Raw genomic sequence first — 121,896 nt, 5'->3', positions numbered from 1 at the left:
ACTGCTGCTACATTTGTTGGGCTCCAAATCTAACCTACTGTATAGTCCCGGTGAACAAATCTTCTCTGTTTGTTGCTATATCTGTTGCCTGGAACCCCTTTGCAGGTGTTTGTCATCATATAGTATGCAAACGATCCACATAGGACACCAAAGAGCTTACTGAACGGATTGTGTTGCATGAATTCACCGCCATCCAGTGGGTGTCTTGTCACATTACATTTCAGTGGTACACCGAATCTACGTCAAACCAAACCACTCCATTTTATGTGTTGTCGTAACATAAATGTATGGAGTCCACTCAGATAATAAGTTTGACAGAGCATTTTTTGTTTGTTTTTTTGACAGGACTTTCAACAGGATATGTGTAAAGCGTACCCCAGAATATCTTATCAGTGGAATGAAAATTCTGTTATGCTCAGTGCTCTGTTATATCTAGTCACAATTTGTCACCACACATGTAATTGTGGGAAATGTAAACAATATTTTTTTTTAATGCAAAATAGTCCTGTGATAATTCCTGTATGTTCTGTTATGAGGTCACATAGGCAACTGCACAGGGAAGTCAAAAGTCAGAATTGATTTATTTAGCAATATCCTGATCGTCTGATGGCTCATAATACAGATTGTCTTTGGGAACGTTGCACAAATAGTAAACAATTACAATGGGTTATTTGTGGGGATTAGAGACACATGAGAATAGACAGAGAGCAAATATTTAGGGGACAGTTGACAGTTGGAGAGAGAATTTAGAAGCACTTCCTGTGGACGATTGATGGTCCGGCCTCCTCATACTCGTCTTTGCTGATCCACATGGCCTGGAAGGTGGACAGGGAGGCCAGGATGGAGCCGCCGATCCAGACTGAGTATTTACGCTCAGGGGGGGCAATCATCTACAGGGAGCGACAGTCAGTGGTTAGGGCAGAGTCAAATGTTGTCTATACAAAGTCGTGTCTATCCTAACCAGCCTTGCTGCACCAAAGGTACTTTAAGACCACAAAGTACTTTGAGGTACTTCACTTATGCATACTTTCTCTCAGTAATTGTGATGGTGGTGTGGTTAGGTCGATTGTCCATTATTACAGAGAATTCTCCATACCTTGATCTTCATTGTGCTGGGGGCCAGGGCTGTGATTTCCTTCTGCATGCGGTCACCGATACCTGGGTACATGGTGGTACCGCCGGACAAGACATTGTTGGCGTACAGGTCCTTACGGATGTCAATGTCGCACTTCATGATGCCATTGTATGTGGTCTCATGGATACCAGCGGACTCCATGCCTATGGGGATAACAAATAACAGTCTTGACACCCACATTCTGTTGAACTCCATGCAAGACAATAGAGAAATAGGAACGTTGGATTCTGAGTCTTGTCATGTGTAGTGAGGCCCCATGGGAAAAGAGAGGAGAATCCCAAGCTTATACTTAGTTCATAAGCATCATGTAAAAGACGATACATAGGGTATATCCTTAATGAATAATACATTTGGTTACATAATATGGACTACTTTTCTTCCTGCTATCCTGCATAATCTTTTCTACATTATTTGTGCTACAGCACAGTAGATCTAGCCTGGTCCCAGATCTGTTTGTGTTGTCTTTACAATGGCAGGAGTTGGTGAGACAACACAAGACTGATCTAAGTCCAGGTTATAGAACATTGTGTAGGTGCAAGGATTTGGATACTGACCAATGAAGGAGGGCTGGAAGAGGGTTTCTGGGCAACGGAACCTCTCGTTACCGATGGTAATGACCTGACCGTCGGGCAACTCATAGGACTTCTCCAGAGAGGAGGAGGAGGCAGCGGTGGCCATCTCATTCTCAAAGTCCAGAGCCACGTAGCACAGCTTCTCCTTGATGTCACGCACAATCTCTCTCTCAGCTGTTGGGATGGATAAAATAGTCTGTTACCCACCACAATAGACAAACAAGGTAACAACTGTTACATTTAGGGAAATCAAACCTACGGTGTATGTCAATATTGACAACTTTGAACAGACTCCTCAGCTAACAGTACAATAAATGGCTGCAGTTACTCTATTTTGCCAATAGAAGGCACTGTAAGTTTATGAGCAACCAACAGTGGCAAGGTTCAGTTGAACTAAACAGGTGTCATTAACGCTACATGTTAACTAGGTGAAAGGCTACATGAATATTCAAATGTAATGAAAAATAAGTCAAATACTTAAATTCAAATGTATATAGTTCTACATTGATATTCTATCATTACCGGTGGTGACGAAAGAGTAGCCTCTCTCAGTGAGGATCTTCATCAGGTAGTCAGTCAGGTCTCTGCCAGCCAAGTCCAGTCTCATGATGGCATGGGGCAAGGCATAACCCTCATATACGGGCACGTTGTGGGTCACACCATCGCCAGCGTCCAGCACAATACCTGCACAGGTCACACAGACACAACAACGAGCATCACGGTGGTCAATGCCAGGGTTGTCGGTTTGATTCCCAATGGTGCTACATATACTAACGTGTGATGCACTCGCTGTACTGTATGTAACTTTTTACTGTCATCCATTTTCGGGTGGATCAGTGTTAGGAGGCGCATGCTCACCTGTGGTACGGCCAGAGGCGTACAGGGACAGCACAGCCTGGATGGCCACATACATAGCTGGCACGTTGAAGGTCTCAAACATGATCTGCAGTAATGAAGGAGTCACCATGAGTCACTGAGAAATGTCCCACAAGGCACAGATGTCAGTCAGTTCATTGTCTAGTTAATTGATAATGCCAGAGAAACCGGTGTTTGGAGGACATACACCGTGCCAAACACCGGCTTTGAGGGCATTATCACTTTTATTCAACGGGTTGCCAACGTATTCAAATAGTAATTGACATATTTTCAATAAATGGAATTTCTTCATAGCCTTTCATCCTTCCACAAGACGTAGTACCGACACAAAGTCTAGTGTTTCTAAAGACGCGTTCGATCTTTTTCTTCGGTATCTATGAATACGACCCAGATGTTTGTTCTAAGTGTTTCCTTGCTATACTGCCTGGCAATGCTCTTATCCCTTGCTTGCTAGCTAGCCAACAACAGCTAACTTAGTCACATCAAAAAGTGCTGCCAGAATAACAGCAAAGTAGCTGCATTTGTTTAAGCTGTTTTCTGGTGACATTTACTTAGAAACATCCATAACAATGAGCTAATGAGGTGCAATTTTTCCTGGCATAGAACATGTGCACACTCGTCAGGACACTGTTGTTCAGAGGACCTAGACAACAACACAGCTACAGTAACACAATCACTTCAAACTTAATCTGTAAAGACTGCGTTACGTTGTACCTTTTTTCAATTGACATTTTTGTTGTTGTGTATATATATATATATATATATATATATCCATAAAAATTATGGCAGCTGATTCATTATTTCGACTGGCTGAAAAACGCTGCCTGCCTGTATGTCTCGTCCCGACTTATTACATTACTATGGGACAGCAGGTGATCGAATTTGAATATTGAAACAAATGTTGCAAATGTCGGGGAGACAGACAGCAAGGTTTATACAAATCTCCGCTGTTGAAAACAAAATCTAGATGCTTTTTATAATGAAGATGAAGTTTATAATTTGCCTGGCTGGGCTGATGAGACAGTGGATTGCGCAGTCAGATGGAACAGAGTAAATTGGCATTTTAACATCATAGATTTAGCTGGTGGCAACTAGACACCGGCTGGAATCTGGTTTTAATCAATCAGCATTCAGGATTAGACCCACCTGTTGTATAATTGTCAACTAAGGTGAATTCAACAAAACATTTTACCTTGTAATTGGATTTAGGATAAAAGTTGGGTAAGACAAATACAAAATGCCCTTACGTTGATTACCTTTTGCAAATCCAATCAGTTTTCCACATTGATTCAACGTCATCATATATATTTTTTTAGTTGAAATGACGTGGAAACAATGTTGAGTCAACCAGTTATTGCCCAGTGGGATATTTTTCATTAAACTATATCATAAGACTGATGGCCAAGTGTTTGGGTTTAAGGTATTAGCGCCCACCTGGGTCATCTTCTCTCTGTTGGCCTTGGGGTTGAGTGGGGCCTCAGTGAGCAGGACAGGGTGCTCCTCAGGTGCCACACGAAGCTCATTGTAGAAGGTATGATGCCAGATCTTCTCCATGTCGTCCCAGTTAGTTATGATGCCGTGCTCAATGGGGTACTTGAGGGTCAGGATACCTCTCTTGCTCTGGGCCTCGTCTCCAACATAGGAGTCTTTCTGACCCATACCCACCATCACCCCCTGGGGAAGAGACAGACAGGCATGTGTTATTCACATGAACAGAAGGTACAGACATGAACAACAGCCACATACCGTATTGATTTGTGAAATAGAGCTACAAATGACACACATTTAGGGTCTGTTTTCCCGGACCCAGATTAAGCCTACTTAGCTAAAGAAAAAACATGCTCAATGGAGAATCTCCATTGAAAGTGCCTTTTATTCCGGGACTAGACTTCATCTTTTCCCATGAAACTGGCTCAAACTCTAGTCTGATTTCCAGTCTGTTTGTGCTATCATTTAAACTACTTGTCACTCATTGTCATGCCGTGTTTGGCTTGACATTGATAGCAATGTAGTTGGTAAGAGCATAAACAGATCTTGAACCCGTGTGGAATTTTTATTGTTGGACATAAGATAATGTAAAAACACCAGGAAATCAGCTCCAAGTGATTTTATTCCTGATCAAAAATCAACGCAACATATAAAGTATTTTTCATAAGCTGAAACAAAAGGTACAAAAAATGTACAAAATGTACAAAAAGCTTATTTCTTTCCAATTTTGTGCACAAATTGGTTTGCGTTCATGTTAGTGAGCATTTCTCCTTTGCCAAGATAATCCATCCACCTGACAGGTGTGGCATATCAAGAAGCTGATTAAACAGCATGATCATTACACAGGTGCACCTTGAGCTGGGGTCAATAAAAATGTGCAGTTCTGTCACACCACACAATGTCAAAGATGTCTCAAGTTTTGAAGAGTGTGCAATTGGCATGCTGACTGCAGGAATGTCATTTAGAGAATTTGACAGTATGTCCAACCGGCCTCACAACCGCAGACAACATGTAACCATGCTGGCCCAGGACTTCCATATTTGGCTTCTTCACCTGCTGGATTGTCTGAGACCAGCCACCCAGACAGCAGATGAAACTGAGGAGTAGTTCTGTCTATAATAATGCCCTTTAGTAGAGAAAAAGTCATTTTGATTGGGTGGAACTAGCTCCTGAATGGGTGGGCCTATGCTCTCCCAGGTGCGCCCGCCCTGGGAGATCCATAGATTGGGGCCTAATGAATTTATTTTAATTTGACTGATTTCCTTATATGAACTGTAACTCATTAAAATCATTGAACTTGTTGCATGTTGTTTTTATATTTTTGTTCAGTATAATTCAAGAAATCCGTTCCCAAGTATTCCCACCAATAATAGAGAGAAACGTGATTGTATATAAACGTGATTATGTTTTAGTCAAACATTATATCTGTTTGGGCTTCTTGCGATCAATTTGCATGTTCCGGCCCCCCTGACTACTCTCCAGAAATAATCAGCCCGCGGCTGAGTCGAGTTGTTGATGATCCCTGCTGTAGGAGCAATGACCAACTAACAATAGTGTAGCAGCTCAACTTCAGGAATGACCCTGTGAATGACATGAAGAGGTAAAATGGGGGAGGGAGTGAGATGATGTCTCACCTGATGACGGGGGCGCCCCACAATGGAGGGGAACACTGCCCTGGGGGCATCGTCACCGGCGAAGCCAGCCTTCACCAGTCCTGAGCCGTTGTCGCATACCAAGGCTGTTGTCTCTTCCTCGTCACACATGGTTGAGTCCGGTTACTGTGGGCCTACACACACACACACACAATACACCAGTTGTCACCAGTAAGTCAAGTATGTCAGAGAGCAATGTGTTTCACACATGGCATATGGCCATAGCAAAATGAAGTGTTACTGCATTAACAGTTGCTGCCATTCACACTGGGAGCTTATTCTGTAGCACTGTCTGTCTGTCTAGTCTCTTCTTGTTGTTTGTTCATATATGCCATGCTAGCTCCATAACTCACTTTTTGTTTGACAAACACATTTATTGACTGACTTACTGTTTATAATTGTAATGCACACAACAGAGGACAGTGCTACATTTTGATTGCTCTAAGTGCTTAAACGTATTCCTGTAGTGGTCCCAATCCCAGACTTTAAAGCACAATAGCAGTTTTAAGAATCTTAAAGCATGGATCTGTATTGCATTTTGTATCAACTTTTTATTATGTGTAATCATGAACTCAAAGCAACATAAAAATGAATTTTCTATTTAGTCTTAGACGTTTATCGGGTAGAAATGTGGGTTCATACATCGCTCTTTTTTTTACACATTTATCTGTGAGAAATGTTGCTTCAGTCGTCACTCTTGAAACATTTATCGGTAAGAAATGTTGCTTCACTCATTGCTCTTTTCTCTTGCCAACTCAGGTCTGTTACATACTGTATGTTACAGTTGAATGTACTGTATCTTACATATACATGGTAATGTACAGGAAATGCAGTGATAATGCACTAATTGGATGTCGCTCTGGATAAAAGAAGAGCGTCGTCTAAATTACTAAAATGTGAATGTATTACTGAATGATAAATGATTATGATAATATGAGAATCCCATCGAAACAGGTTCATGAGAATTGCATGTGTGCAGGAGAATGACTTACCCTGGAGAGCTGGACAGGAGGCGGTGTGTTACAGTCCCTTGAGGCAGAGAGAGGAGAGTGCGCCTGGCTCACCTGCTCTCTGAATTTAAATAGGAGTACACAGGACCCACGCCATCACATACCTTCAAGACCTCGGGCCTTTTTAGGAGACATGTCACCCTTACAAACCAATGCGGAACTGAAAGGTAGAGTTGCCCTGTCCCACTACGGTTGTCACACACATGCACGCACACACGCACGCTCAAGAGTCTCATTTGGCTAATTTATAGCTGGGAGGTGGCACCGTGGTCTATTGTTGGAGGACTGGAAGACAGGTTGATGATGCGTTCGCAGAGAAAGGCATGTTGGAGGTCACTATAAATAAAGTCCGGTGCATCAGTCATAATGGAGACATGGCCCCTTGTCTATCTGACTGACGTTCAGACACAGCGTTACAGCCAGCCAATCAGGGCATGCCATGAAAAATGACAACCAAAGCCTCCGTGGACCACTAGCAGGCCTTCAAAGGAAGTATCAGAGCCTCACCCTGAATGGGAGTGGACAATAGTCATACACAAGACTGTTTTCACCAATAGAAATTTAGGACAGTCTTCACCAAACCAAAAAGTCAATCTCTCGTCTGGTCAGTGTTCAATAACCAGAGAATGTCCCTCAGGGTTGGGATAATTCCATTTAAATTAAGTTTATTCAATTCAGTCAAGTCGATGAGGGAATTTCAGTTTACTTCCAAAGTTGACTAAATTGAAATGGAATTGATTCCAACCCTGATGTTCATACAGTAAAAGGATTGTCCTCATGGCCTGTCAATTTAGTAGGTCTTTGCACAGTGGTAGAACACAGCAGACTGGCCTCACTGACCACAGTGTAACCTGGTTTCCCAGTCCCATTGATAACCACATACCTGAGGAAGTGGTTCAGAAGGGGACGACCAAAAAAGCAAGTGATTGTTTGAATGGTGTGGATAGGAGGGGAGTCCACAACACTTCTATTAAAAGGATTAGTTTATAGAAACATCCCCCCAGGTGCTCCCCAGTGGCCATTCAGTTACTGACGAGAAGACAATATTCAGATTAGATTCTCTATTGCCAGACACAGCACAGTGCTCCAATCCACAGAGACATGGAGAACGTGGGAAAATACTATTCAGATGAAGTAATAGTAGGAAGTTTAAGGAACAGGTTTAAGTAGAAAAAGGGTATTGAAGGATAAGTATAAGTCAAGCACATTGAGCCACACACATACACTAATCAGTTGGCATAAGGTAAGATTGTTAGCTAGCATAGAAGGTTCATAAAATTAGATTGCAGTTAGGATAGTAAGGTCATGTTATTTTAGAATGTGATCCAGCCAAGGTAGTTAGTTACACATTAGGTTTACTTGCATCAGTGTTTTGGGCAGCCAGATGTGGCGGAAGAGAGGTGGTTGTTTTGTGAGCTTATGGAGCATTGGGCTAATACCCTTCTTTTAACTCTCCTTGGCTATCTTATAGCCTCAGATACTTCCTTGCTGTAGTTTACTTTACACTACTGGCCTGTTTTTACTGTACAGCTGGCACAAATGAACTGGATGATTCAACGCATTAAATGCTTAGCTGAGGTACATTTCCGTGTTCAAATAAATCCATTCCAAAAGTCTTGTTAGTGTTTGCATTCAAGGTCAGGATTTTATGTAAGGGTATTAGCATACAGCAGTAAATTCACTTGAAAGTGACATCCAGAGTACAACTTATCCCTCAACATTTACGGGACATTTACGCCTAAAGTCATGGAATTTAATTGTAAAAATGTATTACTTTTTAATGTATGGTGAACACCACTGGTCATGATGTTTTCATCTGATTGTCAAACAAATCAGTTCAAAAAGCAAGTTTGTCTACTCCAAAATAAGTCCAGCATCTGAACGGTGCACTGTGCACCTGCCATTTGAATGGAAAGGGACATCTACTACAAACACCAAAAGTGTAATGACATTCAGTCTACAAAGTGGTGTCTATTCATTGATGCCTAACAGTGAAAAAATAAACATAGAAAATTATTCATAATAAATGTTACTGCAATTTGCAACCGGCTGAATCAATTTCACCAGAGAAAGCATCCGAGCGAGGCAAACAGCGCTCCTCTAAGTATCTATAGCCCACGTGTCTGATGCTGTCTTGCCAAAAATAATATGACATGTCCTACTCTGTTTGTCCAGACAGCATCAGATACATGGGCTACACATACTAAGATAGAAGGGAGCCGTTTCCTCGCTCGGATGTTTTCTCCGGTAAGATTGAGTCTTGTTGTCAAAATTATCAATATATTCAGAGACGACCTATCAGATCTCAGAATATCTGTGGTGGCCACTGGGGTGGCCAATCAGATTTCAGGGGGTGTCACCCCCTGGACACACCACTGACACCAGCAGCCCAAGTTCTAACATTAGATTAGACCATTCGATTTTGACCCCGAGGTTGTTAGCCTCGTAAAACAGACTGACCGCTGCGATCACCATTGTTTTACTTCAGTCAGGTTGACCAGGCATGGTATGGAACACCTTTCATGACTTACTTACTCTAGCAATGGTCATCAACATTGTTAAAAGGTTTGAAAAACAATTCAAATAAATGCAACAGTTAGACAATGGAGGAAGATACTCCACACCTTTTGATTTAAAAAAATCCATCAGGTATTGAAATCATTATAGCACTGTAACGTCTGCTTCCAACTCACAATCTCAAACACGTAGATCTGCTGAACGCAGCTCACTCTCCAGATCCCAATCACCTGAATTATGATCACCTGTTCACACACCCGTATGTCATTATCACGCACTATTTAGTTCAGTTCTTTGCACCCCATCGTTGTGATGTATTGTGACACTTCTGGAGACTTATATTTCCCGCACTAACTTTAAACATTAGCTATCTGAGCAGCTAACCGATCGCTGCAGCTGTACACAGCCCATCTGTAAATAGCCCACCCAATCTACCTACCTCATCCCCATTTTGTTCTTAACTAACATCAAGGCGGTGGCCCGTTCCTGTAGGTTCATGCTCTACAACATCCGCAGAGTACGACCCTGCCTCATACAGGAAGCGGGGCAGGTCCTAATCCAGGCACTTGTCATCTCCCGTCTGGATTACTGCAACTCGCTGTTGGCTGGGCTCCCTGCCTGTGCCATTAAACCCCTACAACTCATCCAGAACGCCGCAGCCCGTCTAGTGTTCAACCTTCCCAAGTTCTCTCACGTCACCCCGCTCCTCCGCTCTCTCCACTGGCTTCCAGTTGAAGCTCGCATCCGCTACAAGACCATGGTGCTTGCCTACGGAGCTGTGAGGGGAACGGCACCTCAGTACCTCCAGGCTCTGATCAGGCCCTACACCCAAATAAGGGCACTGCGTTCATCCACCTCTGGCCTGCTCGCCTCCCTACCACTGAGGAAGTACAGTTCCCACTCAGCCCAGTCAAAACTGTTCGCTGCTCTGGCTCCCCAATGGTGGAACAAACTCCCTCACGACGCCAGGACAGCGGAGTCAATCACCACCTTCCGGAGACACCTGAAACCCCACCTCTTTAAGGAATACCTAGGATAGGATAAAGTAATCCTTCTCACCCCCTCTCCCCCCTTAAAATATTTAGATGCACTATTGTAAAGTGGCTGTTCCACTGGATGTCATAAGGTGAATGCACCAATTTGTAAGTCGCTCTGGATAAGAGCGTCTGCTAAATGACTTAAATGTAAATGTAATGTAAATGTAATTTAATTTTATGTTCTTTTGAACACCAGTATTTCTCCTTGCACATCACCATCTGCTCATCTATCACTCCAGTGTTAATTTACTAAATTGTAATTAATTTGCTACTATGGCCTATTTATTGCCATACCTCCTCACACCATTTGCACACACTGTAAATATATATTTTTTTCTATTGTGTTATTGACTGTACGCTTGTTTATTCCATGTGTAACTCTGTGTTGTTTGTGTCGCACTGCTTTGCTTTATCTTGGCCAGGTCGCAGGGTTAAATGAGAACTTGTTCTCAACTAGCTTTCCTGGTTAAATAAAGGTGAAATTAATAAAAATATTCGGAGTGCTGTGTTTCCTGTAATGTAATCCTCCAGTGTATGATAGTTTTGGCCTGCCTCACAAAACGATGCCTTTTGCCTATTCTCTGACTCTACTTTAGCCTATCGGATTTCCTGTTATCAACCTCTTGCCTGATCTCCCGGATGACGTTACTAGCCTTTTCCCTGCCTGTACGGTTGCCTTTTTGGACCCCCTGTGTATGAGCTTCTGGTTTATTTGATATTTCGTGTTATAATAAAGAAAACTATATGTTCCTAATTTGCATAAATACACAAAAATACAATATTTGCATATATGGAAACATTAACGTAAAGGGGTGGCAGGGCTGCAACCACAAAAACGACCTGCACTGTCTTGATTGCCTCAATAATTACTGTTGTCACGTTCTGTTGCATAAGTCGACAGCAGGGTACCCTCAGCTTAAAAATCAACACGCTTGGCTCTAGATTACACCTATCTATACATTGTTTGCGACATAAGACCGCTATAATCAGAGTGTTCCTTTTTGGAAGTTCCTTTAGAAATTTCAGCTCGTCTAATTTGTAAACATTACAACTGTATCAAATGATAGCTTTTTCCAGCCATTACCGGGGTATGTTTGACAGGCCATTACAAACATTTCCGCGGGCGTAACGCTAGCAGAAGAAGAAAAAAATGACAGGCACAAAAAGCACGAGTACGGAAGTGTCGCAGGAGTCAAATGAAACCAATCAATCCAGCGAGATTTGAGTGACAAGTGGAATTTGCACCCCTCAAGACACAGGAAATAGATGGCTGGGGAAAAAAGAAAGCTCCTCAGGTGGACGGGGCATGCGCGTTGCTACTTAAGCACACAAAGCCTTGACCTCTTACATTAGAGGGTGACACCTGGTCACATTTTGCTCTCCTGTCCCCTCCTGTAGGAGTTATATCTGGGCCCTGACTTTTCCCTGAACACAGGACCTGGTCCTTCATTTTGCTGGATCTTTACTACAGTATTCAGCTGGTTCTCTAAAACAGTAACTACTAGCGTCTCTTTGGTAGACAAAATACACACAAACGCGCACAGTAGCCTATTGTTTAATGAGGATTCCTCTTGTAGAGTCCTATTGCCATGAGATCATGTGACCAAAGTCCAACTTGTACCACCGCCAGCCCCTCATAGTCAGCATTCCCTCCCACTAGAAATAGCACTGCCATTATTTCCTCAAATGGTTTCCTAGGATAGGAACAGCTTAGTGGTACGAGCACTGAGCATTAGAGTAGCCTGTGTTGACTGCCTTCGTTATTGGAATTTGAAAATGAATTCAAATCTACAGGTAACTTCCAAAATAAAGGAAACACCAACATAGTGTGTTAATAGGGCCTCGGGCCACCACGAGCCACTAGAACAGCTTCAATGCTCTTTGGCATAGATCCAACAAGTTTCTGGAACTCTATTGGAGGGATGCATACCATTGTTCCATGAGAATTTTCCTCATTTGGTGTTTTGTTGATGGTGGTGGAAAATGCTGTCTCAGGCGCCGCTACAATATCTCCCATAAGTGTTCAATTGGGTTGAGATCTTGTGACTGAGACACACACACACACCCTTTAAACACCTCTTTCAAAGTCACTAAGATCTCTTCTTCTAGCCATGGTAGCCAAAATAATGGGCAACTGGGCATTTTTATACACCCTAAGCATGATGGGATATTAATTGCATAATTAACTCTGCAACTACACCTGCTTCTAATATACTTTGTATCCAAAGTTCTCAAGTGTTTCCTTTATTTTGGAAGTTACCTGTACTTGGTCAAAGCACAATGGTGAATGGTTTCCCTTGGAAAATGTTGGGAGTTTTTTTTCTTCTAGACTGCAATGGTGTTTGGAATTGGGATGGGCTTTTGGATCTGATACATAGTGGTATGGACCAAACGTATGGACACAATGCCACAGAAAACTTGTCAATCATCATGAATCAGTTACTCAGAAATGCTGATTTAGTGTAAAGACAACCAGAGAGACTCACAATACAGCGTGGTTTAAAACCAGTCAAGACCAGACGTACAAATACATCATTGGTCAACATGCAGTGCACACTGACATACCCCTTGTTGTTTAAATATAACCTCCATTACGTAACTTTATGGGAGACAGTGAGAGAAACCTTGTCACGGCCGTTGAATGAAGAGGACCAAGGTGAATCCTGGTGAGCATTCATATTCTTTTTATTATAAAAGGCGCCGAACAAAACAATAAACACTACAAAACAAACCATGACACTAACAGCTATATGCCATAAACAAAGTCAACTTCCCACACAGAAAGGAGTGAAAAGGGCTACCTAAGTATGGTTCCCAATCAGAGATAACGATAGACAGGTGTCCCTGTTTGAGAACCATACCCGGTCAAAACATAGAACCACAAAATCATAGAAAACGAAACCTAGAATGCCCACCCCAAATCACACCCTGACCAAACCAAATAGAGACATTAAAAGGCTCTCTACGGTCAGGGCGTGACAAACCTATAGGTTTCATCTTATTGGCTGAACTTTCACCTTTAGACTGGTGACCTTACAAAGATAAGAAGAACAAATTGATTGTGTACGGATTGTTTGGTGGGTGAGTGGGCCCTTCCTTACATGGTATCGTCTGTGTTGACATCTCTGCGAAGCTGTATATTGTAGGATACTTCGAGGGGATTCCCATGCAATGCAACATTGCATTAGCATGCTGTGTAACATCCAAAAGGTGCAAGGGTGCACATGACCATTCTCAAATACATGTCTTAATCTGTTATACTTTACGTATTTCCACATTGTACTGTATATGTATTTACCTCCTAGTGAGCATACTGGAAAAGCATGAGTATGCCATGGGTCCCAGGGCCACCACTCAAAGACACCGATGTTACAGTAAAGACCAGGCAGGTCCAGTAATCCAATAAGATGATTATCACGAAAGCCGTTAACTCACTGCAAGCTCATTAAGCTAAATTAGATCAAAGGGACCTAACTCTCATTCATAACATTGCCGAAGGAATATCATGTCCATAAATCACATAATATCTACAGTAGGAATCCTGAGAAGTATTATTCATTTAGGGGTGGAAATGATGGCCTTCCTCTCCCTGCCTAAAGCTATCAATTAGTGTTGTGTGATAGAGGGGTAACCAGCCGATCATTATTAGTCGGTCTTACTTATTGTGGGGGGGGGGTAGCTTCTCTTCAGCTTGGGGGGGCTAAGAATAGGTATCGGTAATAGAATAGGTAATCAGAGTATAGGTACTCAGGTCTCTCTGGGAGCTTATAGAATGATAGGTACACTTCACAGAACCATGGGGGAGATTCCATTACCCAACTTTTGTATGTCCCCTCATGCACTCATCATCAATGCAACATGCATTTAGAAAATGGAAGTATGATGAACTAGCATAAAAATCTGAAAACAGTCCATGGTTAAGATGAAATGACTGTCAGAATAAACAAACTTAATTTGAAATCCAGGGCCCACGGGCACACTGCTGTAATTAATGATGCAGAAGTTTGAATTCGTAATAAGTCAGTCAACATAATTTGCATGCAAATGTGGCTGCTTTTAGAAGCCAGGTATGTCACATTTAATCCACAGAAATCATGAGAATGTGGCATGGATAAAGAACTCTCTAATGAGTGAGCTTGCCTACTACTAATTAAACACACGCATACCCTTACGTCACATTAAACACTTGGATAAGTTTGAGTTGTTTTCACATTACAAAGTGGTTTGTCTGTCTCGTATAATCCCTTCACATACATACATGCCATGAGGTTTACTTCTTAGGTTAGTACAGTAGGAAAGTCAGGTGAGGTCAACCTTGACCTATTCAATTTCAAACAAGGTAATGACCCATTTGGGTCCAACTTTCAATTATGTTCAGCTTAGAAACTCTTCATAAAGCCTTCATAAGCACTACATAAATGTGTTACCAAGCTTATACAGTATAACCAACCATATGTCATGCTTTATAAATGGTTAATAAAATGTGCCATAACTTCGTGACATAATTACCCATTTCAAATGTGACATAACCCATGATGTCGAGTAAGATATAAACATGTGCTTTATAAAGGGTGATGTGCTGAAGGATGGCATATTCTCTAAAGGGATGTCATGTTAGTCACATTACACATAATCTTGTTTGCAGACAATACCACCTAAATGTGTGGAAGGTCTGGTGGACCAACCAATGCATCAACTGGTCCTTCATTAGTTTGGGTTAGGTTTAAAATCACATTTTAAGAAGATAAATTGTGGGAATGGGCAGGGCTTAGCAATAATTGTGACTTTTTGACTGTGATAAAGATTTAGTTTTAGTATAACTCTGACTTATGTGATAAGTTTGTCTCTCCTCATTTGATAGTAAAGAAATTAACCACCACAATGTTCACTCCCACTAAGGCCAACTTTGAATGGTTGATATCTCAGGCTTATATGTGCTCTGTATGCAAAATCCCTGGGACAACGTTACACCAAGAAAGACGTACCTTGATGGAAGCCCCCAACCTAAAGAAATTCAAAGTGTCTGTCTTCTGGAACCAAGTTACATGTTCCTCAGTACACAAACACACACATAACAAAAACAAACTTTTCACGCGGTGCTGGGCCCAGTCAGGTCTTTGACACATTCACCGACTCCCTCGCTAAAAGATCACAGCCACAAAATGTTGGCACCATTGTAACCGGTTGTAATCGAGCCCTGGTCTCCAGCATAGAAACAGAAGAGGAATACCTGGTGCAGTAGTCTCAGGTTGGACTACTCTAAATCATCTTGGCTCTGACACACACACACAATCGCAAGCTTTGCAGGTCCATTAAACCACTTAAATACCTCTCACACCCTACAGTAGTCTGTGAGTCATGAAATAAACTTCATAAATAAGCAGAACATTAAAGACCTATTTATTGACACTTTATGTAGTGTCCTGTAATGCTTAGTTTGAAATGAGACACCTTTGGTCATTCATAACACATCCATAAAGTCTCTAGATAGCATGACGCTGTACTTAATTTAAAGCCAGACTCCTATGGTCATTTATAACATATACATGAATGCCTTATTTCACATGACGCTGTACTTACTATAAAGTCAGACACCTTTTGTCATTCATAACACGTACATAAACGCTTAATGATGTAAACAGAAATGTACACTTCACAAAAATATGAATGGAACATGTAAAGTGTTGGTCCCATGTTTCATGAGCTGAAAACAAAAATACCGGAAATGTTCTATGTGCACAAAAAAGGTTGTAACATCCCTGTTAGTGAGCATTTCTCCTTTTGCCAAGATAATCCATCCACTTGATAGCTGTGGAATATCAAGAAGCTGATGAAACAGCATTATCATTACACAGGTGCACCTTGTGCTGGGGACAATAAAAAGCCACTTTAAAATGTACAGTTTTGTCACGCAACACAATGCGACAGATGTCTCAATTTAAGAGCAATTGCCATGCTGACTGCAGGAATGTCCACCAGAGCTGTTGCCAGAGAATTTAATGTTAATTTGTCTACTATAAGCTGCCTCCAACGTCATTTTAGAGAATTTGGCAGTACTGTATGTCCAACCGGCCTCACAACCGCAGACCACGTGTCACCTTGCTAGCTCAGGACCTCCACATCCGGCTTCTTCACCTGCGGGATATTCTGTGGGGGGGTGGTTCTGTGCTTGGCTTGCCAAGTGGGTGGGCCTATGCCCTCCATGACCCACCCATGGCTGCACCCCTGCCCAGTCATGTGAAATCCATAGATTAGGGCCTAATGAATTTATTTAAATTGACTGATTTCCTTATATATGAACTCTTACCCAGTAAAATCTTTGAAATTGTTGCATGTAGCATTTATAGATTTGTTCTTTATTTTAACACTTAGGGAATTATCACTAACTGCTAAAACAAATAAGCATTCAAGACATGTTTAAATCAAACATATCCTTTTATTTGTACATTTTTAAATCAATACAAATACATGAAGTTTCAAAAAGTCCAGAAATGCAATTACATTGAACATGACACGGGGCTGTGAATAGTGCAGCTTGTCCCTGAGCTGGCGGACGAATGGCTCCTTCCTCTCTTCCTGATGGAGGTACTGCATGTTGGTTCCAACCTTAAAAGTAGCAACAAAGAAAGTTAGCAGGGCTGTTATGAAATGCCTTTGTCACACCACCTGGATAAGGGCGATTCTGTGCTGCGCCAGAAACTAGAAATGGGAAGATGGGAAACTACATTCAATTCACATTATTTTATTCCTATTTAATTTACAAATAACATGACTTGACTATGAGACATGGTTGTATCTAGGGGGATTTACATTTAACTGAGCCTGCTAGCTAGCTACATTTTGGGCAGCTAGAAATTGCTGTGAAGTTACCAGTAGAGATTTTAGCATGTAAATCTCAGTAGGGTAAAAAAAAAATGACACCAATGTCACTACACAACACAACAGTAATCAATACATTAATTGCACTGTAACGGTGACAAACGGTGCCCTCAAACTGTTAGGGCCTACATAAAGCTGTCCCTACAGCAGAGCTTTCATTTCAGCACCATGGAGTGAATCATTACCACCGCTACACCTGGCCATCAGCGGAACCTTGTCTTGCAGCGAAGCATTTAATTCAGCCTCATTTACTGCCTTTTAAAAAACAACTACTTACAATTGAGATGTACAAACTATGGCATAAGTGAACGATGAGCAGTTAAGAGGCAATCCGTAATTCCAATGAAGGCATTAATGAGCGCATTAACATGGACGTAGTCAATATAACCATTTGACTTTTGAAATGTACAGTGACAGAATTCAGAACATGGGCCGTTCTTATAGTACTCTCCCAGTACACCAAGTCAGAACCATTGGATAAATAAATGGGGCATATAAGCAGACAATGAAATCTCTTACAATATTGAATAATTACATTTCTCTAAAACAGGCTATGGGTGTGCAGCACCAAGTCAGAACATTAGGGTAAGTTAGGAGGGGGAAAGGGACCAAATTATTAGGGTGAGGCATGATGGGCTTTCAAGAAAATTGGGAACTCTGAAAAAAACAAGATTGAGTCATGATGTCAGTGGCCTTTAGCTGGAGCTCTAGAAAGAGGCCTGAGTTCCCGACTTGGAATTCTGAGTTGGATGACCGTTCAGAACGTATTTGTCACGAATATTACCGAAGGTGACTCCCCTTCTTGTTCGGGTGGCGCTCGGCAGTCGTCGTCGCCGGTCTACTAGCTATCGCCGATCCGTTGTTCTGTGTTCATTTAGTTTTGTCTAATTGGTAGCACCTGTTTCTAGTTTGGTTGTTAGGATAGGGTTATATATAGTCTGTTCAGCCCGCTTCTGTTTCGTGCGGGCTTGTTCGTCTGTTTTGTTGTTTGAGTGTATTTTTGTTGGCATTTGGGTTTCACGCTGTCCGTTTATATTTCTGTTCATTTGTGTTTCCACTTTTGTACATGTTATGTTTCCGGGACATTAAAGCGTGTTGTTTTTCCCACATCTTTTGCTCTCTGCGCCTGACTCTACACCTCTTCACTCATTTACCGTAACAGTATTTTCCCAGTTGTCGCTTGTTTTTTTTCTTCAGAATTCCCAGTTGTCTTCAAAGTTAGTTCTGACTTCAGTATTTACGTTTCAACTTTCAACTTTTTTTGTCCCAAACGGCAATTGGTTTTGCAGCAGGTGAGACATGAAAACATATCAAATCCACATGGATCACAATGATAGACAATGACAACAACACAATGATACTGAATACAAATCACCCAGTTCATCAGTCATGGGCTGACAGCCATCAATATAGATGTAAACAATACTAATAATCAACATTAGCATTTACAGCAGCACAAAAAAACAATAGTAGGCCTACAAAGTACATGCTCTTTGCACATTCTAAAATCATCCCATCAACATTGTCATCAAGAATATGCTGACCAAAAAAATCACGTCATCATCGCCATCATCAAAAAAACATGTCATCATCACCGGCAACATCAACATCATCATGATCATCCCCTTGTCATTAGGACAGACTAGCCAACTTCCTCATCTTCACTCTATTCTCCAGGAACAGGTTTGGAGTGCCCTGGTGGGGAGTCAGCACAGTCAGACATGATGGATTTGGCCTTCCTCGCCACTTGTGTGGATCCAGTCTTCTATATCACCTGCACTGTAAATAAATACCACCTATTTTGCACCTGATCAACTAAACAGTCTGCCGGGCCCCTCATTCTATTCCTTTCCATTTTCTAGTCACCTAAATCATATACAGTGGTTCCTCCTTTATTAAAAGTTGTGAGCTTACACCCCAGCGTCACGGCTTCATTGACACAGACCAACACAAGGGGGATTTAGAGCACTCATTCTGCATTTGGGTCCCAAGGATTTTATATGACCAATCATATCGAGGGGTTCCAATGACGAATTTGACGCGAGCCACCCGTCCCTGGTGACTTTCTTCAGCAAAGATGGTTGACAAAACATTAAGGGGGAAGCAAATGTAAGTAATTATAACGTCATAGCGAGTCAAACAAAAAATATACAATTGAGAAGAATATGTTAGATAATGTAGAGACAAACGATTGTGTATATTTTTTGTCATAAAGTTCTTTTATGAAAATCGCAAAAAAAACAAGGAGCTGATCATGGACTACAGGAGACAGATCAGAGAGCACGCCCCCATCCACATCTGCAGGCCACAGTGGGGAGGGTCAAAAGCTTCAAGTTCCTCAGCGTGCATGTCACAGAGGACCTGAAATGGTCTAATCACATCGAGACCTTGGTGCAGAAAGGCACAACAGTGTCTCTTCAACATCAAGCGGCTGAAGAAATTTGGCGCATAAGACCCACCATTGAGAGCAGTCTGTCGGGCTGCATCACCGCCTAGTAGGGCAACTGTACCATCCTCAACCGCATGGCTCTTCAGAGGGTGATGCGGTCAGACCAGTACACCATGGGGTGCAAACTGCCTGCCCTCCAGGACATTTACAGCACTCTGTACCTAGTTAAATAAAGGTTCAATAAAAAATAAAAAATGAATAAGGAAAGCCAAGAGGATCATTAAGGACTTCAGCCACCCGGGTTATGGATAGTTCACTCTGCTACCGTCTGGCACATGGTACAAGTGCATCAGAGCCATAACCAAGAGGCTTGGAAACAGCTTTTATCACCAGGCCATCAGCCTGTTGAACAGTCATCACTAGCCATTTACCTGCCCGGTACGCTGTCCTGCACCTTAGACTTCTTCCCCCACACACACACAGCTCATACACATGCAGACTCCAACTCACATACAGTATACATTACCAGTCAAAAGTTTTGACAAAACTACTCATTCAAGGGTTTTTCTTTATTTATTTTTTTACCACTATCTACATTGTAGAATAATAGTGAAGATATCAAAACTATGAAATAACACATATGGAATCATGTAGAAGCCAAATAAGTGTTACACAAATCTAAATATATTTGAGATTCATCAAAGTAGCCATGCTTTGCCTTGATGACAACTTTGCACACTCTTGGCATTCTCTCAACGAGCTTCACCTGGAATGCTCTTCGAATAGTTCCCACATATACTGAGCACTTGTTGGCTGCTTTTCCTTCATTCTGCGGTCCAACTCATCCCAAACCATCTCAATTGGGTTGAGGTCGGGTGATTGTGGAGGCCAGGTCATCTGATGCAGCACTCCATCACTCTCCTTCTTGGTCAAATAGCCCTTACACAGTCTGGAGGTGTGTTGGGTCACAAATGATAGTCCCACTAAGCGCAAACCAGACGGGATGACTTATCGCTGCAGAATGCTGTGGTAGCCATCCTGGTTAAGTGTTCCTTGAATTCTAAATAAATCACAGACAGTGTCACCAGAAAAGCACCCCTCACCATCACACCTCCTCCTCTATGCTCACACACATGCAGAGATCATCCGTTCACCTACTCCGCCTCTCACAAAGACACGGCGGTTGAAACCAAAAATCTCAAATTTTTACTCATCAGGACAGCTTTCTACTGGTCTAATGTACATTACTCGTGTTCCTTTGCCCAAGCAAGTCTCTTCTTTTTACTTGTGTCATTTAGAAGTGGTTCCTTTGCAGCAGTTTGACCATGAAGGCCTGATTCACGCAGTCTCCTCTGAACCGTTGATGTTGAGATGTGTCTGTTTCTTGAACTTTGTGACGCATTTATTTGAGCTGTAATCTGAGGTGTAGTTAACTCTAATGAACTTATCCTCTGCAGCAGAGCTAACTCTGGGTCTTCCTATTTGTGGCGGTCCTCATGAGAGCCAGTTTCATCATAGTGCTTGATGAAGTTATTGACGTTCTGGTTTGTCTTAACCCTCCTGTTGTGTTCGTTTCATGTTTATTAGTTCTGTGTTCCCGGTCCAAAATGACCACCCCATTACAGCTGATTATAAATCCATAATAATACACACATTATCACCTAATGTTGTGTTAGTTCTTTTTAAAAACGTAAGTTATTGTGAACATTACAAGTTTTGAACTTCTATTTGCGATTTATGGCCTGTAGGACTCATTGACCTGAGCTCATACAACTCGTTTTTGAGTATAAAAATAATAATGTATGAATTATTTTGACTATAACAAATACTCAGATGAAACATATTGTGCTATTTATCACAGACTACTTTGTGTCAAAGTTTAACAAGGACATTTGCTTTGAAACCAAATGTTTAAATATTGGCAGGATTTTATGTCATCAACCCAGGATATGGAGTATCTCGTTCGCCCTGGGGTCATCCTGATAACATTTTCAGCCGACAGCCGACAGCCGACCTCTCCTCTCAGGTGGGGATGAAGACCAGGAAAAATTCCCATTGTTTGACTGGAATGTAACAACAACCTCAGCAGGACCCTCTTCCACATCACTGGATTGTTCCACATCAGTTGTCTCTTGGTCTGGATCATATTCTGTGTTGTCTTCAACTTCTGACACTTCCTCGTCTAATGCATCTTAACTGTCAGTTTCTTGGCCTCTCTCCTCCTCACCAGTGTCACAATCAAAGAAATGATCAAGAGCCTCACATGCAGTACATTATATCGTTTGGTTATTGTGCTGCCACAGAATAAATTGTGAGCAAGGCCTCAAAAAAGCTTTTTATACCAGAGCTGCGAGAAAAGTTCTATATATCATTGAAACAATGTTGCAATTGTTTGTAGGAATGCCAACAGGTGTGGTTCCCGTGGGGGAAGATTCTATTGGGGAAAGGTTACTGTGGGGGTTGCCATGGAAGCCAAGAAGGGGGGTGAGGTGTGTGTGCTCAAACTCACATGCATGTGGTGGTCTGGAAGAGGAAGTGTGTCCCTCTGATGAATGGGCATGTGCCAAATAGGGCTATCTTCTGTATACCACCCATACCTTGTCACCACACAACTGATTGCCTCAAATGCATTAAGAAGGAAAGAAATTCCACAAATGAACTTTTAACAAGGCACACCTGTTAATTGAAATGCATTCCAGGTGACTACCTCATGAAGCTGGTTGAGAGAATGCCAAGAGTGTGCAAAGCTGTCAAGGCGAAGGATGGCTACTTTTGTTTAACACTTTTTTGGTGACTGCATGATTTCATGTGTTATTTCATAGTTAAAATGTCTTCACTACTATTCTACAATGTAGAAAATAGTCAAAATAAAGAAAACCTTGAGTAGGTGTTTTCAAACTTTTGACTGCTTCTGTACACTAACACACACATATATGCCCATACTCGCAACATATGCAGACACACACTCACACCCACACACACACAGCCGATGCTGCTGTCCCATGTATATAGACATTCACACTGGACACTTCCTGTTTCTTTAATACTGTTTTTCACAGTGTGTTTATATCCAAAGACGTGGACTTTTTAATATATCTTCTACTGTACATTGCATGTTTGATACACTGTTTATACAAAATGTGTATTTATATACTGGATTCTTGACATAGCTCATTCTAATATATATACTACTGTATATATAATTCTTAGTATATTTTTTCAGTGTATGTATTTGTATTACTATTTTCAGTGTATGTATACTGTATTTGTATTACTGATACACAGTTACTTGGAATTGTTAATTGGATTCGTTCTAACGTTCTTGACTTCGTGTTTGTAGTTTTGGATTATTTGTGCACTTGTTTGACATTTTACTGCACTGTTAGAAGGTAGTAAGATAAGCATTTCGCCGTTATAACATTTGCTAAACTGTGTACGCGACAAGTAAACTTGGATTTGATTTAATAATGGACCATTATGCTGCTCGCTGAATTATTTGATTCGATGCTACCCCCTTGCGACTGAAAATCATCACAAGTTAAAGAAGAAGAATTCCGTAAACATCCCAAACGTCACTTCCGGTTTTTATTTTGACAGCAAAACACTGCAACATTTTGCAATACTAATCTCTGGTCCCCATTATATGGGTATTTTTTCTTTTAACACCTTTTGTGTTTTTTTGCGTCACATTTATTAGTTCATTTTACTTGTGTGGTGGAATTGGCAATATTCGAAAAGAGATCAGTATTCTGGTTCTAGCTAGCGGAAGATGAAGGTGAGTAGGGGATGATTTCATTTTTGTTGAAATCGTAAACTAACGTTAAAGGTTTTGGTGTGGAAATCTGTGCTGTTCGCATTAACGATCAATAAAACATTGTTTTTATTGCCATTGTATTGGAGACGTATCACATAATTGTACAAATGTTTGGCGTCCTGCACAGAAGAAAATGCACATCGTGTAGCTACGACATCACTCGAGTCCCTCCCCCTGCATAGCCTACTACAGTAGCTTAGTAGTGATGCTCTTTCAGTGAAAAACAAGAACCCGTTTGCTACGTGTGTAGTGACTCCACGGCGGCAGAACATGTTGCTGGTTACTTTGTGTTCATGTTGGTTACAGGAACACGATTACACAGTAGCCACTTTGACATGATGCTGTCAGAGTATTCCAGCTGCCTCTATTGTCTGGCCAATGATGTGTGTCAGTGTAATAGGATTATTTTGTTGCCTAGAGCCACCTCATCATTCTTTATTCTATTATTTTATATTGTTTTATATTATTATATCAAACATAAAGTCTTGATATTAAATTTAAAAAACATATATATATATATATATATTACTTTCTTATACTACATTTATTTAGTTCATCCCCAGTACTATCACCGTAGACATACTGCATACTATTGTTTATGTTGTGTGAATGATGTCCTCATCTGAACTGGTAAATACGACTATATGATATATAACAGTCTGATATAATGTTCTGTATTCAGTAATGCCTATGTGGATGCAATTCTCACACGGTCTTGTCTTGTCCCGTAGGTCCCGAGCGATGAAAATGAGGTGGTGGAGGAAGGCAGTAGCAGTTCAACACCAGTAGACAACTCCGACAACGAGGAAATTCCACCTTATCTACGCGAAGAACCTCCTGAAGGTAGTATCATGGTCTTCTTGTTCATATCCAAGTTTCAGTTGAAGTGTACTATTGAAATATCGAGAAAAAAATAATATTATTGTGCGTTTTTGTCCTGGTGAACGTTAGAAACATGGGGTATTATTTATATTCAATCTCTGACGCTGATGTTTTATAGAGATACAGCTTAGATATAACCTGATTCATCTTACCAACTAGCTAATTATTAGAATGCGGTGCGCTGGATTCAGGTTGGAGGGAAAACGTACAGGACAGGAGCTTTCCGGGAACAGGGTTGGAGAGCCCTGGCTTACATGAATGAATGTTCACTCTTGAACGGTTGTAACAACAGTTTGTATTTGCTCAGAGACGCGTCCGTCTTTAGGTTGGAAAGAGTCAAGTCACCAGCTCTGTCATTCAGCCTGCGGTCATGGGTATCAATCGGATCATACAGTATCTGATGATGCAGTGTGGCCTAGTGGCCTGTAGAGTGGCATATTGGCCAACAGAAGGTTTTGAACATCATTTAATGATAGAACATAAAGGTGGCAGTAGGTGGCAGTGAAAACATATACTAAGATCTAGGCTCTCTCTGTGATGTGTGGTGCGTATACTGGCTACACGTATAAGGTCATTACTTCACATTTACCCCCTAATTCAACCAATATTTTACGTACTAGAACCATGTGTTCCTAAGCACACAGCATGAGGTGTTTGAACCAAGGTCTGCTGTTAAGATGAAGACATACGTCTTGCTCGCACACTGATGCCTTCCACAGTCTCGTCCCGACACATTGCATCAATCATATCTAGCCTAATTGTGCCTGTTAATATTCAACTTCAATGGAAAGAAATGTGGTCCTTATTCACCTCATTGAGGTGAAAAGTGTATTGGTCCTAGTGGGAGAAAATCTTGTATCGGTTAGTACATTTTAGGAAACATGAAATGGAATATGAATATAAACTCTGCCTTCATCTTGTTTTTGAGAAAAGTATTATGCCTCTCTTTTTTAATGTAATTTATGGACACGACACAACACCTAGATTATGTTAATTCTCTCCCTGGAAAAGAGGACAACACTATTTTTGGCCAAGGACTGTAAATAACTGCAACCTGACTCACCAAAGCATTTACTACGGCATATTTGGAACAATATGTTGCTATAATTTACAGAGGCATTGCCAGAATGGGAGGCTATTATACAGTGCATTCGGAAAGTAGTCAGACCGCTTGACTTTTTCCACATTTTGTTACGTTACTGTTTTATTCTAAAATGTATGAAATAAAATAAAAAATCTTCATCAATCGACACACAATACCCTATATAATGACAAAGAAAAAAACGTTTTTTTTTGGGGGCAAATGTATTAAAAATAAAATCAGAAATACCTTATCTACAGAAGTATTCAGACCTTTTGCTATGAGACTCGAAATTGATCTCAGGTGCATCGTGTTTCCATTGATCATCCTTGAGATCCAACTTGATTGGAGTACACCTGTGGTAAATTCAATTGGTTGGACATGATTTGGAAAGGCACACACCTGTCTATATAAGGTCCCACAGTTGACAGTGCAAGTCAGAGCAAAAACCAAGCCATGAGAACAAAGGAATTGTCCGTAGACCTCCGAGACAGGAGATCTGAGGAAGGAGGAAGGGTACCAAAAAATGTCTGCAGCATTAAAGGTCCCCAAGAGACCTTAAAGGTCCCCACTATGGCCTCCATCATTCTTAAATGGAAAAAGTTTGTAACCACCAAGACTCTTCCTAGAGCTGGCCACCCGGCTAAACTGAGCAATAGGGGGAGAAGGGTGTTGGTTAGGGAGGTTACCGATAACCCAGTGGTCACTCTGATAAACCTCCAGAGTTCCTCTGTGGAGATGGGAGACCCTTCTAGAAGGACAATCATCTCTGCAGCACTCCAGCAATCAGGCCTTTATGGTAGAGTGGACAGACGGAAGCCACTCCTCAGTAAAACGCACATGACAGCATGCTTGGAGTTTGCAAAAAGGCACCGAAAGACTCTCAGAGCATGAGAAACGAGATTGTCTGGTCTGATGAAACCAAGATTTAACTCTTGGGCCTGAATGCCAAGCGTCACATCTGGAGGAATCCTGGCACCATCCCTACGGTGAAGCATGGTGGTGGCAGCATCATGCTGTGGGGATGTTTTTCAGTGGCAGGGACTGGGATACTAGTCAGGATCGAGGCAAAGATGAACGGAGCAAAGTACAGAGAGATCCTTGATGAAAACCTGCTCCAGAGCATTCAGGACCTCAAACTCGGGAGAAGGTTTACCTTCCAACAGGACAACAACCCTAAGCACACAGCCAACACAACGCAGGAGTGGCTTCGGGACAAGTCTCTGAATGTCTTTGAGTGGCCCAGTCAGAGCCTGGATCTGAACCCAATCGAACATCTCTGAAAATAGCTGTGCAGCGACACTCCCCATCCAACCTGACAGAGCTTGAGAGGATCTTCAGAGAAGAATGGGAGAATCTCCACAAATACAGGTGTGCCAAGCTTGTAGCGTCATATCCAAGATGACTTGAGGCTGTAGTAATCGCTGCCAAAGGTGCTTCAACAAAGTAATGGGTAAAGGGTCTGAATACTTATTATGTAAATGTGATATTTCCAGTTTTGTTTTTGTATACTTGCAAACATTTCTAAAAACCTGTTTTTGCTTTGTCATTATGGGGTATTGTGTTTAGATTGATGAGGGGAAGTACAATATTTAATACGTTTTAGAATAAGGCTAACTTAACAAAATGAGGGAAAAGTAAAAAATAAAAAAAAAATAAAAAAATATGCCATTTAGCAGACGCTTTTATCCAAAGCGACTTACAGTCATGTGTGCATACATTCTACGTATGGGTGGTCCCGGGGATCGAACCCACTACCCTGGCGTTACAAGCGCCATGCTCTACCAACTGAGCTACACAGAACCACAGGGGTCTGAATACTTTCCGAATGCACTGTATATAATTTGTATGTATATATTTTTAGATATAGGCCTATTGTAAATGTGTATTTTATTGTTGCGTCACCAGAAAACTTTCCGAATGCATTGCATATGGTGATCAGTCGGTATTAGGGCATAATTATGTAATACGGCCTGAGGGGGTTGTGGTATATGGCCAATATACCACAGCTAAGGACTGTTCTTATGCACATGACACAATGTGGAGTTGTTGGGTCTTATTGCTATTATTAACTGGTTACAAACGTAATTAGAACAGTAGAAATAAATATTTTGTCATACCCATGGTATACGATCTGATATACAGTACCACGGCTTTCAGCCAATCACAATTCACGGCTCGTACCACCCAGTTTATAATATTGCTTTTGGCTTTAATCCAATGTTGAAAGTAGTGCATTGCATGCCAGTTGTTATGAGCTTGGTATGGGTATTTTAATTGCAAGTTCCTGTACATGCCTGGTACGTAAACTAGGCTACTTTATATCCCTATAGTTTCCTTGTGAATATGAACTGTTTTCTACATCCTATCAATTTCAGTGCCTCACAATCTCCCAGCAAGAAGTCATGTTTCACCCATCATTCAGTCTGCAAGAGTTGAAATTAATATTTCTTTCAAGGTCTTTTCCACTGTAATTTCAGAAAAAGCCTGTGAGGTAAATGTAAGTCTTTCTTGGGAGGAGAGGGACTTAATGTGATTTTCTACTTTACTAGTTTTCCATTCTACCCTGCTGCAGTTGAGAGCTCGTCTAAGACCCGGTACAAATCTGTATTCTCTGGACCCAAACAAACAGGATTAGAACAGAAAATGCCCAACAGGATATGCGGTGCCACGTTAAAACACAATCAAAAGCAGTCAGTGTAAACAGAGGAGGCTTACCCTAAGAACTCATCTGTGGAATGGGGCGGCAGGTAGCCTAGCGGTTAAGAGCATTGGGCCAGCAACCAAAATCTACTGTTATGCCCATGAGCAAGGCAGTTAAACCCCAACAACCACTGCTCCTCGGGCGCCGACGTTGATTAAGGCAGCTCTCCCCACCTCTCTGATTCAGAGGGGTTGGGTTGAATGCGGAAGACACATTTTGGTTGAATGCATTCAGTTGTGCAACTGACTAGGTATAGTGATATCAATGATATCGTTTCAGTCATAGAAAGGCCTGGACATTAGGCTCGATTATTTACAGTGGTTGCCGTTATAATGCACACCAGATAGAATAGGCCTTGTTGTTAATTTAAAAAAAAAAGATATCGGATGCAATTGTGAACAGTAACCATGACAGGCATGAAATTAATCTTATTGGCCAATTATATAGTTCACTGCAGCTCAAGGACTCCATGGAATGTGAAGTTTGGAGATGTCCATGTACATTTGATGTTCTTCTACAGTATGAGTACGATACCCATTTGAAAATCAGTTGTCAATTATTGACAAAGCAACTTGAGTCAGTCATTCTCACTGTAGTACCAGTAGAAACCACCACAACACAACCTGCACATCAGAAAAGCCAAAATCACAGTGCTTGTTTGTTCCTTGTCATAACTTCTCACCAAAGTTGCTCCTGAAGGGTATCGGCTAGAATTCCATCTGTTACGAGTTATTAATAGGACCAAATGAAGTTTTATTGACTTTTTGTCCCTGTTTCTCCTGTCCTGTTTGTTGGTGCAGTCGAGGCTGCTCCATCATGCTGACAGATCCAGTACACATCAGGGGAGGACTGTGATGTGCTGTGTAACTGTGATGGATGGACTGTCACACAGCTGAGCTCTCAGCAAGTGTGTGTGTGTGTGTGTGTGTGTGTGTGTGTGTGTGTGTGTGTGTGTGTGTGTGTGTGTGTGTGTGTGTGTGTGTGTGTGTGTGTGTGTGTGTGTGTGTGTGTGTGTGTGTGTGTGTGTGTGTGTGTGTGTGTGTGTGTGTGTGTGTGTGTGTACAGTGGGGAGAACAGGTATTTGATACACTGCCGATTTTGCAAAGCATGTGGAGGTCTGTAATTTTTATCATAGGTACACTTCAACTGTGAGAGACGGAATCTAAAACAAAAATCCAGAAAATCACATTGTATGATTTTTAAGTAATTAATTTGCATTTTATTGCATGACATAAGTATTTGATCACCTACCAACCAGTAAGAATTCAGGCTCTCACAGACCTGTTCGTTTTTCTTTAAGAAGCCCTCCTGTTCTCCACTCATTACCTGTATTAACTGCACCTGTTTGAACTTGTTACCTGTATAAAAGACACCTGTCCACACAGCTGTGTAAGGACATCAGGGATAAAATTCTAGACCTGCACAAGGCTGGGATGGGCTACAGGACAATAGGCAAGCAGCTTGGTGAGAAGGCAACAACTGTTGGCACAATTATTAGAAAATGGAAGAAGGTCAAGATGATGGTCAATCACCCTTGGTCTGGGGCTCCATGCAAGATCTCACCCGTGGGGCATCAATGATCATGAGGAAGGTGAGGTATCAGCCCAGAACTACACGGAAGGACCTGGTCAAATACCTGAAGAGAGCTGGGACCACAGTCTCAAAGAAAACCATTAGTAACACACTACGCCGTCATGGATTAAAATCCTGCAGCGCACGCAAGGTCCCCCTGCTCAAGCCAGCGCATGTTCAGGCCCGCCTGAAGTTTGCCAATGACCATCTGGATGATCCAGAGGAGGAATGGGAGGAGGTCATGTGGTCTGATGAGACAGAAATAGAGCCTTTTGGTCTAAACTCCACTCGCCGTGTTTGGAGGAAGAAGAAGGATGAGTACAACCCCAAGAACACCATCCCAACCATGAAGCATGGAGGTGGAAACATCCTTCTTTGGGCCATTTATCGTGAGATCTTGTCCAACAATCTCCTTCCCTCAGTAAGAGCATTGAAGATGGGTTGTGACTTGGTCTTCCTGCATGACAATGACCCGAAACACACAGCCAGGGCAACTAAGGAGTGGCTCCGTAAGAAGCATCTCAAGGTCCTGGAGTGGCCAGTCTCCAGACCTGAACCCAATTGAAAATCTTTGGAGGGAGCTGAAAGTCCGTATTGCCCAGCGATAGCCCCAAACCTGAAGGATCTGGAGAAGGTCAGTATGGCGGAGTGGGCCAAAATCCCTGCTGCAGTGTGTGCAAACCTGGTCAAGAACTACAGGAAACGTATGATCTCTGTAATTGCAAAGGTTTCTGTACCAAATATTAAGTTCTGCTTTTCTGATGTATCAAATACTTATGTCATGCAATAAAATGCAAATTGATTACTTACAAATCATACAATGTGAATTTTGGATTTTTGTTTTAGATTCCATCTCTCACAGTTGAAGTGTACCTGTGATAAAAATTACAGACTTCTACATGCTTTGTAAGTAGGATAACCTGCAAAATCGGCAGTGTATCAAATACTTGTTCTCCCCACTGTATATATATATATACACACTCACTACTCCCCCCACAAAGTCCTATCCCAACAGCCTGTCCACCTGTGTCTCTGCTTCGCTTCTGATTAGTAGAACACCTCCAAGCTCCAGCCTTCTGTATGACTCACTCCCAGGCATCACAGATTCACAGCCTTGATCTTATCCCAGTAATACTGGAGCACTGGCATAGGCAATATTCATAGACACACTCACGTGGCTCTGAAAGGTTATACCGTGACAATCGGGTTGCTTTAAATAAGGGTTTGATGCTTGCTGTGATTATCATCAGTATTTTTTAAATTATAGAGCCATTAACGTTTTCATAATAATATAATCAAGCAGACGTTGATCACTTTGTCTTGTAATGGAGGGGCTATGGGTTATGTTGCTGTTGCTCATACTTTACATCCTTTATGCTGCTGTGAGTGTATCCATATCCAACACAGTGAAGTGTGTGTGTGTGTGTGTACGCACGTATCCATCTCTAACACAGGAAGAGTCGGGGGGAAGACTAAACCTTTCTTTGTTTAATGAGCAGGAAACACACACGCACACACACACACACACACACACACACACACACACACACACACACACACACACACACACACACACACACACACACACACACACACACACACACACACACACACACACACACACACACACACACACACACACACACACACACACACACACACACACACACACACAAAGCAAACATAGTGCTCACAGATAGATTATTTCTAGTTCCTAAGGCTATGCTCCATAGATAGACCCTGTCTGTTATTGTCAAATCCTGTGATTGTGTGAAAGTTCTGTGTGGATGCCATCTGGAACTGTCTCCATCCACATTATGTCTGTATCCAAAATGGCACCCATATTCCCTACACTGGACTGTATATAGCCATAGGGTTCTGGTCAAATGTAGTCCACGACATAGGGAATAGGGTGTCATTTCAGACTCAGCCCGTGTCTTCCTGCTTCCAGGAAAACCTCACTTCCAATTTGTGTCACCCCTATGTGTTGTCAGCTCATTGGAAATGGTTATCTGGCCATAAAATGCACTGTCATTCTGAAGTGCCATACTGTTGGGTGAGGAGAAAGCTTCTCAGTCCATCACTCACGATCAACATCTCTCGTCTGACTGCTAGTTGGATTTACCGACTGGCCTGAGTAGTGTTGCACTGTAGACCTGTACCACGGTAATATCACGGTGCCAAAATGTCATGATACTTATGATACCAACATTTTAGAGTACCGTAGTACCGTTTCAAATGATACTACCGACTTTTTCAGCTCAACTGATCTAATGAACCTGCTTGCACCTGTTAAAAAATTTAAGTCCGTTTTGTTTATAAATTCAGTTGAATTTCAGCAACAGCCACTAGTGTCTTGTTCGGGTAGGTCCAATAATATCCACAGCTGTAATCAGCCAGCTGCATCCCCTACCAGCCCTCAAAGCTAATTTATGTGTGATCAGAAAATCTGGTTGTATGCTCCGTATTTTCTATTTGATTTCTTTAACAAGTCAGTTAATGACGGCTTACCACGACCAAACCCGGACGACGCTGGGCCAATCACACCCAATCACGGACGGATGTGATACAGCCTGGATTCGAACCAGGGATTGTAGTGACTCCTTTTGCACTGAGATGCAGTGCCTTAGACCGCTGCGCCACTCGGGAGTCCAAACTCGAGAGGGTGTGACGCAATTGCAGAGCTTCTGGTGGCATGCCAAATTGAGCTCTGTACCTCATTGCTGTGCGCCTCCCAAATGTTGTAAAAATTCAGAGGGCTCCGTATAGCTCCCCATTGACAAGATAGGTTGACAACTTCCTTCACAACGGCTCTACTCAACAGCTCTGAGCTGCTCTGCGAAGCGCAATAAGTATGAATGCCCAACTTCTGCAGAGGCCATATCACTCACTGTAAATCCTGCACGGCCAATGCAGAGGTGGGATTGACCATGCAATGCCTTTCACTCGCCTGATCCTCTCCGTCCACTCTTCACGGGCAGCTATTCCTCCGGTCAGTTTAAAAAATATCTAATTTAGCAGTGATGGCGAGAGCGGGGATGCAAATTTAGATTTGTACATTTGTTACATTCGAGCAGCGCGCAAAGTGAGCAATGTTGATGCATTGTATCATTTTATTGCCTGTTATAACCAAGAGCACAGACCGGTCAGAGTAGACTTTGCAAGTGCACTGTCATGCAGCCTCTGAGTGTCAGAGGGAAAATGGCTTGCTTGCAGCTTTACACCAAAGAAAATGTCTGGTCTCTAGCCTAAACTGTTAAAAACAAATATGACCCATATTACCAGAGATGCTTTTTGTACTTTCTATCGAGATTCGTGCGCATTTTATATAATTTCACAAACCATGTCGCAGGCCGTTATTGGTTTGATAACGTGACTGAACAACATTGTTTGTTATCTTCTATCTCAAGGCCATCAGACCGTTATAGCCATCACTAGCATATAGTGATGCTGCCTATATACACAGACTTGAAATCATTGGCCACTTTAATAAATGGAACACTAGTCACTTTAATAATGTCACTTTAATAATATTTACTTATCTTGCATTGCTCGTCTCATATGTACAGTTGAAGTTGGAAGTTTACATACACCTTAGCCAAATACATTTAAACTCAGTTTTTCACAATTCCTGACATTTAATCCCAGTAAAGATTCACTGTTTTAGGTCAGTTAGGATCACCACTTTATTTTAAGAATGTGAAATGTCAGAATAATTGTAGAGAGAATTATTTATTTAAGTTTTTATTGCTTTCATCACATTCTCAGTGGGTCAGAAGTTTACATACACTCAATTAGTATTTGGTAGCATTGCCTCTAAATTGTTTGACTTGGGTCAAACATTTTGGGTAGCCTTCCACAAGCTTCCCACAATAAATTGGGTGAATTATGGCCCGTTTCTCCTGACAGAGATGGTGTAACTGAGTCAGGTTTGTAGGCCTCCTTGCTCGCACACATTTTTTCTGTTCTGTCCACACATAGGATTGAGGTCAGGGCTTTGTGATGGCCACTCCATTACCTTGACTTTGTTGTCCTTAATTCATTTTGCCACAACTTTGGAAGTATGCTTGTCGTCATTGTCCATTTGGAAGACCCATTTGCGACCAAGCTTTAACTAACCCTAACCCTGACTGATGTCTTGAGATGTTGCTTCAGTATATCCACATAATTTTCCAGCCTCATGATGCCATCTATTTTGTGAAGTGCACCAGTCCCTCCTGCAGCAAAGCACGAAGTGCAATCTTTGTCCCCATGTGCAGTTGCAAACCGTACAGGCTTTTTATGGCGGGTTTGGAGCAGTGTTTTCTTCCTTGCTGAGCGGCCTTTCAGGTTATGTCGATGTTGGACTTGTTTTACTGTGGATACAGATACTTTTGTACCTGTTTCCTCCAGCATCTTCACAAGGTCCTTTGCTGTTGTTCTGGGATTGATTTGCACTTTTCGCACCAAAGTACGTTCATCTCTAGGAGACAGAAGGCGTCTCCTTCCTGAGCGGAATGACGGCTGCGTGGTCCCATGGTGTTTATACTTGCGTATAATTGTTTGTACAGATGAGCGTAGTACCTCCAATTGCTCCCAATGATGAACCAGACTGGCTGATTTCTTTTGATTTTCCCATAATGTCAAGCAAAGAGGCACTGAGTTTGAAGGTAGGCCTTGAAATACACCCACAGGTACACCTCCAATTGACTCAAATGATGTTAATTAGCCCATCAAAAGCTTCTAAATCCATGACATCATTTTATGTAATTTTCCAAGCTGTTTAAAGGCACATAAATAATCTGTCTTTATACAACTGTTGGAAAAATGACTTGTGTCATGCACAAAATAGATGTCCTAACCGACTTAACAAGAAATGTGTGGAGTGATTGTAAAATTAGTTTTAATGACTCCAACCTAAGTGTATGTAAACTTCCGACTTCAACTGTATGTACTGTATTCTATACTACTCTACTGTATGTCAAAGCTCAGGGGAAGACCCAGATGCAGACAGTTTCGAAGTAACAAAAGGTTATTCCAAAATCGGAGGCAGGCAAACGACAGGTCAAGGGCAGGCAGAGGTCAGTAGTCCAGAGCAGAGTCCGAAGGTACAGAACAGCTGGCAGGTTCAGGGTCAGGGCAGGCAGAGGTCAATAATCCAGGGTGGTGTGACAAGGTACAGAACGACAGGCAGGCTCAGAGTCAGTGCAGGCAGAATGGTCAAAAACCAGGCAAGCTAGAAAACAGGAACTCGAGACAGCCAGGAGCACGGGAAAAAACGCTGATAGGCTTGACGAGGCAAACGAACAGACAAACGGAGAACACAGGTATAAGTACACTGGGGATAATGGGGAAGATGGGCGACAACTGGAAGGGGGGGTGGAGACAAGCACAAAGACAGGTGAAACAGATCAGGGTGTGACACTGTATCTTAGTCTATGCCTCTCTGACATTGCTCGTCCATATATTTATTCTTAATTCCATTTCTTACTTAGATTTGCGTGTATTGGGTATATTTTGTGAAATTGTTAGATATTACTTGTTAGATATTTCTGCACTGTCGGAACTAGAAGCCAAGCATTTAGCTACACCCGTGTATGTAACCAATACGTTTGATTTACCTTGCTAACAACCTGGCAACTTGACAGTAGGTTTAGGCTAATTTGATTCGCACAGGAAGAAAGGAAAAGGTTCTGCTACTCATGAAATGTGCTTCAACGATAGGATTTATATAGGCCTAACTATATCAATAATCTATCTCTTTCTGGTGCTCCTTACACTTTGTTTGGTGCTAAACGTTTTTACATTTGGGAACAGTGTGTGTGTTTGTGGGAGATAGAGAGTGGTGTGTGTTTATGAAAGTGAAGGAGACCAAGAGAGTTTGTGAGAAAGGGAAGGAGAGTGTGTCTGTTAACTGAAGTTTTCATGCAGTGTTTTCCCATTACTGACATCATTTTGCATGTACATTCCTTCCTCCTATTCCTCCAGCCAAATCACAGGTAGACCTTTGCAAATATGAGCAAATATATTATTTTATACACTGAACAGTGTGAAGTTAAATTAAATGTGTTGTAATGAGTAGAAGTGTGAATTTCTGTGACAGGTTTTTTGGCGAGTGTTTAGAAAATGTGAACAAGCATCTGGGGGATGGGCCGAACAGGATGCTAGGCCACTGATTTCTTTCCACCGTTGTATTGCGATACAACTCGGTATCATGTCGCGACACTTGGCCTGGTATGATATCTTTTGTAAAATGTTGGTATCGTGCGACAACACTATATCAGAGCTTAGGGAGGAGGACCCAAAGCATGCATGCACGCACACGCACTCAGTGTTTAAGAATTCTGTTTGGACATCTGCCCTACATTATAACAATATCACTCATCTCCCCCATTCAAGTATGGAACACACCATGACGGGGAACCAGAGGTTTCTGTTTTGCTCAGGTGTTGTGGACAGGGATGGTGAAAGTGCATCTGCCTCGAATTCCAAAGGTTGCAAGTTTGAATCCAGTGATAGAAAGTTGTTTTTGAGATTGATGTTTTAAGCCTATCCCAAACCTTAACCCTTAACCTTAACCATTCTGAGTTAATGCCTACACTTAACCTTAAACCCTTTGAAATTTGACATTTGCAACAACTTCGCCATTTATTAGTTTTTTTTACGTTTGAGAAACATGGATGAATGTCTAATTCTGACATGAGACTGCGAGAGCTCGTTGAGTTTTATCCCCGGGGAAGGTACAAATAGAACACAACCGCATCATGGTTTATCATTAGGAAAATCCCCCTCCCCCTTGAGGGCGCTGCAGGGGTGCGTGAGACGCCACTGCTTATACGTTAACTATCTAAGATGTGCCAAATGAATGATGTCCAGTTCAGGGCTCCAGTTATGCATTTGGTTTGCTAACTTGCTAGATGGTAAGATCAAGCTTCTTTCTTATAATTTTTTTTACAGCAGAGACAATCAATCCCCTCCCTGGACCAAGATCCCTGTTGCCTAAATAGTTTTGTACATCAATATAAATAGCGCCTTTTGTGTGCACATCCAGTAATACCATATATCCCGGTATGACGGTATGAATATCTGGATACCCCTCAATCCTTATTTGTATCCCATTTGACTGCAAAAGAGGTATTTCTTGAATGGTTTTTCATATCTCTGTTTTGCTGTTAAATCATTCCTCCCCCGGGAGTCTTGTCAGATGCTACATGCTTTTAGGAGCAAGCGAGACATTTTAAGAAAATGATGAAAACAACATTTTCTGTCTCTTAGAGAGAGGATGGAAATGTCTACTTGTCAAATATGAACAATTTAGATTAAAGGCCCAGTGCAGTCAAAATTCAGTTTTTCCGGTGTTTTATTGTACAACAGCTGATGATACTAACACTATAAAAGTGTGAAAACATTTGATCAGTGTTATTTCCTGTTGTTGGTTGAAAATACAATCTACACAGGACCCTCTAATCATCAAGTTTGCGTGGGCGGTAGTTTCGGCCTTCCATGGTGAAATCACCATGCGGCAAATTGGTTAATAGACCAATAAGAAAGAGTTCCAAACCTCTCTGAAAAACAGCTTGTTTCAGTTTTCCCCTCCCCACTCAGACCACTCCTAGACAGTCCTAGCAAAATGATTGCCTGAGAAATCGGTTTTTGCCCCCCCCAAAAAAAGCAATGTTTTCCCATTATAATGGAAACCGTACTTAATTGTTACAGAGAAAGGATTTGATATTAATCTAAAAACTACTGCATTGGGCCTTTAAGAAACGCAAGCTGTTTGTGTTGAAGTTTGTGTTGTGAATGTTTCACGTCCAATTATATTCCACACTGTGTTATTCTCTTATCAGCTCCTTTTTGTCAGAAGGCGTACATTCAGAATGTGGTGGGGCTGACAGGTTGTGAGAAGAGCTCTCCTTCCTCACTGGCTGCTGTATTCAAGTGACTGGCAGACTCTCTGTAGCTCACTTTCTGCACGAACAATGAAATTCAGCAAGGCGCCAAGCCTGCCATCTGCACAGGCAAATTATGACACTTCATTACTTTATTGGCCCATCTCTCTTTCCTCTCTCTCTCTCTCTCTCTCTCTCTCTCTCTCTCTCTCTCTCTCTCTCTCTCTCTTTGTCTTTTTCATTCTCTCTCTCTTTGTCTTTTTCATTCTCGTTCCCGTGTTTTCTGTCTCCCCCTCTCTCTCTCTCTTCTGTCTCTTTCTCTCTACCCCTATCTCTCCCTGACACTTATCGTATATATAGCCTACCTTTTGTGTTGCAAGGAATCAGGGCGTGCACGATAAAGGATCAAGTCCGAAAGAGAAGGGGTTAATCTAGCCACATTTTGGGCTAATATTCCCCTCTGTTTCTGCTCTACCACCATGTCTACGAGCAGCTGTGAGTGTCTAATGTGTCGGGTGGAGAAATAGCCTAAACTGTCAAGTACCCACAATGGTGGGAAAGGAGGACAAGAGGCCAGTGTCACTTAGCCTGTGTTGTTATGTGGAGGTGGAGGTCAGCAGAGAGAAATGAGGAGTGTGCTTTTAGCCAAGCTCCTCTGTCTGGTCCTAAAACTGGCTCAGCTACTCACATTTCTAGTCTGCCCCAGGTGCCTGGATATCAAATAAATCAATCAATGGTTTCAGAGGAAAATGTTTGGCCCTCTTTGGTTTTCAGAACCACAAGGGGATGCTAGCCGTCACAGATGGTACAAACATTACCATCAACCAACTGGTTAGAAGTTATGGCCAGATCACAAGGACAACCTTTGTAAGCGAGATAGCCTTGGCTGAGATGAGAGCAGAGTACTGCTTTCACTTTGGTCCTCTTTTTTTTTTTTCAAGGACACAAAGGATTGGTCAGGGAGACATGCTACAAACATGATAATCTACCAGCCTGTCTAAACACCTTCACTTTTCAACACTGCCTGTATCTTCTGTTCTGCCATATGGCTGTATTACAAGTAGATACAGTAGGTTAGAGAACCTTGGCTCAGATGACAGCATAGCTTACACTGTAGGCTTCCATATCTCCAAGCCAGTACCACATGCCTTTGTGTGTGGAATTATTGAAAATGATCTTGACCTGTAACCTCTGACCTCTCACCTTTCCATTGAAACCTCCAGGTGTAACTCCATGCACTATGCAGTTTTGTTCACATCGTGATCATAGACAAGAAACATAATATTGGAAATAGAAATGTAAACGCCGTCTTAATATGTCGACTGGTTTATATTTTTGCATTTGTTGAAAACATTTCATTGGGCTTCATTTTCAGTCAACTAGACTGGATGTCGATCGGTAGTACTTTACTTTTTTATATATATTTTAGCATTTTAGTCATTTAGCAGACACTCTTATCCTGTGACTTAGGAGTTAAGTGCCTTGCTCAATCGACAAATTGTTCACCTAGTTGACTCTGGGATTCAAAGCAGCGACCTTTTAGTTACTGGCCCAATGCTCTTAACCACTAGGCTACCTGACGCCTTTTTCTTGCTCTTAATAAATGAGCCCATTTAACGAGCTACACAACATGACCAAACGTATGTGGACACCTGCTCGTTGAACATCTCATTTCAAAAATCAAGTCGGTGTTCCAATTCATTCCAAAAGAGTTCGATAAGGTTGAGGTCAGGGCTCTGTGCAGGCCAGTCAAGTTCTTCCACACCGATCTCGACAAACCATTTCTCTATGGACCTCGCTTTGTGAACAGGGGCATTGTCATGCTGAAACAGGAAAGGGCCTTCCCCGAACTGCTGCCACAAAGTTGGAAGCACAGAATCGTCTAGAATGTCATTGAATGCTGTGGCGTTAAGGTTTCCCTTTACTGGAACTTAGGGGCCTAGCCCAAACCATGAAAAACAGCCCCAGACCATTATTCCTCCTCTACCGAACTTTACATTTGGCACTATGCATTGGGGCAGATGGCATCCGCCAAACCCAAATTCGTCCGTCGGACTGCCAGATGGTGAAGCGTGATTCATCACTCCAGAGAACTAGTTTCCTCTGCTCCAGTGTCTAGCGGTTGCGAGCTTTACACCACTCCAGCTGACGCTTGGCATTGTGCATGGTAAACTTAGGCTAGTGTGCGGCTGCTCGGCCAAGAAAACAAATTTCATGAAGCTCCCGACGAACAGTTATTCTGCTGACGTTGCTTCCAGAGATGGTTTGGAACTCGGTAGTGAGTGTTGCAACCGAGGACAGACAATTTTTTGGGCGGTACACACTTCAGCCCTTGGCGGTCTCGTTCTGTGAGCTTGTGTGGCCTACCACTTCGGGGCTGAGCCGTTGTTGCTCCTAGACGTTTCACTTCACAATAACAGCACTTACAGTTGACTGGGGAAACTCTAGCAGGGCAGAAATATAAAAAAACTGACTTTTTGGAAAGGTGGCAACCTACAATGGTGCCATGTTGAAAGTCATTAAGCTCCTCAGTAAGGCCATTCTACTGCCAGTGTTTGTCTATGGAGATTGCATGGCTGTGTGCTAAATTTTAAACACCTGTCAGCAACAGGTGTGGCTGAAACAGCTGAATCCATTCATTTAAAGGGGTGTCCACCAGTGGTGTCTGCCGAAGGGAGGACGTCTCATAATAATGGCCAGAATGGAGTGAATGGAATGGTATCAGACACCTTTTTGTTTTGTTTTCATGTGTTTGATACCATTCCATTTGCTCCATTCCAGCCATTACACTCTCATTCCAGCCATTATTATGAGCTGTCCTCCTCTCATTCACCTCCACTGGTGTCCACATACTTGTGTGTATATATAGTGTATCTTTTGCTGAAAATTAAATATTGAGGATCTAAATTACCAGGTCAGCTTTCAACTCTGGCTTGATCAAAGGAAACGATCTGCCTACTATTAGATGCTATAGACAGACAGATACACAGATAGTCAACCAGTCTGCTCCTGGTGAGAGAACATGCTGGAGCATGCTGCGGCCTCCTGAACACTGGCAGGCTGGCCCATCAACATATCCTCATCCACTCTGTCAGATCTAATCTTAAATGTCTTATTTTCCCTCTTTCTCTCTCTCTCTGTCTCACTCTCTCGCTCTCTGTCTTGGTCTCTGTCTTGCTCTCATTCTTTCTCTCTCTCTCTTTCACCACTCGTTCTCTCTGTCTCTCTGTCCCCCCCACTCATTCTGTCTGTCTGTCTCTGTGTGTGTGTGTTACACACACACATGCACCCTGCTACCCATCCAAATGTAGCCATACATCCCAGAGGTAAGCAGTAATACCCTATCTGGCTGCCGTGGAAACGATTCGGAGGATGGATGGATGTCTCTGTTAGATCTCCCCGAAGCACAAACACTGACACAAGATTGTGTGTGTGTGTGTGTGTGTGTGTGTGTGTGTGTGTGCGTGTGTGCGTGTGTGCGTGCGTGCGTTATGCAGGCTGGAGGAAGGAGCTGGACAACTTAGATTTTCTTCCATAAATCCCTGCAGATGAGGGATTGGGTCCTGTCAGGGCCTGCAGAAATTCAGCCTTATTTCTCATCTTGTCTGTCAGTCAGTGTCAAGAGTGGGCTGAGGGGAGAGGCTCAGGGAGGGGAGAGCTGGACTTAGAGCAGGCAGTCTAGGATTTGGGAAGCTGTTCAATGGTTATTTCAATTATTGATGTAGACCAATTGATTCTTGGAGAATTTAACCTACAGTGAGCTCCAAAAGTATTGGGACAGTGACACGTTTTTTGTTGTTTTGGCTCTGTACTCCAGCACTTTGGATTTGAAATGATACAATACAGGTTAAAGTGCAGACTGGCAGCTTTAGTTTGAGGTGATTTTCATCCATATCGGGTGAACCGTTTAGAAATTACAGCAGTTTTTGTACATAGTCCCCCCCATTTTAAGGCATCATAAGTATTGGTACACATGAACTTGTGTGTATTAAAGTAGTCAAAAGTTTAGTATTTGGTTTCATATTCCTAGCATGAAATTATTACATCAAGCTTGTGACTCTACAAACTTGTTGGATGCATTTGCTGTTTGTTTTTTGTTGTGGTTCAGATATATATTTTAGGGGGTATGATAACCTCTCTTGTTATTTGTAGCATTGAGAGGTTAGCATGTCTTGGGGGTATGATAACCTCTCTTGTTATTTGTAGCGGTGAGAGGTTAGCATGTCTTGGGGGTATGATAACCTCTCTTGTTATTTGTAGCGGTGAGAGGTTAGCATGTCTTGGGGGTATGATAACCTCGCTTGTTATTTGTAGCGGTGAGAGGTTAGCATGTCTTGGGGGTATGATAACCTCTCTTGTTATTTGTAGCGGTGAGAGGTTAGCATGTCTTAGGGGTATGATAACCTCTCTTGTTATTTGTAGCGGTGAGAGGTTAGCATGTCTTAGGGGTATGATAACCTCTCTTGTTATTTGTAGCGTTGAGGGGTTAGCATGTCTTGGGGGTATGATAACCTCTCTTGTTATTTGTAGCATTGAGAGGTTAGCATGTCTTGGGGGTATGATAACCTCTCTTGTTATTTGTAGCATTGAGAGGTTAGCATGTCTTGGGGGTATGATAACCTCTTGTTATTTGTAGCGGTGAGAGGTTAGCATGTCTTGGGGGTTTGATAACCTCTCTTGTTATTTGTAGCGGTGAGAGGTTAGCATGTCTTGCAGGTTTGATAACTTCTCTTGTTATTTGTAGCGGTGAGAGGTTAGCATGTCTTGGGGGTTTGATAACCCCTCTTGTTATTTGTAGCGGTGAGAGGTTAGCATGTCTTGGGGGTATGATATCTGTTTGTCTGTATCTGTTTCACTCATCATTCACGATTCATTCAGGACTCTCCATAATCATGGTAACATCCACATTCATGTAGGCAGGTTTAGAAATCATATTCTGTTCTTATTTACAATAAAAGTGACTCCAGAATGACACAATACATTATTTACCATTAATTTCTATTGGGCACAGAATAATCTGAAACACAAGCAAAAGCAAACAGCAAAATGTGTCGAGTCACAAGCTTGATGTAGTCGTTGTGTGCTATGAATATGTGACGAAATACTAAAAGCTGTCATATGTAACTTTTTGGGCAAGGTGACCAAATTCACATATAAATGTGAGTTACAGAGATGTCATTCGCATTGACAGCAAGTCTAAGAAGCAGTAGATCTGTTCTATGTGTGCTATTTCTATGCTTCCCATTCTTAAGTTTCATGTTTGCATCTTTTACTCTCAGTTTTGTACACCAGCTTCAAACAGCTAAAAATACAATATTTTTTGGTTATTGAAAAATATTTCACAGAGGTTTAGATGGTACAATGATTCTCTACTTGCTTGTTTTGTCACATTAACTTAAATTAGTGAACTATTAGAATTTTAGAAACCAGGAAATGGCTATTTCTGCATATTGCACCTTTAATTTTGTACTACTTTTAATACATATAATACATATACTGTATAAGTGAATTTGTCCCAATACTTTTTGTCAACCTAAAATCGGGGGGCCTATGTGCCACAAGTGCTGTAATAGTGGTTGAAGATTGCTGGTTGACAAGACATTTGATCTACCATGATTACTCTATTGTTTTCCTTTCGAAGGCTAGATTCTAGTTTCAACCATGAAAACAGAGGAATCAAATACAATTACATGAAATTGTATTAGTCACATGCTTCGTTAACAGGTGTGGACTAACAGTGAAATGCTTAATTACGGGCCCTTCCGAACAATGCAGAGAGAAAGAAAATAGAGAAATAATAGATAAGTTAAACACGTAATAGTAAAATTAGTAATAGATACTCGACGAGTAATGATAACTTCGCTATAAACAAGGAGTACCCGTACAGAGTCAATTTGCAGGTGTACGAGGTAATTGATGTCATGTTTTGTCATTGATTATCATGTCTTGTCCCTGTGCTTCCCCTTCTATTCGTTTCCCTCTGCTGGTCTTATTAGGTTCTTTCCCTCTTTCTATCCCTCTCTCTCCCCCTCCCTCTCTCACTCTCCCGCTCTCTCTTCTCTCTATCGTTCCGTTCCTGCTCCCAGCTGTTCCTATTCCCCTAATCAATCATTTAGTCTTCCCACACCTGTTCCCGATCCTTTTCCCTGATTAGAGTCCCTATTTCTCTCCTTGTTTTCCGTTCCTGCCCTGTCGGATCCTTGTCTAGAATTCACCGTGCTGTGTTTGTGTATCGCCCTGTCGTGTCGTGTTTCCCTCAGATGCTGCGTGGTGAGCAGGTGTCTGAGTCTGTTTGGTTCAAGTGCCTTCCCGAGGCAACCTGCTGTTCAAGATCGAGTCTCCAGTCGGTTCTCGTCATTTCGAGTGAAAGTTGTGTTTTTTGATTGTATTTTACTTTACTGGATTAAAGACTCTGTTTTCGCCAAGTCGCTTTTGGGTCCTCATTCACCTGCATGACAATTGAGGTAGATACAGCATGTACATTTATTTAGGCTTGCCTTAACCAAGGGGTTGAGTACTTATTGATTTCAGTTGTTCATTTTTAAGTAATTTTAAGTAAATAAAATTCCAATTTGACATTATGGGGTATTGTGTGTAGGCTTATGACAAATCTCTGTTTAATCCATTTTAAATTCAGGCTGTAACAAAAAAAAAATGTGGAAAAAGGTCAAGGAGTGTGAATACTTTCTGAAGGCACTGAAGGAATCATTTTAACAGCAAACTGTAGCCTTACAGCAATCTTGGCCTCTAAAGTAGAAGTTGTGTGCTTGGATGGGAAACGGTTTTATCTGACTACTATCTGACAGACAGAATATGGTGATTGTTTGTCAAGCTGTTCGTGGATGCATTATCATTCTGTTTCGTTACAGTAGCCTACAAAAATTCACCATAAAGAACATGATTCCTATTGTCTTACTGCAGAACAGGCTTTGTACTACAGTATGTTATATTCTCTCTAATACATAAGGGGCTAGTTTTCATGTTTGGTTTCAGCATAACTAGGCATTCTACAGTATATGAGCACTCTGAGAACAATGGTTTATTTCTGGCTTCCATAGAAGAGTGTGCGGTCATACTCACGTCCTTAAAAACATAGGTGCCGGGCTAATAATGTCATGTTTTGTCATTGATTGTCATGTCTTGTCCCTGTGCTTCCCCTTCTATTCGTTTCCCCCTGCTGGTCTTATTAGGTTCTTTCCCTCTTTCTATCCCTCTCTCTCCCCCTCCCTCTCTCCCTCTCTCTCTCTCTCTCTCTATCGTTCCGTTCCTGCTCCCAGCTGTTCCTCATTCTCTTAACTACCTCATTTACTCTTTCACACCTGTCCCCTATTTTGCCCTCTGATTAGAGTCCCTATTTCTCCCTCTGTTTTCCGCTTCTGTCCTTGTCGGATCCTTGTTTGATGTTTGCTGTTCTGTGTCCTTGTTCCGCCCTGTCGTGTTTCTGCCTTCTTCAGATGCTGCGTGTGAGCAGGTGTCTATGTCAGCTACGGCCTGTGCCTTCCCGAAGCGACCTGCAGTCTGTGGTCGCGTCTCCAGTCGTTCCTCTCTACTGACGAGAGGATTTCAGTTTTCCTGTTTTGTAGTTACCGGAGATAATATCCAGGATTATCGTTTTTGTTAACAACTGGAATAAAGACTCTGTTTCTGTTAAGTCGCTTTTGGGTCCTCATTCACCAGCATAACAAATAAAGAATACTAGTAAAGAACAAGAAGGCCCGCACACTGTTAATGCTCCCACTTTATGGACAAGGTTTAGATCTGAAACGGATCTTCGTCAGGTCAAACAAACCAACTGAGTGCTCTCCTCCTGAACAATATAAACATTTCACCTTATATGACCATTACGCGCAAAACAATTTGTGTATGTCTGATCATTTGATATCAGTGAGATGTTTATCTCTAATAATCTGATATCAATGAGATGCGCATATGTAGTAGTTACAGAAAATAATATACTGCATAATATACTGCAAAATTGAGTAGGAGACCTGGAAGGCAAGACCAATCAAAGTGACATCAAAATGTATTTGTCACATGCACCGAATACAACAGGTGTCGTAGACCTTATTGTGAAAAGTGTTAAGTAAAAAATAGATAAGTAAAAGATAGAAAATAAATGTAACAACTAATTAAACAGCAGCAGGAGAATAACAATAGCGAGGTTACCGGTACAGAGTCAATGTGCGGGGGCACCGGTTAGTCGAGGTAATATGTTACCTTAGGTCGAGTTGAAGTGACTATGCATAGATAATAAACAGAGAGTAGCAGACGCGTAAAAGAGGGTCTGATTAGCTGTCGGAGGCCGAGCAGTTGCCATACCAGGCAGTGATGCAACCAGTCAGGATGCTCTCGACGGTGCAGCTGTAGAACCTTTTGAGGATCTGAAGAGTCCATGCCAAATCTTTTCAGTCTCCTGAGGGGGAATAGGCTTTGTCGTGCCTTCATCACAACTGTCTTGGTGTGTTTGGACCATGATAGTTTGTTGGTGATGTGGACACCAAGGAACTTGAAGCTCTCAACCTGCTCCACTGCAGACCCGTGGCTGAGAATGGGTGTGTGCTCGGTCCTCCTTTTCCTGTAGTCTACAATAATCTCCTTTGTCTTGATCACGTTGAGGGAGAGGTTGTTGTCCTGGCACCACACAGCCAGCTCTCTGACCTCCTCCCTATAGCCTGTCTCATTGTTGTTGGTGATAAGGCCTACCACTGTTGTCTCATCGGCAAACTTGATGAATGGTGTTCGAGTTGGGCCTGGCCATGCAGTGATGAGTGAACAGGGAGTACAGGAGGGGACTGAGCACGCACCCCTGAGGGGCCCCCGTGTTGAGGATCAGCATGGTGGATGTGTTGTTACCTACCCTTACCACCTGGGGGTGCCCCGTCAGGAAGTCCAGGATCCAGTTTCAGAGGGAGGTGTTCAGTCCCACGGTCCTTAGCTTGGTGATAAGCTTGGAGGGCAATATGGTGTTGAATGCTGAGCTGTAGTCAATGAATAGCATTCTCACATAGGTGTTCCTTTTGTCAAGGTGGGAAAGGGCAGTGTTGAGTGTTGTTGAGTGCTCCAACAGATCTGTGGATCTGTTGGGGCAGTATGCAAATTGGAGTGGGTCTAGGGTTTCTGGGATAATGGTGTTGATGTAAGCCATGACCAGCCTTTCATGGCTACAGACGTGAGTGCTATGGGTCGGTAGTCATTTAGGCAGGTTACCTTAGTGTTCTCGGGCATAGGGACTATGGGGTCTACTTGAAACATGGTGGAATTACAGACTCAGTCAGGGACAGGTTGATAATGTCAGTGAAGACACTTGCCAGTTGGTCAGCGCATGCTCGGAGTACACGTCCTAGTAATCAATCTGGCCCTGCGGCCTTGTGTATGTTGACCTGTTTAAAGGTCTTACTCACATTGGCTACGGAGAGCGTGATCACACAGTCGTCTGGAACAGCTGATGCTCTCATGCATGCTTCAGTGTAATGTAGCTCGTCTGGTAGGCTCGTGTCACTGGGCAGCTCACGCCTGTGCTTCCCTTTGTAGTCTGTAATAGTTTGCAAGCCCTGCCATATCCAATGAGCGTCGGAGCCGGTGTAGTACGATTCAATCTTAGTCCTGTATTGATGCTTTGCCTGTTTGATGGTTCGTCGGAGGGCAAAGCGGGATTCCTTATATGCTTTCGGGTTAAGAGTCCTGCTCCTTGAAAGCAGCAGCTGTACCCTTTAGCTCAGTGCAGATGTTGCCTGTAATCCATGGCTTCTGGTTGGGGTATGTACGTACGGTCACTGTGGGGACGACATCATCGATGCACTTATTGATGAAGACATTGACTGATGGGTTGTACTCCTCAATGCCATCGGAAGAATCCCGGAACATATTCCAGTCTGTGCTAGCAAAACAGTCCTGTAGCTTAGCATCTGCTTCATCTGATCACTTTCTTATTTAGCAAGTCACTGGTGTATCCTGCTTTAGTTTTTGCTTGTAAGCAGTAATCAGGAGGATAGAATTATGGTAATATTTGAAAAATGGAGGGCGAGGAAGAGCTTTGTACGCGTCTCTGTGTGTGGAGTAAAGGTGGTCTAGAGTTTTTTTCCCCTATGGTTGCACATTTAACATGCTGGTAGAAATTTGGTAAAACCGATTTGAGTTTCCCTGCATTAAATTCCCCGGCCCCTAGGAGCCCCACCTCTCGATGAGAATTTTCCTATTTGCTTATAGCTGTATGCAGCTAATTGAGTGGGGTCTTAGTGCCTCCATTGGTTTGTGGTGGTAAAATACAGATGAAAACTCTCTTGGTAAATAGTGTGGTCTCCAGCTTATCATGAAGTACTCGACCTCAGGCGAGCAAAACCTTGAGACTTCCTTAGATTTCGTGCACCAGTTTTTCTTTACAAATATACCGCCACCCCAAATATACCTCTTGTCTTACCAGAGGCTGCTGTTCTATCCTGCTGAAAAAGCTTAAAATCCACCAGCTGTATGTTATTCATGTTGTCGTTCAGCTATGACTTGGTGAAACGTAAGATATTACAGTTTTTAATGTCCCGTTGGTAGGATATATACGTGATCGTAGTTCGTCTATTTTATTATCGATTGATTGTACATTGGTTAATAGGGCCGATGGTAAAGGTAGATTTCCCTCTCGGCTGCGGATCCTTACAAGGCACCTCGATACCTACGTTTCTGGCGAATGACAGAGATGAGGGCCTTGTCAGGCATCTGAAGTAAATCCTTCCCATCCTACTCGTTTAAGAAAAAGTATTCCTCGAGTACGAGGTGGTTAATCACTGTCCTGATATCTAGAAGCTCTTGTCGGTCATAATACACTGTGGAAGAAACATCATGTACAAAAGAAGTTACAAAAAACGTGAAAAAACATACACAATAGCCAATTGGTTACGGGATTGTAAAACAGCAGCCATCTCCCGTCTGATATCAAACTCTTGGTTCAGACCTTTAGGAGACATGGTACACAAACGGTGAATCCAATACAATTATCTTCTCAGTAATAGATTATTAGTAACTCCCCCCCCCATCTCCTAGGAGTCTTAACATGTTCAACACCAATGTATCTAAGAGAGCTAATGTTGAGACGAGCCTCCATGAAATGCGAAGCCACGGGGTTTCTCTGGTCAAGACTCCTGATATTACTGCTGTGTTCTGCTATCCTCGTTTCGAACTTGTTTCGCTTGTTTCGTTTTTTCCTCCACAAATACACCTGATCAGGTATATCACTTTCTTTTGTGGAACATGTAATGATGCCCTTAATCTTAATGGCCCTGCCTGTAGTAGAGTGATTGAACATTGGGCGTTTGTTCGTAAAGTTACACAGGGTACATCGGCCACATCTATAATTACCGTCCGGGCACATTGTCTAGAAGGATACTACATGGCACTGGTGGAAGATCAGACCTCACCACCATGTGACTGATGTTGGGGCCGTGTCTGAAGACCTACCCGCGGAGGTTCTTTAACGTCTTTTCCAGTTGTGGATCAGTGCTCAAGATGTGCCAGTGTTTTATTTATGGCATGGTCAAACTGTTTACCAATGTGGAGAGTACTGAATGACGCATTGAACGCGTTGGTCAGGAGGGCGGGGTAGTTTGGGCATGAGGCTGTCATCCTGGGTGATATTTGTGTAACGAACCCTTGCGTCATGGAGCCATTCCTCTGGGTAGCCCCGCTGTCTGAAACGCTCATCCATATAGCAGGCTTGTTTGTCATAGTCACTCTGTACTACAAATCCTGCGTATGTGATGGTATTGGCTGATGGGGAGGCTCTTTTTTAGGGATGTAGTGTGGAAGCTGTCTCCGTGTAAGAGGGAATTCCTGTCCGTTGGCTTCCTGTATAGGTCAGGGCTAAAGCCACTCCCCTCCCTCTTACTCACCATGTCAAGAAAACTTGTTTCACGTGCATCAAAGGTGAGGGTGAATTTCGAATGTTCACTCTTTGTATTGATGAAGGCGTGGAATCGAGGAAGTTCCTCTGCTGTGCCCTGGAATACAAGGAATACGTCATCTATGAAGCATTCCAGAGCCTGATATGGCGCCGAGAATGAATTGTTAGAGCTAAAAATCTAATTTTTCCTGTCTTCTCTCATTGTTTCAAACTTAAAAATAAAAAAATCTCCCTTTTTAAATGTTTTATTCTGCTCCTTTTTATTTGAGTACGCAGCTTTTCTGATGATATAGCCCGGAGCCAAAGCTGCTGGCGCATCTGGCTGGCAGGAATTATGAGGAAATATCCATCAGGGCAGAAAGAGAAGACATTGTTGGATCTGCTGATTAGTGAGGGGGGTGATACGTAACTGTATCGCAATATTATTTTGGACGATATTATAACGTAATACTTTGACCCCATGTATCAATTTGTAAAAATGTATACATTTCCAGTCAAAGGTTGGACACACCTTGTCACGCCTGCTCCTGCTCTCCGGCTGCTCCTCATTAAGCACACCTGTCACCATCATTACGCACAACTGCGCATATTGGACTCACCTGGATTCCATTACTTTGTTGATCATCATCTATATCTGTCTGTTCCTCACTTTGCTCCCTGTGTCAGCATTGATGTCGTTATTTTTCCCCTGTCCAGACGCTGTTCCTGTTCTGTTTCATGTCTGTAACTTATTAAATGTTCACTCCCTGTGCCTGCTTCTCGTTTCCAGCGTCGATCCTCATACACCTACTCATTCCAGGGTTTTTCTTTATTTTTACGATTTTCTACGTTGTAGAATAATAGTAAAGAGATCAAAACTATGACAAAACTATTACATATGGAATCATGTAGTAACCAAAACATTTTTAGCAAATCAAAATAGATTTGAGATTTGAGATTCTTCAAATAGCCACCCTTTGCATTGATGACAGCTTTGCACACTCTTGGCATTGGTCCCAAGTAACATTCCCTCACACACACACACACACACACACACACACACACACACACACACACACACACACACACACACACACACATAGAATTGTGAGTATTTCCGATGGAAGTAAAGTATGCCCATATACAATGCCTTCAGAAAGTATTCACAACCCTTGACTTTTTCCACATTGTGTTGTGTTGCAGCCTGAATTAAATGGATTAAATAGAGATATTTTTGGTCACTGGCCTACCCATAATGTCAAAGTGGATACATGTTTTTTTTATTTTTTATTTTTACAAATTACTTAAAAATGAAGGACAATAACCTAAAACACAATGCCCAATATACACTAGAGTTGCTTACCAAGAAAACAGTGAATGTTCCTCAGTGGCAGAGTTACAGCTTTGACTTAAATATACTGGAAAATCTACGGTAAGACCTGAAAATGGTTCTCTAGCAAATATCAACCGCCAATTTGACAGAGCTTGAAGAATTTTTAGCCCACAAGTAATTGTGGGCTCTCATGATGAGTTCAGATGTTTTGTGGCCCCCACTCCCATCAAAGTTGCCAGGACCTGATGTAAGGCATAGGGTGAAATTTGGGATGCATCCTACACACTTCACAAACCACTTATCATCCTTGGGGAGTGCGTGCCCTTCTGATATGCAGCCTTGGGGTATCACTTCACTTTCATTTTTGAAATCATTTTCAGAATTTAACTTTGGGGACACTGATGATATGGGATTTGTTTTTCCTGGGTGAATGTTGGATGCCCACAGGAAAATAGTTTGACTTAATAGGGACAGCAGAGCTTACTTTCAACACCATTTACTCTATATATTGACAGTGTACTTAGTTTACTTTCAACACCATTTACTCTATAGATATTGACAGTGTACTTAGCTTACTTTCAACACCATTTACTCTATGGATATTGACAGTGTACTGTAGCTTACTTTCAACACCATTTACTCTATGGATATTGACAGTGTACTTAGCTTACTTTCAATACACCATTTACTCTATGGATATTGACAGTGTACTGTAGCTTACTTTCAACACCATTTACTCTATGGATATTGACAGTGTACTGTAGCTTACTTTCAACACCATTTACTCTATGGATATTGACAGTGTACTTAGTTTACCTTCAACACCATTTACTCTATAGATATTGACAGTGTACTGTAGTTTTACTTTCAACACCATTTACTCTATGGATATTGACAGTGTACTTAGTTTACTTTCAACACCATTTACTCTATGGATATTGACAGTGTACTGTAGCTTACTTTCAACACCATTTACTCTATGGATATTGACAGTGTACTGTAGTTTACTTTCAACACCATTTACTCTATGGATATTGACAGTGTATTGTAGCTTGCTTTCTCGTTCGGGCTATGGTAATTTCATTAGGCTGCATGTTTCCTCAGCCCCTCTAGGGGGGGGGGGGTGAGACCTGCTGTAGATTTGTGGGAATCAACCAGGCTGCATGTTTCCTCTGCCCCTCTTGGGTGGGGTGAGACCTGCTGTAGATTTGTGGGAATCAACCAGGCTGCATGTTTCCTCAGCCCCTCTTGGGTGGGGGTGAGACCTGCTGTATATCTGTGTGAATCATCCAGGCTGCTAAGGTGCAGAGAGATTTTTAAAAATGCAAATATGAGCAGAACTTCGGTACACTTGGTATCAGTGAGTGAGAGCTTCTTACACCTAATTGGAAGAACCTCCCTCCTTGTTATAGAAAGAGCAATATCTTTAAGAATATCTTAACCTTTTCATCAAACCCTTGAAATGTCATAGTTCTGTGGCATATATCAAAAGGCAAAGTGACATTTTATTCATGACTGTGGAATTGGCTTGGTCTTTAATGCTTTTGTTGGAACGAGCAAAGTGCTATTTCCCCATAAGGAGTCGAGAGAGAGGTGAAGTGTTATTATTTTGTGGCTTGCTTCAGAAGATGACAAACAAGAAGATTCTTTGAGGTTTGGGCTGAAGAGAATAAATTATTTAGAAGCTCTGTGAGGAGAAACTTGAGGTCTTTATGCTTGTAGGCTGAATAGCAGAGTTTTAAAGATGCAGTCCGGGATCTTAAGCACAACAAATTGGTAACATATTGCACAAATTTGATTCGTTAAAATATCACACGAATTGCTAAATGTATATTATATATCACACAAAATGAATAACGGGGTCCCGTCTTGGCTCGTGAGCACCACTTTCAGAACTAATGTCTGAAATTGTACACAATTTTGAGAGTGCCATCTTTAATTCTAGAATTTTCTAAAACATTTGTTGAAATTCTGTAATGATTGAGCGATGTTTTATTGTTGTTTTTTGACAGGAGTGCTGCTGGCTGGAACACTACACACACACACACACACACACACACACACACACACACACACACACACACACACACACACACACACACACACACACACACACACACACACACACACACACACACACACACACACACACACACACACACACACACACACACACACACACACACACACACACACACACACACACACACACACACACACACACACACACACACACACACACAAACTCCTACCCAGATTCATGAGGTCATTCACCACAGGCATTTTGTGATAGACTGACCTATTATTTGACTGCCTGCTTGGTTTCCCCACTGCCGTAGATTGCTAATTGTTGAACAGTGATCCGTCTTAGACACTTATCTACTTCTACCCTTATCTACTCATTAACAATGTAATGGCAGTTTACTAGAAGACAGTCTGACAGGTGGGAGGTGGGAGGTGGGCTCTCGCTTGTCTTTCTGCAGCAGACAATATGGTGAGCAACATGTTTGGACCATGGAATCACAATGAAATCACAATAATGAATTGCAATACATATAGAATCATGAGAATTGCGATACGTATCGTAAGTATTGTGATAATATCGTCCCTGGCAATTCCCAGCCCTAGAAGGTTGTTTTGTTAGGAGTTACAGTGAGTTATGCAGCCTTGAGGAGAGGAGTGTGGGGTCGAATGCAGAGTCATGAGGGCAAATATAAGGTGACACGATCGGTTTGTCTGATGTTTGTACACATCTCCATCACCCTGCCCTGGTTATCCTTAGGGCTGACTGGCCCTGACTAGCCCTGCTGTCTGTGGGGACCATGTTCAGTTAGCAAGCTAGGCACGTACACTGGCTGTCAGCAAAGCTTGTGCGTGTCTGTGTGACTGACTGTATTACCCATTTCAGACAGAAGATGTAAAAAATAAAAAAAATAGTCAATGTTTATATCACCCCCTTTCAAACAGCCTCTTATTTACCCATTTCTTGCAGGTATACATACCCACTGATATGTATAAAAGGGGTAATTGGCAAATTGGGAAGGGTGGGGTGTTGTTAACTGTTTACACTCATACTCTATACGGGTTGAAAATGGCAGATTTGGGCAGTTAATAAGCTCCTAAATAATAACGTTAATGACTGTACAGTATCATGCTATACATGACGTCAGAGCTCTTTTACAGTGCTGTATTGGTTTTGACTGACAGCCGAGCTGAACTTGAGCAACACGCGCAATGAGAAGACGCCCCTATCCCTTCCGGTAATTGGGCAACGCTTTAGCACATTTTTTGGTTGTCTGAGTGAGGGAAATGCTGTAAAGTAAAAAGGACTCTGTGTGTATTTTTGAAAGATAAGACGTTGAGGATTTATAATCAAATACCTCTTTGATGTCGTACAAGCAAGCCAAACAGCCGTGCAAATGTGCACTTCACGTCTCCAAATCATAAGGCTCATACAGTGTCAGCGTTTATGATCACTTTATGTGATGTACAGTTACAAGATGACATGGCGTCATACCCTGGGTTGTTCTGAATAGAAGAAGCCCATGTTTGTTTATTGTGAAGAAAATTAGCCGGCGCACATGCACCTGAATGCAATCATGACTCCTTTCCATGCACACCAAAATGTTTTTTTTTTATTGCCTTTTGACAGGTAACACTGTAGGATCGTATTTTATAACGTAGCTATGTTGGCAATAGAACAAGCTTTCGAATCATTCCCACCTGACCCAGATTGTGTTTAATAAATGGACCGTTTTTGGATTGCCTAAGCCACAACAGTAATTGTGGGATTGTTCCAAACGAAACAACTACAAGTTGTTTCTTGCTCCAATTCCTCAACGGAATAGCTCGGAGAGCTCAAAAAAAAACGTATCTTATAGTTGAAGACTCTTCTTTGAGTCATAAAAGTGCATCGAAATTGCTTAGGAACCGTGCACACTTTGTGGCCACTTGGAGACACCAGTTATTCCTCTCGCTCAAATCCTTGTAGTTGTTTTGTCTTATGTTGCACCCATTCCACATTTTCCAGCAATATCATGTTATTGAATGTATCCAGAGGGTTTTCAGATTTCGTTATGAACAAATGCTGCAAAAAAAAAGTCCAGTAAATGTCACATGAACATAAAATCAACAGAGTAATGTTTTGGATTCAGTCTTGTGTCAGGTGAACCGTTGTGTCCTCTCACCTTTGGATGTGTACGAACATTGTCCCATTATCTCCAAACCGTTCCCTTTCAATTGCTACCATGGTTATGCGTATGCCTTTCATATTTCTTCTGAGAGAAACATTTTCAATTTAGCCCGATCCATGCTATTTCAGTATCCTATATTATAAGGAGCTTACGAAGTCAAGCCTATTGCTCAGCCTATGTTTAGAGATTGTATCTATAATACTGAGTGTGCAAGCGGCAAGTCCATTTTTTTTTATAAAGAATGCAGTCCGGTATCAACCCGGTCGGATCTGGCCTTGCTGCGAACAAGAGAGTCTAGCCGAGTAAGTGTCCTATTTGAATCCGCTGTAGGTAGGTCAAATCATTCCTATGTCAAATCGAATTGTATTGGTCACGCACACACACACTGTGCTCAGCAGATGATATTGCTGGTGTTGCGAAATGCTTGTGTTCATAGCTCCAACGGTGCAGTAGTAGTATATAACAATTCACAACAATACACACAAAACTCAAAGTAAAAGAATGGAATTAAGAAATGTATAAATATTAGGACAAGCAATGTCAGAGTGGCATTGAATAGATTACAGTAGATACATATGGAATTAGTAAACCAGTATGTAAATATCATTATTAATGTGACGAGTGTTCCATTATTAAAGTAACCACTGATTCCGTGACTATGTACATAGGGCAGCAGCCTCTAAGGTTGAGTAACTGGGTGGTAGCCGGCTAGTGACAGTGACTAAGTTCAGGGCAAGTACTGGGTGGAGGCCGGCTGTGATGGCTATTTAACAGTCTGATGGCCTCGAGATAGAAGCTGTTTTTCAGTCTCTCGGTCCCTGCTTTGATGCACCTGTACTGACCTCGCCTTCTGGATCATAGCGGGGTGAACAGGCAGTGGCTCGGGTGGTTGATGTTCTTGATGATCTTTTTGGCCTTCCTGTGACATCGGGTGCTGTAGCTGTCCTGAAGGGCAGGCAGTGTGATCGGTGATGCGTTGGGCAGACTGCAGCACTCTCTGGAGAGCCCTGCGGTTGCGGGCAGTGATACAGCCCAACAGGATGCTCTCAATGGTGCATCTGTAAAAGTGTGTTAGGGGCCAAGACAAATTTCTTCAGTCTTTTGATGTTAAAGAAGAGCTGTTGCACCTTCTTCACCACACTGTCTGTGTGGGTGGACCATTTCAGATTGTCTGCGATGTGTACGCCGTGATGTGTACACCGTGATGTGTATGCCGAGCAACTTGAAGCTAAACAAAACAGAGTGAGTTTTTAAAGTGTTGGCTCGCGTCCCATTTGGCACCCTATTCCCTTTGTAGTGCCTACATTTGCTCTGTTCAACAAAAGTAGTGCACTAAATAGTGAACAGGTTGCCTTAAAGTGTTACTGTAGCACCGCTCCAAGGCATTTGAGTGAGAAACGCATAATTTCAGTTGCTAGGTCGAGATGCTTGCAGCTAGCTTTTAATTGCATTTCATATATGAGGTGTGCTGTGCCGTGGAGAAGGTCTGAGTTCACTGAGACTACAGTCATCACCTCAGTCAGCACTGCTCAGCTCCGCATTGCTTTGTCTTCCTTGAGACAACACTAATTAAGAAGCACTGAGAGAGAAGCTGAGAGAGATGCTCGGCTCACTCTGGGGTGATGTGGAGGAGGCTGTATGGTGACAAAAACAGTCGGTGAACTGTCATTTTATTTTCAGGTAATTGAGAAACAGTGTGGAATTAGCAAAGACACTACAAACTAGGATATCGAGAAACTTCCCTCCAATAGAAATCCTTGATCATGCTCATAGGCGATGTCATTTTGACGCTGGCTCGCAAAGCTAATGTGCTGAAACACGTCATCAGGTCTGACGGCCGTCTCGTGCCGACGTGCAAGGCACTCCTTTGATATAAAGTTGTTTTTGACTAAAATTAATACGTATCACTTTCACGAGGTTGGAGTAACAACATGTTCAGCTACTTCAGACATTGGCTTGAAACTAGGTTTTGGCATTAGATTTGGAGAAAATGAACAACTAAAGAAAAATATATAAATTCTCCCATTGAATCCCCAAACCCCTGTCTGGTCTGTCGAGTCTTCTTCACAAGGTGTTTCTCGGAACTATGGCAATGTTTGGGCCTCTGGGTTTAGAAATTAGTCTTACAAATTGTGAACAAATGTGTTATTTGGGGTCTATTTTGGTTTTAAAATGTCCAATCTCAGTCTTATATTTAAATAACAGGTCTATTTATTGTACATTTTTACCCCCATTGTCTTTTAGATGAGGTTGATAGTCGAACCAATTAGGCTATATTTACACAGCCAGCCCAATTCTGATATTTTTTCCCACTAATTGATCTTTTGACCATTCACATCATATCTTTTTCAGAGCTGATCTGATAGGTCCAAAGAGCAATTAGTAAAAAAAAAAAAAATCAGAATCAGAATTGGGCTGCCTGTGTAAACTCAGCCTAAGACACAGAACCAGTATATTATTCCTTAAAGTAGACATAACAGTTATTATATTACATTAATTCTAGGAAAAAATGATTGTGTTTGTTGTGTACTTACAAACTATTTCCAGGTTGCTGGGGACACCAACAGCCTGTATCAGATGCGACGTTTATCTTTTTCTCCTGTTATCTCCCTCAACGAGACACTGAGGTGAGGTGGTAGTCTCCACTGTAGATCTCCCGAGGTCCCGACTGCACTCCTTGTTCACATAGACTACTGTATGTATTTACCTTGAGGCTTCCTGCCTTCCCTCTTCGCACCTTGTCCCAAATACTCAGAGCTAGCTGTTGATTGAGAGAGCAGTATGGTATTGATATCATTCTCTGTTTCACAACCTTGTGTACAGAATTGTTTTAGCACTAAGCCGTGTTCGAGAAATAGGACCAGTTTAATCCAACAAAAGACTGTGATTGTGAAATGGTTTGACGAGGCCCAGGCAGGGCGCTAAACGCAAAGCCGTGTGGGTCGTGAAAGCCAAACACCTTGTCTGAGAGCATCGAGCGTGTGTGTGTGTGTGTGTGTGTGTGTGTGTGTGTGTGTGTGTGTGTGTGTGTGTGTGTGTGTGTGTGTGTGTGTGTGTGTGTGTGTGTGTGTGTGTGTGTGTGTGTGTGTGTGTGTGTGTGTGTGTGTGTGTGTGTGTGGGTGCAGAGGAATCCAGCTGTTCTTTTGGTGATTTGTTATGGACCAGTCAAGTGTAAAGTCATACTTACTTAAACACGTAAGGATATTAAAGGATCAGAGAGGCTAGCTGTATTTTGCACAAAGCTCTCAAATAAATAAACACAGAAAAGTCCCGGTTAGCTTTTTAAGCTGCAATGCAGGCCCAGGACGAATGGCATCTGCTATGTTAGTGATGGGGGGGTCGATTGTTACATATCGGGATATTATTCTTGATGATATATCGTATCATTTTGACAATGGCACAATATTGTTCTTGCACTTGGTGTCTGTACCTGCACCAAAACTCCAGTATTTGTCCTTTGTCCCTATATTTCCATTACTGATCAAGTCTCGTTATTATAGCTCTGTCTTGTCGACACTTCAGCAGACTAGGGTGAGCAATATGTTTGGGACGTCATATCATATCAGCACCTACGTATCGTGATAATATTGTATTGTGAAGTCCCTGGCCATTCCCAGCCCTACTCAGTATATAACCTAGTCTCCTATTGTCATTGTCACCCCAAAACACTGTTGGCCAAAACAGACCACAAATATCTGGGACCAGGTAGATAGATCGTGTCTGTTATAGCAGCATGCATGAAGTTCTTGGTTGTGTAATCACTTAGGAGCAGGCCTGGGATTCCCATTAAGATGTTATGAGGTATTTGTATAAGTCACATGCGCCGAATGCAACCTTACAACAAAATGCTTAATACAAGCCCCTAACCAACAATGCAGTTTAAAATATACAAATAAGAATAAGAAATAAAAGTAACAAGTAGTTAAAGAGCAGCAGTAAAATAACAATAGTGAGACTACATACAGGGGGTACCGGTACAGAGTCAATGTGCGGGGGCACCGGTTAGTCGAGGTAATTGAGGTAATATGTACATGTAGGTAGAGTTATTAAAGTGATTATGCATAGATAATAACAGAGAGTAGCAGTGGTGTAAAAGGGGGGGGGGGACAAAGAAAATAGTCTGGGTGGCCATTTGATTAGATGTTCAGGAGTCTTATGGCTTGGGGGTAGAAGCTGTTTAGAAACCTCTTGGACCTAGACTTGGTGCTCCGGTACCGCTTGCCGTCCGGTAGCAGAGAGAACAGTCTATTACTAGGGTGGAGGCCAAGGTAAGGGCTGAGTGAGGATCTATATACTGTACAGTAGAGGTCTCCTGGGCTTCTTATCCACCAGGGTCCCATGTAACATTCTCACACACACACACACACACACACACACACACACACACACACACACACACACACACACACACACACACACACACACACACACACACACACACACACACACACACACACACACACACACACACACACACACACACACACACAAAGGAGAGAGATGATGCCATGCCACGAGCAGCAGTTCCCTGTATGCTTATCAGTGCAGTTTAAAGCTAGTCTCTAATGGTCTAGTGTGTGTGTGTGTGCCTGTAATGGTCCATCTGAGACTTGGTAGTCTCCACACTGCAGTATCTACATGCTGCAGTCTAGATCCTCTTCCTCCTCATCCCAAATGGGACCCTATTTTTTTTTTTACCAGAAACTATGGGGCTATATAGGGAATGCTATTATAGGGTGCCGTTTGGCACGCTGCCCTATTCGCTGAGACTCAGCAGAGGCTGAATTAGCCTGCAGGCTGCTATAGCTTCCTCCCCTGTTAGAGTTTAACTGCCATGCAGATATTATACCCTCAACAGGTTTATTGTCATTGTCCTAAATAGTACCCTTTACCCTATACAGTGCACTACTTTTGATTGGAGCCCTGGTCAAAGGAAGTCCACTACATAGGGAAGAGGTTACAATTTTGGAGGGAGCCATTTGTCTTTTTGTTTTATGAGATTATTATTTATTGCAAGCATTATGGTAGGCATACCTTACCTCTGCAATATACTGGCCCCCTGAGAGGAGCTCCTTACTAAGAAGAGACAATGATGTGTCCTACATGGCACCCTATTCCCTACATCCCTCAAATTCAACTCTGGACCTCAAAGCCAGTTCACTGCTTTTAAAGAAATGGTTCCCCTCTATCCAGGGACTGATTTAGACCTGAGACACCAGGTGGGTGCAATTAATTATCAGGCAGAACAGTAGAACAGCAGGCTTCAGACCTCATAGGGTAAGAGTTTAATAACCCTGCACTATATAGTACACTACACTACCATAGGGCTCTGGTCAATAGTAGTGCACTATGCAGGGAATAGGGTGCCATTTAGGACACAGTCAAAGGATGGTTTTAGAGGTTGTTCCAGCACACAGGCAGTGAGGGAATATTTGGCTCCATCAGCAGCTTGGTTTATTATCGGTCAATGAAATTCGGTCCTATGGATGGTATATAGGCCTAGATTTGATGTATCTCACATTCTCACTGCAGAGGATGGAAAGGATGCTGTGTAGAATTAGTGGGTTGGTTCCGAGTTGAAACCCTGTGTAGGCTATATGTGACCGATCGGCTTGATTCAGTCTTATGTTGCAACATTTGAAATGTTGTTTTTGACATTAGATAAAAGTAGAGACTCGGAGCGAGAAAATACAGTTGAGGAACAATGTGATTATTATTTTACAAGCTGTGAATGTCTGAACATTGCACCCAAAAATAAACTGGCCATATTCTGGACATAACTTTGTAAGGACTGCGTTTGTGCAAAATGTTTCTGTGAAAAAAAACAGTGTAGCCAGCTCAAACGCTGATTGTTGCGTCAATCGAAACTGGACGTTCTAAATAAGCGCTCTAATCCCACTGGTTTGAGCATACGCTCCAGGGACCACTGTAGATTAATCACATCCATTTGTTGGTACGTGTGGAAAGGTTAACGCCCGCCCGCTTAAGCCGTCAACCAGCTGCACCAATGTGTCGGAGGAAACACTGTTCAACTGACGACCGAAGTAATAATAATAATAATATATGCCATTTAGCAGACGCTTTTATCCAAAGCGACTTACAGTCATGTGTGCATACATTCTACGTATGGGTGGTCCCGGGAATCGAACCCACTACCCTGGCGTTACAAGCGCCATGCTCTACCAACTGAGCTACAGAAGTCAACCTGCAGGCGCCCGGCACGCCACAACAAGGCAAGTAACTTTTTTCTCTCTGCATATTTGTAATCAAACGCCATCATTTTCTCCCTCTCCTTAGCTATCATACTCTAATTCCATCGGGCATTCCACTGGTTTCAAAACCCCAGAAAGTGGAGCAATTCTCATCTCTCAGCATGTCCAGCCCACCCATTATCTCAGCCAATCATGGCTAGCGGGAAGGTTCCTGCCTTTTTCAGTGGCTAAACCAACCTGGCTCGTAATTTAACAATTTTATTCGTATTTACAGATAGCATATAAATTTGTTATTAAGGTATATGAAAGTTCACATTTTTTGGAAGGGATTTCTGCCAAAAAAAACACACATTTTGATTGAAGAAAGTTTACGTTCAAATGGCTCTCCTGTGAAGTAGTGATGCTTGACATATGCCTAGTTTCCTGAAACGAGTCACATATCGTAGCTACTACTCTTAAACCATTGGTTACCATCTACCGTAGTGCCCTTCGCTTTATTACAGGTGACAGTTTCAATTCTCATCACTGCATCCTATATCAGGTTGGCTGGACCTCTCTAAAGTCCCATCGATCACTTCATTACTCACTTCTTGTTCACAAAGCTCTACTCCACAAACTTCCAACATACCTCCCTTCCCTGTTGAAATATAAAAATATGAGATACCAAACTTGTTTGCAGGGTTGGTTAAGTTTGGTAACTCCACCTTTAGTTTTAACGCACCTCAGTTATGGAATACCTTACAAAACAAATGACACATTCCCTGGTGCCCATCGGGTAGTTTAAAACTCTGTTGTAAAATGTGTTTTTTGCAATTGTGTCAATTGACTATTATACAGTAACTTATTGTAATAGCATGATGTAATGTATTTATAACGGTCTTGTAGTTTTTATCTTTTTTTGTTGTTGTGTTGATGAATATTTTTTTTTCTCCCTCTGGGCACCATTGCAAATAAGACACTGGTCTCAATTGGGCTCCCTTGAGTAAATAAAAGTAAGTAAGAAAAGATCGCCTACTGCTGTGGTGCATAATCGGGTTGTTATTGAGCACGGCTATCCATAGGGGCCAGAGCACTGCCTCAGCCGCCTCCATAGAAGGACCTTCAAACCCTCACTGGCCGGATTCTCCTTTCTCCTCCTTTCTCCTCCTTTCTCCTGAAGTTGCAAGCATGCACAGGAATAGGGTGCCATTTCCCTTGCCTTCTTCCCAGTTGAACACAAGGATGCGGGCTTATTGGGTTCCTCAGGGAGCAGTAACACAGCTGTTCTTCAAAAGCTCAGAGGCTCAAAGGCATGATATTCTTAGTTCTATCGTGTGTTTCTGTGCCTTTTAGCGTATTTCTTAAAAGTTGCTGTGTGCACTCCACAATACTTGCACAATTTTGGAATAAAAAAATCAACACTGCTTTTGACTTTTTTGGGGGCTCTGATTTAAGGGTTTACTGTACAATGATTGTGTGTGGGCCTGCTTAAAGTGACTTCTGGGAAAGGATACGCTTATTGTGATTACCTCTAATTACATTTGAAATTCTTCCAGAAAAATGCTTACTGTTATTATACAAAACACGGCGGTAAGGGGAACTATGCGTTGGTCTGAAGCCGAGAAATAAAGGAAATTCACATGAGCACAGCATTTACCTATTCCACCCATGCTCTACCAAGGTTTTCCAGCACACAGCTTTGAACTACACCAGTAGCTATGTTGGTATTGTATCTTAGACTATGTGTAGGCAGGTTGCTTCGGCTGTTTGCCTTCTCAAACAGTTTATAATTTATACTCTAAGAAGAGCAAGGTATTGGATTCTTCACACCCTACACTATGACCATTATGCAACCTTTTCATGCTTTTTTAAATGATGTGAAGGCAAGATTTGCTTTTATACTTACAAGACCATCAGGCTTGATTGAGCTGTTTTGTCTTGTAGTAATGTGGTGTCTTCCTGTATTTCCTTAAACCTTTATTTTATCAAAATATCACAAAAAATATTTTTGGTCAGTAGGTGCCCAACATAACAAAATTGTTTTATATATTTTTTTTATAGCAGTGTGCTGTAAAGTTTTCCCTCATCAATTTACACACAATACCCCATAATGACAAAGCAAAAACAGATTTTTAGACATTTTGGCGAATTATTATTATTTTTTTAATTCCTTTGACGTCATGGCTAGGTATTTGCTCTGACATGCACTGTCAACTGTGGGCCCTTTTTATAGACAAATGTGTACCTTTCCAAATCATGTCCAATCAATTGAATTTAACACAGGTGGACTCCAAGTTGTTGAAACATCTCAAGGATAATCAATGGGAACGGTATTCACCCGAGCTCAATTTCGAGTCTCATAGCAAAGGGTCTAAATACTTACGTAAATAAGGTCTTTCTGTTTTTCTGTTGTATTGTGTGTGTGTATTGTGTGTACTTAATCCGTTTTAGATTAAGGCTGTAACGTAACAAAATGTGGGGGGAAAAAAGATGTGGAGGTCCTAAATATTTTCTGAAGGCACTGTACATCTCCAGGGAGTTCATACCCAGGCAGAATTCCTGGTAGGCCTACTCTTAATGATGTAGAACGTTAGGGTGTTGCTTAGGAAGTGTAAGGTTGTGACATTCTACTATATCTCACCCCTCAGGGATGTGATAACACCGGGCGTTAGTGACAGTTGGTGTTAGTGTGTCTTTGGTCTCCGTTATTGTTAATGAGAAGCCTCTACGTTTGAGGATTAGACAGCATAAGGAGATCTAGGGCACACCTCCCAAATGACACTCCGTTCCCTATATAGTAGTGCACAACTTTTGACTCGGGCCATGTGAATGAAGGGCTATGACAGACCTTCCACTATCCAGAGGTGCGGGTTGACGTGGTGAAGAGAATGACCGTGTGTACAGCAGGGGGTGCACGGATAGGCTTCTTTTAGCCACAGATGAAGACGTCTATAAATAGCATATGGTAACGGCTCTGCCAACTCACTTGGCACAGCCTGGGAAAGAGAATTTGTTGGCGTGCCTACACATTAATACGCAGTTGGTTTTTATATCTGTACCTAATGCAGATAGGAAGCTACTGGAAATGTGGTTTATTGACTGTTGAATAGTATTCCAGGTAGTTATTGGACAGTAAGGCTACTTCACTTTCTTTATTTTACTGTTACAACAGTTTGAACAGGGGCCTGTTTGTCCTATGCAGCTTTTTTAGCAGAGAAGTGAAGGAGCCTGCGTGTATAATGTTCATGTTCTCAGTCGGATAGGGGTGGGTCCGATAGCCTAGTGGTGGCCCCTTGAGGAGCAGAAGGGCTAATCGTTCTATAAAGTCATGTCGTTAGTGTAAAAAGGAACGACGTGAAAAGCTCACCACTCACTCCTCGCTAGCTACGACATTAGGGAATTCATGTTTGTCAAGCCAAAAGGGGGTGGGAGGGGGAATGGGGGGCTGAAAGACATACAGTTCTGTCACCTCAATGTTATGCTTGGATTGAGACGGGAGAATATACATCACTGTGTCAAATCATGCAAGGACGGGATAGGGGGTACTTTATCACCCAGGGTGAAGTGGTACATTATATCTGTGCTAGGAAGTAGGTGATGGGCTGCAAAGGCCTTTTTTTTACTGTACAATGAAGTAAATGGCCTGGATTTACCAAAAAATGAAGATGTATTAATCAGGAAATGAATGTGACTTCACTAAACACTGGAGACATTAATTAGCATGGTACTCCCCCCCCCCCCCCCAATTTCTATATATTATTAGCATGACGTTAAAATGTACACATTGCCAAAGCTCTATCTCTCTCTCTCTCTCTCTCTCTCTCTCTCTCTCTCTCTCTCTCTCTCTCTCTCACTCACTCACTCACTCACTCACTCACTCACTCACTCACTCACTCACTCACTCACTCACTCACTCACTCACTCACTCACTCACTCACTCACTCACTCACTCACTCACTCACTCACTCTTTCAATTCAATTGACTTTATTGACATGGCAAGTTCATTATTACTTACTTACATTGCCAAAGTATACATATCGAAAAATAAAAATATGTATTTAAATATAAAATGTATATATATAAATAAATGGTGGGACCAACAGCAATAATAAGAGTAGTAGTGGACATGGGATTACCATTAGCAACAACCACAACAACAATATTAATGAGAACAACAATACATTAAAGCAATGGTAGTGGACCAGTGTCAACATGACTGAGAAGACACATGATGTGGTATGAAAGACAAAACAAAACAAGATGGGAAATATTATCGACATTACTTAGCACTTTTCACTGGCTGTCCCTGAGGTTGTGGCAGGAGGACAGCTGCCAAAACTGCATATTTTGGCTTTTCACCTAATAAATACAGTTATTTGATTTTTTTTCTTCATCTTTTATAGTTTCAAATTCTTTGGATTGAATTATAATTTTGGGAAAGAAATATTTTCTTAGGTCTGAGTATTTGTCACAGTGCAATAGGAAATGCAGCTTTGTCTCTACCTTTCCCCTGGAGCAGAGTGAGCACAGCCTGTCCTCTCTGGGCAGCCAGGTTTGTCTGTGACGACCGGCCTCTATAGCCAGACTGTCCTCTCTGGGCAGCCAGGTTTGTCTGTGACGACCGGCCTCTATAGCCAGACTGTCCTCTCTGGGCAGCCAAGTTTGTCTGTGACGACCGGCCTCTATAGCCAGACTGTGCTCTCTGGGCAGCCAGGTATGTCTGTGACGACCGGTCTCTATAGCCAGACTGTGCTCACTGAGTCTGTACCTAGTCAATGTTTTCCTCAGTTTTCTATCAGTCACAGTGGTCAGATAGTCTGCCACCATGTACTGTCTGTTTAGAGCCAAATAGCATTGAAGTTTACTCAGATTTTTTTGTTGTCTTTCCAATAGGTGATATATTTTTCTTTTTGTTTTGTGATGATTTGGTCGGGCCAGATTTTCTGAGTGCTGTCCTGAGGCTCTATGGTGTTGGTTTGGGTTGGTGAACTGAGCCTCAGAACCAGCTGGCTGAGGGGACTCTTGTCTTGTTTCATCTCTTGACATGGTAGAGCTGTGTGATAGAATGTTTTGGGGTCACTTGTTTTTAGATGGTTGTCAAATTTGATGACTCTTTTTTTCTATTCGAATAAGGAGGGGGTGTTGGCCCAATTCTGCTCTACATGCGTTATTTGGAGTTTTTCTTTGCACTTGCAATACAGTCTTGCAAAACTCTGCATGCAGTATTTCGATTGTATGTTTGTCCCATTTGGTAAATTCATTATTAGAGACTGGACCCCATACTTCACTGCCATATAGAGCAATTGGTTCTATAACTGATTGAAACCTTTTGAGCCAGATTCTATTTGGAATTTCGATTTTGATGTTCCTTTTAATGGCATAGAATGCTCTTGCTTTGTCTCTCAGCTTATTCACAGCCATGTGAAAGCTACTTGTGTTGCTGATATTTAGTCCTAGATATGTGTAGTTTTTGGTGTGTTCTAATAGAACTGTGTCCAAATAGAATTTATATTTGTCATCGTTATTTCCGGACCTTTTTTGGAATATCATTATATTTGTTAACGGTCAGAGCCCAGGTCTGACAGAACCTGTGAAGACGATCTAGGTGCTGCACCAGGTCTGCGTACAGCAGACACTTGATTTCAGTGTTGTGTAGGGTGATACCAGGTGCTGCCGATTCTTCTAATGTTTTTGCCAATTCATTAATGTAGATGTTATATAGTGTTGGACTTATTGGGCAGCCCTGTTTCACTCCCGGTCCCTGAGAGAAGAATTCTGTTTGCTTGTTGCCAATTTTAACCGCACATTTGTTATTAGTGTACATTGATTTAATAAAATCATATGTTTTCCCTCCAATACCACTTTCTATTAGTTTATAAAAAAGACCTTTATGCCAAATTGAATCAAATGCTTTCTTGAAATATACAAAACACGAGTAGATTTTGCCTTTGTTTTGGTTTACTTGTTTATCAATTAAAGTGTGGAGGGTGTAAATGTGGTCTGTTGTACGATCATTTTTTTGAAATCCAATCTGGATTCTTGCTGAGGACGTTGTGTTCGTCAAGGAAATGATGTAGTCTGCTATTTATAATATTGCAGAGAATTTTTCCCAAGTTGCTGTTAATGCAAATTCCTTATAGATTGGTGTGATCAATCCCTGGTTCCAAATATCAGGGAAAATACCTGCAGTGAGGATAATGTTGAATGCCAATTTGAATTTGTCTGTATATTTGATTTAATTGAAAATACCAACAGCAACACAGGCCTTTTTGGGTTGGAGAGTGCATAGTTTTTCCAATAATTCTTAGTCTGTAATTGGGGTATCCACAGGATTCTCAAATCAAATCAAATTTTATTTGTCACATACACATGGTTAGCAGATGTTAATGCGAGTGTAGCGAAATGCTTGTGCTTCTAGTTCCGACAATGCAGTAATAACCAACAAGTAATCTAACTAACAATTCCAAAACTACTGTCTTATACACACAAGTGTAGGGGGATAAAGAATATGTACATAAAGATATATGAATGAGTGATGGTACAGAGCGGCATAGGCAAGATACAGTAGATGGTATCGAGTACAGTATATACATATGAGATGAGTATGTAAACAAAGTGGCATAGTTAAAGTGGCTAGTGATACATGTATCACATAAAGATGCAGTAGATGATATACAGTATATACGTATACATATGAGATGAATAATGTAGGGTATGTAAACATTATATTAGGTAGCATTGTTTAAAGTGGCTAGTGATACATTTTACATCATTTCCCATCAATTCCCATTATTAAAGGGGCTGGAGTTGAGTCAGTGTGTTGGCAGCAGCCAATCAATGTTAGTGGTGGCTGTTATGTAATGTAATGTAATGTTTAACAGTATGATGGCCTTGAGATAGAAGCTGTTTTTCAGTCTCTCGGTCCCAGCTTTGATGCACCTGTACTGACCTCGCCTTCTGGATGATAGCGGGGTAAACAGGCAGTGGCTCGGGTGGTTGTTGTCCTTGATGATCTTTATGGCCTTCCTGTAACATCGGGTGGTGTAGGTGTCCTGGAGGGCAGGTAGTTTGCCCCCGGTGATGCGTTGTGCAGACCTCACTACCCTCTGGAGAGACTTACGGTTGTGGGCGGAGCAGTTGCCGTACCAGGCGGTGATACAGCCCGCCAGGATGCTCTCGATTGTGCATCTGTAGAAGTTTGTGAGTGCTTTTGGTGACAAGCCAAATTTCTTTAGCCTCCTGAGGTTGAAGAGGCGCTGCTGCGCCTTCTTCACGATGCTGTCTGTGTGGGTGGACCAATTCAGTTTCGCTGTGATGTGTATGCCGAGGAACTTGAAACTTGCTACCCTCTCCACTACTGTTCCATCGATGTGGATAGGGGGGGTGTTCCCTCTGCTGTTTCCTGAAGTCCACAATCATCTCCTTAGTTTTGTTGACGTTGAGTGTGAGGGTATTTTCCTAACACCACACTCCGAGGGCCCTCACCTCCTCCCTGTAGGCCGTCTCGTCGTTGTTGGTAATTAAGCCTACCACTGTTGTGTCGTCCGCAAACTTGATGATTGAGTTGGAGGCGAGCGTGGCCACGCAGTCGTGGGTGAACAGGGAGTACAGGAGAGCTCAGAACGCACCCTTGTGGAGCCCCAGTGTTGAGGATCAGCGGGGTGGAGATGTTGTTGCCTACCCTCACCACCTGGGGGCGGCCCGTCAGGAAGTCCAGTACCCAGTTGCACAGGGCGGGGTCGAGACCCAGGGTCTCGAGCTTGATGACGAGCTTGGAGGGTACTATGGTGTTAAATGCCGAGCTGTAGTCGATGAACAGCATTCTCACCTAGGTATTCCTCTTATCCAGATGGGTTAGGGCAGTGTGCAGTGTGGTTGAGATTGCATCGTCTGTGGACCTATTTGGGCGGTAAGCAAATTGGAGTGGATCTAGGGTGTCAGGTAGGGTGGAGGTGATATGGTCCTTGACTATTCTCTCAAAGCACTTCATGATGACGGAAGTGAGTACTACGGGGCGGTAGTCGTTTAGCTCAGTTACCTTAGCTTTCTTGGGAACAGGAACAATGGTGGCCCTCTTGAAGCATGTGGGAACAGCAGACTGGGATAGGGTATGATTGAATATGTCCGTAAACACCAGCCAGCTGGTCTGCGCATGCTCTGAGAGCGCGGCTGGGGATGCCATCTGGGCCTGCAGCCTTGTGAGGGTTAACACGTTTAAATGTTTTACTCACCTCGGCTGCAGTGAAGGAGAGTCCACAGATTGTGGTAGCGAGAGGCCGCATGGCCGCGTTTTACTCACCCCGACTGTAGATCCTGCCACATACCTCTTGTGTCTGAGCCGTTGAATTAAGATTCTACTTTGTCTCTATACTGACGCTTAGCTTGTTTGATTGCCTTGCGGAGGGAATAGCTACACTGTTTGTATTCGGTCATATTTCCGGTCACCTTGCCCTGATTAAAAGCAGTGGTTCGCGCTTTCAGTTTCACGTGAATGCTGCCATCAATCCACGGTTTCTGGTTTGGGAATGTTTTAATCATTGCTATGGGAATGACATCTTCAACGCACGTTCTAATGAACTCGCACACCGAATCAGCGTATTCGTCAATGTTGTTGTCTGACGCAATACGAAACATATCCCAGTCCACGTGATGGAAGCAGTCTTGGAGTGTGGAATCAGATTGGTCGGACCAGCTTTGGACAGACCTCAGCGTGGGAGCTTCTTGTTTTAGTTTCTGTCTGTAGGAGGGATCAACAAAATGGAGTCGTGGTCAGCTTTTCTGAAAGGAGGGCGGGGCAGGGCCTTATATGCGTCGCGGAAGTTAGAATAGCAATGATCCAAGGTTTTGCCAGCCCTGGTTGCGCAATCGATATGCTGATACAATTTAGGGAGTCTTGTTTTCAGATTAGCCTTGTTAAAATCCCCAGCTACAATGAATGCAGCCTCAGGATGTATGGATTCCAGTTTGTAAAGAGTCAAATAAAGTTTGTTCAGAGCCATCGATGTGTCTGCTTGGGGGGGAATATATTCGGCTGTGATTATAATCGAAGAGAATTCCCTTGGTAGATAATGTGGTCGACATTTGATTGTGAGGAATTCTAAATCAGGTGAACAGAAGGACTTGAGTTCCTGTATGTTTTTGTGACTACACCACGTCTCGTTAGCCATAAGGCATGCCATAAGGCATGTCGGCGCAATGCTTTGAGAAACCAGCTGGCTGCACCGACTCCGATAGCGTCTCTCCAGTGAGCCATGTTTCCGTGAAGCAAAGAACGTTACAGTCTCTGATGTCCCCCTGGAATGCTACCCTTGCTTGGATTTCATCAACCTTGTTGTCAAGAGACTGGACATTGGCGAGAAGTATACTGGGGAGTGGTGCACAATGTGCCCGTCTCCGGAGTCTGACCAGAAGACCGCTTCGTTTCCCTCTTTTACGAAGTCGTTTTTTGGGGTCGCCGGCTGGGATCCATTCCGTTGTCCTGGGTGAAAGGCAGAACACAGGATCTGCTTCGCGAAAGTTATATTCTTGGTCGTACTGATGGTGAGTTGACGCTGCTCTTATATTCAGTAGTTCTTCTCGACTGTATGTAATGAAACCTAAGATGACCTGGGGTACTAATGTAAGAAATAACACGTAAAAAAAAAAAAAACCTGCATAGTTTCCTAGGAACGTGAAGCGAGGCGGCCATCTCTGTCGGCGCCGGAAGTAACTATTAACTATTCTGATAGTCTTTGACTGCTGATTCAAGGATTTGTCATTTTTCTCATATATCTTTTTGTTCTGGGCTCTTTGTTATATTGCTGTAGAGGTTTGCAAAGTGATTTCTCCACAAATCCCCATTTTGGAGAGCCAATTCCTCATGATGAGGTTTGTTTAATTTATTCCAATTCTCCCAGAAGTGGTTTGATTCTATGGATTCCTCAATTCCATCCAGCTGATTTCTAATGTGCTGTTCCTTTTTTGTTCTTAGGGTGTGTTTGTATTGCTTCAGTGTTTCCCAAAATTGAAGCCGTATATTTTTGTTGTGTTTTTGAATAGATATATTTCTCAATTACTTTCTTAGATTTTTGCAGTCATTATCAAACCATTTTTCATTATCTGTTATTTCTGGTTTGCTCTTATGCTTCTTTAGATTTGCCAAGGAGGCTAATTTGTCAAATATAAAGTTTATGTTCCTAAATTGACACCTTCATTGCTGTAGGAGAATGTTAAGACTAAAAAGTTGTCCAGGAGAGATTGTATTTTTGGGCTACTAATTGCTTTTTGGTAGATGTCTGTACTGTTTGCACTCCATCTATAGGCCTGTTTTGTACCATGTAATTTATTGGGCTGTGATGCTTCATGGTTGGGTTCTGCTCTTTTCAGATACACTGATTTTACTGTGGTCTGAGAGAGGTGTTAGTGGGCTTACTGTGAAGGCTCTGAGAGACTCTGGGTTTAGGTCGGTGAGGAAGAAGTTGCTGCTGCCAAGGGATGAGCTGTAGGTGTACCTACCAAAAAGAGTCCCCTCTCAGCCTACCATTGACTATGTACAGACCCAGTGTTCGACAGAGCTATCACTTTGTCATAGTTGTTTCTGTGGGGGTATGTGGGGAGGGAAAGGTCTCTCTCTCTCTCCTACGAAGTTACTTTTAAAAAGCTTTTTCTGTTTTTCACATTTTATGCCACATTTTAAAGCCTTAGCCTATGACTCAGTCATCTGTAAGCAGTGGCAACAACCATGGACATGCATTGTGATTCACTACAGCCACAGACCTTACATAGACCAACAACACCATAACCCATTTTATAGGTGCCTGTTATTTTCCCCAAGCTGTAAAGCCAAGTTTCCACTAATAAGCATTTTATACCAACAGGCTTGTGGTGGATGACAGCTTCAATAAAGTGTATATAGTTGTATTTAAGGGCTGGGAATTGCCAGGGACCTCACAATACGATATTGTCACGATACTCACATGTTTTACATTAGACATTTTAGCAGATGCTCTTATCCAGAATGACAGTTAGTGCATTCATCTTAAGATAGCTAGGTGGGATGACCACATATCCCAGGCATGGTAAGTCCACTTTTCAGAAATAAAGTAGCAATCAGAAAAGTCAGAGCTAGAGGGGGGTGGGGTAAGTACAAGTGTTCAGGACGATGTCTTTTTTTATATATATACTGGACAAAAAATGTACATGCAACAATTTCAACAATTTTAGTAAGTGACAGATCATATAAGGAAATCAGTCAATTGAAATTCATTAGGCCCTAATCTATGGATTTCACATGATTGGGAAGGGGCTCAACCAATCAGAATATGTTTTTTTCCCCGCAAAAGGGATTTTTTACAGACAGAAACACTCCGCAGTTTCATCAGCTGTCCGGGTGGCTGGTCTTAGATGATCCTGCGGGTGAAGAAACCAGATGTGGAGGTCCTGAGCTGGCGTGGTTACACGTGGTCTGCGGTGGTGAGGCCGGTTGAACGTACTGCCAAATTCTTTAAAATGACGTTGTTATGCGGCTTATGGTAAAGAAATGAACATTCAATTATCTTACAACAACTCTAGTGGACATTGCTGCAGTCAGCATGCCAATTACATGCTCCCTCAAAACTTGAGACATTTGTCGCATTGTGATGTGTGACAAAACTGCACATTTTAGAGTGTCCTTTTATTGTCCCCAGCACAAGGTGCACCTGTCTAATGATCATGCTGTTTAATCAGCTTCTTAACATGCCACACCGTTCAGGTGGATGAATTATCTTGGCAAAGGAGTAATGCTCACAGGGATGTTAACATTTTTGTGCACAAAATTTTAGAGAAATAAGCTTTTTGTGCGTATGGAACATTTCTGGGACCTTTTATTTCATCTCATGAAACATAGGACCAACACTTTACATGTTGCGTTTATATTTTTGTTCTCTGTGTGCGTGCGTGCGTGCAACAAGATCTTAACCCAGTTGAACACTTATGGGAGATGCAGTAGTGTCGCCTGAGACAGCATTTTCCACCACCATCAACAAAACACCAAATTATGGAATTTCTTGGAAAAAAATGGTGTCACATCCCTCCAGACACTTGTAGAATCTATGCCAAGGCACATTTAAGTTGTTCTGGGAGCTTGTGGTGGCCCAAATCCTTTTTAAGAGACTTTATGTTGGTGTTTCCTTTATTTTGGCAGTGACCTGTATATTGTAATATACACGGCATAAGCCAAAAGTATGTGGACACCTGTTCGTCAGATGTCTCATTCCAAAATCATGGGCGGGCATTAATATGGAGTTGGTCCCCCCTTTGCTGCTATTACAGCCTCCACTTTTCTGGGAAGACTTTCCACTATATATTGGAACATTGCTGCAGGGACTTGCTTCCATTCAGCCACAAGCATTAGTGAGGTCGGGCGCTGATGCCGGGCAATTTTAGGCCTGGCTCGCAGTCGGCATTCCAATTCAGGTCAGTGCTTTCTGCAGGCCAGTCAAGTTCTTCCACACCATTTCTTTATGGACCTCGCTTTGTGCATGGGAGCATTGTCATGCTGAAACAGGAAAGGGCCTTCCCAAAACTGCAGCTACAAAGTTGGAAGCACAGAATTGTCTAGAATGTCATTGTATGCTTTAACGTTAAGATTTCCCTAGGGGGGGCCTAGCCTGAACCATGAAAAACAGCCCCAGACCATTATTCCTCCTCCTCCAAACTTTACAGTTGGCACTATGCATTGGGGCAGATAGCGTTCTCCTGGCATTCACCAAACCCAGATTTGTCCGTCAGACTGCCAGATGGTGAAGCGTGATTCATCACTTCAGAGAACACATTTCCACTGCTCCGGAGTCCAATGGCAGCAAGCTTTACACCATTCCAGCTGACGCTTGGCATTGCGCATGGTGATCTTGGGCTTGTGTGTGGCTGATTGGCCATGGGAACCGATTTCACGAAGCTCCCGACGAACAGTTATTGTACTGACGTTGCTTCCGGAGGCAGTTTGGAACTCGGTAGTGAGTGTTGCAACTGGGAACAGACGATTTGTATGCGCTGCGTGCTACAGCACCTTTCTGTGATCCTTGTGTGGCCTACCACTTGGCGGCTGAGCCATTGTTGCTTCTAGACGTTTCCACTTAAAGTTGACTTGGGCAGCTCTAGAAGGGCAGACATTTGATGAACTGACTTGTTGGGAAGGTGCCACGTTGAATGTCACTGAGCTCTTCAGTTAGGCCATTTACTGCTATTGTTTGTCTTTGGAGATTGCATGGTTGTGTGCTCGATTTCATACACGGGCCAGCAACAGGTGTGGCTGAAATAGCTGAATCCATTTATTTGAAGGTGTCCACATACCTTTGTATATATAGTGTACAGTTGAAGTGGAGTTTTTCAACCATTCCACAAATTTCTTGTTAACGACCTATAGTTTTGGCAAGTCGGTTAGGACATCTACTTTGTGCATGACACAAGTCATTGTTGACAGACAGATTATTTCACTTATAATTCACTGTATCACAATTCCAGTGGGTCAGAAGTTTACATACATTAAGTTGACTGTGCCTTTAAACAGCTTGGAAAATTCCATAAAATTATTTCATGGCTTTAGAAGCTTCTGATAGGCAAGTTGACATCATTTGAGTCAATTGGAGGTGTACCTGTGGATGTTTTTTTAGGCCTACCTTCAAACTCAGTGCCTCTCTGCTTGCCATCATGGGAAAATCAAAATAAATCAGCCAAGATCTCAGAAAACAAATTGTAGACCTCCACAGGTCTGGTTCATCCTTGGGAGCAATTTCCAAACGCCTGCAGGTACCATGTTCATCTGTACAAACAATTGCACAAAAGTATAAGCACCATGGGACCACGCAGCCACCATACCGCTCAGGAAGGAGACGCGTTCTGTCTCCTAGGGATGAACGTACTTTAGTGCGAAAAGTGCAAATCAATCCCAGAACAACAGCAGAGGACCTTGTGAAGATGCTGGAGGAAACAGTAAAACGAGTCCTATATTGACATAACCCGAAAGGCCGCTCAGCAAGAAAGAAGCCACTTCTCCAAAACCGCCATAAAAAAGCCAGACTAAAGTTTGCAACTGCACATGGGGACAAAGATCATACTTTTTGGAGAAATGTCCTCTGGTCTGATAGATCTGTTTGGCCATAATGACCATCGTTATGTTTGGAGGAGAAAAGGGGACGCTTGCAAGCCGAAGAACACCATCCCAACCGTGAAGCACGGTAGTGGCTGCATCATGTTGTGAGGGTGCTTTGCTGCAGGGGGGTCTGCTGCACTTCACAAAATAGATGGGATCATGAGGATGGAAATGTATGTGGATATATTGAAGCAACATCTCAAGACATCAGTCAGGAAGTTAAAGCTTGTTTTTAAATGGGTCTTCCAAATGGACAATGACCCCAAGCACACTTTCAAAGTTGTGGCAAAATCAACAAAGTCAAGGTATTGGAGTGGCCATCACAAAGCCCTGACCTCAATCACATAGAAAATCTGTGGGCAGAACTGAAAACTCATGTGCGAGCAAGGAGGCCTACAAACCTGACTCAGTTACACCTGCTCTGTCAGGAGGAATGAGCCAAATATCACCCAACGTATTTTGGAAGGCTACCTGAAAGATTTGACCCAAGTTAAACAATTTAAAGGCAATGCTACCAAATGCTAATTGAGTGTATGTAAACTTCTGACCCACTGTGAATGTGATGAAAGAAATAAAAGCTGAAATAAATCATTCTCTCTACTATTATTCTGACATTTCACATTCTTAAAATGAAGTGGTGATCCTAACTGACCTAAGACAGGGAATTTTTACTTTGATTAAATGTCAGGAATTGTGAAAAATTGAGTTTAAATGTATTTGGCTAAGGTGTATGTAAACTTCCAACTTCAACTGTATGTGAATTAGGAAATTAATACAATATGAGCGATTTAAAGTGAACTCTTAGTCCACACAAGTCCCCATCATCAGCTTTGTATCAGTCAGGCCATGTAATAGACCTGATTTGCGGACCTGAGGCTTTAGGTCAGACAATAACTAGTTACAATAATGAGTGATGCAGTCAAACACCAATTCAACATTCTCCTTATGTAAGTAAGTGGCAGATATCTGACATTAATCTTTGTATTGAGATGTTGTATTCTAGGTAGAACTATTATTAAAGAGAGGCTCTGTGTCCCAAATAGTCCCTTCATAGTGCTTTCCTTTTGACCAGATCCTTTTTGGGGCCTGGTCAAAAGTTGTCGACTATGTAGGATAGGCGTTGGAAATGCAGGATGATGGATTGGCGTATAGTGGTCCTCGTTGTTCCTCTGAGGGGACTGGAAAGATCACCTGCTTTGTTTTCCTCTAACATCTACAGCCATAGAACACCCCTGAAGAGGACTAATGGGAAGGTTTCACCTGGCACTTTCTTTCAGGCACCTAGACACAAACTATGAATCTATAAATAAATAAATAGTCATATTTTTTTCTCTCCCTCATTCCACCCCCCCCCCCTCCCAACCCTCCCCCTCCAGACGGCGAGAAGGACCACCCTAAGACCGAGGCGGGGGTCATCTGGAGAGTGACCGGCGGTCTCTTCAACATGACCAGAGGGGCGGTCGGAGCGACATGGGGAGGCGTGGCCTGGGTGGGCTGTAAGAGCTATGACATCACCAAGACGGTGGTGACCAGCGTGCCGGCCGCCGGCGTGGGATTAGTCAAAGGGGGCGTTTCCGTGGTGACGGGAGGAGTTGGAGCGGTAGGGTCCGCAGTAGCCAGTAAAGTGACACCAAAGAAAAAGGATAAGTCGGATTAGGCCTAGACCCAACTACCACCCCAATCTATGCGTCCTTCATTATCTGTCTGCTGTGCATAGGATCCATCTGGTTACTGATGGTAACGATTCAGAGTTGAGATAAGCCCAAGTACCTTGGATTTCCACGTAAATCATTCAACGACATCAATGGGGAAACTTGCGTGAAAAGCCGAGTTCAGCTTGCGGATCTCAAGTCAGAATACTACCCTGAGGCAGCCATTACAGAGGGAATTCTATGGGATTTGTGACGATATAGGAAGGTTGAACTTCTGAGAGGGATCTCATGTTTTTGTGATTGACCTGGGTGTGGGAAGGGCACAATAATATGACGACCACGCACAATGTTTATCATGCATAAGAACAATTTGGTAGCGATTCAGCAAGGACACATCTACACATTTCTCAAAGACTGGAGTTGATTTAAATTCTTCCAGTTTTATTATCTTTACGTTAGTATGAAAACAAAGTGAAAGGTACTTTTACACAGCTTAATTTCACCAGTTTGACATCGGTGATTGGAGAATACACACCAAAAAAAGACCTGTGTATGTGAAGATGTACAGAGTGTGTATTATAATAGATATGTGAATAAAAGGTACGTGGATCCTATTGATGCAGATAGAGAAGGTAGGAGAGGGACTTTGCAGTCTTGAAACTCCATTGCAACTTGGATTTTTTGCAATTTTATTGTACAACAGGTGAGGGGATTTATTTTTATTTTTAGTTTGAGACCTGTTAAATAAAGCGTGTTATTGCATAGAAACGGATCTAAAAAAAATCCTGAAAGACACCTTTTTGTATACATGTTACTTATATCAGCAGAGGTCCTGGGGTGTTTTAAAGAAATGAAGCACCATTTCACCAACGAAACACACGTACGTAAGGTCAAGGGTCATAGTTCATGCCTGCATGGCAAATGTCACCCTATTCCCTTTATAGTGCATTACTTTTTACCAGGGCCCTCTTGTTTAAAAGTAGTGCGCTATATAGGGAATAGGGTGCCATGTGGGACTCATGCTATTTCATTCACTTGTATGGACTTTCCTCAAATCTATATGTATGTGCCTACCTGTACAATGTGCACACATTAGATAGATAAGTACTGATAGTTGATAGTTCACACTGACATTCCCGGAGTATGAGGGCCAGTTGAAAACAAACCTGCTTTTTCTTTCCACGAATCCCATTCACTTCTGGGTGCCAATATGTTTGGCATGAAAATGAGTTTACAAGATGCCAGAAACAGATCTGGGTACAGGCTAATTCATTTCCACATGGTTTACATTGTTATCATAGTGCTGAATTACTGTCCATTCTGATGAGACATTAGGTGTACACCAATCTATTTTTTGGTTATCTTTTTGTTCTTTTTTTTGTATTTCAATGTTCACTAGAAAGAGAACACTCTTGGCATGGTATTTCAACGCCCTTACTTTAAGCACCGCATGCTTCAAGTAGTCCTTTTTTCCCTTCTTCCTGTTTATTATTACCACAAGTCTTGCCTATTTCATTTGATGCTTTTTCCTCTTGTCCTGTCTATTTACTGTTTTCCTCGTCTCTTACTTCTGCTAGTTAATATATGTATTGGGGACTCTGTTACTATAACCCGAAGTGTGTTCCAAATTACACCCGCTTCCCTATTTAGTGCAGCACTTTGGACCAGAGCCCATAGGGGCTTTGGTCAAAAGTATTGCACTGTGTAGGGAATAGGGTGCAATTTGGGACGCATGCCTGGACCTTTAAGACATTTAAGTAGATTTTTCTCTATGATAGAACTATTTTTGCAAAAACTGATGCTGTATTCTATAAATAAAGCTACTCTGTATTTGAATTCAGATTGTTGCATTTTATTCGGTTGCTAAAAGAGGGTACTACTTTATGTCTGTATGTATGACCCTCTGCCCTCTCTCTACCCCACCCTCGCCCTCAGAGGAAGTTATGGGTCCAGTTATAGGTCCAGCTGATAGCAAGGAAATCAATGACATGTATCGGAAAAGCAGAGAAATTTATCCGAATATTCCAAAGTGTGCTTTTGTATTACATAGTATCTATTTCCTTGACTCATATCTCAGTAAGCTTGACTTCCGACTTCTGCTGGTGTTGATGACTATTCTCTACCTTCTACTCTCCTTATACTGTAGTGGCCGTTTGCTGTGTACAAGGAGCAGTAATAGGAGATGAGGATAGATGTTCAGGTTGGGTTGTTTTCAACCACTCCAAAGGTGTGAAATAATGTATTTTCCAGTTTCTATTTCATCCGTATGTGGATGTTCGGTTGATTTCGGCTTCGGTCATGCCTCTATAATCTGTTCAGTGACACATGGCAACAGTCAGCACTACACCTATTACAAGCCTCTATGGGCCCTGGTCAAAGGTAGGGCACTATAAAGGGAATAGGGTGTCATTTGGGACATTTGGCTCAAGCTGTGCTCCATCATCTCTCCCCTGTGCTGTGCACTGTACCAAATCACCAAATCACCTAGGCAAAGGGAAGAGTTGGATCTATCTCTGATGTTACTGTCAGCCCTCGTCTAGCAGCTGTGCCTCTTACTAACATGGTCTCCGCTCCTGTCCAGAGTGATGGAGGGGGTAGGAAGTACTGGTTATTGCCCATAATTGCCCATATTAAATGGCCATAATCGGATCCTACAGAGATGCATACAGAACCACAGTATTCAATGCTTGCTATCACCCCCTCAGAGCAAATCATGTCGACTTGATAGGTCATATCAGTGCTCAAGCATTGAATACGGTCACACTGTCTCCCTATTGGTATAATTTATGCCCATTTAAACAAAGGGAAGTTCAAGTATACCTTTGTACTTGAGATCCCTTTGAACTTGAGATCCTTTTACACAAGCTCCTCACCCCTGAATGAGACATGAGCTCCCCTAAATGCAACGAATGTCAAACTTTGGGTGTGGTCTCTAAATAATGCTAATTTAACCGTTCTCCTATTGGTAAATATGTTTTACAGTGGTACATATGAAAATAAGAGCTTCCAAATTAAACGAACACCACCACCCCCAAACCACCTGGTTCCCCAACTTGCGGCCCCCGGATTGAATTTGGCACGGTGATGGTTTTATTTTGCCGCCAAAGTTTTCTGAACAAAATAAATATAGTTTTTTTCTTTCATTGTTGTACGTAATAAACTGTAAAAACACCAGGAAATCAGCTCCAAGTGATTTTAATTAAAGAAATCTGTTCCCAAGTATCCCCACATATAATAGAGACACGTGATCATATAGAAATGTAACAAGGTTTGAAATTATTATGTTTTAGTCGAACAATTCCTTTTGGGATTCTTGCGGTCTAATTTGCAGTGTACAAATTATTCGTAATTATGTTTAGGCCCCTTGACCACCCGCTCAAGAAGAAAAATATACCCGCGGCTGAATCTAGTTGATGATCCCTGGTTTAAACCATTTATTTCTACGTGACTGCACAAAGAGTCTCCCTGTCCAGCACTGTCCACTCAGTAGGGCTGAATTTCAGCTGAGCACCTTTAAACACAGATCTTTTTGTTGTACTTGCTCATTTTTTCCCACTTGTTTGCCATACACCCTCCTTAAGGATCGGTGTCCCGCTAAGCAGGACAACTTCCGGTGAACATGGAGGGCGCGCAATTCAAATAAATAATCATAAATCTTATGGATTTATGTACATATAAGTGTCTTATTTCGGCTGAAAGCTTAAATTCTTGTTAATCTAACTGCACTGTCCAATTTACAGTAGCTATTTGAGGACGGCGCCCCACATCAAAATATTTTTCCACCGACAGGTTTCATACACATGACGATAAAATATTCAATTACCTTTTGGAAATCTTCCTCTGATTTGTCATCCAAAGGGTCCCAGTTATAACATGTAGTGTCATTTTGTTAGATAAAATCCTTCTTTATATCCCAAACAGTCAGTTGAGTTGGCACCATCGATTTGAATAATCCACTCGTTTACCTTGCAGAGAAAGGAATCTGAAAATCTACCCCTAAACTTTGTTTCAACAAGTCAAAATACATTTATATTTACTCCTCAGATACCCTAAAATGTAATCAAACTATAATATTTCTTTCGGAAGAAGTATGTTCAATAGGAAACTGATTTTAGCAGGTGCGTAATGTCTTCTTGGCGCGCGCAACCATGAATTTCCAAGACTGTGTCCCTCTACTAAAACTGTTATTTCTTATTTGTTTTTGAAGTTACAAGCCTGAAACTTTGAACAAACACTGCTGACAACCTGAGAAAGCCATAGGAATTGCATCCAGGGAGCTAATTTTAATTTATCTCTTGCCTTTCTAAGAGGAAAACCTTCTGGTTGCTTTTTCTTTGGATTTTCTCCTACCATATCTATTGTGTTATATTCTCCTACATTATTTTAACAATTATACAAACCTCAAAGTGTTTTCTTTCCAATGGTACCAATTATATGCATCTACTGGCTTCAGGGCCTGAGCTACAGGCAGACAGGCAGTTTACTTTGGGCATGTCATTTAGGCAGGAAGTGGAGAAAAAAGGGTCCTAGACCTAAGTTATTTTTTATATTTTTTATTTATCATTGTTTGCTGTTGTCAGTCAGCTGTTTAGAGCGCTAATTGCTTTATTTTTCAGGTGCTCTCGGGTATTGATGTTCTCTGTGCCGTCCATAGCTAAAAGATGTAGACCATTTATTTAGCTTTTATTTTCTATCAATATTCGTTTTTTTTCCTGGATCAACTGATAATGGTATCACTAGACAACTAGCCAATAGCTAGACATCAATGCACATCTAATCCATCCAACATTAATGACAGTAGGCCTATAGTTGACTCTTTCGGTTAAGAAGGATTTGATTTTGCAATGGCATAGGCTTACATTATTAAGGATTTGTGTGCCCATGAGAACTGTTCATGGCAAGACATAATGAAATGTTACATAGGCAAAGCTACACTTACAGTATCACTGCTCAGGCTAAGACCCAGATGCAGACACAGGAGGCGGATAGAGTACGAGTCTCTGAGTTTATTACAGTACATGGGGTAGGCAATCGTTGGGCAAGGCAGGCAAATATTCGTAATCCAAATCAGAGTCAGTCAGGTAAATGATGGCAGGCAGGATCAGGAAACAAGAGCCAAAGGGCTGTGAGACAAAGGTTTAACTCTAGATACATGGAGAGTGGAAAGTATATGGAGGGTGCGGAGCAACAGAAGGTGAGAGTCTTTGGGATCACTGTTGTGGCTTGCTGCCTAGTTGGGAACCCGTGGAATTGCTACAGCAATGTATTGAACGCGTAGTCTTGGCTTTCTGCCAGGGTATTGAGTCCCTCCATTAGGCTTTGCAGTAACTCCTTGTGTCTTCCAATGGTGACTCCTTGGGAGGAGACAGCATTGCAGAGCTGGTCCGAGTCTGCTGGATCAGTCATGGTCAGTTCGTACTGTCACGGTTCAGGCTAAGACCCAGATGCAGACACAGGAGGTGGCTAGTACACGTCTCTGAGTTTATTACAGTACATGGGGTAGGCAATCGGTAGGTCAAGGCAGGCAAATACTCGTAGTCCAACTCAGAGTCAGGCAGGTACAGGACTGCAGGCAGGATCAGTGTCAGGACAGACAGAAAGGTCAGAAATGGGGAGACTAGGAACACACTGGTAAGACCTGACGGGACAAGACGAACTGGCAACAGACGACCAGAATACGCAGATATAAATACACATGAGGTAATGGGAGACACCTGGTGGGGGATAGGAGACAATCAAAAGACAGGTGAAACAGATCAGGGTGTGACATACAGTGCATTTTCTGAGATTTCCAAGATCTAGGAATCGTTCAGGGTTTAAGTTCAATGTTCTAATTAATTTGTTGAATGCTTAACCTCTAGCGACGAGCAATCCCGTATCCGGGAGCGTAATCATAGCCTCAAGCACATTACCATAACGCAACGTTTCCTATTCGTGAAAATCGCAAATGAAATGAAATAAATATATTCAAACACAAGCTTAGCCTTTTGTTAACAACACTGTCTTCTCAGATTTTCAAAATAAGCGTTACAGCCAACGCTAGACAAGCATTTGTGTAAGTTTAGCATGGAGTTTAGCATGGCATAATGCTATGCTAGGCTGTGCTGGCAGCAGGCAACATTTTCACAAAAATAAGAAAAGCAACCAAATTAAATAATTTACCTTTGAAGAACTTCAGATGCTTTCACTCAGGAGACTCCCAGTTAGATAGTTAGATAGATATTCTTTTTCAAAAAATAATATTTTTGTAGGCGAAAAACATCACGTTTGTTCATCCTGCTTGGCTGAGAAATCGACAGAAAAATACTTCAACTATAACGCATTAGCATAACGCAACTTTTTCTATTCATGAAAATCGCAAATGAAATAAATATATTGAAACACAAGCTTAGCCTTTTGTTAACAACACTGTCATCTCAGATTTTCAAAATATGCTTTTCAACCAAAGCTACACAAGCATTTGTGTAAGAGTATTGATAGCCTAGCATAGCAGTAAGCCTAGCATTCAGCAGGCAACATTTTCACAAAAACAAGAAAAGCATTCAAATAAAATAATTTACCTTTGAAGAACTTCGGATGTTTTCAATGAGGAGACTCTCAGTTAGATAGCAAATGTTCATTTTTTCCAAAAATATTATTTGTGTAGGAGAAATCGCTCCGTTTTGTTCATCACTTTTGGCTAAGAAAAAAAAACGAAAATTCATTCACTACAACGCCAAACTTTTTTCCAAATTAACTCCATAATATCGACCTGGAGATTACGCAATAATTGCAACGGAGGACACCAAGCGACCACCTGGTAAATGTAGTCTCTTAGGGTCAATCCTCCAATGATATGCCTACAAATACGTCACAATGCTGCAGACACCTTGGGGAAAACGTGGAAAAGGTAAGCTGACTCCTAGCTCCTCCACAGCCATATAAGGAGTCATTGCCATGAGGCGGTTTCAAGAAATGCGGCACTTCCTGATTGTATTTTTATCTGGGTTTTTTCTGTTATATCAGTTCTGTGGCACTCACAGACAATATCTTTGCAGTTTTGGAAACGTCAGAGTGTTTTCTTTCCAAAGCTGTCAATTATATGCATAGTCGAGCATCTTTTCGTGACAAAATATCTTGTTTAAAACAGGAACGTTTTTAATCCAAAAATTAAAAGAGCGCCCCCCTATATCGAAGAAGTTCATAATTACAAATAACACTGTCATAAATGTAATTAATGTAAGGAAAGAAATGTAGTGTTTAATGTCACATGATCTGTGAAGACTCAACACTAGGGTGTAAACATGTTTTGGTTCAACTCGTGTATTATACTGAATGTAGTCTACCTGTTCTGCGTTTGTTCATGTGTGTAAAATTGCCTCAGCTGAGAGGGTAGGTTACTGGCAGTGGCGTAGGATTGGTGCAGGGTAAACGCAACTAAACGTAGTTTACCCACCTTTTCCAGAAAATTGCACTGAAAGTATAGGGACTTTTTCCCCGTGACTGTAGCCCAGTGTAATACATTGACTGTGTGTGTTAGGGTGACCACCCTTTTCCTTAGGACAGTTTCAGTCCCATTTCAGGTGTCCTGACTTTTTTAGGCTACAAACAAAAGGTACATTTGTCAGGGAGACACTTCAATTAATGTAAGCCTCATCAATGACATTCATCAAATGTCATTAGGCACACGTTTTTGGTGTTTTGTAACTGATGTGTTTTTCCATTCATCAAACGGTGTGATTGTACACGCATTGCACTGTTTGGATTATTTTAGAGTGGACAACATGCGCACAGGTAGTCTACTTTCTGAGGTGATTTGTTCGACAATAAAAGGAAAGCATCACAACTGATTGTGTTCATGCCACATTAAAAGGTCATTCGTTTTTACTATTAAATGATGTCTTTATTATTAGGCACCCCTTTTGGGTGTCAGAGAACATGCATGGAGTAAAAACATGCATTATTTTCATTAGGAATGTTGTGAAGTAAAAGTTATAATAAAGTAAAGTACAGATACTCCCCAAACAACTACTAAAGTTTTACTTTAAAGTACACCTTAGTTTGAGATCCCTTCACAGTTTAGGGACGTGCAAGTAAGCCTTGGTTTGAGATGCCTTTACAGTTTTAAAAGATATAAAAGACCAGTGATATAAAAGACCATTGTAGAAGCTTTTGTTAAAGTATCAGCAATCTTTGCCCATGACTACTGTACCAGCCAGCTAGGGTAGGCTTTGCTCTTTTTGGGCATCTCATTTACTTGCAGAGTTGAACAGAGGTACTAAACTAAGAAAAGAACAGAACTGTATCTCTGTCAACCTGCAAATAACTGTAATGCAATCATTGTGAGTACATATTGTTCTCCTCCATTCATACTGTAGCACAGCTCTCTCTTCCTCTAGCTCATTCTCTCTCACCCTCTCTTTCCCTCACTCTTTCTCTCTCTCTTTCTCTCTCTCTTCCTCTAGCTCATTCTCTCTCACCCTCTCTTTCCCTCACTCTTTCTCTCTCTCTTTCTCTCTCTCTTCCTCTAGCTCATTCTCTCTCACCCTCTCTTTCCCTCACTCTTTCTCTCTCTCTTCCTCTCTCTCTCTTCCTCTAGCTCATTCTCTCTCACCCTCTCTTTCCCTCACTCTTTCTCTCTCTCTTTCTCTCTCTTCCTCTAGCTCATTCTCTCTCACCCTCTCTTTCCCTCACTCTTTCTCTCTCTCTTTCTCTCTCTCTTCCTCTAGCTCATTCTCTCTCACCCTCTCTTTCCCTCACTCTTTCTCTCTCTTTCTCTCTCTCTTCCTCTAGCTCATTCTCTCTCACCCTCTCTTTCCCTCACTCTTTCTCTCTCTCTTCCTCTCTCTCTTCCTCTAGCTCATTCTCTCTCACCCTCTCTTTCCCTCACTCTTTCTCTCTCTCTTTCTCTCTTCTTCCTCTAGCTCATTCTCTCTCACCCTCTCTTTCCCTCACTCTTTCTCTCTCTCTCTCTTCCTCTAGCTCATTCTCTCTCACCCTCTCTTTCCCTCACTCTTTCTCATTCTCCTCCTCTCTCTTTCTTTTTAACTCTCATTCTCAACCTCTCTTGGTGGTTTGGCAGGAATATACACAGATGATTAGAGACATTTCAACAACAACAACAAAAAGGATCGAGAGAATGGATGGATGGGATCCTGAGGGCTTTTCACTGTGGCAGAATGGTAATCTGATTTGCCATGTGCGTGCTCATCACGACAGTCCCAAAGTAATTACTTTAGTATTGGCAAGATTGGGATGTTGACAATTCTGAGTTATTACAGCAAAATTGAAAGGAATTGAGTCACTATCCCCTATAAAAAAAAATTTTTTAACCTTTATAAATAAGATTTGTTCAAATAATACTCAATCAACGTTTTAAACCCACGAAAGCATACTACTGAGAATAAGGCAGTTTATTTGCTTTGCATTCTAAGAAGAAAAAATACAAACTAACACCCTACCCCGTTGCCTTTCTTGCACTAACACTTGCTCGTGTCATTTTTTACTAGCGCTGACTGCTTTATTGAGGAAAAGTTGTACTTATGACTGTGATATGTAGTTGTCTTACCTATCCACCTTAAGATAAATGCACTAACTGTAAGTGGCTCTGAATAAGAGCATCTGCTAAATGACTCAAATGTAAATGTATTTGTAGCTAGTATGGATATTGGAACATTACCTCTGTCTGTTGTACTGCACACAACATATCAGTAAATAGCCAGCATAAATATATCTGAACTCGGGCTATACAGTATATTGTCTTGATAGAATGATAGAGTGACCACAGGGCTGTGGATTGCTGCCTCGGCACACTTGTTTATGAAAAAGCAATACATGTTGGAGTGGTCTGATAATGTGTGTTCATTTCAAAGTAGAAGGGGTCTTTCGAATTGAGGCACTCTGCACAGACATAATCTGTTCCCGGACCAGCAACCTTATAAACAGTTTCTTTGAGGAATAAAAAACTCAACTTTATAAATGACACCCCCTTAATATTTCAGAGAATATTCAACGGAGGTTGGGAAAGGTCAGTTCCCTGCCTGTCCTTATCACTGTCACGGTTTTATGCAAAGCAATAACAAGGGCCTTCCTCACATTATTGTGACAGCATAATTATACATTTCTGTAGATTTTTTTATTTATAACTTAAAATATATATTCTATTCCTTCCAGAAACCATAACACCCACTAGCCTGACAATGTTGTGAAGACAGCAGCTAGTTTAATTCTTACTTAGTGCTTCCTGAGACAAATCAGCAACAGCAGCTGTCTCCTATTGCCTGCATGCTCCAAGTCATCAATAGATGACCTGGAAGTCTAATTAAACAATTCCAACACCTCGCTGACATTTGGTCAATCCAGGCAAACTCCAGTCTCTGTCCTTAATCGTACCCTATTCCCTAAATAGCGCACTACTTTTGACCAGAACCCTATGGGCCAAGCCTGGAATTTCGTGATTTGAGGGGCAAGGCCATTGGCCTTCAAGAGGTGCCCAATCTGCCATGCCCATTGAATCAGATGGTTTATTCATCACAAAACCATCTGATGTCGGCAATTATTTTAATGATTATTTAATTGGCAAAGTGGGCAAACGTAGGCAGGAAATGCCCATGACAAACTGTGAGCAATTATATTCATCTATAAAAAAAACGAATAATGAAAGAAAAGCAGTGCAAGTTTGAATTTTGTAAAGTTAGTGTGGGAGAGGTGTAAAAATTATTGTTAACGATCAATAATGACAAACCTGGCATTGACAACTTAGATGGAAAACTACTGAGGATGGTGGCTGACTCTATAGCCACTCCTATCTGTCATATTTTTTTAAGTACTTTTATTTTACTAGGCAAGTCAGTTAAGAACAAATTCTTACTTTCAATGACAGCCTAGGAACAGCGGGTTAACTGCCTGTTCAGGGGCAGAACGACAGATTTGTACCTTGTCAGTTCAGGGATTCAAACTTGCAACCTTTCGGTTACTAGTCCAACGCTCTAACCACTAGGCTAACCTGCTGCCCACTAGGCTACCTAACCACTAGGCTCATATTTTTAATCTGAGCCTAGAGGAAAGTCTTTGCCCTCAAACCTGGAGGGAAGCCAAAGTAATTCCGTTTCCCAAGAGTGGTAAAGCAGCTTTTACTGGTTCTAACAGCAGACCTATAAGCTTGCTGCCAGCTCTTAGCAAACTGTTGGAAAAAACTACTGTTAGATTTCGGTGCAGCCTTTGACTTTAATGAGCATAACCTGTTGTTGAAAAAAACTAGTGCTATAGCTTCTCAACCTCTGCCATATTGTGGATTCAGAGCTATCTATCTAATATAACTCAAAGGGTTTTCTTTAATGGAAGCTTCTCTAATGTCAAACATGTGAAGTGTGGAGTACCGCAGGGCAGCTCTCTAGGCCCTCTACTCTTTTCAATTTTTATCAATGACCTGCCATTGGAATTAAACAAAGAATGTATGTCCATATATGCTGATGATTCAACCATATACGCATCAGCAACCACAGTTAATGAAGTCACTGAAACCCTTAACAAAGAGTTGGTCTGTTTTGGAATGGGTGGCCAGTAATAAACTGGTCCTGAACATCTTTAAAACTAAGAGCATTGTATTTGGTACAAATCATTCCATAAGTGCTAGACCTCAGCTGAATCTGGTAATGAATGGTGTGGATGTTGAAAAAGTTGAGGAGACTAAATTACTTGGCGTTACCTTAGATTGTAAACTGTCATGGTCAACATATAGATTCAATGGTTGCAAAGATGGGGAAAGGTCTAGCCGTAATAAAGAGATGATGTGCTTTTTTGACACCACACTCCAAAAAGCAGGTTCTGCAGGTTCTATTTTTTGTCTAATCTTGATTATTGTCCAGTCGTGCTGCAAGGAAAGACCTAGTTAAGCTGCAGCTGGCCCAGAACAGAGCGACACATTTTGCTCTTAATTGTAATCAGAGGGCTGATATAAATACTATGCATGCCAGTCTCTCTTGGCTAAGAGTTGATGAGAGACTGACTGCATCACTTATTATTTTTATAAGAAACAATGTGTTGAAAATCCCAAATTGTTTCCATAGTCAATTTACATACAGCTCTGACACACACACACTTATCCCACCAGACATGCCACCAGGGTTATTTTCATAGTCCCCAAATTCAAGAAAAACATACAGTATTATATAGAGCCCAGATTGCAAGGAACTTCCTTCCATCTCATGTTGCTCAAATAAACAGCAAACCTGTTTTCAAAAAACAGATAAAGCAACACCTCAAGGCACAACTCTCCCCTATTTGACCTAGATAGTTTGTGCGTATGCATTGATATGTAGGCTACATGTGCCTTTTTAAAAATGCATGTAGTTTTGTCCTTGAGCTGTTCTTGTCTAATGATGTTCTGTATTATGTCATTCTGTATTATGTTTCATGTTTTGTGTGGACCTCAGGAAGAGTAGCTGCTGCTTTTGCAACAGTTAATAATGGGGATCCTAATAAAATACCAAACAACCAATCTGCTAGGGCACCAAGGACAATTCAAATAGCCAATTAAATGTATTTAAAACCCGAAAAACAGTAGCTACTCTGTTAAGAAAACCATAACTATATGTAAATATCCATAAATGTACATGTGTAGGTGATAGCCTATGCGTATTGGCTACTGCCTGTCATGTTCAGACCGATGCTGACATGAGGGCGCCTGGAAATGTATATATATATAATGTAGGATCGTTATTGATATCTAAATGCTTGATTCTGTCGACATACTTGAGTCACTGTTCATTCCAACTGGAGAGAAAGACCCGTGCCTGTCGCGCACTGCAACATCAACCACCTTGCACTTGTTGGTGCGTCTTTTGATCCTCCCCCTTTCTAACATTTCTGAATGATATTTTCGTCTCCGTCATATGCCGCTTGTATTTCCAGTGCACTTTTGAGAACGGTGTTTTCCCGCTATGTCGAGGTTGTATTCATTTGGGATCTATCGCATCCCAGAATATGTTTGTAATATTTGTTTCCTGCACAGAAGGACACGCTGACCAATAGAATAGGTCAACATTTGTACTTTGGGAGATAGTAGATTGACATAGGCTAGTGCCCTTGCTGTTCGTTAGGCCTACTCATCTTGTTGGCTGACAAAAGTACATGTGGGCAGTTCTTCTATCTTCAATATGCGCCTTGGAATTCGATCAGGAGGATGCGCGACGTTGCATCCCGGATGTGTCTGTCTCAACTGTAGCCTACGTCGGAGCTGAGAGAGCCATGGAAGCAATGTTCCCTCTAATTATTTAGCGAAAGACACAATCCTCACATTAACAACCCATACCTGTTGATGCGTCTTTTTTGATCACCCGTCTTTTTTTTCTGAAGGATTTTTAAAAATCTCTTGCATTTCACGTGCACTTTTGAGAATGTTGTTTTTCCGCTAATTGCATTTTGGAACATTCATGTTCATTGCCTTACTGCCCTGTGCGGATGGCTGCGTTTATAATGTGAAGAAATAGCCTAATCGTTTATCAACATTTTAAGATAAACATTCTGATCTGTTGCATCAGCCTCATTGCTTTACTTTTTGTTATGTCAAGGTTGTATTAATTTGGGATATAGACATTTGGGAAGCAGAAGAAGCCTGAATGAGGGGGAGATTACAAACTCGGTTTAAAGAGAGAGGAACTTGTGCATTTCAGGTAAAATAACAAACCAATGTTTATATCACAGGACAAATTATCTAGCAACAGCAAGCTAGCTAGCTATTGCCATAAATGCTTTTCGACCTGTCCCCAAATTAATATAATTGTTTCAGAGTTCGTTTTGATATTTCAACCCGCATGTCCGCGTGTGCGAGGGTGCATGCGGACGCACGCGCACGAACGGTCTGGTCAGCATGTGTACCCGCTTTAACTTACAGTTTTAACAGTGGCCAAGAAGGCTACTGTGGCTATTTGATCATAATGTGGGCCTCCTAGATTGGCCTAACATTAAACAAAAAACAATGGAGAAAATGCATCCCATAACATTTGAACATGTTAATAGCTGTTTTATCACAGTAGTAGCCAATGTCTGGTGTTCAATGGAGGCCTACAATCCATGAGACTTAAAAAACAAAAACAATGCAGGGCTTGACATCAACATGTTTATCCACATGTGCTTCAGACATGGTGACTGAAAATGTTGTAATGCTGTTTGATGCAAGAAAACACTTAACAAAATATAATGCATTATTATTCCCATACAATTATTATAGAGAATCATACAACTTATGCCAGCCTCTGCCTATTGGCTACATAGCTTATTCAAGCCTGTCTCAAAATACAATACTGCCCCTTTAAAACAAAGAAAGCTCTCTACCGGACTAGCTTTTCAAAGATGTTTAGAAATGTACCTGTTTTGTGCTCTTGTAGAAAGCAATCACTTCCCTATTGCTGACTACTACAAATGGTCTATAACTGGGCTTATAGCTCACTAACTAGCAAAATATATGAACAAAAGTTGCACAAGTGGCTACAGCTCTCACTTTGATCTCAAATCATCTCCTCACGACCGCTCATGCTGTAAACACAGTCCAGTTCGTTGTAAATGGCACAGAATCGTACTCTGATGCATTCTGCCTACAACAAAATCTCGAGTTCATTTTGTTGTTGTTATGTTGCATTGAAAGTGGGTAATATTGTGTTGACACTTGCCCCAGTAAAGGGAAACATTGATAGTGTTAACAGGGAAAACAGTAGTCACCAACTTTTTTCAAGATCACTTTCTGAGTCAAAATGCAATATGATATCTACTGCTCAGAATTTATTTTAACATGACTTAAAAAATGTAAGCCTATGCAACATTAACCAATTAACAGACCTGTAGCAATTAGGTTTGTGCAGTAAGCTATAGATAGGCCCATTACATTATCACAGCATATTAGCTTTGCTTGAATTGCCCTGCCAATGCATTGTTGTTCAGGACATTTTTTAAATTATATTTAAATTGTATTATATTTATATGATCACACCCGTAATAGATCCGTTGTTGTATTACTTGTGAGCCACAGCTGAGTGAGCTATAATTAACTTTTTATTTGTATTTTACTGGGCTGATGGTGCCTGCATCTGATGGTCAGTCTCAACAGAGGGCGAGAGCAGCAGACTGAGGGTCCGCTTCTCAACAACCCTCCACTCCCCCTTTCCACCACTGACACTGACCAAAAAGGGGACACCGTCTTCCAGCTGATGGCGAAAACTCGAGACGCACCGCATTATTTCTGCCTCATGCACAAATTCATGTTGTTACTCCTATGAACAGAGAAAGTGAAATATTCCTTGATATTAAAAAAGACTCAAGAATAATAACAACACAAGCCTATCGATACACGTTCCTACTCATTCATTACTGCTGCAGTGCTTGTTGTAAGCGCTGGGTGGAAATAGGAAGAATGCTAATTTTAAGGCTTATAAAAGTGTTGAATACAAAGTGTTGACAGCGCTGAGTAAGAACATAAACATGAACTCACTCATCAAAACAGAAGCTCATTGCTGTGTTCGTTGACAGTCTCTCTCTCTAGTCATTGTTTCAAATGTTTTGAAATCTCACAGCTACAACTTTGCTGTAGCTTTCTTTTATGCCTGCTTTGTTACTGCAGACACGGTAATCTGAGTCATCCGATTGGCCAGCGGTAGGTCTCTAGTGTACTTGAAAACACATGAAATGGTTAACAATGGCAACAGTTTGCCTACCCGGTGCTCCTACCGCCAACAGCCTGATACAAAAAAAAAAAAAAATGGGAACACAATGCTTTTTTATTGGGTCTTTTTACAGAAATGTTTTACCATCGACTAGGAATTCCTTGGTCAATAGTAGTGTACTATATAGGGAATAGGATGCCATTTGGGATGCATTCATTGTCAAATCACTGGTGTCCTGCACTTTGGTGATCTTTGGTGACTGTGTGTTGACAACCCTCTGTTAAACTATAATAACATGATTAAAGGGCTACTCCCTGATTCTTACTCTAAACCCTCAATAAAATGTAAACAACACAATTAAGGTTGACCTCAACATTCACATTTTTATTGCATGGTTGTTATCATATGCCTACACACACACATCAGCATTTATCAGTAAGGTATGATTAGGTACATTCCCTAACAATGTTGTAAGGTAGGTCCAGTTTCCTTGATGTACAAATATCAACATTCGCTTTTGTCAATGCAACAGCCAGCATTCAGGGATCTTAAGTAGGAGGGTGCTTTACTGTAAGTTTGTTCATGTCAATTAAACCTAACATTACTTACTGTCTCTTCGATATCGCTAAAACATTGATACTGATATCCCCATAGAGCATTCCTACATTGTGTTTTTTGTGCTCTTCTGAATGTCTTGACTTGAATCTTACCACAGGAGTCTTCAAGGTTTCTGAGGTTTAGTGCAAATCTGAGAAGAAATTAAGGCAACAATATAAATATATCAAAAATAGTTGTCATGATAGACCTTGCTTTGCTACAAAAAAGGTAAAAAAGTTTTGTCCTCGATGAGAGTCAGAGACAGATTTTTCAGCTCCTCAGGGGAGCTGACAGTCTTATAACCAAGCTCCTGTAGAACTTGCTGACACACAGTCTGTGTGTAATCAACCATGTCATAAGACAATTTGAGCCTCCAGCTTTCCGCATTGGCAGCTGAGTCTCGAACAGTGCCGTATTTATGCTTGGCGGACAGATCGTTGCTTCCCCTGGTGTTGTTCTGGATCCAGTCGCCTACGTTCTTGTCCATGATCAGACCCAGGTATTCATAGATCTCCTTGGTCTTCTGGAGAGGGTTCCTGGCCAGGTCCTCATACCTGACCAACATGTACCTCCCTTTGAGCCAGGGGGGCCTGCTAAGGCCCGTTGTCACAGAACCCAGGAAGTCCTCACAGACCATGGTGAGCTGGGTGAGGTCCAGGTTGTAGGGCCTCCTCCCAGTGGCCCTCCAGATCCTCCAGAGTCTATAGGTGTCCCTGAAGGTCTCGATGCGGGAGGCCAGGATCCCTCGGGGGTCCCTGACCAGCTGGATCACCTTGAGGTTGAGCCTAGGGTCCTCCACCAGAGCCCTGAGGTCACTCACCTCCGGTATCCTCACCGTCTTGATGGCCACATGGCGCCTCTCACGGCAGGTGTCCGACGCCAGCGTCATGTTGAGACCGCCACACCTCCTGACGCACTCTCCTTCATCAATGTTCAACTCTCCAGGACTAAAGGCGTCGCAGACGGGCAGGGAGCACAGAGCCTTACTTGCTCCCCTCCGGAACAGCTTGTCTGTGCTGTGATTGGCTGGCTGGGGTTTGATGTAGCTCTCCAGGAAGTAAAGGTCACAGTCGTAGAGGCTCCGGAGCAGGTCCCTGCTGGCCCCCAGCATCACCCTGGTGTCGCCTGCCGTCCTGCTGTGGGACAGGCGGGGGAGCAAGGTGGTCTGGACGTGGTAGAGCGGCTCAAACAGATAAAACACATCCTGGTGCTGGTTGAACAGCTGACCCACGAAGGAGCTGCCGCTGCGGGTCGTGGCCAGGATGAGAACGTGGGTCTTCCTGGAGACGTTGGAGGTGAAGTAAAGGAAGTCGTCACAGATCCGCTGGTCAAAGGACGAGTCCACCGCATCCTGCCACAGCATGCCGCAGTTCAGAGGGTTTGAGGCTGTCACTGGACACATCTGGAATGGCTTGGCTGTGAACGTCCTGATGGCTGTGTACTGGATCGCTATGGACAGTAAGGCTAGCAGAATCACAGCCTTCCAGGAACATTGCATGGCTGAATTCATTCATTTAGATAGATGATACAGTCTGTTCAGATCCTGTTGGAGCAAAAATAGAAATAAATAATAGGATAATACTTTTAGAACGATTATTCGTGCTGTAAAGAATACCCACACATAGACAGAAAGGAGCAGCAAAACAGCTTACATTATATACAGTCTCACTACAAAATAAAAAAAGTTAGCGTTTTGAATCCCATAGATGTTCTTCCTAGACAGTTACTGTGGTGACCTTACAAAACGAATTATAATTGTTGTCTTGTAGAACTGTAATAAAGGCGTTACCTTCATGTAATACTGTCAAATACATAAATCAAACCCAAGTTGGATGTTTTGTTGTTATAGTTGTTATGTTCCATAGCCTTTCTGTCCTTTAAGCAGCAGGCAACCCCAAATGACAGTTTATGCATTCAGACAGCTTTACAACTAACTTCAAAGACTCTAGGATGCCTCGGGTCTAAGATTCCACAATGTAGATTCTAATTGACATAATGGTCATATTTGATGTAGATTCCACCTGAAAGAACTTCGCCATCTTCAGATCTCGAACGGCAGTAGGCCTAATACAATCATGTGCTATTTATACTGTAAGCTCTTCTATAGTCGACTACTATCTCTAATCCCTATACTCCACAGATAAGAACGATGGTTTTTAGCTTGACAAAATGAATTGATCTAAATTACCAATAAACGTAGCTAAGAAGTTGTTTGTCAATACTGGTGGCACACAACCCATAAGTCTAAATGTGTCCAAAATAAACATTTATTTTTACTCTGTAAATGTTTAGTGTTTTATTTTCCCCTAGAATTAAAAGCTATATGCCTATTATATAGGTGTAGGAATTCAGTGATATCATACGGTCTAATGCAAATACACTGTGATAAAAGGCTGGCGGCACCTGTGGAAAAGTAATTTTTTCTCGCGCAACGCCAAGTCACAGGATAGATGTGACAGCGAACAATTGACGACAGCGCCGAGATGTGATTTACCGCAGTGCAACAGAATACGCTTTCATTCAAAGATGATTAGCCTAGACAAATGGGCTAGACGTCTAGGCATGGCCTCAATAGTACTTTTTATGTTTTTAAATAACCAAATAACGGTCATGTTATTCTTAAGAGCCTACACAAAAACACAGTTTAAACAGAAATAAAATAGATCAACCTCAAAGCATCCATTAAGCTACTTTCTTACCTCATAAATTCATAGTGGGCAAAGGCAGGTGCTCGTGAAAAAACCATAGAAAAGCAATGCAACGGTTTCAAATGTCGTCACAAAAATCTGGTATTTTAGGACTAAACATTCTTGAAGGGCAGCTTCCCTGTCTTCTTCCCCCGTACATCTGAGTAGCACATCGAGAGAAACTGTTCTCGCAGATAGAAGAGTCACAATCAGTCAGTGTTAAATAAGGAAAATATCATGATAAGAGAAATTAGTCGAAGTGCCAGGCAGAATAAGACAATTGAACTCCAACAGGGTGAAATAGATTCGAGAAGGATGCTGCAACCGCAGCCTTCGCAAAGCCCGCCGCCGTATATTCCAGATTGCCTTGACTAATGTGCGTGTTGTAGCCTAGGCTATGGCTTGGTGGTGTGGCTTTGTGTGAGGTGTGCCAACCAGAGCCCGTTCTGGACTACCCCAAACCTCCCCTACATCTCCCCTCCTACCCACAGCCCCTGGCAAAGCACACGACTTGGTCACGAATAATAATAATACTATTTAAAAAAAAAACAGAATACAGCCTAAATTACGATTTAGACACATACACATTAAGGAGTTGGAGGTCAGCAGATCTTGCTTCAAATGCATACATATTTGTATTTAAAATACTTATTTTATATTGCATTTGAGTACTATTTTCAAATACTTTTAAGTATTTCAAGTTATATTTAGATAATTTCCTATAAAATATTTGGCTATTTGAAACTCTGTTCTAATATATTTGTTAAATACTGAGATGTACAATCAGTATGAAGACAGGGCATATGCAAGGCATCGATTAGGTCTAGCATAAAAGAGAGAGAATGCGTGAGAGAGAGCCTGTATGAGAGAGAGAGAGACAGAGAGAAAGAGAAAGTAAATGACGTCTTATATAGCAGGGACTGAATTTTACATTTTCAATGTCCATTGTCATTCTGGGGATGACGCAGCAGTATGAAAGGGATAGAAGAAGAATCCTGGATATTAATGAATATCCTGTTCTTCTAGTTCCCCTTGTGTCTTACAAAATATGAACATCTGATAGCAAACAACAGCCTTTGCTTTAGTGGCAACTGAATGACAATCTCAAGGTATACAGTGCATTCAGAAAGTATTGAGATTTTTTTCGACATTTTGTTACATTACAGCCTTTTTCTAAAATTGATTAAATAGTTTTTTTCCCCTCATCAATCTACACACAATGCTCCATAATAACAAAGCAAAAACAGGCTTTTATACATTTTAGCAAATTTGTTTTTTTAAAACTGGAAATATCACATTTACATAAGTATTCAGACCCTTTCAGTACACAGTACTTTGTTGAAGCACCGATGGCAGCATTTACTGCCATGAGGCTTCTTGGGTATGACGCTACATGCTTGGCACACCTGTATTTGGGAGTTTCTCCCATTCTCTGCAGATCATCTCAAGCTCTGTAAGGTTGGATGGGGAGCGTTGCTGCACAGCTATTTTCAGGTCTCTCCAGAGATGTTTGATCAGGTTCAAGTCTGGGCTTTGGCTAGGTACTCAAGGATATTCAGATACTTGTCCCAAAACCACTCCTGCGTTGCCTTGGCTGTGTGCTTATGGTCATGGCCCTGTTGGAAGGTAAACCTTCACCCTATTCTGAGGTCCTGAGCGCTCTGGAGCAAGTTTTCATCAAATATCTCTCTGTACTTTGCTCCATTCCTCTTTCCCTCGATCCTGACTAGTCTCCCAATCCCCGTTACTGGAATACATCCCCACAGCATGATGCTGCCACCACCATGCTTCACCGTAGGGATGGTGCCAGGTTTCCTCCAGACGTGACGCTCGGTATTCAGGCCAAAGAGTTCAATCATCAGACCAGATAATCATGTTTCTCGTGGCCAGAGTCCTTTAGCAGGCTGTCATGTGCCTTTTACTGAGCAGTGTCTTCCGTCTGGCCCCTCTGCCATAAAGGCCTGATTGGTGGAGTGGTGGAGAGATGGTTGTCCTTCTGGAAGGGTCTCCCATTTACACAGAATAACTCTGGAACTCTTTCAGAGTGACCATCGGGTTCTCGGTCACCTCCCGACCAAGGCCCTTCTCCACCGATTGCTCAGTTTGGCCAGGCGGCCAGCTCTAGGTAGAGTCTTGATCCTTCCAAAATTCTTACATTTAAGAAATATGGAGGCCACTGTGTTCTTGGGGACCTTCAATGCTGCAGACATTTTTTGGGTACCCTTTCTCCAGATCTGTGCTGCGACAATCCTGTCTCTGAGCTCTACAGACAATTCATTTGTTCTCATGGCTTGGTTTTGCCTCTGACATACACTATCAACTGTGAGACCTTATTCAGACAGATGTGTGCCTTTACAAATCATGTCCAATCAATTGAATTTACCACAGGTGGACTCCAATCAAGTTGTAGAAAAATCTCAAGGATGGTTAATGGGAACAGGCAGGATGCACCTGAGCCCAATTACGAGTCTCATCGCAAAGGCTCTGAATAATTATGTAAATCAGGTATTTCTGTTTTTTATTTTTAATACATGCGCAAAAAAATTCTAAAAACTTGTGTTTGCTTTGTCATTATGGGGTATTGTGTGTAGATTGATGAGAATTATTATTATTTTTAATCAGTTTTAGAACTTTAGAACTACTTTCCAAATGCACTGTATATTTAAATGATAAAGCCAGAGAAGCCCGTGTTTGTTGGATATATTGGCATGGGTGTTGTTCGGACCGACACAAAGTCGAGGTCCGGCATACTGTGGCAATATATTGTCCAAACACCGGCTTCGAGGGCATTATCACTTTTATCCAGCGGGTTACCAATAATGACAGACATATTTTAATTAAAAGCTTTATTTTGATGAATGTATTCATACTATTTCATCCTACCAAAATATATAGTCCCAAACACAAATCTAGCGTGGCTCCCCAAGCCGACCGATCGTTCGTTCTATCGGTTTGTTTGCCAGAGACTCGACCCAGTCGTTCCGTCTTTTTGTTCTGTATCTATGGACGCGACCCAGTCGTTCATTCTAAATGTTCCATTGCCATACTGGCTGACAAAATTCTTATCCCTTGCTTGCTAGTTAGCCAACTATGGCTAACTTATAGTCACATCAAAAAATGCAGCCAAAATAACAGCAAATTAGCTGCATTTGCATTTGTTTATTAAGCTGTTTTCTAATGACATTTATTTTGATACATCCGTAACAATGAGCTAATGAGGCGCTATTTCGCCTGGCATAGAAAATGTGCTCTCTTATCAGGACATTGTTGTTCAAAGGAGCTAGCCAACAACACAGCTAACACAATCACTTCAAAATGAACCTGTAAAAACTGCAAACTAGCTGCAATTTGTTTCATTTTATATTTTTTAAATTGACATTTCTTTGTATATATCCATAAAAATGATGCCAGGTGATTCATGATTTCAACTGGCTGAGAAAGGCTGCCTGTCTGTCTCTCATCCCGACTCCCGACACGTCCATTACTATTGGACAGCTGGAGATCAAATTTGAATATCGAAACAAATGTTGCAAATGTTGAAGAGACAGACCACAAATACATTTCTACCCTCTTAATATTCACTTTCTCACTCAGTCAGAGTGTGTATGTCTGCGAGCGTGCGTGTGTGTTAAGGTTTTGTCTAATGAAAATAATCTAAGCCTGATCATTTGATTCCAGGATTGCTGGAAGGACTGTGAAGGGTGCGTGTAATAGAGCAGTCTGAAGTGGTAATGTCATCAGCCTGTGAAGGACAAGGGAGGGAAGAGGTCAAGGAAAAACGAGTTGTCATGTTAAAGGACAATGTAGGCATCTCCATGAGAGAAATATACAAAAAAGAACATGTTTAACTCTCAAACCTTTAGAAGCATTGACTTTAATCTGTGTTGTGTGGGCTTAATAAAGCGAGACCACGCTTCCTGATTTAGCCTCGTTTTAGATTTGGTTCATTAAGACATGGCTGAATTCAAATGTGAGTTGTTTTCTCCTTCGCATATAGTTGGTCAGGCTGTTCATTTTGGACTGTGGCATGTTGCCCAACTTCTCTTCAATGGCTGTGCAAAGTTGCTGGATGTTGACGGGACCTGGAACAAGCTGCTGTGCATGTCAACCCAGAGCATCCCAAACATGCTCAATTAGTGACATGTCTGGTAAGTATGCAGGCCATGGATGAACAGGGTTATTTTCAGCTTCCAGTAATTGTGTACAGATCCTTGCGACATGGGGCCGTGCATTATCATGCTGAAACATGATGTGATGGTGAAGGATGAATGGCATGACAATGGGCCTCAGGATCTCGCCACGGTATCTCTGTGATTTCAAATTACCATCAATAAAATGCAATTGTGTTTGTTGTCTGTATTATTATGCCTACCCATACCATAACCTCACCGTCACCATGGGTTATTCAATTTACAACATTTACATCAGCAAACCAGTTGCCCACACGACGCCATGCACGGGGTCTGCGGTTGGACATACTGCCCAATTATTTAAAACGACGTTGAATGCGGCTTATGGTAGAGAAATTAACATTGAGTTATCTGGCATACAGCTCTGTTGGGCATTCCTTCTGTCGGCATACCAATTGCATGCTCCCTCAAAACTTGAGACATCTGTTACATTGTGTTGTGTGACAAAACGTCACATTTTAGAGTGGCCTTAAATTTTCCCCAGCCAAAGGTACATCTGTGTAATGATCATGGTGTGTAATCAGCTTCTCGTTATGCCACACATGCCAGGTGGATGGATGATCTTGGCAACGGAAAAATTCTCACTAACAGGGATGTAAACAAATTTGTGCACAACATTTTAGAGAAGTAAATCTTTTTGTGTGTATTGAACCTTCCAAGAGTGTGCAAAGCTATCATCAAGGCAAAAGAATCTCAAATATTACATGTATTTAGATTTGTTCAACGCTTTTTTGGTGACTACATGATTCCATATGTGTTATTTCATAGTTTTGATGTCTTCACTATTAGTCTACAATGTAGAAAATCGTTTAAAAAAAAAAAAAAATTCAACCCTTGAATGAGTAGGTGTTCTAAAACTTTTGACCGGTATTGTACACGTAACCCTTGTTGGATCTTGTTTTAATCCACGTCCTGTTTCGAGGCACAGGCCTAATTGTTCAGTTCTAGGCAATCTTGTATCTATTCCAATTCAAGCCAACCTCATGGTATTTTCTTATAAGGCATTACCTGCTGCACATGGCATGTTGATATTAGAGACTGTCTGATCTGAATACCCACAGCTGTAGCCTTGGGCTGATTCATGTAAATGCCAGCAGTTTGATTTCGAAGTCTATATTTTAGGTTTGGCAGAGGTCTAACTTGTATTGACTCAGGGGTTTGAATACTTACAGTATGCAATCAAGATATATTAGTGATTTATTTTACTTCCACCTTAAAGTATTTTGTATAGTTCGTAGACCAACATTTTTAATTAAATCAATTTTAATCCAACTTTGTAATCACAACAAAATGTGGAAAAATCAAGGAGTGTGAATACTGTCTGAAAGCACTGTATACTTTTTACTTGACAATTGTTTCTGGTGTTATCCCTAAGATCTGGAAAGTGGCACATGTCCTCCCCATACATAAAGGAGAAGATCCTTCTGACTTAGATAACTACCATCCAATTTCTAAATGATCTTGCCTTTCCAAAGTTTTAGAATTAATTGAGGATTGCAGTTGTTTTAATTTATTTGAATGATTTTTTGTTGAAATTGTAGTATTGTAATTGTACCTTGTAGTTTTTTTGTATTCTTTAAAAAAAATCGGAATGTTCATTTTCTTGATTGTGAACATGTTTGTACTCAGGGAACCATGGTGAATTAGACGATGGTCTCAATTGGGCTGTCACACACTGACCTTAGAGATCCTTATTATTCTCTATGTTTGGTTAGGTCAGGATGTGACTTGGGTGGGAAATTCTATGTTTTCTGTTTTTTGACAGCTGCCCAATCAGAGGCAGCTGTCTATCATTGTCTCTGATTGGGGATCATACTTAGGCATCAAAAATGAACCAAGCAGCGTGACATGGGAGGACATCCTGGATGGAGAAGGACCCTGGACGCAGGCCGGAGAGTTTCGCCGTCCAAGGGAGCAGATGGAGGCAGCGAGAGAGGAACGGCGACGATACGAGGAGGTAAGTCAACGGTAGAAGCCCGAGAGGCAGCTCCAAATACATTTTTTGGGGTGGGGGGCACACGGGGAGAATGGCGGAGTCAGGGTTTAGACCTGAGCCAACTCCCCGTGCTTACTGTGGGGAGCGTGTGACCGGTCAGGCACCATGTTATGTGGAGATGCGCACTGTGTCTCCAGTGCGCATTCACAGCCCGGTGCGCTCTGTGCCAGCTCCCTGCATTTGCCGTGCTAAAGTGGGCTTCCAGCCAGGACAGATTTTGCCGGCTCAGCGGTCCTGGTCTCCGGTGCGTCTCTTCGGCCCAGGATATCCTGCGCTGGCTCTGCGCACTGTGTCTCCGGTGTGCCTTCACAGCCCAGTGTGTCCTTTGCCAGCGCCCCGCAGTTGCCAGGCTAGGGTGAGCATCCAGCCAGGATGCGTTGTGCCAGCTCTACGCTCCTGACCTCCAGTCCGCCTCCACGGTCCATTATATCCTGCGCCGGCTCTAAGCACTATGCCTCCAGTGCGCCTTCACAGCCAATTGCGTCCTGTGCCAGTGCCACGCACTTGCCGGGCTAAAGTGAGCATCCAGCCAGGATGGGTTGTGCCAGCTCTGTGCTCCACATCTCCGGTGCGTCTCCATGGCCCGAAGCCTCCAGTGGTGATCCGTGGCCCGAAGCCTCCAGTGATGATCCATGGCACGAATCCTCCAGTGATGATCCATGGCCTGAAGCCTCCATTGATGATCCATGGCACAAAGCCTCCAGTGATGATCCATGGCCCGAAGCCTCCAGTGATGATCCATGGCCCGGAGCCTCCAGTGATAATCCATGGCACAAAGCCTCCAGTGATGATCCAGGGCATGAAGCCTCCAGTGATGTTCCATGGCACGGAGCCTGCAGTGACGATCCAGGCAAAGGAGCCTCCAGCGATGGTCCCCAGTCCGGAGCCTCCAGCGACGGTCCCCAGTCCGGAGCCTCCAGCGATGGTCCCCAGTCCAGAGCCTCTAGCGACGTTCTCCAGCCCTGGGCCTCCAGCGACGGTTCCCAGTCCGGAGCCTGCAGCGACGGTCCCCATTCCGGAGCCTCCAGCGATGGTCCCCAGTCCGGAGCTTACAGGGGGGGTTCCTAGCTTGGAGTCCCCGACGACGATCTACGGCCCGGAGGCCCCGGCGCCGATCCCCGCACCAGACGCTCCACTGAAGTGGGGGGAACCTCAAGCGGAGCGGGGTCTGCATCCCTCACTGGAGACCCCACCGAGAGTAGATGCCCACCTCAGCATACAGATTGAGATTTGCAGAGTGAACAGTCTTCCCTATATGATTTATATACCGTGTGAAAAGGATCGGACCTAAAATTGAGCCCTGGGGAACTCCTTTTGTAAGCCTTCTGAGCTACTGTCCCTACTGAGCTACTGTCAGAAAGGTAGTTTTGTAACCAATCCAATGCACCAACACTTAAACCAAACTTTTTTTAGTCTATACAACAGCAGTCTAGACTTTATGACCAAAAATACCCTATTTACACTTTTTAGTTTATTTTGACAGAAGAATAAATGTTTCTGACTCAAATCAATTGCACATTTTTTTAAATGAGAAGTTGTTTTTTAGGTGTGGTTGCTCTGTGGAAAACTGCTCCAAAAACATTTCAGTGAAAATGTATCAAATCATATCAAATCTCCAGAGAGTCACACGTAAAAGAAAACAACCTAAAACGTAGTAACTAAGTATTAGGTAAGGCTGGCATGGATTGGTCAGCAACATCATTGAGCTAATGCAGCTTGAATGAGAAGAGATGTTCTCAGCACCACTCTGTCAGTCTAGCTGCATTTTAAAAAAGGAGAAAAGTCTAAATTTGTCCCAACACTTCAGGTTGGATCTGATCTCAGAGCTCAACGACATCCCAAATGGCACCCTATTCCCTAAGACTCTGGTCAAAAGTAGTGCACTACATAGAGAATAGGGTGCCATTTGGGATGCAGACCCAGTCCCTTAGTGCAGCTGGAGATGTGATGGCTGCAGGCCAAAACAGACAGTGCAGAACACCAAGTCGGTTGTTGGAGAGAACATGAATAGCATTTATTGGTGCCAATAGCTAACAAGTGCACTTGCTGAAAGCAGGAAAGATCACTGTAATCCAACATAGTAATTATTAGTGTACTTACTGAAGGCAAGGTATCTAGCTGGTCAAGGTGGTGGCATAATACAGTGTGCTGCTTTGGATCCACAGACTTGCCCAACTTGACCTCTACATACAGGACTATAGATCAAGACTAAAGATTGTGACTATAGCTCAAGACCAACTAGAATGTATATCCTGACCAATACTAACTACACATCTAACTTGGCTGTAGATCAAAGATAACTAATAGCTGAAGCAAGCACACATATTTTCTTCGGAAAATGTGCCTTTTCTAGTAGCTTCCTATTATTTGGACTTTTAAGTATTAAATCTGAAAACAAAGCGAGAGAACCTTCACACGTGGTCTCTCATGGCCTCTCACCCTTTACCTCTCCACTGCCTCGTCTCTTCTCTCATCCCCCTCTTATCTCTCCTCCCCCTCTCTTCTCTCCTCTCCCCTCATCCACCTCTCATCTGCAGTCCCCGGCCTCAACACTTCTGTTTTTCCTCTCCTACTGCTCAATTTGCTTGAAGCCAGCCTGCATTTGAAGTAGGATTTTCTCTCACCCACCCCCTCCAAGCAATTTCAACCAAACCCCCAGACTGCCAAAGTAAGATTATGGTTGGCTTTAGCTAAATCACTTTTATCTTTGTGTGTTCAACACAACTTCAATTTCAATCAGCATGTGTGCTCAGGCATTGGAAAATGTCTGCCTGCATATTGGGCAGGCTCAGTGTGGCGCAGCGCGGTGTAGCGCGGCAGGGTAAGCAGTTGGTGGTGGAGCGGAGATGGGCCTGTGCTCCACATTGGTGAACGTTTGTAATAAGCTTTCCATATGTGTCAAGCAGCCTCACATACAGGCCTACCCAGTCTTTTCCATGCCACACCACTCTTTATCTTAAGTAAAGCAAAGTGACTCCACAAATAAGTATTTATGAAAATGGCCAGCTAATTCTTAGAACCTGTGTGGTGCCTTGGTGTAGTGCATGCAAGGAGTACTAATCATTAAGGAGAGACACACAAAAAACCCACCAAGTCTGCATCCCAAATGGCACCCTATTCCTTATAGAGTTAACTGAATCGTTAAATCGTTTCCCTATATGGCCACATTCCCTCTCTCTGTTCATTATTTGATCTAAACACAATCACTAGCTACAATATGGAGGGAAAAACATCAACATCTGTGTTGGTATAGTCGTTAAGTCACACAGGCTAGAGAGAGTTTACAGTTGGAATAAGATTAAGACAAGCTCTGTGTGAAATGACTGTGAATTACTGTGACATGCTGTAATAATCAACTTTGCAAATGGCTTACACCTCTACAGTTCCACACCTCCCACAGACATTGTGAGAGTGAGATATGAATAAGTGAGATATAAATAGCCCACCTTGTGTGTGTGTGTGTGTGTGTGTGTGTGTGTGTGTGTGTGTGTGTGTGTGTGTGTGTGTGATAATTTGTGTGTGTGTGTGTTGTGTATGTGTTTTTAACACACTGTGTGTGTGCCAAAGAAATTATCATTCTTTGCATTTGCCCTATGGCCAGTCGTTTCCAGTGTCCCTCCCTCCAGATGTGACAGCGTCGTGATTTGGAATAATTGTGTGTAGAGGAGAGAAGAGAGAAGTGCTGCGTGCGTGCGTGTGCGTGTGCGTGTGCGTGTGCGTGTGTGTGTGACTGTAAGTGCGGATACGTGCGGCACGTGCGTGCGTGAGACTCAACCTATGTGCGTGCGTATGTTGACAGAGGCGTGCGCTGGAGGGAATTAGCTTTATGGCACCAGCTTTTAGTGCGTGCGTGCGTGTGTGTGTGTGTGTGTGTGTGTGTGTGTGTGTGTGTGTGTGTGTGCCTCCCATAGCTGATAATTTGAATGAAGAAGGAGCCAAGAACTTGCCACAGTTGGTCAAGGTTGTTCCCTCGCCGTCTGTGGATGCTTCCAGGGACGAACTGGGACCAGAAATTAGCCTGGACATTTTTAACACACTGGCCCATTTATTCTCCTCAAGCCCCCCCACACAGGTCCATTTTTTTCTTCAGGCTCCCATTATTAGCCAAAGAAATTATCATTCTTTGCATTTGCCCTATGGCCAGTCCGTTTCCAGGTCCCTCCCTCCAGATGGGACAGCTGTCTTGATTTGGAATAATTGAAATTATTTGGTGTAGAGGAGAGAAGAGAGAAGTGCTCGGAAAACAGTGTGCTGTCAGGTTCAACTGTAATTAAGACATGCACAGCGCACGGCAGTCTGGGGTTAAGTCTCAAATGGCATCCTATTCCCTATATAGTGCACTACTTTTGACCAGGGACCTTAGCCCTCTGGTCAAAAGTAGCTCACTATGACCACCCATACGTAGAATGTATGCACACATGACTGTAAGTCGCTTTGGATAAAAGCGTCTGCTAAATGGCATATATTATATTATATATTATGTATGGAATAGGGTATCATTTGAGACTCAACCTATGTGTTTTCCATTATTCAGAAAAGCTGTATGTTGACAGAGGCCACCTCTATTAGATTAGCTAGGGAGGGAATTAGCTTTATGGCACCAGCTTTTAGTTTCAGCGAACAGCTCAGAGTTTTACTCCATAGTAAGTAGATCAAAACGCTCTAGAGTCAGAGGTTAAGGCTACATTTTCCTATCTAGTGTGGAAGTGTAACATATATTTTTGAACAGTACAGCTATGAAATGTACTTCATGCTTTTAGGCCAATTCTGTTATCTTCTTTTTGTTGCGATTAGATCGATGTTGAATAGAAGCCCATTACCTACAATTGCATGGCTTTTCTTGTGATCTGTGAAAGTCTTAAACAAACACACACAAAAAAAGAAAGATGTTGATTAAACATACAATTGTAAGGCAAACAGTTTGCTCAACAAAATGTTCACACGCAAACTTTTGTTGTGAGTTTGCTCAATAAAATTGTTGTTGAATCTTCTTTTTTTTTTTTTTTTTTACAGTGCAGATCCCCTTGCAAAGAGACTACTGACTCTTAGTAATTATACCGTAGTAATATATTTTGTGTGGGGACCCATTTTGGTGTTGTTATTGCACAGTAATATACTTTCTGTTTGACATTTTGATGTGGATTATTATAATTTTTCTTCTGTATGAAGGAAAGCTATATGAATCCAATTTGTGTTAAGAAGTACGTCTATGGCTTTTTATAAATATCTGATACCTCCCCTGTCTTTGATGAAACTTACACTACTCGCAGCACCCATCTAATATGTAGTAGAGGTGTGAGGTAATAATGGTATTCTATATATTTAGTTTCTTCTTCGTACACAGTCGATTTAAGATTTCAGAATTTCTCACGCTTTATATGAGGGTTGGTTGGAGGAGGGGTGATTACTTGATACACAAGCGGTAACACCAGTATGTGTAAAGAGATTACATTGACATTAGCGCTTTGTGGAGAAGTAAAATTATAATCTTGGTGGAATTAAAACGACAATTCATTCCTGTTGCTAATTAACCTTGCCGAACCACTGAGCCACTCAGTCCTCACTGTAAATTACAGAGGGAAACATTATTTCAACCCAAACGTGACCAGGGCTAGTAATGTGAGAGGAAGGGCTTTTAATGGCCACTAACAGTGATGTATGCTACTCAAATCTCTTTCTAGTGAGAGCTAAATGCCTTCATAGTTCACTGCTGTTGTGCTTTTTCTAATTGAATGGGTGGCATTTAGGAATATTATATCATTGTTATTACCTCAAATAATAGACCAATGAACATAATAGACCTTAATCTTTACGGTGGATTTTATGTTGAGTGGAACTAGGATAGGCTTTTGGTCTTGCACTATGCACCGCATAAGGCCTATTGTAACATGAGGCCTGGCTGTAAATTGGTCTGGATAACAGCGTCTGCTAAATTACCTAAATGTTATGTAAAAAATGTAATTTGCAGACAGTTTGAATATGAATAATGTAGATTAGTCAAGCTGGACAATACGTTTGACAGTCTCTCTAGAAAGGAAAATATGCCTTTTAAAAGTTTTCTGAACTATTAAAGAACACACGTCCTTTGAAAAGTTTTCCAGCAGATGAACAGTTTATGACTGAGGCCTAGCCTAACATTTGGTTCTAATCAAGAGGGAAAGCGAGAGGGATGAGAGGGGGGAGGAGAGGGATAGAAAGAGGGAAAGAACCTAATAAGACAGGGACAATAGACACAGGGACAAGACATAATCTGAACTGAATAGACAGGGACATCTCTTGTTATCCCAGATCTATCCCTGGAGTGGAAGGGAAGTGGTGCCCACCATATGTCTGTTCAAACAGTACTCTTCACCCCAAGTGTTTCATATAACCAGCTACACACTCAGCTCCTCAGGTACTCTACCGTGAACAGCTCCTTAATTAAAATGAATTAATGATGGATGACAGAAATTCTCCAATGTAGCCCAAACCCTGATAGACCTACTGCTACTGTATGAGCCACACTCAACATACAGTATACAAACATACAGTATGGTGGGCCTGATCACCAACGTCGATGAGACAGCCTATAGGGAGGAGGTCCGAGACAACATATTCCTCAACGTGGGCAAGATAATCGTGGACTACAGAAAACTGAGGGCCGAATACGCCCCCATTCACATCGAAGGGCCTGTAGTGGAGCGGGTCGAGAGCTTCAAGTTCCACTGTGTCCACATTGCTAAGGACCTATCATGGTCCAAACACACCAGCAGAGTCGTGAAGAGGGCACTACAATGCCTCTTCCCCCTCAAGGGGCTGAAAAGATTTGGCATGGGCCCTCAGATCTTCAAAAGTTCTACAGCTGCACCATTGAGGGCATCTTGACTGGTTGCATCACCGCTTGTTATGGCAACTGCTTGGCATCCGACCGTAAGGTGCTACAGAGGGTAGTGTGCACGGCCCAATACATCGCAGGGGCCGAGCTCCTGCCATCCAGGACATCTATATCAGGCGGTGTCAGAGGAAGGCCCCTAAAAATTGTCAAAGACTCCAGCAATCCAAGTCATAAACGGTTCTCACAGCTACCGCATGGCAAACGGTTCCCGGAGCGCTAAGTCTTGGGCCAAAAGCCATCTACCTCCAAGCCTGTCATGTTTTGTCATATATTGTCATGTCTTGTCCTTGTGCTTCCCCTTCTATTCATTTCCCTCTGCTGGTCTTATTAGGTTCTTTCCCTCTTTCTATCCATCTCTCTCTCCCCCTCCCTCTCTCCCTCTCTCGCTCTCTCTCTCTATCGTTCCGTTCCTGCTCCCAGCTGTTCCTCATTCTCCTAACTACCTCATTTACTCTTTCACACCTGTCCCCTATTTTGCCCTCTGATTAGAGTCCCTATTTCTCCCTCTGTTTTCCGCTTCTGTCCTTGTCGGATCCTTGTTTGATGTTTGCTGTTCTGTGTCCTTGTTCCGCCCTGTCGTGTTTTTGCCTTCTTCAGATGCTGCGTGTGAGCAGGTGTCTATGTCAGCTACGGCCTGTGACCTTCCCGAAGCGACCTGCAGTCTGTGGTCGCGTCTCCAGTCGTTCCTCTCTACTGACGAGAGGATTTCAGTTTTCCTGTTTTGTATTTACCTAAGATAATATCCAGGATTATCGTTTTTGTTTAAGACTGGAATAAAGACTCTGTTTCCGTTAAGTCGCTTTTGGGTCCTCATTCACCAGCATAACAGAAGGATCCGACCAAGAATGGACCCAGCGACTACGGATTCTCGCAACACTGCTGTCGAGATCCTGGGAGCAATGCTCGGCAGACACGAGCAGGAATTGTCTGCTGCTTGTCATGCCGTTGAGACCCTGGCCGCTCAGGTCTCCGACCTCTCAGGACAGTTTCAGAGTCTTCGTCTCGTGCCACCAGCTACTTCCTGGTCTTCCGAGTCTCCGGAACCTAGGGTTAATAACCCACCATGTTACTCTGGGCAGCCCACTGAGTGCCGCTCCTTTCTCACCCAGTGTGATATTGTGTTCTCTCTCCAGCCCAACACATACTCTAGAGAGAGAGCTCGGATCGCCTACGTCATATCACTCCTTACTGGTCGGGCTCGGGAGTGGGGCACAGCTATCTGGGAGGCAAGGGCTGAGTGTACTAACGATTATCAGAACTTTAAAGAGGAGATGATACGGGTTTTTGATCGTTCAGTTTTTGGGAAGGAGGCTTCCAGGGCCCTGGCTTCCCAAGGTATGTCAAGGTGATCGATCCATAACTGGATTACTCTATTCTTTGAGAGTTTGCCACTCCCCTCCAGTGACTGGAACACTCCCCTGAATTTCTGGAGGGACTCCACGCTGAGGTTAAAGATGAGATTCTCTCCCGGGAGGTTCCTTCCAGCGTGCTGCCTCCCATCCGCATAGAACAGTGACTGGAACCGAGCTCGTGAAGAGAGCTCCGGCGTTGCTAAGCTCAACCATCTCCTGATAAGACTGAGCCCATGCAGCTGGGAGGTCTGTCCTCTCTAAGGAGGGGAACGGAGAATCGCCAACCGCCTCTGTCTCTATTGCGGTTCCGCTGGTCATTTTGTCATTTCATGTCCAGTAAAAGGCCAGAGCTCATCCGGAGGGCTGATAAGCGCTGGTCCTCTCCGGATGTACTACCTTGCCGGTCCATCTTCCGGATCGGCAGCTTCCTGCAGTGCATTAATAGACTCTGGGGCGGAGGGCTGTTTTATGGACGAAGCCTGGGCTCGGGAACATGACATTCCTCTCAGACAGTTAGGGAGCCCACGGTCATGTTAGCCTTGGATGGTAGTCCTCTCCCCAGTATATTATGTGAAACACTACCTTTAACCCTCACAGTATCTGGTAACCATAGTGAGACCATTTCTTTTTTGATTTTTTGTTCACCTTTTACACCTGTTGTTTTGGGTCATCCCTGGCTAGTGTGTCATAATCCTTCTTTTGATTGGTCTAGTAATTCTATCCTTTCCTGGAACGTTTCTTGTCATGTGAAATGTTTAATGTCTGCTATTCCTCCTGTTTCTTCTGCTCCCTCTTCACAGAAGGAACCTGGTTATTTGACAGGAGGGCCGGAGGAATATCATGATCTGCGCACGGTCTTCAGTCGGTCTAGAGCCACCTCCCTTCCTCATCACCGGTCGTATGATTGTTGTACTGATCTCCTCAAGAAGCGTTTTGCATCCGCTCCTATCCTTGTTGCACCTGACATCACTAAACAGTTCATTGTCGAGGTAGACGCGTCGGGGGTGGGCGTGGGAGCCATTCTGTCCCAGCGCTCCCATACTGACGATGGGGTTCACCCTTGCGCGTATTTTTCTCATCGCCTGTCGCCGTCGGAACGTAACTATGATGTGGCTAACCGCGAACTGCTCGCCATCCGTTTAGCCCTAGGCGAATGGCGACAGTGGTTGGAGGGGGCGACCGTTCCTTTTGTCGTTTGGACTGACCAAAAGAACCTTGAGTACATCCGTTCTGCCAAACGACTCAATGCGCGTCAATGCGCGTTGTTTTTCGCTCGTTTCGAGCTCGTTGGGCGTTGTTTTTCGCCGTTCGTGATTTCTTATCGCCCGGGTACTAAGAACACCAAGCCTGATGCTTTATCCCGTCTCTTCAGTTCTTCTGTAGCGTCTACCGACCCCGAGGGGATTCTCCCTGAGGGGCGTGTTGTCGGGTTGAATGTCTGGGGAATTGAGAGACAGGTCAAGCAAGCACTCACTCACACTCCGTCGCCGCACGCTTGTCCTAGTAACCTTCTTTTTCGTTCCTGTCTCTACTCGTCTGGCTGTTCTTCAGTGGGCTCACTCTGCCAAGTTAGCTGGCCACCCCGGCGTTCGGGGTACGCTTGCTTCTATTCGCCAGCGGTTTTGGTGGCCTACTCAGGAGCGTGACACGCGCCGTTTCGTGGCTGCTTGTTCGGACTGCGCGCAGAATAAGTCCGGTAATTTTTTTCTGCTTCTGCTCCTGGCCTTGCTGGGTCTCAGTCTGTCCCCAGCCACCGCATCTCTCCTGCCCTTGCTGTGTCTCAGTCTGTCCCCTGCCACCGCATCTCTCCTGGTCCTGCTCCTGCACTTGCTGTGTCTCAGTCTGTCCACAGCCACCGCCTCTCTCCTGTTCCTGGTCTTAGCCTTGCTGTGTCTCAGTCTGTCCCTAGTTGTTACTCTCCTGGCCTGTTTGGTCCTGATTGCTCTAACGCTTACAGTTCTCTACCCGTGTCTCATTTTTATAAGAGTAATAGCCCTAGATTCCCTCTTCATCGTCTCCCGTTACGGTCCTGAGGAGAGGAGTTGGGTTCTTTCTCGGGACGTGCTGGACCGTTTGTTGATCAATGATTTCCTCCGTTGCCGCCAGGGTTCCTCCTCGAGTGCGCCAGGAGGCGCTCGGTGAGTGGGGGGGTACTGTCATGTTTTGTCATATATTGTCATTTCTTGTCCTTGTGCTTCCCCTTCTATTCGTTTCCCTCTGCTGGTCTTATTAGGTTCTTTCCCTCTTTCTATCCCTCTCTCTCTCCCCCTCTCTCTCTCCCTCTCTCGCTCTCTCTCTCTATCGCTCCGTTCCTGCTCCCAGCTGTTCCTCATTCTCCTAACTACCTCATTTACTCTTTCACACCTGTCCCCTATTTTGCCCTCTGATTAGAGTCCCTATTTCTCCCTCTGTTTTCCGCTTCTGTCCTTGTCGGATCCTTGTTTGATGTTTGCTGTTCTGTGTCCTTGTTCCGCCCTGTCGTGTTTTTGCCTTCTTCAGATGCTGCGTGTGAGCAGGTGTCTATGTCAGCTACGGCCTGTGCCTTCCCGAAGCGACCTGCAGTCTGTGGTCGTTTCTCCAGTCGTTCCTCTCTACTGACGAGAGGATTTCAGTTTTCCTGTTTTGTATTTACCTAAGATAATATCCAGGATTATCGTTTTTGTTTAAGACTGGAATAAAGACTCTGTTTCCGTTAAGTCGCTTTTGGGTCCTCATTCACCAGCATAACAAAGCCATGAGACGAAATAGTTAACCAAATAGCTACATGGACCATCTGCGATGAACCTTTTTGTACTAACTCTTTTTGACTCTATGCACACACACTGACCCTCCAACACATACACACACACTCATTCACACATAACGAGTACCCACAGGCACACATTCACCACACACTTCCAAGCTATTATCTATTCTGTTGCCTAGTCACTTTACCCCTACCTATATGTACATACAGTTGAAGTCGGAAGTTTACATACACTTAGGTTGGAGTCATTAAAACTAGTTTTTCAACCACTCCACAAAAACTATAGTTTTTGTAAGTCGGTTAGGACATCTACTTTGTGCATGACACAAGTAATTTTTCCAATAATTGTTTACAGACATATTATTTCACTCATACCTCACTGTATCACAATTCCAGTGGGTCAGAAGTTTACATACACTACGTTGACTGTGCCTTTAAGCAGCTTGGAAAATTACATAAAATGATGTCATGGCTTTAGAAGCTTTTGATAGGCTAATTGACATAATTTGAGTTAATTAGAGGTGTACCTGTGGGTGTATTTCAAAGCCTACCTTCAAACTCAGTGCCTCTTTGCTTGACGTCATGGGAAAATCAAAAGAAATTGGCCAAGAACTACATTGTAGACCTCCACAAGTCTGGTTCGTCCTTGGGAGTAATTTCCAAACGCCTGAAGGTACCGCGTTCATCTGTACAAACACTAGAACACAAGTATAAACACCATGGGACCACACAGCCATCATACCACTCAGGAAGGAGACGTGTTCTGTCTCCTAGAGATGAACGTACTTTGGTGCAAAAAATGTAAATCAATCCCAGAACAACAGTAAAGTACCTTGTAAAAGTGCTTGAGGAAACCGGTACAAAAGTATCTATATCCACAGTAAAACGAGTCCTATATCGACATAACCTGAAAGGCAACTCAGCATGAAAGAAGCCACTACTCAATAAAAAAACAGACTATGGTTTGCAACTGCACATGGGGACAATGATCGTACTTTTTGGAGAAATGTCCTCTGGTCTGATGAAACAAAAAATATAACTTTTTGGCCATAATGACCATCGTTATGTTTGGAGGAAAAAAGGGGGAGGCTTGCAAGCTGAAGAACACCATCCCAACCGTGAAGCACGGGGGTGGCAGCATCGTGGTGTGGGGGTGCTTTGTTGCAGGAGGGACTGGTGCTCTTCACAAAATAGATGGCTTCATGAGCAGGAAAATTATGTGGATATATTGAAGCAACATCTCAAGACATCAGTCAGGAAGTTAAAGCTTGGTTGCAAATGGATCTTCCAAATGGACTTTTGACCCCAAGCAATACTTCCAAGGTTGTAGCAAAATGTCTTAAGGACAACAATGTCAAGGTAATGGAGTGGCCATTACAAAGCCTTGACTTCAATCCCATAGAAAATATGTGAGCAGAACTGAAAAAGCGTGTGGGAGCAAGGAGGCCTACAAACCTGACTCAGTTATACCAGCTCTGTCAGGAGGAATGGGCCAAAATTCACCCAACTTATTGTGGGAAGCTTGTGGAAGGCTACCCGAAACGTTTGACCCAAGTTTAACAATTTAAAGGCATTGCTACCAAATACTAATTGAGTGTATGTAAACTTCTGACCCACTGGGAATGTGATGAAAGAAATAAAAGCTGAAATAAATAATTCTCTCTACTCTTATTCTGACATTTTACATTCTAAAAATAAAGTGGTGATCGTAACTGACCGAAGACAGGGAATTGTGACTAGGATTAAATGTCAGGAATTGTGAAAAACTGAGTTTAAATGTATTTGGCTAAGGTGTATGTAATCTTCCGACTTCAACTGTATTTACCTCAATTACCTTGACTCTGTATTGGTACCCCATGTATATAGCCAAGCTATCATTGCTAATTTTGTATTTATTTAATTATTATATATATTTTATTCTATTATATAAATGTTTGATTATTGCATTGTGAATTGTTGGGAAGGGCCCATGAGCAATGTTCCCTCAAATCTATTACAGGATCGAGCTAATTTCAGGCCTCCTGAGCACAAACTTGAACGATATGTAAATTCTGTGCAACTTCCAGCGTGGGTTTACTGTGAACACTGAGGCTATACCCGCCTTAAGTTACAGTTTCAAACAGTGGTCAAGTAGGCTGCTGTGGGTGTTTGATCATAATGTAGGCCTACCAGAGAGGCCTACCATCAAAAATAATGGAGAAAATTATCCCGTAACATTTGAACCTGTTCTTTCATTCAGGCTACAGTCGCGGCCAATGTGTGGTGTTCAATGTAGGGTGACAATCCATGAAACTTTTGAAAAGAACATGCAGGGCTTAACATTAACTTGTTATCGACTTGTTCGTCAGACAAGGAGGTGACTGGAAAAGTTGATGTGTTGTTTGATGCAAGATACCACTTTACAAAATAAAAGCCATTATTATTCCCATCCTGTACCATTATTACAGAGAATCAGACAAATGATGCTACCCTCTGCCTATTAGCTATTTAGCTTATTCAAGCCTTTCTCAAAATACAACACTGCCCCTTTAATACAAAAAAAGCTCTTTACTTGACTTGCTTTTTAAAGATATCTAGAAATGTACACTTTTTGTGCTCTTGTAGATAGTATTCACTCCCCCAATGCACAAATGATCTGTAACTGGGCTAATATGCCACTAACTAGCAAATGATATGAACAATGTGCACATGCTGTCGTGTAAAGTACTTAAGTAAAAATACTTTAAAGTATTACTTAAGTCGTTTTTTGGGGTATCTGTACTTTACTTTACTATTTACATTTTTGACAACTTTTACATTTACTTCAATACATTCCTAAAGAAAACAATGTACTTTTTACTCCAAACATTTTCCCTGACACCCAAAAGTACTCATTACATTTTGAATGCTTAACAGGACAGAAAAAAGAGTCCAATTCATGCACTTGTCAAGAGGAAATCCCTGGTCATCCCTACTGCCTCTGATCTGGTGGACTCACTAAACACAAATGCTTTTTTTTCTTTTGTGGTTATTATTTGCTTTTATATATTTATTTTTTAGCGGGTGCTTTGTTTATAATTCATGTCTGGGTGTTAAAGAGTACCCCTGGCTATTCGTACAATTTAAAAACAAGACAAATGTGCCATCTGGTTTCCTTAATATAAGGAATTTGACATTTACACTGCTGCTACTCTCTGTTTACTATCTATGCATAGTCACTTTAATAACTCTACCTACATGTACATATTACCTCAGTTACCTCGACTAACCGGTGCCCCCGCACATTGACTCATTATTACTTTGCCTTCTTTTTTTCTTCTTAAAAAAAAACTGCATTGTTGTTTAAGGGCTTGTAAGTAAGCATTTCACTGTAAGGTCTACACATTTTGTATTCAGCGCATGTGACAAATAAAATTCGATTTAGGACTACTGCAGCTCTGATTGGTTATGGGGCACCGGACTGTGTAGAATACGGGATGAGTAAGCAGTGTCAATTAATAGAATCCTACACTGATGCGTTCTGCCTTCAACAAAATCTCTTGCATAGCTAGTTTTGCGTAGTTCGTTTCGTTTTGGTATGTTGCATTGAAAGTGGCTAATATTGCGTCGATTCAATCACAACTCCCACAGTAAAGGGAAACGATGATAGTGTTAATTAACTAAGGAGGAAAACTCTAGAAAGTTGAGTGAAGTTCAATCTCATGCTTCTCTGCCGTGGGCTGATATTTCTTCTGTGCAGCAGTCCCCGGGGAGCTGAGTGTCCGGGTGCAGTTTAGAGGGTACACCAGCCAGTGAATAAGCATTTCACCGTTTGTTCACACCTGTTGTTTACAAAGCATGTGACAATTAAACATTTGATTTAAACTTTGATTTGATACCTTAGCGAATCTCTAGTGGGGGATTGTAAAACATTTCCTACAGTATGAATCCCCTCCTTCAACAGTATAAGCTACCCTAGTAGGCCACATGTCAGTCAACAAGTACAGTAAGTCATAGCTCTTGTCCTGCCTTGCTTAGCTCTGGTCCAGGGCATCACATGTGATGCCCTGGACCAGAGCCAAGCAAAGCTGTATATTGACTCTGCTGATTCCCTGATTCTCATGGTCAGCTACAGTGCTTCATGGATAACTGTGACCAGGGAATTAAAACAAGGTACAATAGCTCTGTCCCATGTTACCCACAGCCGTTACCTTCCTCGCACTATTCTTTGATACCAGACATTCGACACTGTTGAACTTCACTGAAAAGCCGCTTATTCTCTGTATATCTGCCTTAAACTCTCTATTGTGTATGTTTTTACCACTGTGACTGCTGTGCTGTGTTATTACATGAAGAGGTTCAACTCTGGTGCTAAACAGATACTTAAAAAAAAAACAAATTGGCGTTGAAGTCAAATTTGAAATGTTGTCTCCGTTATCTCTCTTTGCAACAGTGTGTACTGTCGTCTTGAGTTTATTGCCTACAGTGATGCATTTTTTTGAGATGTGACACAATTCTGAACTTTTAAGTTGATTCAGTGTTCTTGGACATTCTTATTGTAATATCAAGCCATCAAATGTATTGCGTGGGGGGGCATCATATTCGGTGAACTTTTTTCCTTATCCTTTACCAAGGGAATTCATCCACCTGACAGGTGTGGCATATTAAGAAGCTGATTTAAACAGCATGATCATTACACAGGTACGCCTTGTACTGGGGGACAGTAAAAGGCCACTCTAAAATGTGAAGTGTTTTCACACAACACAATGCCACAGATGTCTTTTGAGGGAACATGAAATTGGCACGCTGACTGCAGGAATGTCCTCCAGACCTGTTGCCAGATAATTATATGTTTGTTTCTCTACCATAAGCCGCCTCCAACTTAGTTTTAGAGAATTTGGGAGTATGTTCAACAGGCCTCTCAACCGCCAATCACGTGTAACCACGCCAGCCCAGGACCTCCACATCCAGCTTCTTCACCTGGACAGCTGATGAAACTGTGGGTTTGCACAACCGAAGAATTTCTGCACGGGGAAGCTCATTTGCGTGCTCGTCGTCCTCTCCAGGGTCTTGACCTGACTGCAGTTTGGCGTCGTAACTGACTTCAGTGGGGAAATGCTCACCTTTGATGGCCACTGGCATGCTGGAAAAGTGTGTTCTTCACAGGACTGTGCTCTTCACGAATGAATCCCAGCGTGTCTGGCGTTGTGTGGTCGAGCGGTTTGATAATGTCAACGTTGTGAACAGAGTTCGCCATGGTGGCGGTGGGGTTATGGTATGGGCAGGCATGAGCTGCAGACAACGAACACAATTGCATTTTATTGATGGCAATTTGAATGCACAGAGATACTGTGACGAGATCCAGAGGCCCATTATTGTGCCGTTCATCCACTGCCATCATCTCATGTTTCAGCATGCACGGCCCCATGTCGCAAGGATCTGTACACAATTCCTGGAAGCTGAACATGTTCCAGTACTTCCATGGCCTGCATACTCACCAGACATGCCACCCATTGAGCAAGTTTGGGATGCTCTGGATCAACGTGTACGACAGCTTGTTCCAGTTCCCGCCAATATCCAGCAACTTTGCGCAGCCATTGAAGAGGAGTGGGACAACATTCCACAGGCCACAATCAACAGCCTGATCAACTCTATGTGAAGGAGACGTGTCACGCATGAGGCGAAAGGTCGTCACACCAGATACTAACAGGTTTTCTGATCCTGATTTAAGGTATCTGTGACCAACAGATCATATCTGTGTCCCCAGTCATGTGAAATCCATAGATTAGGGCCTAATTTATTTATTTAAATTGACTGATTTCCTTATATGAACTGGAACAGTAAAATCTTTTAAATGTTTGCATGTTGCATTTACAGTGCATTCGGAAAGTATTCAGACCGCTTAACTTTTTCCACATTTTGTTACGTTACAGCCTTATTCTAAAATGAATGTTTTTCCTTATCTATATACAGACAATACCACATAATGACAGTGAAGAAAAAAAAATGAAATTTTTGCAATTGTAATACAAATAAAAAAACAAAATACCTTATTTACATAAGTATTCAGACTCTTTGCTATGAGACTCGAAATTGAGCTCAGGTGCATCCTGTTTCCATTGATTATACCTGAGATGTTTCGACAACTTGAATGGAGCCCACCCGTGGTAAATTCAATTGATTGGACATGATTTGGAAAGGCACACACCTGCCTATATAAGGTCCCACAGTTGATAGTGCATGTCAGAGTAAGAACCAAGCCATGAGGTCAAAGGAATTGTGCGTAGAGCTCAGAGACAGGATTGTGTCGAGGCACACGTCCTCATTACTGTAGCATTGAAGGTCCCCAAGAGCACAGTGGTCTCCATCATTCTTAAATGGAATAAGTTTGTAGCCACCAAGACTCGCTGGCCGCCCGGCTAAACTGAGTAATTTGGGGAGAAGGGCCTTGGTCAGGGAGGTGATCAAGATCCCTATGGCTCCAGAGTTCCTCTGTGGAGATGGGAGAACATTCCAGAAGAACAACCATCTCTGCAGCACTCCACCAGACAGGCCTTTATGGCAGATTGGCCAGGAAAAGGCACATAACAGCCTTATTAGAGTTTGTCAAAAGGCACCTAAAGGACTCTCAGACCACGAGAAACAAGATTCTCTGGTCTGACGAAACTCCTTGACCTGAATGCATAGCGTGGAGGAAACCAGGCACCACTCATCACCTGGCCAATGCCATCCCTACGGTGAAGCATGGTGGTGGCAGCATCATGCTGTGGGGACTGGGAGACTACTCAGGATCGAGGGAAATCTGAACAGAGCAAATTTCAGAGAGATCCTTGTTGAAAACCTGCTTCAGAGCACTCAGGACCTCAGACTGGGGCGAAGGTTCCCCTTCCAACAGGATAAAGACCCTAAGCACACAGCCAAGACAATGCAGGAGTGGCTTCAGGACAAAACTCTTGAGAGAGCTTGAGAGGATCTGCAGAGAAGAATGGGAGAAACTCCTCAAATACAGGTATGCCAAGCTTGTAGCGTCATACCCAAGAAGACTTGAGGCTGTAGTAATTGCCAAGGGTGCTTCAACAAAGTACTGAGTAAAGGGTCTGAATATTTATGTTAATGTTCAATATTTGTTTTTTATAAATTTACAAAATGTCTAAATCCCTGTTTTTGCTTTATCGTTATGGGGTGTTGAGTGTAGATTATTGAGGGGGGAAAAATGTTTTAATCCATTTTGGAATAAGCTGTAACATAACAAAATGTGGAAAAGTGAAGGGGTCTGAATACTTTCCAAATGCACTGTATATTTTTGTTCAATGTATTTATAAAACTTGTTGTCACAGTAAGAAATGAAGCATTTACATTTGATTCTAATCTAATGAATTAGTTGAAAACACAACAAAGACACTTGTTATGATCTTAATTGGCTGGTGAATAAAGATAATTTCTTGGAGTTAAGGTAAGATATGTCAAAATAATGATTAAATGCCTGTGGGTTCTAAATGTCCTACTATTCCCCATGTAGTGCACTACTTTTGACTAGGGCCTTGGTCAAAGGTAGTGCACTACTGTATATAGGGAGTGGGATGCCATTTGGGACATAGAACAAGTATCCATTTCTATCTGGACAGCATCCCAGAGCTTTTCTTATCAGCCTGCTGTCTGTCTGGGATTCAGAGAGGCCATAGTCCTCTCCTTTCACAGAGGCATAATGGTTTCTCTGAGAGTCAATCCATGTCTGGAAAGGTGGCTAGGTACAGAGGGAGGCTTAATGTATGTCTCAAAGAGCACCCTAATCACTGTGTAGTGCACTACTTTTGACAAGGTCCCATAGGGTGCCATTTAGGACGTAGCCTTGAGGTATTCCGAGGAGCCAAACGAGACCTTGGACTTAGAAGTCATCACAAAAGGTCTCTCTCTATATGTCTCTCTCTATATGGTGAGATCCAGTCGCTTGAAAGAGAGGCAAAGGTATCCCGTCTGCAGTTATATACACAGACAGATACAACTCAGTGGCCAGTTTATTAGGTACACCACCGTGTTCATGAAAATGATTCGCTCCTAAAGACAGTGGGTCACGTAGCCTTGGCTTGCTATATAAACCGAGGCCGACAGGCATCAAGGCATTCAGTTACATTCAATTGAATGTTAGAATGGACAAAACGAGTGACCTAAGCAAATTTAAGCGTGGTATGATCGTCGGTGCAAGGCCCGCCGATTGCAGTATCTCAGGCAGGGCCGGCCTCCTGGGGTTTTCACGCACAACAGTGTCTAGGGTTACCGAGAATGGTGCAACAAACAAAAACATCCAGTCAACGGCAGACCTGTGGGCGAAAACAGCTTATTGATGAGAGGTCGAATCCCTCTACAGCCTAATGAAGAGGACATAGGGCGACTTAAAGCCAAGCTGTCAGTAGGGGTCATGCAATTCTGTGAGGGTTCAAACATGAAGGAGTTATATATCAACAACATGAAACATGTAATGTTACTGGACTGTAAAGTGTCTGGTTACTGGTTAAAGGTGAGGTCTGATGTGCTTTTCATAATTCAGGATGCATGATATTAATGAGGCTGACACTGAATGCTCTTCAGACCGGGGTTCAAATATTATTTGAAATCATTTCATTGAATTAGCTTGCCTGTTGCATGTGAATCGATAGAAAAATCCCAAAAGTGCAGTGCAAACTCTACCCAATTGATACACAAGCTCAAATTATTTCAAATATTTCAAATAGTATTTTAAACCCGATCTGATGCTCCTCAGTGACCAGACTACTGGCTATGAAACAGCAGCCTCATTCTGAAAGGTTTCTACGTCCACACTGACACCTTATTCCATTGAAAGTGCACTCCTTTAGTAGTGCAACGTGTAGAGAATAGTGTGTCGTTTGGGACATAACCGTTGTAATCAAAAAAAACTCTGCAAATGAAAAATAAGATGCGTTGTATAATTTAGTACTTTAGTACTTTAAAACCCCTGTTCTCTAAGTCCAATAACTATTCCTTTCATGTCCTGTAAGCCATCCTGGTATTTTTTAAATCCAA

General features: G+C 42.3%; 3 protein-coding genes across 3 annotated transcripts; 1 reads left to right on the top strand and 2 right to left on the bottom strand.

Annotated features, from left to right (window-relative positions):
• Positions 1-562: 562 nt before the first annotated feature.
• acte1 (actin, epsilon 1) lies at positions 563-6,872 on the bottom strand. Its single transcript, XM_046312828.1, has 8 exons — positions 6,716-6,872; positions 5,706-5,857; positions 4,018-4,257; positions 2,566-2,650; positions 2,230-2,391; positions 1,690-1,881; positions 1,097-1,278; positions 563-890 (listed from the first exon to the last, which is right to left on the bottom strand). Exons 2-8 carry the CDS (start codon positions 5,832-5,834, stop codon positions 747-749), a joined length of 1,134 nt encoding a protein of 377 aa, XP_046168784.1. The 5' UTR covers positions 5,835-5,857; positions 6,716-6,872; the 3' UTR covers positions 563-746.
• A 16,252-nt stretch (positions 6,873-23,124) lies between these two features.
• Positions 23,125-78,658, top strand: zgc:101566 (Transmembrane protein 263-B-like). The gene is made up of 3 exons (XM_046312816.1): positions 23,125-23,330; positions 24,101-24,212; positions 76,547-78,658. Exons 1-3 carry the CDS (start codon positions 23,325-23,327, stop codon positions 76,825-76,827), a joined length of 399 nt encoding a protein of 132 aa, XP_046168772.1. The 5' UTR covers positions 23,125-23,324; the 3' UTR covers positions 76,828-78,658.
• Positions 78,659-92,721: 14,063 nt separating this feature from the next.
• On the bottom strand, positions 92,722-96,137 carry LOC123993140 (carbohydrate sulfotransferase 1-like). Its single transcript, XM_046294976.1, has 2 exons — positions 95,754-96,137; positions 92,722-94,597 (listed from the first exon to the last, which is right to left on the bottom strand). Exon 2 carries the CDS (start codon positions 94,562-94,564, stop codon positions 93,272-93,274), a length of 1,293 nt encoding a protein of 430 aa, XP_046150932.1. The 5' UTR covers positions 94,565-94,597; positions 95,754-96,137; the 3' UTR covers positions 92,722-93,271.
• Positions 96,138-121,896: the final 25,759 nt, after the last annotated feature.

Source organism: Oncorhynchus gorbuscha, linkage group LG02 (assembly GCF_021184085.1).
Source record: "Oncorhynchus gorbuscha isolate QuinsamMale2020 ecotype Even-year linkage group LG02, OgorEven_v1.0, whole genome shotgun sequence".
NCBI classification, from domain to species: Eukaryota; Metazoa; Chordata; class Actinopteri; order Salmoniformes; family Salmonidae; genus Oncorhynchus; species Oncorhynchus gorbuscha.
The sequence above is the reverse complement of the archived record's forward strand: the minus strand, read 5'-3'. Positions and strand labels throughout refer to the sequence as shown.

Coding starts and splice junctions, on each gene's coding strand:
- LOC123993140 (XM_046294976.1), bottom strand. CDS start 94,564: ATGAATTCAGCCATGCAATGTTCCTGGAAGGCTGTGATTCTGCTAGCC.
- zgc:101566 (XM_046312816.1), top strand. Junction 24,213..76,546: donor ACGCGAAGAACCTCCTGAAG/GTAGTATCATGG, acceptor CTCCCCCTCCAG/ACGGCGAGAAGGACCACCCT.
- acte1 (XM_046312828.1), bottom strand. CDS start 5,834: ATGTGTGACGAGGAAGAGACAACAGCCTTGGTATGCGACAACGGCTCA. Junction 2,392..2,565: donor CGCCTCTGGCCGTACCACAG/GTGAGCATGCGC, acceptor TGACCTGTGCAG/GTATTGTGCTGGACGCTGGC. Junction 1,279..1,689: donor CTTCCAGCCCTCCTTCATTG/GTCAGTATCCAA, acceptor TTATCCCCATAG/GCATGGAGTCCGCTGGTATC.